At 47.7% G+C, this 142857-nt stretch overlaps 2 protein-coding genes, 1 long non-coding RNA gene and 1 other non-coding gene across 8 annotated transcripts; 1 reads left to right on the top strand and 3 right to left on the bottom strand.

Annotated features, from left to right (window-relative positions):
- Positions 1-250: 250 nt before the first annotated feature.
- LOC133055903 (uncharacterized) lies at positions 251-20810 on the bottom strand. Its single transcript, XR_009692711.1, has 4 exons — positions 20581-20810; positions 4410-4519; positions 1292-1397; positions 251-584 (listed from the first exon to the last, which is right to left on the bottom strand). It is a non-coding gene; the product is annotated as an uncharacterized LOC133055903 (long non-coding RNA).
- Positions 20811-46690: 25880 nt separating this feature from the next.
- Positions 46691-46763, bottom strand: TRNAG-UCC (transfer RNA glycine (anticodon UCC)). The gene has a single exon. It is a non-coding gene; the product is annotated as a tRNA-Gly (tRNA).
- Positions 46764-47587: 824 nt separating this feature from the next.
- LGALS9 (galectin 9) lies at positions 47588-66028 on the top strand. 2 transcript variants are annotated; one of them, XM_061142881.1, is made up of 11 exons: positions 47588-47735; positions 53819-53910; positions 56389-56590; positions 57442-57552; positions 58963-59058; positions 60906-60941; positions 61604-61654; positions 62317-62358; positions 62829-62917; positions 63016-63178; positions 65341-66028. In XM_061142881.1, exons 1-11 carry the CDS (start codon positions 47709-47711, stop codon positions 65485-65487), a joined length of 1056 nt encoding a protein of 351 aa, XP_060998864.1. In that variant the 5' UTR covers positions 47588-47708; the 3' UTR covers positions 65488-66028. The 2 variants fall into 2 exon arrangements, with proteins under 2 accessions (XP_060998864.1, XP_060998865.1); XM_061142882.1 differs by lacking the exon at positions 58963-59058.
- A 1454-nt stretch (positions 66029-67482) lies between these two features.
- On the bottom strand, positions 67483-108372 carry NOS2 (nitric oxide synthase 2). 4 transcript variants are annotated; one of them, XM_061142878.1, is made up of 28 exons: positions 108171-108372; positions 106728-106813; positions 106442-106614; positions 97599-97683; positions 96697-96819; positions 95065-95213; positions 91299-91461; positions 90244-90335; positions 89154-89295; positions 88923-89062; positions 88190-88364; positions 87995-88096; positions 83409-83603; positions 82288-82370; positions 81385-81529; positions 80435-80539; positions 79225-79274; positions 78697-78871; positions 77782-77914; positions 76591-76669; positions 75409-75590; positions 73658-73821; positions 72161-72368; positions 71228-71315; positions 70651-70772; positions 70180-70328; positions 68847-69041; positions 67483-68081 (listed from the first exon to the last, which is right to left on the bottom strand). In XM_061142878.1, exons 3-28 carry the CDS (start codon positions 106549-106551, stop codon positions 67962-67964), a joined length of 3474 nt encoding a protein of 1157 aa, XP_060998861.1. In that variant the 5' UTR covers positions 106552-106614; positions 106728-106813; positions 108171-108372; the 3' UTR covers positions 67483-67961. The 4 variants fall into 4 exon arrangements, with proteins under 4 accessions (XP_060998861.1, XP_060998862.1, XP_060998860.1 ...); XM_061142879.1 differs by having other exon boundaries at positions 106728-106833; XM_061142877.1 differs by lacking the exon at positions 106728-106813.
- Between the last annotated feature and the right edge of the window lie 34485 nt (positions 108373-142857).

The raw sequence follows: 142857 nt of genomic DNA on the forward strand, positions 1-142857 counted from the left end.
TGAAGGCAGTTTGTAAAACTGTTGTAGCCACGGGTTCCAAGAAACAAACTCAATCAGAAGGACAATGCAGATAGTGGAGTGCAGTTTATTATACCAGCGGGCCCAAGGCAGTCTCCTCTTAGCCAAGGACCCCAACCAGTTTCTGTGAAAACCTTATATACCTTAAGTGTATGTGCCCAAACCCACCTCCCCAAATTCCCTGAAACTAGTCTGAACAAAAAAGAAAGATACAAAGTTAACCCATGATTCATATGCCTTAAGCCTAGATAGTTAACAGTGGACAATTATCAATAGGCCTGTGGTCATACCCCAATAAGCGTAATAGAATTTATGATTCTTTTCAGTTACACAGATAATTAGGGTATTCTTTTAGGTGAAGGAGAGTCTAGGTACAAGCCCTGGGGCTCTCCCATCCAGATGAGGGTCTGGTTTTTCCAGTTGGTATGTCATTTCCATACGTACTGGGCATATAGCTCAAAGTCCACAGTCCAGCCCAAGATGGAGTCCTGCTTTCAAGACAGAGCCTGTTCTGTCTGTTTCCTCCTTCAAAACCACATGAGATAAAAGGCATTCTGAAAGGAAGCCTGACAAGTAGAGACATAATCAATTTGAAAATTTTGTTTAGAGGGACCAGGGTGGAAGCAGCGGGTAGTAGAGACAACATACTACATGCCATTCTTATCCACAGACTTTTTCTCCCAGTAGGTGGGACTTATCCCTGTTTCACAGATGAGGAAACTGAGACAAAGAGAAGTTAAACAAGCTTCACAAGGCCACTCAGGTAACAAGCAGCAGGATTAGAATTCAAACCTGGAGGTTGTCTGGCTCTAACATGAAGCATCTTCACCATAAGCCTAGGTCCTTTAAAGAGGCTCAGGAAAGAGAACATGACAAAGTGATGGGGCCCAGGGGAGTGGAGATGCCACATGAGGACTTTGGAGGCTGTCAAGGGCCTCAAGGAAGGATGGGAGCCCAGGAGCAGGAGTAGAAGAGGGGGCTGCCCTGAGGCTGCAGAGAGCACCTGGGAAGAGGTACTTTCTGAGGCTGTGGGAGGCAAAGGTCAAGGTTACCACTGTTTTCTGCCTGTGGTGGGCAGGAGGTGGAGGCCTTCTGCTTGGCCTGCTCAGGTGAGCAGAAGGTTTATCCTCGAGAACAGGTGGGATTCCCTTTGATCCCTGGGGCCCCCAGAATCCCCAGCCAGGGTTTGGGGACTGTGTAGGAGCTTGGGCTGCAGTCCAGCCACCCTCCTTCACTCTCCTGGTTCTTTCCTGTCTCAGGACTGGGCACATACCACTTCTTCCTCTTAGCAGCTGCCAATCTGTTCCTGTAACTTCTTCCTCTTAGAAGCTGCCAATTGTCAGGACCAACCAAACACAATCCCACCTGAAGGAGCGGTGCTGAAGAAGAATAAGGAAAAAGAAGACTCAGAAATAAAGTGGGGGCCAGGGGGCTGATGCCATTTGCAGGCAAAAGCCCAGATCCTAATCCTACCATGCCTTTTATTGTTAACAATTACTTCCTTGTTCATGCTCTAGAGATATCTGTTCTGTACAATCTCAGATCGGGGATAAAGATACACAATGCACAGTCCTCAATGTCAAACCTTCAGGCCTTTCATGACTTTGTTTAGCACTTTGGCTAGTGATGCCCTTTCTCAGCAATTCCCTCAAGGCTCTGGTTAAGGGAACAGTCACTAATAGTTTTCCATCAGTCACATCAGTACTTCAACATCTTCTTCTCAAGATGTTTTTCCACGCTGTACTTTTTACTGCTCCCAGCCCTTCACCTGGGGGTGATGAGAAAGTTATTCTTATTTTTCAAAGAAGCCCAGTTAATTATAATACAGGTCTGTGTATAGCATATTCCCTACATATCTCCCTTTTTTACTTTTTGAAGCTTATTTTTGGTGATTATTTGTTGGTCCTTTATCGGACTGGAACCTGGTGGCCTGGAGTCGATGATGAGAGAGTGAAAGAAGGAAAGAGGCTAATATTCCCTGGGTTACACAGCTGGCTTTCACGCTCCAGGGAATCAGCCAGAAATAGAGAGATAGAGAAATAGAGATATAAATAGAAACAGAAATAGAGAGATAAATAATTTTTTACTTGTAACTTTAGTGTGTGATGTGCTCATTTGACTATATCTTGTGTCTGTGGATTATAAGGAATACCTGTAATATGTTTAATAGAAAAAGATTGTAAAAATTGTTTAAAGTGTCTAGAAATATAGGCAGGGCCATTGTCTATTTTAATAGAACTAGGAGTTTGTGGTGGAGGTTTCTATACTTTTTAATACAAAAACTGAATATATAGAGTCAGAGACTATATAATGGGGTAAGGATGTAGGCAAATAACTTGAATAAGAGCATATAATTCATTTTGTTGAGCAGAATGAAATTTAGTATAAAAGACTTTCTATATTTTAAGAGACCAGAATGAAGCTTTGGTGTTTTTAGTCCCATCTATATAAAAGAAATGTGAGAAATGATAAATTCAGTGTTTTTGAAGAAATTCCACAGCTTACCAAAAGGATAATGAAATGAAATTTCTCCAAAATATTTTAGAAAAGCTAATTGGAAATCGGTAGAAGTTTGTAATGTGTTCTCAAATTGAGATTTATTTGTAATAAAGTTTTATTAAAGTATAAAGGAGATAGAGAAAGCCTCTGACATAGGCATCAGAAGGGGGCAGAAAGAGTGCCCCCCTGCTAGTCTTTAGCCAGGTGTCATATAACTACTAGCAATCTGCTAATTAGAGAAAGGAAATGTCTCAAAACTGAAGAGAATAGCACCAGGCCCCTCACCCACAACATGCATTTTGAGATAACCTTGGCACCAGGTGAGTTGTCCCAGGCCACAAAATGATTGACATGAATCTTGAAGAAAGGCAGGTTTCCAAGCAAATACAGTTTCATTAACATAGTTTAAGAGAACATTTGCATGAGTAAAACATACCGGTTTGTCAAGTCGGTTCTGAGTCTTAGGCAGAACCAACTTGAAGACAGAGTCTGGGGTAAATGTATAGCACATTAAGATAGCTTAAGACAAACATTTCCGTAAGAAAAATACATTGGTTAACTCAGGGTTTGAGAATAATTAACTTCAAGTGAAACCAGGTGTCATTATGGCAACACAGTATTTTAAGAGAAATCTCCTTTTAAATTTGTATAGAGAAAGAAAAAAAAAGAAATATCTCTAGTTTGTTTCCTCCTGCCACTTAAGAGAGATAAAAATGTCTGACACTTGCAGCCTATTTTCTCCATTTGGAGACCCCTGGCCTTCCTGCCTATTACGACAAACTAGATCTGCCAAGTAAAAGACCGAAGGTTTGTGGGGGCAGGGGCCCAAAAAGTCCTGTAGGTATTCTAGAGGGGACTGTTTGAGGGTAAAGGAGAAAGTCATTCAGGGCTGGTATATCATTGGCAGCACTGCCGGATGTTGAGGGTTTGAGAGAAAAGATGGAATTTGCCCCTGGTTTTTGTTGAAGGGGACCTGGGCGGGGGGTGGGGGGGGTCTCCTACTTGGAGTTTCCCTGAATAGATTTCCCTTCAATATTAAATTTAGATTTACACTCTTTGGCCCAATGCATTTCTCTATGGCAGCGAGGGCACATTTTTGGAGGTTTTTTTATTAGCTTTCTTAGGACAGTCCCTTTTTAAATGGTTTTTATCTCCACATGTAAAGCATCCTTCATTTTCTTTTCTTAAGGCAGCAACCATTGTTTCAGCTAGCCTTTACATCTTTTGAGTTTCTGATCTTACACGGCGACAAGCCTTCAAATAATCAAAAATAGTCCCTGTCTCACGAATTGGAGCTATAGTCTTTTGACATACTTGATTTGCATTTTCATAAGCAAGTAATTTTTTTTTTAGTTGTCTTTTAGCTTTTTTCTTTTTCTCTTTTTCAAATACAGTATGGGAATAGCAGTTTCTAGAGACTTTGGGATTTGTGCCCACTGGCAGGGAAAGAGCGCTTGGAGCAACTAGGGCAGGATTAGTAGGAAAATTCTGAAATATCTTATGTTGTTCTAATTGGGCCTTTTGTAAGTCTTCATCGTCTAATTCATATTCATGTAATGAGTGTTCTGCCTATTGCCGAATATCAGGAGGGCTAGAATTACCTTGTAATGGCAGAATCATGGCTTCCAGGAGAGCGCATAAGGGCCAGAAATCTATCAGAATATTTTTTCCCTGCCTGACAGCTCGTTCAACATTCTCTTTGACCCAATTCCAAATTTCTAAATCGAAACTACCTTCATCAGGGAACCAAGGGTTACATTCAGCCACTGCCTGAAGGCAAGCCTCTATTCGCTGACGTGAAACCAAAAATCCCTGAACTTTAAATAAGTGATAAAGTAAAGTAGAAAAGTGAGGGGGCTTTCCAGCCGATTGACCCATGTCTTAGTACTTACCAGCCTCAATAGGCCCTCTGGGGTCACTCCGTCCGAATCTGCCACGTGTACCAGAGTCCCTGTTCCTGGGCGCCACTTGTTGGTTCTTTATTGGACTGGAACCTGGTGGTCTGGATTCAACAATGAGAGAGTGAAAAAGGAAAGAGGCTAATATTCCCTGGGTTATGCAGCTGGCTTTCACGCTCGAGGGAATCAGCCAGAAATAGAGAGAGGGAGAGAGAGAGAGAGAGAGAGAGAGAGAGAGAGAGAGAGAGAAAGAAAGAAAGAAAGACACAGGGACCCAAGCTCTGATGGAGCAAAGGTGTTTTAATCAACATGGTGTGGGCATATATACTGTCTTACAAAGATAAAGACTAAAATTCCAGACTTACAAAACATAAGGCGATCCTTATCAAACAGAGAAAGTCATAAACAATCACTTTTACTGGATGATTCACAAAAAGGAAGAGGGTACTTATCACCGTATTGAAAAACTAACGAAGGACATGCCTGGATTCCTCAGCCCCGGGAAAGGCGTGCCTCTCTTCTTAATTCCTGAATATGCAGGAATTAATAAGGGCCAGAGGATTCCTGACAGATCCAAAACAGCACACAGGAAGCCTCCTGTTAAATGCTTCCTGACCATTATTGGTGATCATAGAAGCCAAAGCGATAATTGCTAATTGCTGTTGTTGTCCCTCGACTTTTTAAAAAAATGTTAACTGGAGGCTAATTACTTTACAATATTGTGGTGGTTTTTGCTATACATTCACATGAATCAGCCATGGGTGTACGTGTGTTCCCCATCCTGACCCTCCTCCCACCTCCCTCCCCATCCCATCCCTCAGGGTCGTCCCAGTGCACCAGCCCTGAGCACCCTGTCTCATGGATCCAACCTGGACTGGCAATCTATTCCACATATGATAATATATATGTTTCAACGCTATTATCTCAAATCATCCCACCCTCGCCTTCTCCCACAGAGTCTAAAAGTCTGTTCTTTACATCTGTGTCTCTTTTGCTGTCTGGCATATAGGGTCATCATTACCATCTTTCTAAATTCCATATGTATGCATTAATATACTGTTTTGGTGTTTTTCTTTCTGACTTACTTCTCTCTGTTTAATAGGCGCCAGTTTCATCCACCTCATTAGAACTGATTCAAATGCATTCTTTTTAATAGTTGAGTAATATTGCATTCTGTATATGTACCACAGCTTTCTTATCCATTCACCTGCTGATGGACATCTAGGTTGCTTCCATGTCCTGTCCCTCGACTTTCTTGGTGATTGGACGCCAGACGTGGTAGTTACCACAGATAACATAGCCAGGAACAAGGTAGCCGAGGTCAAAGGCTGTCCCTGTTCTTTGACCAGTTTTTCCCCTTCAATGGTCAATTTCTTCAATTGACCCCACGTGGGCAGTTTGGCTTTGTTGGTCCTGGGAACCGGTTTGGGGCAGTTGCTGTTTTCCCCATCACTGGCGGCTCTCTGTGAGGGTCCATGTCGAACCATGTCCTCTTCTTTCCTTTCTTTGACATGCCTTCCTGGTACCCAGTGGTGTTGTCCATCATCTGAAGTGACAAGAGCATAACCTCATCCTTTCTTAAGTCTATGTCCCTTACACCAATTGTTCATAGCCTTTTCCCACCATACGGGAGTATTATCTGCAATCATTTGACCAGGAGTATAATTTTCACTAAGAAGAGTGTTCCGAAAATGCAATGTTGCTGCTGGTGTTGTATGGGCCAATCTTTTTTTTTTTTTTTTTTAATTTTTTATTGTAGTGATTTTTGCCATACATTGACATGAATCAGCCATGGATTTACATGTGTTACCCATCCCGATCCCCCCTCCTGCCTCCCTCTCCATTCCATCCCTCTGGGTCTACATCCCTCTGGTGTTGTATGAGCCAATCTTAAATATAAAAAATTTAAAGTAAATAAAGCTTGGGCTAATTTCTCTTTTGGTGTCATCAATATGCCATACTTTTCTCCCCCTTTCTGTTTAAATAGCATATTCTTTAGAGTACAATGAGTGTGTAATAGCCTGGCCTTGAAAATTATATGAAATACCTGTAGAATGAGAAATGTTCCAATCAGATAAAAATTTTGCAAAACCATGACTCACATATGCAGGGCCATTATCAGTTTTAACATGTTTTGTATGCCCATGTAAGAAAAGGCTTGCAAAAAATGTGAGATAACATGAGCAGATGTTTCTCCAGAATGAGCAGAAGCATAAATCATGCACGAATAAATATCCACAGAAACATGAACAGCTCCCAGACGTCCAAAAGAAGGGACATGAGTAACATCAGTCTGCCAAATATCACTGGGATAAAGGCCTCTGGGATTAACCCCTGTAGTTATAGGAACGTGGTGAGTAAGAGTACATGTGGGGCAAGCAGAAACAATATCTCGGGCTTCTTGCCTGGATAATTGAAATTTATTCATCAAACCATGTGTATTTGTATGTGTGAGTTGATGAAATGCATAAGGAGTAAGAAAAGCAATTAACAAAGAATCAGTGGAATCATTGCCCTTTGCCAATGGTCCAGGCAAATTAGAATGAGATCTGATACATGTGATGTTAAAAGGGGCAGAATGAAGCCTTGCTATATTTTGTAATTGAGATAATATTGTGTAATAATAGATGATTTAGAAGAAGCCTTTGGTAGGGATATGGTTTCAATAATTTGTGTTATCCATACAGCATATTGAGACTCTGATACAATATTTAATGCTATAGAAACACTCTGTAATAAGGTAGCAATATCCTCTGTTGAACAGAGGCTAGGGTAGATTGCCAAATCTTTGTTGTGGGTCCAGTATAACCAGGTTTGAGAGTTTTATTTGTGTCAGTAAAATACACAGGAGCATTAGCAAGAGAAATTTTTTTAGTAACAATAGGAATTATCCATTTGTGTTTAGCAGTAATAGTCATCAAAGGTGATTTTGGAAAATGGTTATGAACCTCACCTATGAAATCAGCAATGGCAATTTGCCAATCCATTCTGGTAACAATTAATCTATGGATTTGATCATTAGTGAAAGGAAGAACAACTTCATACAGATCATAACCAGAAAGTTGTATACATCTGGATCTCATTTTTGAAACAAGAAAGGAAACAAGCATTATGTAAGTAGTCATTATTTTCTTAGGAGTGTGGAATAAAAATCTCCATTCAAGGATACCCCATGGTTGCCATAATATTCCTATAGGGGAATCTAGAGTAGGAAGAATAAGTAAAGAAATTGGTACAGTCAAATCTACTTATTTAATTTGTCTTTGCTATATAGCTTGATTTACAAGATCCAATTCCTGTTTAGCCTGTTCTGTTAGTAACTGGGGGCTATTTAAATCAGAGTCTCCTTATAGGATTTGAAATAGGTGGGTCAAGGAATGATTAGGAATTCCTAAAGATGGTCACAACCAATCTATATCTCCTAATAAGTTCTGAGAATCATTTAAAGTTTTTAAGGAATCAGTTCAAATTTGTATTTTTTGTGATTTAATAATAGTTCTTGGCAATATATATCCTAAATAGGTATATGGTTCCTGCTCTTGTAATTTATCAACAGCAATATGTAACTTATATTCTTTTAATTTAATCTCTGTATTTAAGAAAATATTTTGAAATTTCTCAGCAGAAGGAGAAGCTAAAAGAAGGTCATCCATATAACAGATAATATAAGCATGAGGGAATTCTTTTCTAATAAATTCAAGTGGATGGGAGATATATAATTGACATAATGTAGGACTATTGTAGGTATGTGGCTAATGTAGGACTAATGTAAGTATGTGGCAGTAACTTCCAGCAATATCGAGACATTGGTTGTTTATTATTAATTGATGGTACAGTAAAACCAAAATGGAGAGCATCAGATTCTTGTAGAGGAATAGTATAAAAACAATTCTAAGATCAATGATTTTTATTTCCCAATTTTGTGGTATCATAGAAGGTGATGGAATGCCTGGTTGTAAAGCAACCATAGGTTTGATTATAGCACTAATTTTCTTAAATCAGTTAACATTCTCCATTTCCCAGACTTCTTAATAACAGAGATGGGAGAATTCCAAGGACTAGTAGTTGAGGCAATATGATTAAGAGATAATTGTTCCTCTACTGGCTCTTCAAGAGCCTGTAACTTTTCATGTGATAGGGGCCACTGCTCTGTCCAAATAGGCTCATCAGATTTCCATGTCAATTTAAGTGCTGTTTTTTGTTGTTCGGCAGTGGCCCCCACTAAAGAGCCTGTGTATTTTTTTTCATTTATTTTTATTAGTTGGAGGCTAATTACTTTACAATATTGTAGTGGTTTTTGCCATACATTGACATGAATCAGCCATGGATTTACATGTGTTCCCCATTCCAATCCCCCCTCCCACCGCCCTCCCCATCCCATCCCTCTGGGTCTTCCCAGTGCACCAGCCCTGAGCACTTGTCTCATGCATCCAACCTGGGCTGGTGATCTGTTTCACCCTTGATAGTATACTTGTTTCAATACTGTTCTCTCAGAACATCCCGCCCTCGCCTTCTCCCACAGAGTCTAAAAGTCTGTTCTGTACATCTGTGTCTCTTCTTCTGTTTTGCATATAGGGTTATCATAACCATCTTTTTAAATTCCATATATACACGTTAGTATACTGTATTGGTCTTTATCTTTCTGGCTTACTTCACTCTGTATAATGGGCTCCAGTTTCATCCATCTCATTAGAACTGATTCAAATGAATTCTTTTTAATGGCTGAGTAATATTCCATTGTGTGTATGTACCATAGCTTCCTTATCCATTCATCTGCTGATGGGCATCTAGGTTGCTTCCATGTCCTGGCAATTGTAAACAGTGCTGTGATGAACATTGGGGTGCACGTGTCTCTTTCAGATCTAGTTTCCTTGGTGTGTATGCCCAGGAGTGGGATTGCTGGGTCATATGGCAGTTCTATTTCTAGGTTTTTAAGGAATCTCCACACTGTTCTCCATAGTGGCTGTACTAGTTTGCACTCCCACCAACAGTGTAAGAGGGTTCCCTTTTCTCCACATCCTCTTCAGCATTTATTGCTTGTAGACTTTTGGATAGCAGCCATCCTGACTGGCGTGTAATGGTACCTCATTGTGGTTTTGATTTGCATTTCTCTGATGATGAGTGATGTTTAGCATCTTTTCATGTGTTTGTTAGCCATCTGTATGTCTTCTTTGGAGAACTGTCTGTTTAGTTCTTTGGCCCATTTTTTGATTGGGTCATTTATTTTTCTGGAATTGAGCTGCAGGAGTTGCTTGTATATTTTTGAGATTAATCCTTTGACTGTTGGCTTCGTTTGCTATTATTTTCTCCCATTCTGAGGGCTGTCTTTTCACTTTGCTTATAGTTTCCTTTGTAGTGCAAAAGCTTTTAAGTTTCATTAGGTCCCATTTGTTTATTTTTGCTTTTATTTCCAATATTCTGGGAGGTGGGTCATAGAGGATCCTGCTGTGATTTATGTCGGAGAGTGTTTTGCCTATGTTCTCCTCTAGGAGTTTTATAGTTTCTGGTCTTACATTTAGATCTTTAATCCATTTTGAGTTTATTTTTGTGTATGGTGTTAGAAAGTGTTCTAGTTTCATTCTTTTACAAGTGGTTGATCAGTTTTCCCAGCACCACTTGTTAAAGAGGTTGTTTTTTTTCCATTGTATATCCTTGCCGCCTTTGTCGAAGATAAGGTGTCCATAAGTACGTGGATTTATCTCTGGGCTTTCTATTCTGTTCCATTGATCTATATTTCTGTCTTTGTGCCAGTACCATACTGTCTTGATGACTGTGGCTTGGTAGTAGAGCCTTAAGTCAGGCAGGTTGATTCCTCCAGTTTCATTCTTCTTTCTCAAGATTGCTTTGGCTATTCGAGGTTTTTTTGTATTTCCATACAAATTGTGAAATTATTTGTTCTAGTTCTGTGAAAAATACCATTGGTAGCTTAATAGCGATTGCATTGAATCTATAGATTGCTTTGGGTAGTATAGCCATTTTCACAATATTGATTCTTCCAATCCATGAACACGGTATATTTTTCCATCTATTTGTGTCCTCTTTGATTTCTCTCATGTGTTTTATCAGTTCAGTTCAATCGCTCAGTCGTGTCTGACTCTGCGACCCCATGAATGGCAGCACGCCAGGCCTCCCTGTCCATCACAAACTCCCGGAGCTTACTCAAACTCATGCCCATCAAGTAAGTAATGCCATCCAGCCATCTCATCCTCTGTCGTCCCCTTCTCCTCCTGCCCCCAATCCCTCCCAGCATCAGGGTCTTTTCCAATGAGTCAACTCTTCGCATCAGGTGGCCAAAGTATTGGAGTTTCAGCTTCAGCATCAGTCCTTCCCCTGAACACCCAGGACTGATCTCCTTCAGGACGGACTGGTTGGATCTCCTTGCAGTCCAAGGGACTCTCAAGAGTCTTCTCCAACACCACAGTTCAAAAGCATCAATTTTTCGATGCTCAGCTTTCTTTACAGTCCAACTCTCACATCCATACATGACCCCTGGAAAAACCATAGCCTTGACTAGACAGACCTTTGTTGGCAAAGTAATGTCTCTGCTTTTTAATATGCTATCTAGGTTGGTCATAACTTTCCTTCCAAGGAGTAAGCGTCTTTTAATTTCATGGCTGCAGTCACCATCTGCAGTGATTTTGGAGCCCAAAAAAATAAAGTCTGACACTGTTTCCACTGTCTCCCCATCTATTTCCCATGAGGTGATGGGACCAGGTGCCCTGATCTTAGTTTTCTGAATGTTGAGCTTTAAGCCAACTTTTCACTTTCCTCTTTCACTTTCATCAAGAGATTTTTTAGTTCCTCTTCACTTTCTGCCATAACTGAGGTTATTGATATTTCTCCCGGCAATCTTAATTCCAGCTTGTGCTTCTTCCAGCCCAGCATTTCTCATGATGTACTCTGCATATAAGTTAAATAAGCAGGGTGACAATATACAGCCTTCACGTACTCCTTTTCCTATTTGGAACCAGTCTGTTGTTCCATGTCCAGTTCTAACTGTTGCTTCCTGACCTGCATACAGGTTTCTCAAGAGGCAGGTCAGGTGGTCTGGTATTCCCATCTCCTACAGAATTTTCCACAGCTTATTGTGGTGTATAGTTTTCTATATATAGGTCTTTCATTTCTTTAGGTGGATATACTGCTAAGTATTTTATTCTTTTTGTTGCTGTGGTGAATGGTATTGTTTCCTTAATTTCTCTTTCTGCTTTCTCATTGTTAGTGTATAGGAATGCAAGGGATTTCTGTGTGTTAATTTTATATCCTGCAACTTTATTGTATTCATTGATTAGCTCTAGTAATTTTCTGGTAGAGTCTTTAGGGTTTCCTATGTAGAGGATCATGTCGTCTGCAAACAGTGAGAGTTTTACTTCTTCTTTTCCTATCTGGATTCCTTGTATTTCTTTTTCTACTCTGATTGCTGTGGCCAACACGTCCAAAACTATGTTGAAGAGTAGTGGTGAGAGTGGGCACCCTTGTCTTGTTCCTGACTTTAAGGGAAATGCTTTCAATTGTTCACCATTGAGGATAATGTTTGCTGTGGGTTTGTCATATATAGCTTTTATTATGTTCAGGTATGTTCCTTCTATGCCTGCTTTCTGGAGAGTTTTTATCATAAATGGATGTTGAATTTTGTCAAAGGCTTTTCCTGCATCTATTGAGATAATCATATGGGTTTTATCTTTCAATTTGTTAATGTGGTGTATTACATTGATTGATTTGCGGATATTAAAGAATCCTTGCATTCCTGGGTAAAGCCCACTTGGTCATGATGTATGATCTTTTTAATATGTTGTTGGATTTTGTTTGCTAGAATTTTGTTAAGGATTTTTGCATCTATGTTCATCAGTGATATTGGCCTGTAGTTTTCTTTTTTTGTGGCATCTTTGTCTGGTTTTGGTATTAGGGTGATGGTGGCCTCATAGAATGACTTTGGAAGTTTGCCTTCTGCAATTTTCTGGAAGAGTTTGAGTAAGATAAGTGTTAGCTGTTCTCTAAATCTTTGGTAGAATTCAGCTGTGAAGCCATCTGGTCCTGGGCTTTTGTTTGCTGGAAGATTTCTGATTACAGTTTCGATTTCCATGCTGTGATGGGTCTGTTAAGATCTTCTATTTCTTCCTGGTTCAGTTTTGGAAAGTTATACTTTTCTAGGAATTTGTCCATTTCTTCCAAGTTGTCCATTTTATTGGCATATAGCTGCTGGTAGTAGTCTTTTATGATCCTTTGTATTTCAGAGTTGTCTGTTGTGATCTCTCCATTTTCATTTCTAAATTTGTTGATTTGGTTCTTCTCCCTTTGTTTCTTGATGAGTCTGGCTAACGGTTTGTCAATTTTATTTACCTTTTCAAAAAACCAGCTTTTAGCTTTGTTGATTTTTGCTATGGTCCCTCTTGTTTCTGTTGCATTTATTTCTGCCCTAATTTTTAAGATTTTTTTCCTTCTACTAACCCTGGGGTTCTTCATTTCTTCCTTCTCTAGTTGCTTTAGGTGTAGAATTAGGTTATTTATTTGACTTTTTTATTGTTTCTTGAGGTAAGCCTCAAGAAACCTATGAACCTTCAAACCTTGCTATGAACCTTCCCCTTAGCACTGCTTTTACAGTGAACCATAGGTTTTGGGTTGTTGTGTTTTCATTTTTATTCATTTCTATGCATATTTTGATTCCTTTTTTGATTTCTTCTATGATTTGTTGGTTATTCAGAAGCGTGTTATTTAGCCTTCATATGTTGGAATTTTTAATAGTTTTTTTTCCTGTAATTGAGATCTAATCTTACTGCATTGTGGTCAGAAAAGATGACTGCAGTGATTTCAATTTTTTTGAATTTACCAAGGCTAGATTTATGGTCTAGGATGTGATCTATTCTGGAGAAGGTTCCGTGTGCACTTGAGAAAAAGGTGAGATTGGTTGTTTTGGGGTGAAATGTCCTATAGATATCAATTAGGCCTGGCTGGACCATTGTGTCATTTAAAGTTTGTGTTTCCTTGTTAATTTTCTGTTTAGTTGACCTGTCCATAGGTGTGAGTGGGGTATTAATGTCTCCCACTATTATTGTGTTATTGTTAATTTCCCTCTTCATTCTTGTTAGCATTTGCCTTACATATTGTGGTGCTCCTATGTTGGGTGCATATATATTTATAATTGTTATATCTTCTTCTTGGATTGGTCCTTTGATCATTATGTAGTGTCCTTCTTTGTCTCTTTTCACAGCCTTTATTTTGAAGTCTATTTTATCTGATATAAGTATTGTGACTCCTGCTTTCTTTTGGTCTCCGTTTGTGTGAAATGTTTTTTTCCAGCCCTTCACTTTCAGTCTGTATGTGTCCCTTGCTTTGAGGTGGGTCTCTTGTAGACAGCATATATAGTGGTCTTGCTTTTGTATCCATTCAGCCAGTCTTTGTTTTTTGGTTGGGGCATTCAATCCATTTACATTTAAGGTAATTATTGATTAAGAATGGTCCCATTGCCATTTGCTTTGTTGTTTTGGGTTCACGTTCATACAAGCTTTCTGTGTTTCCTGTCTAGAGAAGATCCTTTAGCATTTGTTGAAGAGCTGGTTTGGTGATGCTGAATTCTCTCAACTTTTGCTTGTCTGTAAAGCTTTTGTATTCTCCTTCATATCTGAATGAGATCCTTGCTGGGTACAGTAATCTGGGTTGTAGGTTGTTCTCTTTCATTACTTTAAGTATGTCCTGCCATTCCCTTCTGGCCTGAAGAGTTTCTATTGAAAGATCAGCTGTTATCCTTATGGGAATGCCCTTGTGTGTTATTTGTTGTTTCTCCCTTGCTGCTTTTAATATTTGTTCTTTGTGTTTGATCTTTTTAATTTGACTAATATGTGTCTTGGGGTGTTTCGCCTTGGGTTTATCCTGTTTGGGACTCTCTGGGTTTCTTGGACTTGGGTGGCTATTTCCTTCCCCATTTTAGGGAAGTTTTCAGCTATTATCTCCTCGAGTATCTTCTCATGGCCTTTCTTTTTGTCTTCTTCTTCTGGGACTCCTATGATTTGAATGTTGGGGTGTTTCCCATTGTCCCAGAGGTCCCTGAGGTTGTCCTCATTTCTTTTAATACTTTTTTCTTTTTTCCTCTCTGCTTCATTTATTTCCAACATTTTATCTTCTACCTCACTTATCCTATCTTCTGCCTCCGTTATTCTACTGTTGGTTCCCTCCAGAGTGTTTTTTTATCTCATTTATTACATTATTAATTTTAATTGATTCTTTTTTATTTCTTCTAAGTCCTTGTTAAACATCTCTTGCATCCTCTCAATCCTTGTCTCCAGGTTATTTATCTGTAACTCTATTTTGTTTTCAAGATTTTGGATCATTTTTATTATCATTATTCTAAATTCTTTTTCAGGTAGATTCCCTATCTTCTCCTCTTTTGTTTGGCTTGGTGGGCATTTTTCATGTTCCTTTACTTGCTGGGTATTTCTCTGCCTTTTCATCTTATTTAGATTGCTGTGTTTGGGGTGGCCTTTCTGTATTCTGGTAGTCTGTGGTTCCTTTTTATTGTGGAGGTTTCTCCCAGTGGGTGGGGCTGGATGTTTGGCTTGTCAAGGTTTGCTGGTTAGGGAAGCTTGTGTCGGTGTTCTGGTGGGTGAAGCTGGATTTCTTCTCTCTGGAGTGCAATGGAATGTCCAGTAGTGAGTTTTGAGATGGGTCTGTGGGTTTGGTATGACTTTGAGTAGCCTGTATATTGACGCTCAGGGCTATGTCCCTGCGTTGCTAGAGAATTTGCGTGGTATGTCGTGCTCTGGAACTTATTGGCTCTTGGGTGGTGATTGGTTTCAGTGTAGGTATGGAGGCTTTTGGATGATCTCTTATTAATTAATGTTCCCTGTAGTCAGGAGTTCTCTGGTGTTCTCAGGTTTTGGGCTTAAGCCTCTTGCCTCTGGATTTCAGTTTTATTCTTCCAGTAGCCTCAAGACTTCTCCATCCATACAGCACTGATAATAAAACTTCTAGGTTAATGGTGAAAGGATTCTCCACAGTGAGGGACACCCAGAGAGGTTCACAGAGTTACATGAAGAAGAGTAGAGGGAGGAAGGAGATAGAGGTGAGCATGAGGAGAAAAAGGGGGATTCAAGAGAGGAGAGACAGATCTAAGTTGTACTCTGTTCTCTAAGTGTTCTCCACAGCCCAGAACACCCATAGAGATTCACAGAATTGGGTTGAGAAGAGAAGGGGGAGGGAGGAAATAGAGGTGATCTGGGGAAGAAAAAGGAGAATCAAAAGGGGGAGAGAGTGATCAAACCAGTAATCACACTCCTGAGTAAAAATGGGTATTGAAGGTTGGATTCTTAAATGTCCAAAATTGATATCAAATACTGAAAAACAAAGATTAAAAATCTAGAGTAGAGGTTAGACTCTTAAAAATACAATATTAAAAAACCACAAAAACACAAGAAATTTAAGAAATATATACGAAGTTTGCTTTAAAAATAGGGTCCTTTTTTTTTTTGCCAGGTTATAGTGGGTTATAAAAATGAAAATTAAGGAGTAATAGAGGAGTAATAGAGGATTTTGAAAAAAAAAAAGAAAGAAAAAAAATTTTTTAATTAAAAAAATAATAACTGTAAAAATATATCTAGGAATTTCTCTGGAGCTGTAGCTATTGTGGGCAGTGTGGGTTCAGTTCAGTTTCAGATAGCTCCTTGTTCCAGCTTACACTTCTCGATATCTATAGGCCCCTTCTGGTGTACTCGGTGTTAACTACAGGGATTTTAATCTGTTGCACCTGTCACTTCTAAAGCGGTTCCCTTTTGTTTATTTGGCTTCTGTTTGCAGGTCTCTACAGTGTCTAATTTCTGCCCTGACACAGGCGGGCAGAGGTGGTCTCTTGTTTAGGTTCGCTTGTTCAGTCATGCTGCGGGGAGGGAGGGGCGCTGCAGACAAATGTCCCTGGCCTGTATGGGGAGCACTCGCAGTGTTCCGGCCACACCGGGTTTGTCCCTGCTCTCGGCGTGTGTGCTTTCCCGGTTTACACTGCTCAGGCTCCAGGCTGCTCTCCAGGGAGCAGGCCCTGAGTTGCGTGCACTTTCCAGGCCTAAGCCCCTCAGATTCAGGTTTTTGGGTACCCCACAAAGACGCAGCCTCGGTTGGGCCTGCGTTTTGTGCCTTCCCCTCCCGAGCAGCTCAGGAAGCCAGGAGCTTGAGGAGTGCACTGTCCCTGGGTGCAGTGCGCCTTATCCCCTCCGCAGTTCCAGCCTCAGTTTCTGGGAGCGCCCGGCCGGGTGCACCTTGTGTCCCTTCTGGAAAGCTGATTTCTGGCTGCGACCCTCTCGGCAGATGTCGACCATCCAGAATCTCAGGAAGTCTTTGGTTAGAGACTGGAAGCCTATTTGCTGTTTGGTAGGGGATGCCGTCTCTGGGGCCGAGTTTGCCCCTTTCCCCTCCTGCCTGCCTCCTGCCCCCAGCGGGGGCTGGGCCAGTCCGCTGCCAGCTAGCTCTTCTCTGGTATTCACTCAGTCCTTCGTTCTGGGAATGGGCAGGTAGTGCCTAAGTTTAGGGCTTTTCCCAGGTTAATTCTCTCTTTCTTGCTATCCCACAGTTTAAGTTGCTATCTCACGTTAGCTCCCTCCGATTGCCCTCAGGGCTTTCAGGCTCTGTCCTTACCCTAAGCAATGCCGCCCGCTCCTCTCTCTTCAGCCCCCACTTGCTGGTGGCGGATGCGAGCATCTGGGGTACTTTTCTGCTGCGAGTTGTTTTTAGGCATGTGATCTGTGGGTTTTATTTATTTTCCCTCCCAGTTAGGTTGCCCTCCAAGATTCGAAAACTTCCCCCAGACCCGCCAGTGCGAGGGTTTCCTGGTGTTTGGAAACTTCCTCTATTAAGACTCCCTTCCCGGGATGGATCTCCGTCCCTAACTCTATTGTCTCTCTTTTTATCTTTTATATTTTGTCCTACCTCCTTTCGAAGACAATGGGCTGCTTTTCTGGGTGTCTGATGTCCTCTGCTAGCGATCAGAAGTTGTTTTGTGCAGTTTGCTCAGCGTTCAAATGATCTTTCGATGAATTTGTGGGGGAGAAAGTGGTCTCCCCGTCCTATTCCTCCACCATCTTAGTTCCCTCCCTCAAGCCTGTGTATTTTGAACAGGATTGTATCCCATATTTGCCTTAATTTGTTTAGCTTGAGAAGATATAGTAAGAATTGTTATATAAGCTCCCTATTGTATCAGTAGATCTTGTCCCCATAAATTAATAGGATATCTGCAATTAAAGGTTGTAAAGTTGCAGGTTGTTGTTCAGGACCTGAACAGGTCAAAATATTAGTATTTTTTTTGAATATTTTGCATAGTTACAATTCCAGTTAACATAATAGGAACATCTGTTAAAGGCCAAGAAATCGGTCAATGCTTTTTAAATATTATAGAAACATCAGCTCCAGTATCTACAAGTCCTGAAAATTGCTTATTATTAATATATACAGACAATGTGGGTCTAGAATCAGATACAAAAGTTTGCCAATATATCTGTTTTCCTGTACTTCCAAATTCCCCAGTTCTTTTAACATGAGATTTACTAGTAGTGATATAAGTTAATAATAACAATTGAGCAGTACGATCTCCTTTTATTATTTGATAAGGATACTCTGTTTTCATGATAATAGAAATTTTGCCCTCATAATCTTCGTCTATAATCCCCATTAAGACTAGAACTCTCTTACTTGTTAAACTACTGCATCCTAATAATAATCCCACACTTCCTTTAGGTATTGGACCTTTAATTTCAGTAGGGATTTTATAAATTCCCATAGCTGGCATAAGAGGTAAATTATCAATGGTGGGGATATCTAATGCTGCACTCCCGGATGTTGCAGGAAGGAGGTTGGCAACCCAGGTTTATGGTTTGGAAGGGCTGGATGTGGTTGCTGTTTGCTGGCTGGGTACACAAAAGGAGTAGCATTCCAGGTTTCTTGAGAGCTCATATTGTCTGACGGGCCCTGAGTGGGGCCCTTCTTCCAGTTTCCCGACAAAGGGGATGCATTTTTACGAAATTTAGATCTACACTGATTAGCCCAATGATTGCCTTTATTACAGCGAGGGCATAATCCAGGTGTTTTTCATTTGTGGGAGTAGGCTTCAGTTCAGTTCAGTTCAGTTCAGTTCAGTCACTCAGTCATGTCCAACTCTTTGTGACCCCATGACCCACAGCACGCCAGGCCTCCCTGTCCATCACCAACTCCCGGAGTTTACTCAAACCCATGTGCATTGCATTGGTGATGCCACCAACCATCTCATCCTCTGTCATCCCCTTCTCCTCCCACCTTCAATCTTCAGCATCAGGGTCTTTTCAAATGAGTCAGCTCTTTGCATCAGGTGGCCAAAGTATTGGAGTTTCAGCTACAGTGTCAGTCCTTCCAATGAACCCCCAGGACTGATTTCCTTTAGGATGGACTGGTTGGATCTCCTTGCAGTCCAAGGGACTCTCAAGAGTCTTCTCCAATACCACATTTCAAAAGCATCAATTCTTCAGCACTCAGCTTTCTTTATAGTCCAACTTTCACATACATACACGACCACTGAAAAAACCAAAGCCTTGACTGGACAGACCTTTGTTGACGAAGTAATGTCTCTGCTTTTTAATATGCTGTCTAGGTTGGTCATAACTTTCCTTCCAAGGGAGTAGGCTTATTAGGTGTATTTTTATTAGTCTTGCAATTTTTCTGCACATGTCCTCTATTACCACAACTGAAACATATAACCTGCTGATTCACTTGTTTCAAGTCCATAATGGCTTGAGCCAACAATTGCATCTTATAGGGTTCTGATTCAATATCATGACAAATCTTAATATAATCTTCTAGAGGCTTTCCTTGTGCTTTGAGAGGCTGTATAACCTTTTGATACTCTGAATTTGCATTATCATAGGCAAGCATCAGTAATAACATATCCCTTAATTCAGTTTGAGCAATAGTTCTCACCAGATTTTGTTTTAATCGGGTGATAAAATCAGTATAAGTTTCTCCATTAGATTGTTTTACATTAACAAAAGAAGGATGAGACTGTCCCGGGTGGCTAACCTTTTCCCATGCCCTAAGACAAATAAATCTAATTTGACTTATAAGTTGGTCATCAAACTGTAGTTGTCTCTGACTCCCTTGATATGCCCCTGACCCCATTAATTGCTCCACAGTAATATTAAGAGGAGGATTAGCAGCTGCATTTCTTTGAGCCTGTTGAGAGGCTTCATCTTGCCACCATGTTCAGAATTGTAAAAATTCTGAAGTGGATAAGCAAGTTCTAGCAATCATTTTCCAATCATATGGAATGAGTCATTCAGACTGAGCCAACTCCTGAATAAGACCCGTGGTGTAAGGGAAAGTAGTTCCATATTGTGTGCATGCCTGTTTAATCTCCTTAATAGTTTTGAAAGAAAGAGAGGAGTATGTTCAAATTGTACTCCACCTTGTGGAAGTTGAGCGTTAAGGGGCACCTCAGTCACGATGACAGGCAAAAGCATCAAGGTCACCTTCCCGCCTTGCTGCTTGTATAGCTTGCTGAAAAAGTGAGAGAGTAGGTGCAGATGTCTTTGGTATTGTGACCACGGCTCTAAATGCCCCATCACCCCATGGTGTATTGGGATCTAGTGAAGGAGCTTCCTGAACTATAGGGGCTCCGACCAAGGAGCTGAAGGCTGTGAGACTGGTGATAAAGGGAAAGCTTCAGGATGGTGTCCAGTTTAACATGAGACTTAGGACTAAAAAATTGAGCCTCTCTCCCCTTCCAAAGGATTATATTTCCCTTTATCTGGATTTTCATAAATATGAGGCAGCCAGACAGGTGACTCCTGAGATACAGGAGGAGCAGGAGTGTCAGATTCTGAATCAGAAGAGTCAAACCGTTCAGATTGTAAAGGAGCCAAAGGAATATAAATAAAGTTACACAGAGATCACACACTTACAGGAATGTGTTCCTCAGACTGATAGGCTCTACGCAAACAAAGCATTACTTCTTTCCACTCATTAAGACACAAAGTCCCTTTTTCTGGATCCAACCAGTAACAGTGCTTATGAATTGCCTGAAATAATTTCCGAGAAGTTCTCTTCTTTCACTTTCACTCCAGAGCTACGGTAGTAAAGGTTTTTAGAAGCACAATATAGTCAGCATGCTTAGAAGGTGATTGCCCCATTGTGTCCCTGATTGACAAATCCATGGGAGTGTACTCACCAAGTGCTTCCACTGTCCTCTGATCTCTTGGCTGGAATTCCCCGAGTCTTCTGGCACTGTCAAAAAAAGCCTCAAAAGCTACTTGCTCCCTCGGGACCCTGTGCAGGCGCCAAATGTCAGGACCAGCCCAACAATGAACTGACCTGAGGGAGCAGTGTCACAGAAGAATAAGGAAAAAGAAGACTCAGAAATAAAGTGCGGGTCGCGGGCTGATGCCATTTGCAGGCAAAAGCCCAGATCCTACTCCTAGCATGCTTTTATTATTAACATCTACTTCCTTGTTTGTGCTCTAGAGATATCTGTTCTTTACAATCTCAGATCGGGGATAAAGATACACAATGCACAGTCCTCAATGTCAAACCTTCAGGCCTTTCATGACTTTGTTTAGCCCTTTGGCTAATGACACCCTTTCTCAGCAACTCCCTCAAGGCTCTGGTTAAGGGAACAGTCATTAATGGTGTCCCATCAGTCACATCAGTACTTCAACACCTTGTTTTCCAGATGTCTTTCCACGCTGTACTTTTACTGCTCCCAGCCCTTCACCTACGGGCCATGAGAAAGTCATTCTTATTTTTCAAAGAAGCCCTGTTTGTTAATTACAGTACAGGCCTGTGCATAGCCTGTTCCCCACACCAGTCTGACCCTGTCACATCCTCTCAGAGCCTGAGGGGCTCCTTCTCTCAACCTCAGAATATCTGTGTAACTTCCTCACTCCAGGCCTGGAAGGTCCGTGGAGCTGAGCCTCCTCTCACAGCTGCACTTGGCCCCTAGCCTGGTACCCCATACCCAGGCCCACGCTGAAGGGGATGGAGAGAAGGAGGCAGGCTCACAATTAGGCAAATTAAATAAGTAGTCTTGTTCAGGCTTCAGAGACAAAGCAGAACAGGCCTCTGACCTTGCTGCTAAGCTGTCTGGACACTGCCCTGACCGTGAGAGCCCTGACTGCTTGCTCTGAGGGCAAGACCTGTGGCACCATAGATAAGACAGTGGACAAGTCTTGAAACTGCTGAGCACTTGGACAGGAGCCCAGGTCAACCAAGCCCCAGGCTTAATTAACAATATTCTAAGTTTCATAAGATAAAGCAATGGTATTAACATGAAACCAGAGCTGCAGTTTGCTCACAGATTGATGATGACATCAGTTTGTGTCCTGGGATTGTAAGTGGGAACCCCAAACTGCAACCTTTGAACTCTCACCCATGGTGCGGACACGCTGCCTGGGACCTTTTCCCAACTGGGACTCCAGATGTGTTGTATCACAGGACTTGCCAGCGCTCTTTGAGTCTGGATGTCAAAACCCAATTGGGTGATGTATCTTCTGCTGTTTCTATTTCTCTTTTCTTTTAATGTTAGTAAATTGAAGCTAAGCTAGATACTTCTCTAAAAATATTGGTATTATTTATTTGTATATAATGAGTGGCTTATTTTGTGAACAAATCCTTTGAACCTGAGATGAAAGTGAAAACTTTCAGCAAAACACCCACTGACCACCATCTTCTCCCCACAGCCTCTGTCCTTCACAGGGGTGATAGTAGGGGTTCTCCAGGATGGACACAGGGTCATCATCACTAGGACTGTTCTTCCCTCAGGCAGAAATAGGCACTGGAAATTGTTGTCTCTCAGCCTCACCCCTGAGTGAACCACAATGCTGTCAGCTCAGGATGGTCCACCCAGCATCCTCTGAGCACCCGCACATGGGATGGGAAGGGCTGGCCATGCCAACAAGATCCCTGTGACCTGCAATAGCATCCAGGGCACCATTAGCCAGACTCTCCAGAGACAGGGAGGGATGGAGGCTCATGGTTAGAGAGGGAAGCAGGCCAGCCCAGAGGCGGAGTTCTGGGGCTGAACTTCATACAAGATGACCCAGAGTTATAGAAACATCAACTTGTTCTCTTTACTACACCTACCCTCATCTACTTCAGAAACCTCATTTGAGGTGACCTGGACATAATTAAACTTGTCATCAAAGTTGTAATTTGATCTCTTTCAATTATAAGGTGTTTGCTGGAAAGACATTAAAATCAATTTGAAAATATAAATATCTCAGGTCTGTTTCCCATCCCCCGCATTCCCGAGGGGCCTATCTGGGAACAGAGGAGGGCCTGCACATATTCTCAGAGTTAGGAGGGTGCTCAGGTGTTCATGCAGCGCTGGCTGAACTCTGCTGAGCTCTGGGTGGCAGGGAGACCTGGGACCTGTGCCCCGTATGGATGGGGTCCACATGGGCTGCACCCTGAGGTCCGCACTGTCCACCGAGGCCCCTCTGGATGCATGGTCTCTCCTGAAACCTCTCTGTCCAATTCCAGCGGCTTCCGTCCCTGCTGGTCCTCTCATCACTTTGCATGGGGCTTGGGACCTTCTGGATCCTTCCAGGCCCCTCACCCCAGAACCCTACCTTCACATGTCCATTCTAGATGACTTCCTCTGCCGCTGACTCCCCTGCCCACTGACCCGGCCACACTGACCATGGGACTCTGAGAGCCCTGAGTGCCCCCAGGGGACTCGGAAGGAAGTGAGGCACAGAGTTCCCCAGAAGCCCTCCCAGCAGGGGAATCCGCACCTTGATTCTGAACTTCCATCCCTCTCCCTTCCTCTCCTTCTGCTGACCCTTCCTCCCAGCACGGGAGCACTTTCTACTCCCACTCTGTCTAATAGAGCCTGTCTCTACCTCCGAGGGTCCCCCTTCTGATGGGAGCTGCTGTTCTCTCCTTCCCTGGGGCAGAATTTTCAAAGGAACACAGCCATGAAGCTGGAGGGTGGCAAAGGGAAAATTACTCTCAGATATTTCAGAAACACTATTCTTCACTTTAAGAGGAACAGGGACTTCGATTTTCTCACTCTAGAGTCACTTGGAGTGTCCTTTCCTTTCTGTATTCCCAGAGGGGTAGTTAGGCCCAAATTTACACCAGTTCCTGAGGGCCCTGCTGGCCAAGAGCTCACATAGCTCCCTGGTGTTCAGGATGCATCCATAAATCACCCCCTGAGTGAAAAAATGAAAAGTGAAAGTTAGTCATGTCCGACTCTTTGTGACCCCGTGGACCGTATAGTCCATGGAATTCTCCAGGCCAGAATACTGGAGTGAGTAGCCTTTCCCTTCTCCAGGGCATCTTCCCAACTCAGGGAACAAACCCAGGTCTCCTGCATTGCAGGTGGATTCTTTACCAGCTGAGCTATGAGGGAAGCCTCACCCTCTTAGGCGAGAAAGCAAAGGGCTCTCAAAGCTTCCCTGAAGCCCAGTGGTCAGGATTCCATGCTTGCTCTGCAGAGTGCAAGGATTCGATCCCTGGTAGAGAAACTAAAATCTGGCAAGTCAATGCACAAAAAAACAGAAACAAAAAACAGGATCTACAGGTAGAATGTCGATGAAGTGCCACTCTTGGGTGAGGTACTCTCTGATTTCCCTCTCCCATAAGTTTGCTGTGGACCTTAAAACCAACTCTGGGGACGACATTGCCTTCTACTTCAACCCTTGGTTTGAAGATTACAGCAGCAGCTATGTGATCTGCAACACGAGGCAGGAAGGAAAATGGGGTAATGAGGAGAGGATTTGTGAGATGCCCTTCCAGAGGAGGGAGTAAGTTTGAGCTCTGCTTCCAGGCCGAGAGCTTGGAATTCAAGGTGAATTGGAACTGTCCTCTCTTCGCTTCAACTACCTGTTCCTCAGCCCAATCAGACCCAGTGAGCAGCCTTTAACTAGTCAGGTGAGAAACATCTTTGTAGAGAGAACTATTTCCTTATAAGACGGCAGTCTCCTGACACACCTTCACCTGCATCTACAGGCACACCTATTACTTTTACCCCAGAAATAAGCACTAGATAAGTCACCGTGGTGCTTTTTGGCTTCCTGGGTGTTCAGAGTTCAAGTTATTTCCATTGCTCTGTGTAGCCCTTCTTCCCCTCCAGGTCCCTGGGAACATTACGTTTTCTGTTGCCTTGTTGCTGCCTTTATGCTGGTGTTATTAATGGCTTAGCCTTACAGGACATTGCACATTGCTTTTGCAAGCAGAACACTGTTTCTGGGCTTAGGTAGGTGGAGGGGAGAGTGTCTATCTGTGTCTGTGCTTCTCTGTGTGAACACGAATGTCCCCACCCCCTCATCATGCAGTGTGACCTCACCTCTCCTCTGCTCCCCACCAACATTTGTTGGTATATTTCAGTATGCGTATTTCAGTAATACCCCAAGTTAGCCAGGACTAGAAAGATAAACCTACTGTGATAAACCAACAACCAGAAGAATTAAAAAGCCAAGAACTAAATCCATGTAGAGATTGTGTTTGGATGCCCTTTGGGTCCCAAACATGTTCCTGTAACTGGCGCAGCTCTGAAGGCTGATGCCTGGGCCTACAGGGAATAAACATGAAAACTAGACTCAGGTTTAAAGTTCTTGTAGCAGGTGTCTCAGAGACTCAGGTGTCCTCCCACCTGGCCTGGGAACCTTCCTGACATGTGCTCACATCTCGATAGGTGATGCTGTATGGGGACCTCTTAACCCAGCACAAACACTGCATGCTCTTCAATGATGTCAACACCATCTACATCACAGGTGCCATGTCTACAGATGTTTCCAGGTCAGTCTGCCCACCCAATACCTGTCCGTGGGGCTAGGTTTGGGGTCCCATTCTTTGTGCCCAAGGTCTGCTGCATGAACCCAGAGATGTCAACCAGTCTCCTATCCAGGTGACTCGGGGATACGCCTCTAGCTCCCCTGTCCTGTCCTTGTGTCGCTGTCTCTATCTGGGACACCCGCTCAGTCTCCTAGACTCCTTGACCATGCATCTCTCTTTCTATCCCCACTCTGCTTAGGAGGCCGTGTGGTTGTAGAAAGAACCCGGGCTTGGGAATCAAACTGAATCCAGCTCAAATCCCCAGCTCTGCCATTCTTACCAGCTCGGGGGATCTTAGACAGGTGACTTCACCTCTCCCAGCCTCAGTTTCCTTACCTGTGGAAGGAGCATGGTCTCTGCTGTCCCACGGGTCTTTGTGTGAGTTCAGTGAGGCGATACATGTCAGGAGGCACAGAATAGCCTCTCTGGGCCCCACCTGAGTCTATCTGACCCTCCCAGTGTTTTCAAATTGTTGAATATCTACAATTCAAAAAGGTCAGGAGGTCAGGAGCAGTTTGCAAGATGAAAGAGTTCTGGAGCTGCCTGGTGGTGGTGTTGGTTCCACAGCTATGGGAGTTGACTCTGTACCATTAAACTGTATAGTTAAACATACTTAGATGGTCAGTTTTATGTCATGTGTGTTTCACCACCATTTAGGGGAAAAAATGGTCAGGCAGATGCTTCTTCCTCCTGAATATGGAGAGGGCTCAGGATACAGGTTTCCTCCAGGGTGCTGGTCAGAATTTCTAGACTGGCTGATTAAGCCTACATTCCTGGGGAAGATCAAAGCTATTGTTAGATCTGATGTTAACCTAGGTTTGCTATCATGGGCTTTAGCAAAAGTGACACCATTTTGAGCCTATGGTTTTCTCTTTCACTATTCCCCACTTTGTAAGGGATTTGATTTAGGTCATAGCTGAATGGTCTAGTGGTTTTCCCTACTTTCTTCAATTTAAGTCTGAATTTGGCAATAAGGAGTTCATGATCTGAGCCACAGTCAGCTCCCAGTCTTGTTTATGCTGACTGAATAGAGCTTCTCCATCTTTGGCTGCAAAGAATATAATCAATCTGAGTTTGGTGTTGACCATCTGGTGATGTCCATGTGTAGACTCTTCTCTTGTGTTGTTGGAAGAGGGTGTTTGCTGTGACCAGTGCATTCTCTTGGTAAAACTATTTTAACCTTTGCCCTGCTTCATTCTGTACTCCAAGGCCAAATTTGCCTGTTACTCCAGGTGTTACTTGACTTCCTACTTTTGCATTCCAGTCCCCTATAATGAAAAGCACATCTTTTTTGGGTGTTATTTCTAGAAGGTCTTGTGGGTCTTCATAGAATTGGGCAACTTCAGCTTCTTCAGCATTACTGGTTGGGGCATAGACTTGGATTACCATGCCATTGAATGGATTGCCTTGGAAATGAACAGAGAGCATGCTGCCATTTGTGAGACTGCATCTGAGTACTGCATGTTGGACTCTTTTGTTGACTATGATGGCTACTACGTTTCTTCTGAGGGATTCTTGCCCAGAGTAGTAGATATAATGGTCATTGAGTTAAATTCACCCATTCCAGTCTATTTTAGTTCACTGATTCCTAAATGTCAATGTTCACTCTTGCCATCTCCTGTTTGACCACTGCCAATTTGCCTTGATTCATGGACCTGACATTCCAGGTTCCTATGCAAAATTGCTCTTTACAGCATCAACCCTTGCTTCCATCACCAGTCACACCTACAATTTGGTGTTGTTTTTGCTTTGGCTCCATCTCTTCATTCTTTCTGGAGTTATTTCTCCACTGATCTCTAGTAGCATATTGGTCACCTACCGATCCGGGGAGTTCATCTCTCAGTGTCCTATCCTTTTGCCTTTTCATACTGTTCATGGGGTTCTCAAGGCAAGAATACTTAGGTGGCTTGCCATTCCCTTCTCCAATGGACCACATTTTGTCAGAACTCTCCACCATGACCCATCCGTCTTGGGTGGCCCTAGACACATGGCTTATAGTTTCATTGAGTTAGACAAGGCTGTGGTCCATGTGATTAGATTGGTTAGTTTTCTGTGATTGCTGTTTTCAGTCTGTCTGCCCTCTGATGGAGAAGGGTAAGAGGCTTATGGAAGCTTCCAGATGGGAGAGACTGACTGAGGGAGAAAATGGGTTTTGTTCTGATGGGCAGGGCCATGATCAGTAAATCTTTAATCCAATTTTCTGTTGTTGGGTGGGCTGTGTTCCCTTCCTGCTATTTACCTGGGGCCTAACTATGGTGGAGGTAATGAAAATAATGGTGATCTCCTTCAAAAGATCCCATGCATGTATTGCTAAATCAAATCCCTTATGATTATACAGTGAAAGTGAAAAATAGATTTAAGGGACTAGATCTGATAGACAGAGTGCCTGATGAACTATGGACGGAGGTTCGTGACATTGTACAGGAGACAGGGATCAAGACCATCCCCAAGAAAAAGAAATGCAAAAAAGCAAAATGGCTGCCTGAGGAGGCCTTACAAATAGCTGTGAAAAGAAGAGAAGTGAAAAGCAAAGGAGAAAAGGAAAGACATACCCATTTGAATGCAGAGTTCCAAACAACAGCCAGGAGAGATAAGAAAGCCTTCCTCAGTGATCAGTGCAAAGAAAGAAAGGAAAACAATAGAATGGGAAAGACAAGTGATATCTTCAAGAAAATTAGAGATACCAAGGGAACATTTCATGCAAAGATTGGCTCAATAAAGAAAAGAAATGGTATGGACTTGACAGAAGCAGAAGATATTAAGAAGAGGTGGAAAGAATACACAGAAGAACTGTACAAAAAAGATCTTCATGACCCAGTTAATCACGATGGTGTGATCACTCACCTAGAGCCAGACATCCTGGAATGTGAAGTCAAGTGGGCCTTAAGAAGCCTCACTACAAACAATGCTAGTGGAAGTGATGGAATTCCAGTTGAGCTATTTCAAATCCTAAAAGATGATGCTGTGAAAGTGCTGCTCTCAATATGCCAGAAAATTTGGAAAACTCAACAGTGGCCCCAGGACTGGAAAAGATCAGTCTTCATTCCAGTCCCTAAGAAAGGCAATGCCAAAGAACATTCAGACTACTGCATAATTGCACTCACCTCACACAGTAGCAAAGTAATGCTCAAAATCCTCCAAGCCAGGCCTCAACAATATGTGAACTCTGAATTTCCAGATGTTCAAGCTGGTTTTAGAAAAGGCAGAGGAACCAGAGGTCAAATTGCCAACATCCTCTAGATCATCGAAAAAGCAAGAGAGTTCCAGGAAAACATCTATTTCTGCTTTATTGACTATGTGAAAGCATTTGACTGTGTGGATCACAATAAACTGTGGAAAATTCTGAAAGAGATGAGCATACCAGGCCACCTGATCTGCCTCTTGAGAAATCTGTATGCAGGTCAAGAATCAACAGTTAGCACTGGATATGGAACAACTGACTGGTTCCAAATAGGAAAAGGAGTACATCAAGGCTGTATATTGTCACCCTGCTTATTTAACTTATTTAAAGAGTACAGCATGAGAAATGCTGGGCTGGAAGAAGCACAAACTGGAATCAAGATTGCCAGGTGAAATATCAATAACCTCAGATATGCAGATGATACCGCCCTTATGGAAGAAAGTGAAGAAGAACTAAAGAGCCTCTTGATGAAGGTGAAAGTGGAGAGTGAAAAAGTTGTCTTAAAGCTCAACATTCAGAAAACTAAGATTATGCCATCTGGTTCCATCACATCATGGGAAATAGGTGGGGAAACAATGAAAACTGTGACAGACTTTATTTTCTTGGGCTCCCAAATCACTGCAGATGGTGACTGCAGCCATGAAATTAAAAGATGCTTACTCCTTAGAAGAAAAGCTAGGACCAGGTTAGACAGCATATTAAAAAGCAGAGACATTACTTTGCCGAGAAAGGTCCGACTAGTCAAGGCTCTGGTATTTCCAGTAGCCATATGTGGATGTGAGAGTTGGACTATAAAGAAAGCTGAGCACCAAAGAATTGATGCTTTTGAACTGTGGTATTGGAGAAGACTCTTGAGAGTCCCTTGGACTGCAAAGAGATCCAATCAGTCCATTCTAAAGGAGATCAGTCCTGAGCATTCACTGGAAGGACTGATGTTGAAGCTGAAACGCCAATACTTTGGCCACCTGATGTGAAGAGCTGACTCATTTGAAAAGACCCTGATGCTGGGAAACATTGAAGGAGGGAGAAGAAGGGGATGACAGAAGATGAGACGGTTGGATGGCATCACCAATTCAATGGACATGAGTTTGAGTAAGCTTCAGGAGTTAGTGATGGATAGGGAGGCCTGGTGTGCTGCGGTCCATGGGGGCACAAAGAATCGGACATAACTGAGTGACTGAACTGAACTGAACTGACTGATTCCCCACTTCTGAGCAAACTCTCAGCCTAACCAAGAGATGTAATCAGAATTTAAGGCATTAGCATCACTCTCAGCTGCTGATCTATAGTCTGCACAGGCTTTGTTCACCCTTGGGGTGATATTCAATGCTCATGAGGTATATGTTTAATCTTGTGACATTTGTAACAGAACAAAACCCAAGGAGGTTTCCTGGGACAACCCCACCCCACTTCCATGTCTGGTGGTAAAACTTTAGCCTCCTAGGCTTTTCTAAGTTTCAAGGGAAAAATTTAATCAGCAAAGTGAGAAAATGCAGAAGCAAAGGAAAACAATCAAGCCAGACAAAATGATAATAGTTTAGCCATTAAACACAGTCAAGGACCTTTAGTTCCACCTCTATAGATAATATTCTGAGCCAAATCCTTTGTGCTGTTTTGCAGATATAGAAACCCCAACTACGTGGAAGGAGTTGACTGTATGCTGCCCACAAGGACATAGAACCTGGAAGCTTGATGATGGTGATTTCTGTTTACCTCACAACCCACCAGTCTGAAGACATCCATGAGCTAATCACACATCCCACAACCCTCTTCCTCACACTGGGTTTAAAACCCTTTCCCTGAAAGGTATCAGGGAGTTTGTGTGCTTTAAGCAATAGCTACCTGGATTCCTTGTTTGGTGCCTCCAATAAATGCTACACTGTCCTTCATCATAACCCAGTATCAGTAGATTGGCTTTACTGAATGTGAATGAGTTCTTAGTGAGTGGAGGTAAATCTGATCTAGATAGTGATGGATAGATTGGAAACTTTGATGATAATTTCAATTGAAAAATTACCTTCTTTAGCAGTGGATTGGGGAATCCAGATAGGGCATTATCTTTCCAGATCAATACAGAAGAAAGGAGAGGAGAAGGAGAAAAGGTTTCATGTTTATTTAAAATATGAAGTCTTAACCCATTATCCCTACCAAAGGCAGCCTACCTGAATGTCAGCTACTGTTCTTCCTCATCCATTTGATTCAGAGGTTTCCAGCACTTGTCAGGGGCAGGTGGCAGGTGGGGTCATCTTCACTTGTGAGATGGGTACCCAAGGTTCAAGAGTTTGACTGCCATCTGGGCAGCTGAGAGGACCTGGTACAGTTCCTTCTAAGCAGATTAAAGGGCAGTGTTGGCTTTTGGTAATTCCAAGCAGATGGTAGAAGACAGCTGGGAACATTACTTTGTTGAGTCGTAGCCAGATGTTTGAAGAAACTAGAATTCAGGATCCAGTCTAGTTTGCAGGTATAAGACAAAACCTCAAAGACAATTAAGAGCACTAGAATCTAAGGTCTATAGAGGTGCAAGTATAATTATTCCACGAACAATCCACTTTCCCCAGCTTAGGAGTGGCTTCCAGAACAGTCCTGCCCATTATGCCAACTCATATGTTCAGTTCAGTCAGTTCAGTCACTCAGTTGTGTCCAACTCTTTGCGACCCCATGGACTGCAGCACGCCAGGCTTCCCTGTCTGTCACCAACTCCCGGAGCTTGCTCAAACTCATGTCCATCAAGTTGGTGATGCCATCCAACCGTCTTTTACTCTGTCATCCCCTTCGCCTGCCTTCAACCTTTCCCAGCATCAGGGTCTTTTCCAATGAGTCAGCTCTTCGTATCAGGTGGCCAAAGTATTGGAATTTCAGCTTCAGCATCAGTCCTTCCAATGAGCATTGAGGACAGATCTCCTTTAGGATTGACTGGTTTCTCCTTGTAGTCCAAGGGACTCTCAACTCACCTGGGTCCAGTGTGGTGGGGGAACCTGGAAGGGCCTCGAGATTGGAGTCAACTCTGTGCCCAGCAAGCACTTATTTACCAAACATTTGTTTTCCTGTGCATAGCCTTCCTCCTCACTGAAGTCCCAAAACATTACTCTCAACATTCTCTTGTGTCTTTAGCTGAAAGTCGCATTGAAGGTGAGGGCTTTGACTATTTTGTTAGGTTAGTTCTCCTGCATCTCTCCCTCGTATATGTGTTATTAAACCCTTGTTAGATTCTTCTCCTGTTAATCTGTCTCATGTCAATTTATTTCTTAGATCAGCCAAAAGAAGCTAGTCAGGTACAGGAAAATTTCTTCCTTCCCCAACATCCATGTTGTGTCAGAATTCCCTTCCCCTTTTTAATTTCTTTTTTTTCTGGCTGTGCTGCACATAGTGTGAGATCTTAGTCTCCTGCCCAAGGATTAAACTCAGGCCCTTGGTAGTAAATGCGCAAAATCCTAACCACTTGCCCAGCAAATAATTCCCAGAATTTCCTTCCTTTTCAAGGCTGAATGATATCTCATTGTATGTACAGACCACATTTTGCTTATCTAGTCATCCATGATAGACATTTGGGTTGCTTCTATCTCTTGGCTGCTGTAAATAATACCATGAACACGGGTGTACATATGTCTCTTCAAGTCCCTGCTTTCAGTTTTTCAGGGTATATACCCAGAAGTGGAGTTTGGGGATCATACAGGAATTCTATGTTTAGCTTTCAGAGGAATCTTCATACTGTTTGTTGATGTCCGTCTCAGCCTATGCACAGTGATGCTAAGCATTCAGGAATACCTGGGGCCCTCACAGGGGCTGTCACCACTGGTGGGAGTGCCCAAAGGCATTTCCCCAGTTGGAGGCAAAGTTGTGGCTGGACAGGACCTTGGAGTTCTTCTTACCATTGCGAGATACAGATTAGTAACGATCATCAGGGAGCTCCAGGCTGGTTCTTCCCAGGCCCTGAGGGCCAACAGCAACGATGGCCAGTGGAGGGGAGATGGAGAGAGCACGGACCTGGGGTTCTGCCTTTATTGGGACCCAAGGGTGGGGCTCCTTGGACCCCAGATAATAACCGAATATCAGTAACTTCAAATATGCAGATAACACCAACCTTAAGGTAGGAAGTGAAGAGGAACTAAAGAGCCTCTTGATGAAAGTGAAAGAGGAGAGTAAAAACGTTGGATTCAAACTCAACATTCAGAAAACGAAGATCATGGCATCTGGTCCCATCACTTCATGGAAGATAGAGGGGGAGACAATGGAAACAGTGACAGATTTTCTTTTCTTGAGCTCCCAAATCACTGCAGATGGTGACTGCAGCCATGAAATTAAAAGACGCTTGCTCCTTGGAAGAAAAGCTAGGACAAACCTAGACAGCGTATTTATAAGCAGAGACATTACTTTGCTGACAGACGTCTGCATAGTCAAAGCTATGGTTTTTCCAGTAGTCGTGTATGGATGTGAGTTGGACAACAAAGAAAGCTGAGCACTGAAGAATTGATGCTTTTGAACTGCGGTGTTGGAGAAGACTCTTGAGAGTCCCTTGAACTGCAAGGAGATCAAACCAGTCAATTCTAAAGGAAATCAGTCCTAAATTGAAGGCAAGAGGAGAAGGGGATGACAGAGGATGAGATGGTCGGATGGCATCACTGAGTCAGTGGACAAGAGTTTGAGCAAGCTCCAGGAGTTGGTGATGGACAGGGAAGCCTGCCCAGCTGCAGTCCGTGGGGTTGCAAAAAGTCGGACTGAGTGACTGAACTGAACTGAGCTGAATTGAAGGGTGGGGTGCTTAGGCAGGAGCCAGGGGGCGGGAAGAGACATTCAGGTTCTCTCACATGATTATCTAGGTTCTCCAAGATTTTCTAGAAACCAGAACTTCATGGGCTGGGCTGGCCTGGCGCCTTGCATTGAAGCTATCTCCAGTTGGAGATGTGTTTATTCAAGATGTGTGTTTGAAAAGGATGCTTTAGCAAAGAGAAGCTTAATGCCACGCCCTTAGGAGCAGGCACATGCACTGCATTTCCCGTCACAGGCTCACCATTTAACATTCCCAGAGCTCGGCTGCTGGATGAGATTTTATGTTGTAAACAGCTGTGTCACCACCACTGGACCAAGCTCCAGACATTTTCAGCACCCAGATGACTCCTTCACGTCTCTCCTAGTTGGCTCCCACAATGAGTAATCACTTTTCTGATCGGTTGTTGGATTTTATGTAATCAAAATGCTCCCAGCCTGTGCTCAGCTGTGTCTGGCTCATGCGCTCAACTGTGAGGTTCGTTGATGACCTTGCCTGTATCTTCAGTCCCTTTTTATTGCAGAGGGCTAGTACATTGTAGGTATATTACCATTCATTTTTCCTTTCTCTAACTTGTAAACAGTTGTGTGCTTCCAGTGCGGGGTTATGATGAGTGAAGCTGATATGCACATGTGCATATATTCTCATCTCTCTTGGGTAAATATCTAGGAACAAAAGAGCCAGGACACAGGAGAGGTAGAGGTTTGACTTTATTATGATCCACCAACATGTCTTCAACACTGTTGTGTTTTACACTCCAACCTGCAGTGAATGAGTTCCAGCTGCTGTGTATACCAGTCAACGAGGAAATGGTCCCCGCTTACCTGGCGTCGAAGAGGATTGCAAAGAATGTGTCCTTCTTTTCCTCCTTTTTGCTCCCACTGTGTCTTCTGCCTCTTAAATCCATTTGAATTCTGGTTGATCCAGGACTCTATTGGGATTGGAGGGTAGAGAAGGCAAATGGGCTCAGTCTATAGGAACATCTCAAAGAAGTCGGTCTTTGCAAATTCTGGGGCACCCAGGTAAGTGCAAGAAGAGAGAGGTACAGACACATATGTGGACCTAGGGACACCTGCTCCCCCTCAGTGCCTGTAGGATGTCAACTGCCTGTCCAGGCTGGACCCTAGGGCCCTGTCTCTAGCACACGATGGGACCCACTTGACATCACGTAAGTCTATTGTCATTGTGTCTTTCCTCCCCACCCTGCATCCTTACCCAGCTGATCCTGAGTCTCTGTTTCAGTCAATCACTTCCTTTGACAAGGTGCTGTTGCCCATTAAAAAGAGTTTATTCAATACATTGCACCCGCCTTCATGTCACCTGAAATTTTGTATTATGTCTGAGACCTCTCTGCTCCCCATTCTAAAGCCCAGAGAGAGAAGAGAGAAATTCATAGAGAGGAGGGATCAGAAGCTCCCGGGGCATCATTGTACACAAGGATAAGGGAACTTCCATTACGAGGTTTTCTATTTGCAAGACATTTCTTTCTACATGATAATGTTTATATGTGAGGAATAGAATTTTAAAGGGGAGGAAGACCACTTTAAGAACCCAAGTAGCCTCATATGGCTCAGGCTGCCACTAGTGAGCTATGTGACCTTGGGCATGACCCATAGAGTCTCTGAGCCTCAGCTACCCTGTCTGAAAAATGGGTATAACCAGGCCTTCCCAGCAGCACCACCATCCCATACACAGGCAGGTCCCATCACTTAGGCTTGTTGTCTGGACATTCATGACATAGCCACACGCTCAGGGGCAGTGTCTTCTAGAAGCTCGCTGTGGTGTGCATGTGGTGAGGATCTCTGAACATACATGAACCTCTATGAGCTATCTGGTCTCAGATCAGAGAGCAGGAGGAGAGCAGAGAGAAAGGGTCCTGGGTGAGGAGCACCCACTTCCATCCTCAGCCCTCCTCCCTTTCTCCTCTTCTCTAAACCCACATTATCTTATTCTTGGCTCCTCCCCATTGAATAACTGCTAAGTTACTTTAAATTCTATATCTTGTTAAGTCCTCTCCAGTGCAGGGCCTGATCACTCAGCATGCAAAGTGGCAGTGGGCACAGAGGTGGGCTTCGTTGACCTTCGTTGAGAGAGACGACCTTCGTTGACACCCAGGCTGCCTATGTGAATCCAGTGAGTTCCAGGGCTGGGGGCAGCCTCAGTGGGTGGGAAGCAGCTCTGGGGCTCTGAGGAAACAGTTCCTGCTGGTGACCAGGGGGTGGGGGAGGGTGGCGTCCCAAAGAAAACACAAGGACAGATACACCAGATATGGCAAACTTACACAACTTCTGCTCCACCCCCGTCTTCCAGGGGTCACTCTGGGTTGGAGTGGGTGAGCATCCCCAGGTTTTGTGCACCTGACACATGTTTACTGCCTCTCCAGGCACCTCTCCTGTTCTAGGTGCTCAGAGGAGCAAGAAGGACCTACGTAACAACTAGCAAGGAGATGCTCTTTTTTTTTTATTGTTTTGCATGAAGAGAGAGGTAAACAGAGCCTCTGGGAGGGTAACAACTCACCATGGCAGCAAAAGGTATTTACCTTGAAGAAGTCTTCCCTGGGTTCAGCCATTTAATAACTGGGTGACCTCAAGCAAATAACTTTCCCTCTCTGGGCCTCAGTTTCTGTATCTGTATAATGGGGATAATCCTCCAGTCACCGCCCTGGGCTGGGGGGATGATAAGTGACTTAGTCCATTAAGATGACTTGAATGGTGTCTGCTCCACTGTGGATGCCTCGGTGTTTAGAATTGCTGGAGTCTGGGGGCAGCAGGGAAGGCCTCCTGAGGAGGTGTCTGCCTGCTGAGGGGTGAGATAGCAAGGCAGGGCAGGTCAAGGGTGTCTGAGTCAGGGGAGCAGGTGTCCCTGCACTGTGGGGCACAAATGGCTGCCTATTTGCTTCCTTTGTGGAGGCACTGTGCTAGGCAGCCTTGTTTAAAACAGGGTTCCCCAAACCCCAGCCCACAGACTGGTATTGGTCTCTGGCCTGTTAGGAACCAGGCTGCACAGCAAGAGTTGGGTGGCAAGAGGGTGAGCAGAGCTTCATCTGTATTTACAGCCCCTCCCCATCACTCGCATCCCCATGTCCTTGGAAAAACTGTCTCCCATGATACCAGAACCTGCTACCAAAGGTTGGGGACAGCTGGTTTAAATCCCTATCATCCCCATATCATATACATAAGACTGAGTTTTCTAGAGGTAGAGGCCACTTGTCAAGGGTCCCTAGATGGCAAGTGGCTGAGGAAGGAGGTGCCCACAGAGAGGGCCCTGGGGGAGGAGGAGGCGGGCAGGCGGGCAGCAGCCTGGGTCCCGGGAGGTTTCTGTGCTCCCTGTGGCCTGGCCCGGCCCTGCAGTAGGAGCCTCTCCCAGCCTCAGCTTCCTGAGAGGCTGGGCAGGTGGGCTGATGGAGCCCTTCACAGGCATGGTGGTAGATGGGGGACAGCAAGTGCTGGGGGGTTGCTGAAGCTCACGCTTAAGCCCACAAAGAGAAGGAGGTGGGCCCACTGACCACTGTGTTCTCCCCGCAGCCCCTGTCCTTCACAGGATGATAGTAGGGGGTCTCCAGGATGGACATAAGGTCACCATCATCGGGACTTTTCTTCCCTCAGATGAAAACAGGTACCGGAAATTGTTGTGTCTCTCAGCTCACCCCTGAGGGAGCCACAGTGCTGACAGCTCAGGAGGGTCCACCCAGCATCCTCTGAGCACCCAGATCCGGCTCAGGGGTAGGCCCGGCCCTGGCAGCAAAGCTCGGCACCCCTGCCACCTGTCCACAGCATCCAGGGCACCATTAAGCAGACTCCCCAGAGACAGGGGGTGATGGAGGCTCACGGTCTAGGGAGGGAAGCAGGCCAGCCCAGGGGAAGAAGTTCTAGGACTGAACTTCATATATGATGGCCCAGCACTGCAGATACATCAACCTCCTTCCTTCCTACAGCTGCCCCCATTGACTTTGGAAACCTCGTGTGGGCTGATGTGGAAACATTTAAACTTGCCTCTAAATTGTAATTTGATCTCTTTCAGTTTCAAGATCATTTTTGGAAAATGCTAAGTCAATTCAAAATATTAGTATCTCAGCTCTGTTTCCCATCTCCCTCCTTCCCAAGGTGGGCTGTTCGGGAACAGAGAAGAACTTGCACATATTCTCAGAAGTGGGAGGGATCCTCAGGTGTTCACAAGGAACTCTGCTGAGCTCTGGGTGGCTGGGAGGCCTGGGACCTGTGCCTAGTTTGGGTGGGGTCCACGTGCGCTGCACCGTGAGGTCCACAGTGCTCATGGGAGCCCCTCTAGACATATGGCCTATCACAGAAGCCTCTCTGTGTGATTTCAGCTGGCTTCTGCCCTCACTGGTCCTCTCATCACTTTGCATGGGGTCTAGGACCTTCTGGATCCTTCCAGGCCCCTTCCCCACAGCTCTACCTCTGCATCTGGGTTCTGGATGACTTCCTCTGCAGCTGCCTCCCCTGCCCGCTGACCCGGCTACACTGACCATGGGACTCTGAGAGCCCTGAGTGCCCCCAGGGGACTCGGAGGGAAGTGAGGCACCCAGTTCCCCAGAAACCCTCCCAGCAGGGGAATCCGCAGCTTGACTCCGAACTTCCATCCCTCTCTCTCCCTCTTCCTCTGCTGACCCTTCCTCCCAGCACAGGAGCACTTCTACTCCCACTCTGTCTAATAGAGCCTATCTCTACCTCTGAGGGTCCCCCTTCCGATGGGAGCTGCTGTTCTCTCTTTCCCTGGGGCGGAATTTTCAAAGAAGCACAGCAATGAAGCTGGGGGACTGCAAAGGGAAAACCACCCACAGAGATATTTCAGAAACACTCTTCATTTTAAGAGGAGAAGGAACTTAGATTTTCTTGTTCTAGGATCACCAAGAGCTCCCTTTCCATTTGGTGTTTCCAGAGGGAGCAGCTCAGCTCAGCTTTCAGCCAGCTCCCATGAGGCCCGCTGGTTGAGGGCTTACAGAGTGCCCCAGTGTTGAGGACAGCATCCAGAACTCGCCCCCTTAAGTGAGAAAGCAAACAGGTTCTCAGGAATTCCCTGGTGGTCCAGTGATTAAGACTCCACACTCCCAATGGAGAGGGTGCAGGTTCCATCCCTGACTGGGAAACTAAGATCTTACAAGCCAAGCCACAAAAAATAAAAACCGAAACAAAACACAGGATCTGCAGGTAGACTGTCCATCAAGGGCCACCCATGGGTGTGGTCCAGGACCTAGCTCTGTGGGGATGATGTGGGGGTGAGGCATGCTGTCTGACTTCCGCGTGTTAGCTAGGGAGCCTGAGTGACCCCAGGAAGCTGCAAAATATACAGGTGCTGAGTTCAGGCAAGGTGGTGGGAGTCAGACCCTTACTCACTGGAGAAACTGAGATTGGAAGGGCTTGATTTGGGAACATGAGCAAGCGCTGACTGGGAAAAGGCAAAACAAACATTTATTGTGCTCTCTCCCTGATAGCTCAGCAAATAAAAGTTATGCCTGCAATGTGCGAGACACAAGAGACACGGGTTCCTTCCCTTGCTTGGGGAGAGCCCCTGGAGGAGGAAATGGCAACTCACTCCAGTATTCTTGCCTGAAAAATCCCATGGACAGAGAAGCCTGGCAGGCTACAGTCCAAAGGATCTCAGAGTTGGACACGACTGATCGACTATGCGTGCTTGGTGAGTCAGGCCCCTTGGAAGCTCCTTGTGTTCAGTCTTCTTATACTCATGGCTGTACTCAGAGAAAATTGAGACGTGAGGAGCTTCCTCAGAGGAGAGTTTAGAGCAAGAGTTACTTGCTTGGGAGCATACTTGGGCTGCCTCAGTCATCATTCCTGAAGGAAGGCAGTCACCCCCTTTCTGGGTAGACCTAGCAAGGTCATTGCAAATGACAAACAGGGCAGATCTGGGGTCAGGGTCCAGCCTGCTGACCTCACTCAGGTAAGGTGGACACACGACACCCTCTACTGATGGACAGACACACACTCTGAGATCCCAGTGCCTGGAGATCTAGTGTTTATTATGTCTCCTTTAGACACCATCGCTGTACATATCCCATCAACGCACCTGTTCTTTCCATTTGTCCTCTTCTTTTCCAACTGAGCAGACCTGGACTGGCCTCCAATGAACCAACACTTGTCACCGAAGACTCTCATATCCAGGCACATTTCTCCACTTCCATTTGGACACAAATTTCTTTACCCATTCCCTCCTTATTTTTAGAAAATCACACTCAAGGGCAAACTGTGGTAACTACACCAAGACACACTAAATGCAAATTAGGTAGACAAAAGTGATGGCAACAAGCTAGGCATGGTACCAACCAGGCACAGAGATTGCTTGCAGGTTCCCAGACGGATGTCAGTCAAAGTGTGAGCACCTCCTGTTCCCGCCCTTGGCAGTAAGCCAGCACACTCTCTGATTTCCCACCATCTAGGTTTGCTGTGGACTTTCAAACCAGCAACAATGACATTGTCTTCTACTTCAACCCTCAGTTTAAACGTGACAGGTATGTGGTCTGCAACACAAGGCAAGGAGGAAAATAGGGGACTGAGGAGAGGATCTGGGAGGTGCCTTTCCAGAGGGGAGGTCCATTTGAGCTCTGCTTCCACGTACAGAGCTCGGAGTTCAAGGTGAGTTGGAACTCTCCTCTCTTCCCTTCAGCCGCCTGTCCCCCAGCTCAGTCAGGCCCATTGAGCAGTCTTTAAATAGTCACGTGAGCAACACCTTTGTACAGAAAAAAGGACCATTTCCTTGTAAGGCTGCAGTCCCCTTACACATCTTCACCTGCATCTACAGGTACACCTGCTCCTTCTGTTACTCTCACCATAGTGCTTTTTGGCCTCCTGAGTCTTTAATGTCCAAACGATTTCCATTTCTCTGCTGTAGCCCTTCTTCCACTCCAGGTCCCTGGGGACATTTGTTTTTCTGTTACAGTGTTGCTTAGTTCCTCAGGGCGTTGCACATTGCTTTTGCAAGCAGAGTGGTGTCTCTGGGCTTGGGGAGATGGAGGGGAGCTGGCCACTCATCTCTTGTCATTCTCCATTCCCCACCCTGGTTAGGTGGCCATGTGGTTCTAGAAAGAACCCAGGCTTGGAAATAAAACTGAATCCAGTTTGAATCTCCAGTTCTGCCATTCTCATCGGCTGGGAGATCTTAGAAATGACTTCACCTCTCCCAGCCTCATGTCCTCACCTGTGGAAGGAGCATGGTCTGCTGTCCCAGGGGTTTTTGTGTGACTTCAACGAGGCACTCTACATCAGCGGGCACAGAATAGCCTGTCTGGGTCACAGCTGAGTCTATTTGACCCTCTCTGTGTTTTCAAATTCTTGAATGTCTAAAATTCATAAAGGGCAGGAATTCACAGAGCACCGAGGTGAGCTTACTGAGTCACACGGCAAATTCCCAGGGGCTGTCTGTTTTACTTATGGTGAGGAGGAGTGGGAGATGAGAGAGAGGTTCAAGAGGGCGGGGGCATATGCATACCTGTGGCTGATTCTTGTTGATGTATGGCAGAAATCAACACAGAAACCAGCAATAATGCTTTACAATGTTGTAAAGGAATTATCCTCCAATTAAAATTAAATATTTTTTTTAAAAAAGAAAAGGTCAGGAGCTGTTTTGCAAGATGAAAAATTCTAGAGCTGCATGGTGGTTTGTTGGCTCCCCATCTATGGGACTCAACTCTATACCACTAAACTGTACAGTTTAAAATACTTAAGATGGTCAATTCTTTGTGATGTGCATTTCACCACCATTTAGGAAAAAAAAAAAAAAGGTCACACAGATTGCTTCTTCCTCCTGAGGATGGAGAGAGCCCAGGAGGCAGATTACCTCCAGGGTGCTGACCAGAAAATTCCAAACTGGCTGATTAAGACTACATTTCTGGGGAAGGTGGAAGCTATAATTAGGTCAGGTATTACATTGAGGTTTGGTATCATAGGCTTTAGCAAAAGTGACTTCATTTTGACCCTGTGGTTTTCTCTTTTACTATTCCCCACTTTTGAGCAAACTCTCAGGTTAACCAAGAGATAAGGCATTGGCATTACTCTCAGTAACTGATCTTGTTGACCTTTGATATGGTATTTAGTGGTCATGATGCTTTTGTTTACTTTCCATAACATTTGTAACTGAGCAGGGCCAACGGAGGCTCCCTGTGACAGCCCCACACCTACCTCCCTGTCCGTAGTAAAAACATTAGCCTCCTAGGCCTTCCCCAAGTCCAAGGAAAAAAATTTAATCGGAGAAGTGAGAAAAGTGCAGAAATGAAGGAAAACCATCAAACAAATCAAAATGATGATAGTTTAGCAACTAAACAAAGTAGAACTTCCTCAGGGGCTATACGCAATATTCTGAGGCAAATCCTTTGTGTTGCTTTGCAGATGTAGAAAGCTCCACTAGGTAGAGTTACCTCTGTGCCACCCACAAGAATGTAGACCTCAAACAGGCTGGAACCGGAAGCTTGATGATATTGACTCCCAGTTATCTCACCATTGTCAGTTACAAATTGGCACTCACCAAGAGCATTGTCAAAGGCTGAACAACAAAGGCGTTTGCCATCTGCCTCTGTGGAGATTGAACCCCATGTTCCTTTACCTGTTGACCTTCAACAACCCCTGAGGGAGTTCAGGGTGGAGTGAGGCACTCTGTGACCCAGGGAATGTGGTGGGACAGGCCTTTAGGTAGTTGGATGTTTTTAGGAACAGATTTTATGATCTCAATGCTCATATCTCACCACATATGATCTCTCCTCATATCTAGAGAAGCACTAAATCCCTTCATGATGACATCAGATCCTCATGACTAACAAAAAGCCTTTTGTAAAATGACTGTTTCCTGGTATTGAATTCCCTCTTCACCAAAACCTATATATTGACCTTTCCCCATGGCTGCTTTGGAGCAGTCTCTCAGAGCTATCTGAGATGCTGCCTCCCAGGCTACGGTCCTCATTTTGCCCCCAAATAAAACTTAACTCACAACTCTCAGGTTGTACATCTTTTTTAGTCAACACCACCAACCAGTCAGAAGCTTTCCATGAGCTGATCATGCCCCACTCAACCCTCTACCTCACCCTGTCTTTAAAACCTGTTCCTGAAAGCCATAGGAGAGTTCAGGCCTTTCAAGCATTAGCTGTCTGGACTCCTTGCTTGGTGCCTGCAATAAATGCTGCACTTTCCTTCCCTGCCACCCAGTGTCAGTAGACTGGCTTTACTGCAGGTGGATGAGCTCTTAGTGAGTGGAGGTAAATCTGATCTAGATAGTTACAGATGGATTGGAAACTTAGATGATAAATTCAGTTGAAAGATTACCTTCCTTAGCAATGGCTTGGGGAATTTAGATGAGGGTATTATGTTTCCAGGTCAATACTGGAGGAAAGGAAAGGGAAAAGGAGAAAGGGTTTCATGTTTAATTAAAGTATAAAATCTCCATCCATCATCTTGGACAGAAGCAGTTTACCTGAATGTCAGCTACTCTTCCTCCTCAGTTTGCTTCAAGGTCTCCAACATTCATACAGCACCAGGTATCAGGTGGGATCTTCTTCAGTTGTGAGATGTATATCCAAGGTTCAAGTCCCTGGAGCCTGACTGCCATCTGGATAGTCGGGACGACCTGGTACAGTCCCTTCCAAGGAGATTAAAAGGGAGTCTTTGCTCCGAGTGGTGTCAGATTTCCTGATGGAAGACAACTGGGATTCAGTTTGGTGAGTCATAGTCAAACTAAGTGCTTTCCAGCCTTAGCTCAATCGATGTTCATGACAATCATATCAAATAAGGCCTGCAATATGCTACATCTCGTAAATGATGAAAGACTAAAACAGTGTAGGGGAGCAAAATCTGCCATCCCAAAATGTGTCAATTGGGCATGAGGATTTATTGAGGCTGAATCTTCTTAAGAAACTGAAGACCTGAAGTTTTTCTTGTTACTCCCCCTCAACTGCTGCAAAGAAATTAGATAAAGGACCTGTTCCAATAATAGAGCCGTGACCTATATTTACAGAACATGGGCGAGGTGTGCTGGGTGAAACCCAGCACCCTGTAGAGATCAGAGTCCAGTCTGCACCCAGCAAGCACCTATTAACCAAGCATTTCCTTATCTGGCTTCTTCCTCATTGAAATCCCAACCATCACCCTCAACATCCTCTTCTGTCTTAGCTCAAGGTGGTATTTAAGGTGAGGGCTTTGACCATTTTGGTGAGTTAGTTCTTCTGGGTCTCTCCCGTATATATGTGTTAAACTTTTGTTAGATTTTCTCCTGTTAATCTGTCTCCTGTCAATTTAATTCTTAGACCTGCCAGATGAACCTAGAGGGGTAGAGGAAAATTTCTTCCTTCCTCAACATCATCAAACTTCACACATGCTGAAACTTGGGTCAGAATTCCCCTCCTTTTCAAGGCTGAATGACATTGCACTGTATGTATAGACCACATTTTGCTTATCTAGTCATCCATAATAGACACTTGGGCTGGTTCTGTCTCTTGGCTGTTGTAGATAATACCATGACCATGGGTGTACCAACATCTCCTCAAGTCCTTGCCTCAGTTCTTTAGGGTTTATACCCAGAAGTGGAATTGCTGGATCATATGGTAATTCTATGTTGAGTTTTTAGAGGAACCTCCATACTGTTTTGGACAGTATGAGACATCTGTCTCAGCCTATGCATGGTGACGCTGTCAGCATAGGAACGTCTGGGGGCACTGACATGGGCCTTTAGAACCTGTGGGAGCCCCCAGGTCATTAGCCCAGCTGGAGCCAGTGCTGTGGCTGGACTGGCCCTTGTGGTTCTCACTAGCATTCCAGGATGCAGCTCAGCAACAACCATCTGGGAGCTTTGAAAAAAACAAGGATTATTACTCTCAAGTCCTGAGGGCTACACAAGGAGATCGTCCAAATGGGAGATGGGAGTGGGAGCCCTTACTAGGGTCCAAGGGTAGGGTGGTTAAGCAGGGACCAGGAGCAGGAAGAGACATGTGGGGTCCCACACATGGTTATCTAGGTACCCCAAAGCTTCCCAGGAAGGAGAATGTCATGGGTGAGGCCAAACTGGGTGCTTACTTAGAGTTGTCATACAGCTGGTGATGTGTTTACACAAGATGGGTGTCTTCGAACTGGATGCTTTGACAATCAGAGGCTTAATGCCAGGCCCTTAGGGTCAAGCACATATACTACATTTCCCATCACCACCTCCCCATTAAATATTCTCACCCACAACACAAAAGGCCTCCTTCCTTCATGTCCTCATCAATACTTGTCAGTTTCTGGTTTTTCAAGAGTGTGAGGTGGCCGACACGTTTAGAACAGATCCTACCCTCTACGATGCAGAGAACAGAGAGCCTCAGACAAGTGTCTGGAGTTTGAATAACGGAGCTCTGAGGGCTGCCTCTCACCTTAAGACCAAAGCCAGGCCCTGGGAACAAGTCTCATGACTGCACGGTGATGCCAGGCTGCTGAGGTCAACTGTGCCAGGCACTGGGTCTCAGAGACGCCTCCCCACTGTCTCCATCACCTGAGAACCCATTGGCCTTCGTGTTGGCTCTTGCCCCTCCCTGCAGGGCAGGAGCAGAGAACCCTGGGCTCTTCTCTGGGGATGGACTCCCTGGGACTCACCTGCAAGCCACCTAGCAATGCCAAAGTGAGTACTTCCTGGAACTCTAGCTGTCCCTGTGTCTGCCTGGGCCCTGGGAGGTTTGTTTTTTTTCCTTAATATATATAAAAATAAAAACAGAACTTTATTGAGATATGATTCAGGTAAATCCACTGACCCTAGTCTTCTGGATGAGTTTTTATGTCGCAAACAGCTGTGTGGCCACCATTGAGGTCAAGCTCTAGGACGTTTCTAGCACCCAGATGACTCTTTAGGGTCCTTCTCAGTTGGTTCCCTCCACAGGTCATCACTATTCCGACCAGATGTTGGGTTTTATGTAATCAGAATGCTCCCAGCCTGTGCTCAACTGTGAGTTTCATTGATGAACTTGCTTGTATCTTCAGGCCCTTTTCATTGCTGAGGGCAGCCCACTGTAGGGCCTCTCTGTGCCTCAGACCATTAAGAATCCGCGTGCAATGCAGGAGACCTGGGTTCGATCCCTGGGTTGAGAAGATCCCCTGGAGAAGGCACTGGCAACCCACTTCGATATTCTTGCCTGGAGAATTCCATGGACAGAGGGGCCTGGCGGGCTACAGACCATGAGGTCGCAAAGAGTCGGCCACAATGGAGTGGCCAACACTTCCGTTTTCAGTCCATTGTAGGCACATCGCCATGCAATTTTCCTTTCTCCTGCTGGAAAACAGTTGCATTGTTTCCAGTAAGAGGCTATGATGAGTGAAGCCATTATGCACACATGTATGTTCTCATCTCTCTCAAGTAAATATCCAGGAGCAGAAGAGCCAGGACATGGGAGCGGTAGAAGTTTGACTTTATTATGATCCACCAACAAGTTTCCAATGCTGCTGTATTTCACTCCAACCTGCAGTGAATGAGAGTTCCAGTTGCTCCATATCCGAGCCAATGAGAAGACAGTCCTCTTGTCCCTGGTGTTGAAGAGAATTGCAAAGAATTTTCCCTTCTTTTTCTCCTTTCTGTTCCAACTGTGCCACCTGCCCCTGCCCCTTAAATTCGGTCAAGTTTCAGTTGATCCAGGAATCTAGTAAGGATGGGGAGGGGAGAGAGGAGGTATATGGCCTCAGTCTTCGGGAACATCTCAAAGAAGTCAGGCTTTGCAAATTCTGAAGCACAAGAAGGGAGCAACCCTGGAGCACCTGCTCCACACTCGGTTCCTGTAGGACCCTCGACTGCTTGTCCAGCCTGGACCCTCGGGCCCTGTCTCTGCCACATGGTGTGGGGGACCCTCTTGACCTCAAGTGAGACTATTGTTGCTATGTTTTTCCTCTGCATCTCCATCCGCGATCCAGTTGATCCTGAGTCTCTGTTTCAGTCAATCATTTCCTTTCGCAAGATGGTGGAGCCAATTAAAGACAGCTTATTCAATATACTGCCCCAGTATCCATGTCAGTTGGAATGTCTGAGACTTATCCGCTCCCCATTCTAAAGCCCAAAATCAAGGGAGAGGGAAGAAAGAGAGAAATTGGTAGAGAAAAGGGTCAGAAGCTCCTGGGGCATCATTATACACAATGCTAAGGTAACCTTGGGCTTTCCTGGTAGCTCAGCTGGTAAAGAATCCACCTGCAATGCAGGAGACTCTGATTCAAGTCCTGAGTTAGGAAGATCCCCTGGAGAAGGGATAGGCTACCCATTCCAGTATTCTTGGGCTTCCCTGCTAGCTCAGATGGTGATGAATCTGCCTGCATTTTGGAAGACCTGGGATTGATCCCTGGGTTGGGAAGATCCCCTGGAGAAGGGAAAGGCTACCCACTCCAGTATTCTGGCCTGAACAGGTCCATAGACAGAGGAGCCTGGCAGGATATAGTCCATGAGTTGCAAAGAGTTGGACATGACTGAGCAACGTTCACTTCACTTCACTTCAAGGTAAACTTCAATATGAGGTTTTATATTTGCAAGACATTTCTTTCTATGTGATTATGTTTTTCTTTTCTTTTTTTTCCATGCCAGGCAGCTACAGACCCTTAGTTCCCTGACCAGGGATCGAACCCATGAGCCCTGCAGTGGAAGTGCAGAGTCCTAACCATTGGACCACCAGGGAAGTCTCAACATGATAATGTTTTACATTAGGAATAGAATTTTAAAGGAGAGGATACCTTTTCCAGACCCTACTGGTGCTTTTGAACTGTGGTGCCAGAGAAGACTCTTGGAAGTAGCTTGGACTGCAAGGAAATCAAACCAGTCAATCCCAAAGGAAATGAACCCTGAATATTGGAAGGATTGATGCTGAAGATGAAGCTCCAATACTTTGGCTACCTGATGCAAAGGGCCAACTCATTGGAAAAGACCCTGATGCTGGGAAAGATTGAGGGCAGGAGGAGAAGGGGGCAACAGAGGATGAGATGGTTGGATGGCATCACGGACTCAATGAACATGAGCTTGAGCAAGCTCCGGGGGATGGTGAAGGACAGGGAAGCCTGGGGTGCTGCAGTCCATGGGGTCACAAAGAGTCTTACATGACTGAGCGACTGAACACCACCACCACCAAGTAGCCTCAGATGGCTCAGACTGCCACTAATGAGCTGTGTGACCTTAGGTATGACCCTTAGACTCTCTGAGCCTCTGTTACTGTACCTGGAAAAATGGTTACAGTCAGGCCTTCCCAGTACCACTGCCACCCCACGCACAGGCAGCCCCAATCTGCATGGGCCGGCCAAGCAGCCCCACTGTTGTCTGGACATTCATGACACAACCACAACACCAGGGGCAGCGTCTCCTAGAAGCTCGCTGTGGTGTGCATGCAATGAGGCTCTCTGACCCTACATGAACTTCTGGAACCTATTCTGACTTGGAGCAGAGCACAGGAAAGAGGGAGGAGAGAGAACACTGGGTGAGGAGCGTCCACTTCTATCCTCTGCTCTTTGTCTCCACCCATTTCCTCTTGCCCTGGGCTCCTCCCCATTGAATAACTGCCAGATTGCTTAGGTTTCTATTTCTTCATTAAGCCAGCCGGCGAAGTGGCAGCAGCGACAGAGGTGGTGGAGACATGGCCCAGGCTTCCTACATAAACCCAGTGAGTTCCCGGGGCTGGGGGTGGCCTCAGCTGGGGGAGAGGAGGGACAGGTGTCACAGCTCCTGCAGGTGACAGGAGCTCTTGCAGGGCAATGGGGGGAGAGGGGCATCCAAATGAGAACACAAGAAAGGCAGACACACCCGCCGGCGTGATCCTAACAGAATTTCTGCTCCGAGCTCGTCTCATCCCCCTAGCCCCACTCAGGGCTGGAGCGGATGAGCATCACCAGGATTCAGTAAGCAAAGGTTTACTGAGCTTTCTCTGGGTGCCACTCCTGTTCTAGATGCTCAGCGGGGGATGAAGGGCCTACATCATAACTAGAAAAGAGATTATTAATAATTTTTTTTTGCACGAAGGGAGAGGTACACAGGGCTTCTGGGGAGGCTAACAACCCAACTCGGAAGCGAAGTGCACTTACCTTGAAGATGGCCTCCCTGGGTTCAGCCATGTACTAGCTGGGTGACCACAAGCATCCTAGGTGGCTCAGTGGTAAATAATCCATCTGCCAATGTAGGAGATGTGGTTTCCGTCCCTGGGTGAGGGGACGGAGGAGGAAATGGCAACACATTCCAGCATTCTTGCCTGGAAATTCCCTTGGACAGAGGAGCCTGGCGGGCTACATTCCATGGGGTTGCAAACAGTTGGACACAACTAAACCACTGAGCAGGCACGCACATGCAAGTTGCTTTACCTCTCTGGGCCTCAATTTTGCATCCATACAATGGGGATAATCCTCAGGTCACTGCCCAGGGCTAGGGGAGGAATTAAGCCAGGGAGTCCACTGAGAGAGCTTGAAAGGCGTCTGGCTCACTGTGGAAGTGTTTAGAATTAATAGGAGTCTGGGGGTGGCAGAGAAGGCCTCCTGAGGAGATGTCTGCTCCCTGAGGGGTGAGAGAGTAAGGCGGGGCAGGTCAAGGATATCTGAGAAGGACCCTCCGGGGAGTTATGGGGGAGAGGGGGCCTGTGGGGTGCAAGGGCTGCGTCTTGTGCCCTGGGCCTCTTGTGTGGAGGCCCCATTGCAGGTGGCCTGGTTTAAACCCTGCGAGCCTTATCATCCCCAGGTCATAAACGGAAAACAGGTTCAGACAGGTGGTCACTTGTCAAATGTCCCCAGATGGTAAGTGACCAAGGAAGCAAGGGTCCATAGAGAGAGACCTGGGTGAGGAGGAAGCAGGCAGGCGGCAGCCCGGGTCTCAGGAGGTTTCCATGCTCCCTGTGTCCTGGGCCTGGTCCTTCAGTAGGAGCCTCCCCCAACCTCAGCTGCCTGAGAGGCTGGGCAGGTGGGCTGATGGAGTCCTTCCTGGGGAGGCGTGGGGGGACAGCAGGTACTGGGGACTGCTGCACTCCACACTCAAGCCCACCTCCCCAGGGGCCCCACTGGGCCTGCTTGCTCCAGGCAGTGTCCAGTGGCCCTCAGCCCACTTTGGGGGGCTCCTGTTGGGGTTGGAGGAAGCTGGGCCCCCCCACCAATGGGTGCCTCCATGGTGACCTCGGGTCAGGACATGACACCTAGGTTTCCTTCTACCTCAGATGGGGGACCCAGAGCCCTTTCCAGGCCCTGATGTTTTACTATTCTGAAGACACATTTTTCCTTTCTAATCCTTGGATTCAAAAGCCAAAGATTTGAAATTAGAAGGAAATTCCTTCTATCGACAGCAGAGAGGCAAGACAGGGCCTCGGAGTCTGGATGAGAAACAGGCTGGTGCAATCCCCCAGGGGCCAGCAGCACTGTCCACCCCACGTGGCCGCCCGCCCCCGGGTCACCCAGTGACCTCTAGTATCCGGGACCTCACTTCCTCCCAAGTGCAACATGAGGGTCACCCGCCCGGCCAGTCAGCTGAGTCAGCCTCTAGCATATGCCTCAGGAGCAGCCCTATTGCTCGCCCATGTCCCGCTCTGGTCTCATCTGGCCCAGCCCCCGGAGGGCCAGGAGGGCAGCAGCCATGAGTCAGGACAGGACTCTCTGTTGGGTCCAGCAGGGTCAGGGCTTCACCGTGAGAAGCGGCCCGGGTGAGGGCTAAGAGTGTGGGTGCTGGGATTCAAACCTGCCTCTTCCACTGCCCAGCTGTGTGACTTCGGGAAAGTTAGGCAACCTGCTTGTTCTCTTTCCTCATCTGTAAGCACGGCACCAATAATGACCTGCGTGGCTTCGAGGAAATGGGATGATGAGATAACAAAGACAAGGAAAGGAGGCCACCAGAAGGGTAGCAGCGCTGTCCTCTGCGGGTGAGCCCCCAGTCAGGGGTGGCTGGGTGGCCTCTGTGACACGGGGTCTCCAGAAAGGGAATTCCCACCCCTGGCCTGTAGGGCCTGGCTCCTCTTTCTGGAAGGATATGAAGAGGAGGGAAAGATCCTCAGCCTTCAGGCATGGCCAAGAGCTGAGACCTAGTTTGGACCCAGCAGAAGGATTAAGCCATCCTGATGCAGACAGCTACCCTTGTCAGTCTTTCCAGCCAGGGACTTTCCACTTAGCCTTTCACCTAATCCTCTTAAGGACACTGCCAGGCTGGCCTCGCTAGTATCTCACCTGTCTCACCGTTCTGAGGCGGGAACTGGGGTGCAGACAGGTCATGTGACTTGGTCAACATCAGAGCTGCCAGTTTGGGGAGTTGGGAGGCAAGTCCATGCTGTGCGGCCACAAATCCAACATAAAAATCCTTCCTCTGCGTCCTCTAGGTGCTGCTGTTTCTTGCTAAGATCACAGACACACAACACACACATGCACAGAGGGGTCCTTGGCCAGCCAGGCTTAAAGTAATACAAATTTATTCTGTTACAGTTCTGAGGTCAAAATCTAAACTCAAAGTGTCAGCAAGGCTGTTCCCTTCTGGAGGCTTCAGGGGAGAATGTTTCCTTACCTTTCTCAGTTTCCAGAGACTGCCTGCTTCCCTTGGCTTGTGGCCCCTTCCTCCTTCTTTAAAGCCAGCAGCTTCTCGCTTCTGTTGTCACAGCTACTACTGACCCTCCTCTTCTGCCTCCCTCTTTGAGGACCCTGTGACTACATTGGGCCCATGCAGATAATCTACAATAACTTATCTCAAGATCCTTAACCTAATCACATCTGCATAACCCTCCTTTGCTGTATAAAGTAGTATATTCACAACTTCCAGGAATTAGCATGTAGACATTGTTGGTAGGGCAGAGGGAAGGGTGATAATTATTCAGCCCATCCTACCCTCCTTGGAGTCAACCAAGATCCAGATTCCCTGGAGAAGGGAATGGCAACCCATTCCAGTAATCTTGCCTGGTAAATCCCATGGACAAAGGAGCCTGGTAGGCTGCAGTCCATGGGGTCCCTAAGCGTCAGACATGATTGAGAGACTTCACTGTCACTTTTCACTTTCATGCATTGGAGAAGGAAATGGCAACCCACTCCAGTGTTCTTGCCTGTAGAATCTCAGGGACAGGGGAGCCTGGTGGGCTGCAGTCCATGGGGTCACTAAGCGTCAGACATGACTGAGCAACTTCACTTTCACTTTTCACTTTCATGCATTGGAGAAGGAAATGGCAACCCACTCCTATGTGCTTGCCTGTAGAATCTCAGGGACAGGGGAGCCTGGTGGGCTGCTGTCTATGGGGTTGCACAGAGTCGGACACGACTGAAGCGACTTTGCAGCAGCATCCATTTTTTAATAATCCATGTGGCATCATTCTATATCAATTCTCAAAGAGTTCCCTTCTTCCTCTTCTTTTTTTATTAAGTCTCCATACAGTCCATTGTATGGAAACACCAAATTAATTTAACTATTTTCTTCCTAGTGGACTTTTTGGACTTGCTTTTGATTCTTTACAATTATAATGCAGCTATGAATAATCTTGTCTTTAGGACTATACTCAATTTGAAATAATCTTGTGTTTCAGAATTTGAGGATGCCATTTAAGACATTAAAATCTCACAAAGCTTTTTGGGGGAATCATTTCCTAAAATTCTTTACTGTCTGAGCCATGGCTTCCTTGGTGGCTCAGAAGTTAAAGAATCTGCCTGCCATGCAGGAGACTCAGGCTCAACCCCTGGGTCAGAAAGATCCCCTGGAGAAGGGAATGGCAATCCACTCCAATATTCTTTCCTGGAAAATCCTATGAACAGAGGAGCCTGGCACTATAGTCTATGGGATCGCAAAAAGTTGGGCGTGACTGAGCAACTAACACACACACACACACACACACACACACACACACTTCCTAAGATTAACTGTACTGCCTGCCCCCATGACCCACACAGGGCTTCCTCCATCCTGCCTTCCTTCTGTGCCCTAAGGACCTCATCCCATCACATTGTGCTTTCAGTTCTTTATACCTTCGTGTGACTATGCTTGAGGGAGGTGCCCATGCTGCCAGAAGGATATATTTTAAGCCTTGTCTTTCATGATAGTATGAAAGGTTCTTAAGAGGCTTCAACAAACAAATAAGGGGATTCTTATTCAGGAAAGTTCACCATGGTGGTCAGCCTAACTGGGTCAGGCTGATCCTACTCCAAAATCACTGACATGGACAGACAACAGAAAGAACTCAGAGATGCAGAGAGGCTGTGATTTGCTTAACATCACCAAAGTATTTAATGGCAGAGTTCAGACCTGACCTGGGGTGCCGCAAAAGACACCTCTGCCCAAGGTCCATGGAAAGCACAGTCTGTCTGAATGGGATCCTGGCATCACTGGTTATCTCCCAGGGCCAGCAGTGTACACTGGGCTCAGAGGGGCTTCCCTGGATTCCGAGTGGTTGTATGACTCAAGGACACAGAGTAGGACTGAATTGGGCTGGTGAGTGTCTTTTGTTTGGCCAGCACAGGGATTACTTTAATTTGCTGCCAAAGAAAATGTATAATGCGGAGAGAACGGTATCATAAACAACACACACCCATCCCTCAGTTTCAACTCTTGACCTCTCTGCTTCTCCTGTACCCAAACCTCCTTCCTTTTCCACCCCTGGATTGTTTTGAAGCTAATCTAGATATATCATCTCATTGCAAACATTCATTATGTGTTCCTATCACAAAGAAACTCTTCTACAATCCTTTTTTAAAGGATTTTTGCCCCAGAAAGTAGAAAGCTTTACAGAGAAATAAAAATCCAGATTTCTGTCTTCTCCTAATACCTTGGAAGCTCTGTCCACACTGGCCTGGAAGGTAATCACAGGTTACAGTTGAGTGGACACTGCTCTTTAGATAAGGAAAATGATGCCTACTTTGCTGCAGTCCCCACCACTCCCGACTGTCCCATACCTGGCCAGCTCAAATATGTAAATCACCTGCCTCATCTCTGTCAGCATTGCATGTGTGTGTGTGTGTTTTCCTTCTTTTTTTAAAAAATAGTTTCTATATTTTTATTTTCTATTGGAGTACAGTTGATTAACAATGTTATGTTAGTTTCAGATGTACAGCAAAGTGATTCGTTATACATATATATGTATCTATTCTTTTCCAAATTATTTTCCCATTAAGGTTGCTCCATATCATTGAGCAGAGTTACTTGTGCTATACAGTAGGTCTTTGTTGATTATCCATTTTAAATAAGCATTTAAATTTTGTAGGGAATTGACTTAAAGGAGAAAGTAGACAAGACTTCAACAGCTTGAAAAATGTGAAAATTGACTAGGAGACTATACAATGTGTAAGGCAATTTGTAGAATCCCATTAGGCATTTGGAAGGAAGCCTCGAAAGTTGGAAAGTAACAAATTTAGGAATTTTTCTCAGAGACCAAGGTGGAAGCGGTGGGGGGTGGGGGTGGGGCAAGCAGTAGAGAGACAACCTACTATATTACATGACAGAATCTTCCACAGACTTTCTCATTCAATCATGAATCTCACCCTAAAAGTGGGGTTTATCCCTATATCACAAATGAGGAAACTGAGGCAAAGAGAAGTTGACTAAGCTTCCCAAGACCACTCAGGTTAACAAACAGCAGATCAGGATTCAAACCTGGAGGATGCCTGGCTCTAAAATGAAGCCTCTTCACCAGAACCATGGATCCTTTATTTATTTGTTTATTAAAATCTTTTAATGTCTGCACTGGGTTGTGTGCAGGCTTTCTTTAGTGTGGAGAGAAGGACGCAGAAGACACTGACCACCATCTCCTCCCCTCAGGTGGTCCCCTTCACCGGGATGATCCAAGGGGGTCTCCAGGATGGACACAAGATCACCGTCATTGGGGCCGTTCTTCCCTCAGGCGGGAACAGGTACCAGCAAGCATCTCTCTCAGCCTCACCCGAGTGAACCACGGTTCTGTCAGCTCAGGACGGTTCACCCAGCATCCTCCAAGCAACCTCACCTGGCTCAGGGGATGGGAAGGGCTTGGCCCTGCCAACAATGCATGAGACCCCGGGCACCTGCACGTAGCATCCAGGGCACCATTAAGCAGACTCCCCAGAGACAGCGGGGGATGGAGGCTCAGGGTTAGGGAGGGAAGCAGGCCAGCCCAGAGGCGGAATTCTGGGACTGAACCTCATACACAATGACCCAGAGCTGCAGATACATCAACTTCCTCCATTTCCTACAGTCACTTGCATCTACTTCAGAACCCTCATGTGGGCTGATGTGGAAATATTTAAACTTGCCTTCAAGCTTGCAGTTTGGTCTCTCAGTTTCAAGGTCGTTGCTGCTAAAGCCAATTCAAAATATAAATATCTCAGCTCTGTTTCCCATCCCCCTCCTTCCCAAGGTGGGCTGTCTGGGAACAGACAAGAGCTTGCACAAATTCTCAGAGGCGGGAGGGTCATCAGTTGCTCAAGCAGCCCTGACTGACCCCTGCCGAGGGCCGGGTGACCCAGAGGCCTACAACCTGTGCCCGTGTGGGTGGGGTCCAGGTGGGCTGCACCCTGAGATCCACAGTGTACACCGAGGCCCCTCTGGACACGTGACCTCTCTCAGAAGCCTCTAGATGACTTCCTCCGTCACTGCCTCCCCTGCCTGGTGACACAGTCATACTGACCATGGGACTCTGAGAGTCCGCAGTGCCCCCAGGGGACTCAGAGGGAAGTGAGACACTTGGTTTCCCAGAAACTGTCCCAGCAGGGGAATCGGGAACCTTGTCTCTGAACTCCCACCCCTCTCTCTCCCCCTCCCTGTGCCGACCCTTCCTCCCAGCACAGCAGGGCTTTCTACTCCCACTCTGTCTAATAGAGCCTGTCTCTACCTCCGAGGGTCCCCCTTCCGATGGGAGCTGCTGTTCTCTCCTTCCCTGGGGCAGAATTTTCAAAGGAACACAGCCATGAAGCTGGAGGGTGGCAAAGGGAAAATTACACCCAGATATTTCAGAAACACTATTCTTCACTTTGAGAGGAACAAGGACTTCGATTTTCTAATTCTTGAATCCCTTGGAACATCCTTTCCTTTTGGTGTTCCCGGAGGGAGCACCTGGGGCTCAGGTCCCAGCCAGTTCTGTTAGTCTTGCTGGCTGAGAGCTCACCAAGCACCTTAGTGCGGAGGACAACATCCCAAACTCACCCCCGTAACTGATAAAGCACATGGGTTCTCAGGGTTTCCCTGGAAGGCAGGTGGGCACCACTCCACGCTTCCACTGCAGGGGGCAAGGGTTCCATCCTTAGCTGAGGAACTAAGATCCTGCAGGCACGCTGCACAGCCCAAACAAACAACGAAGAAACCAAAAATGGGCCCTGCAGATAGAATGTCCGCTGAGGGCCGCCCATGGGTGTGTCACAGCGCCTGGCTCTGTGGGGATGACGTGGGAGCGAGGCGCGCACTCTGACTGCTGTGTGATAGTTGGGGAGACCAGAGTGACTCTGAGAAGCAGGCTGTGAACCGCACTGGTTCTGAGTTCGGGCAAGGTGGTGGGACAGACTTCTTGCTGGAAGAACCTCAGACTGGAACTTGGTTTGGGGACATGCAAGAATTCCATCTGGGAAAAGTCAGAACAAACATCGACTGCACTCCCTTCATGAGCCAGGCCCCTTGGAAGCTCCTTTTTTATTTTAGCCCTCACCTGAGAGTCATGGCTGTACCCAGAGGAAGTTGGGAAGGTGAGGAGAGATGGGAACAAAGAATCACTTACTTGGCATCCCTGGGCTGCCTTGGTCATCATCCCCGAAGGAAGGCAGTCACCCGCCTTCCTGGGTGGGGCAGCTTGAGTAGTGTGGTCTCGGTCATCGCAAGTGACAAACAGGGCATTGTCAGGGGTCAGGGCCCAGGCCTGCTGACCTCACTGGGGGCAGGTGGACACACGACAGCCTCCCCTGAGGGACAGACACACACACTGAGGTACCCATGCCCGTAGACCTAGTGTTTATTCTGTGTCTCCCCTTTAGACACCATCTCTGTAGGTGTCCCACCAGTGTCACCTGTTCTTTCCATTTGTCCTCTTCTGTCCCAACTTAATGGACGTGGGCAGGCTTCAGCAACCACTTGGTCCAAAAGGCTCTCACTTCCAGGCACATTTTTCAAGTTCCAACTTGGATACAAATTTCTTTACCCATAGAAATTCACACTGTAAGGGCAAAATGTGGTAACTGAACAAAAAGACATTAGTGCAAATTAGGTGAACAAAACAGACAGCAGCAGACTAGGGGTGGGTACCAACCAGCCATGCAGGCTGTATGCAGATTCCCAGATGGATGTCAGTCAAAAGCTTGAGAACTTCCTGTTCCCACCCTTGGGAGTAAACCAGGACACCATGCGCTGCCTGATTTCCCTCCATCTAGGTTTGCTGTGAACTTTCAGACCGGCTATAATGACAATGACATTGCCTTCCACTTCAATCCACGGTTTGAAGAGGGTGGGTATGTGGTCTGCAACACGAAGCAGAGAGGAAGCTGGGGGCCGGAGGAAAGGAAGATGCAGATACCCTTCCAGAGGGGGAGTTCGTTTGAGCTCTGCTTCCACGTACAGAGCTCAGAGTTCAAGGTGAGTTGGAACTCTCCTCTCGTCCTTTCAGCTGCCTGGCTCAATCAGGCGCCCTGTATGGTCTTAAAATAGTCACGTGAGCAACACCTTTGCACAGAGAAGAGGATCATTTCCTTGTAAGGCTGCAGTCCCCTTACACACCTTCACTGCATCTACAAGTGTACCTGTTGCTTCTTTTACTCCAGAAATAAGCACTGGAGAAGTCACCATGGTGCTTCTTGGCCTCCTGGTGTCTTTACAGTCCAAGTTATTTCCATTGCTCTGTTGTACCCCTTCTTCCACTCCAGGTCCCTGGGAACATTTCTTTTCCTGTTACCTTGTTGCTGCCTTTATCCAGGTGTTATTAATGACTTGGTTTTGCAGGACACTGCACATTGCTTTTGCAAGCAGAGCAGTGTCTCTGGGCTTGGGAAGCAGGCGGGGGTGGGGGTGAGTCCATTTGTGTCTGTGCTTCTCTGTGTGAACACAAATGTCGCCACCCCCTTGTCATGTAACCTGATGTCCCCTCTCCTCTGCTCCCCACCAACATTTGTATGTATATTTCAATATGCATATTTCAATAATGCCCCAGGTGAGCTATGATCAGAAAGACAAACCTACTGCAATAAAAACAGCCAGAAGAATGAAAAAGCAATGACTAGAGCCAGACAGAGATAGTGTTTGGATGCCCTCTGGGTCCCAAGCATGTTCCTGTGACTGGCACATCTCTGAAGGCTGATGCCCGGATCTACAGGGAATAAATGTGAAAACTAGATGCAGATCTCAACTTCTAGAAGCAGGGGTCCCAGAGGCTCAGGTGTGCTCCCACCTGGCTGGGGTCCCCCTCCTGCCACATGCACGTCTCTCGGCAGGTGACCGTGAACGGGAACCTCTTCACGCAGTATGCCCACCGCGTGCCCTTCCACCGCGTCGACACCATCTGCATCACGGGCATCGTGAAGCTGTCCTCCATCAGCTTCCAGGTCAGACTGTCCACCCAGCACTCATCCCCAGGGGCTGGGTGTGGGGCCCAGTTCACTGTGCCTGGGCCCTGCTGTGTGGACCCAAAGTGCCGGCCGGTCTCCTTTGCAGGCGACTCTGGGGACACACCCCTGGCTCCCTTCCCCTCCTTCTTGTGTCGCTGTCTCTATCTGGGACACTCGCTCAGTCTTCTGGACTCAGATGCCACTCGTCTCTGTTACTTCCTATCCCCACTCTGCTTAGGAGGCCGTGTGGTGGTATAAAGAACCCGGGCTTGGGAATCAAACTGAATCCAGCTCAAATCCCCAGCTCTGCCATTCTCATCGGTTGCGGGATCTTAGACAGGTGACTTCACCTCTCCCAGCCTCAGTTTCCTCAGTTGTGGAAGGAGCAGGGTCTGCTGCCCCATGGGTCGCTCGGTCAGCTCAATGAGGTCACACCCATCGAGGGCACAGAACAGCCTGCTGGGCCACTCCCAGGCCTATTTGATCTTCTCTGCATTTTGAAATTTTTAACATGTAACCGACATCTAAAAGGTCAGGAGCAGTTTTACAAGATGAAAGAGTTCTGGAGTCGGATGGTGGGGATGGTTGCACAACTGCGGAAGTCACCCTAACACCACTGACCCACACACTTAAAAAGTAGTTAAGATGGTCTATTCTATGGGATGTGCATTCTGCCACAGTAGCAGAAAAAAGGTCTGGTAATAGCACATGGAAATCTGGATTTCTGTTTTTGTGTAAACTGAGAAGACTGGGGTACAGTGGGCCCATGTTCTGTAAGGGCCTCCGGCTCCTCACTGGGAGCTGTTGTCAGCACTCTGGTGTCTGTGCATGCACCTTGAGACGGGAAAGGCACGCAGCAGGCCCTCCACAAGTGCAGGGGCCTCTTCTTTGGTCTTCATCTTCCATATTCCTTACCTCCTTAACTCTCTCCCACAGGGGTGGAGGAGAGAGGAGAGAAAAGTAGAGATGGAGAGAGAGATGGAGGTAGAGAGAGAGACAGAGAGATGGAGATGCAGGTGGAGACAGGAAGTGGAAAGAGAGGTGAAGAGAGACAGTGATGGAAAGAGAGATGGAGGTGAAGATGGAGAGATGAAGGGAGAGAAAGAGACGGAGGTGGGCAGAGAGATGGAGGTGGGGAGAGAGATGGAGAGAGAGAATGGAGGTGGGGAGAGACAGAGGTAGAGAGAGAGATGGAGGTAAAGAGACATGGAGAGAGGGATGGAGGTGGAGAAGCGCTGACCAGCCTGCTGTCATTCACTGCAGCCCAACCTTCCCTCTGCCTGTCCTGCGCATCCCTCGCTCCCCCACCTGCCTGGTTCTCTCCTCCCTGCCTGGCCCCTGCTTTTCCACTCTTCCTTGGCTCCACTAACGCTTCTCTTCACCCCATGGTGCCTTTTGTTTTAACAGAACATCCGCACAGCTCCCAAGCAGCCCGCCTGCTCCATGGTGCAGTTCTCCCCGGCTGCCTGTTTCCCACCCAGGCCCAGGGGGCGCAAATCAAAAGTGAGTTTAACAGAGGCCTGGGGAGGCTGAGCCATCAGCACGAAGGACAGAGTGTCTGAGGCTGGTCTAGTCAGCAGGCCAGCCAGGGTCTCCAGACCCCGGTATGCCCAAAGCTCCATCCATACCCCCCAGCCCAGAGCTGGGGACCTGGGAGTTGTCCTCAGCTCTTCCTTCCGTCATTATCTCTCCAGGGCACCAGCGCCTCTCCTCCCAAAGCCACTGGCTCGGTCCAGACCATCTGCCCCCTCACCACCCGCCCATGGCCTGCTTCTCCACCCCCACGCACCCACCCACCACCACTGTTTGTTCCCACGCACAAATCCGATTGCATCTTCCCCCTGCTTTAAAGTCCTAAAGGCCCCAAGTCCTACTAGAGAAAGCCCAGATTCCCCAGCAGAATCTGCAGAATCCTCCCCAGGCTTGCCCCAGCCTCCCTGCCAGCCTCACCCATGAAGCTCACACGGCCTCCACTACTCACGAGGGTCAGTCTCGGGCCACCATGCTTTCGGTACGTGCCGCCCCTGTGCTGAAAGCATGCCCTGCCATTCACCCCCAGCCAACCCTGAATGGCTCTTCGAACCTCTCCTTAAGTGTGGCTCTTGTGGAGCACCGTCCCCAATTGGTGGATCACTGGATGCCCCTGCATCCCTACAGACTCTCGATAACTCTGTGCCACGTCAGACATCATGTCCTGCTATAATTGTGTTTATGTATGTCTCTACATCACTCCCCTCCCCTGCTTCCCTACACCCACCAGGCCCTCTGTGGGCGCAGGCTGTAGCTGGTTCAGTCGTGTATCCCAGCATTTTCCACAGCGCCTGGCATGCAGTAGGGACTCAGTTAATGAATGTGGAATAGGTTTGCAAGAGGAACAGTCTGCTGGGTGAAGGCAGGGTCCCAGACAGGAAGGGGAGCAGGGCCTGCCCTTTCCTCGACCACTTGAGGGGAGAGGGGTCTCTCTACCCAGCCCTTCCCACGCCCACCACGGTGCAGCTAGGATACCTGCTTCCTGCCGTGTGGACCCAGGACCGGTAGAGCTCCAGGGAGCCTTTGCAGGGCAGCCCGACTCTGGCCCTGGCCTGGGGAAGATGGGGCATGATGGATACTATCAGAAAAACTGGGTACCATTTTGGATTTGATCTCTTGTCATCTGGGTGAGCTTGGGCAAGTTGCCTAATTTTTCTGAGAACTGGTTGCCTCACCAGCAAAACAGGAGGTAAGGATGCCTCTCTCATTTGTAAAGCCTTGAAGCCAGAGCCTGGCACACAAGAAATCTCCAGCCAATGTAGGTGTTCACCATATGGGTGAATTAGGGCACCGGGAATGATGGTTTTGTCTCAGGGAGCTAAAGGAAGTGAAATGGTCTGTATCAGATATGGCCTCCTCTCCTTCTGAGGGCTTCCCGGGTGGCTCAGAGGATAAAGAATCTGCCTGCAATGCAGGAGACTTGGGCTCAATCCCTGGGTCAGGAGGATCTCCTGGAGAAGGGCATGGCAACCCACTCCAGTATTCTTGCCTGGAGAATCCCATGGAAAGAAGAACCTGGCGGGCTACTGTCCATGGGGTCACAAAGAATCAGAAACATCTGAGTGACTAACATTTTCACTTTCCCCTTCTGAAGAAGCCAGTGGGAAAGTTACCCCTCCTCCACTTCCAAGCCCTCCCCGACACTGTTGCATAACCACAGTGTATCCTGGTGGGGGAGGGTGAGAATCTGGGCGCCCAGAAGGCTCAGAAAGGCTTGCTTGGCAGCAGGAAGGCGGCATGTCTTACCACAGCTCTCGCCGTCATCTTATCCTCACGCGGCACCAATGTTAACCACCATTTTCGTTTCTCATCCCCTTCAGCCTCCAGGGAGCTGGCCAGCCAACTCGGCTCCCATTGTAAGTCTCCTGCTCTCTCTTTAGACGCTCTTCACTTTGTTTCTTCCTGTGGGTTAAAACAGAGCTTCCCTGGTGGCTCAGAAGGTAAAGAATCTGCCTGCAATGCAGGAGACCCGGGTTCAGTCCCTGGGTGGTAGTTTAAAAGGAGGAAGCAGAGCCAAACACCAGGCTTCTCCCATTGGGACGTGGAGCCCCCAAGGCCAGAGCCCGGGACCGTCTGCCCGGCTGTGGTGGGAATAGTGGGAGGGTCTGGGGTGTGTGGGGGGGGTGGCTGGCCCTGATGAAATGGGAAGCAGCCCGGAGGGCCACTGGTTCGCTCAGGCCCCTGCAGTCTGTGGGCAGCCGCAGGACACCAAGGCCCCGCTCCCACTTCCTCCTTCTGCAAAGTGAGGCTATGCTGGAGTGATTCCCCTAAGAAAGACAGGCCACACGCCACAAATGCAGCCATATTTCTTCTCAGAAGAAACCTTTGCCCCTGCCTCATCCCCTTAAGAGAAGAAATATCTCTACCCACTAATTTGGAGGTACCTTCTGGCTGGTTACAAGCTCAAGATGAAACTCTCCTAAGAGGAGGGAGTTAAGTGTTAAGGGCCACCTCTGGGGGCAGGTGGTGGTCTTCGCACAGGTGAGAGCTGGTTAAAAACGTGGTTTCTTCCTTCCAGACTCAGACCGTCGTCCACACCATACACAGCACCCCTGGACAGATGTTCCCTGTAAGTCTGAACACTCTGGTCAGCTCACAGCCCTACTCCGTGCCCTTTACCAAAGGCTGAATTCTCTAGGTCCAGGGTCAGGAAAAAAGCAGTTTAGCAAGGAGGGTGGGGACATCTGGGGCTGAGGCCCTTCGCTCAGGGGACATGCACACAAAACTCTCCTTAGAGATGGCAGATTCTGGATCAGGCTGGATTTATCCAGCGTAGCAAGAAATAGATCCCCTAGGGGCCGGCAGGAAAACCGGTCCTTCTGTCACTGGGGTGGGGGGTGGAGGTGGCGCGCAATGCTCCCAGTAGCTGGATACGAGACCCTGCATCCAGAAGACGAGTCCCTAGGATGCCTATCACTGCTGATCACGGGCATAGGCTGCTTCTCCTCCACCGCCGCCTGCTGGAACACGCACACAGGGACCCGGAGTCAGCGGGGCTGTTCTTGGAGGGGCTGAGGGGCAGGTGACCATGATGGCATCCAGGAACACGACAGGAAGTCCCACCAAGGCTGACATGGGGAGGAAGGTGGCTGGGAAAACCCAAGGGCTGAAACCTTTACTACTTCCATCTCCTGTTGGAACATCCGCTCTAGAACATGCGGTCTCACGAGAACGTGCGCGTATGCGAGCTTGCGCACTCCCGCCCTGACGTTCTCAATCTCGTTTGCACAGAATCCCGTGATCCCACCCGTGGTGTATCCCAACCCGGTTTATGTAAGTGGTTTCTCGGGGAGGAGGGGAGATCTGGTTTGTGCTTTGCAGGGTTGGGGGGAGGGGGAGAGCGCAGCTTACAAAATTAAAAGCAGTGCCTTAGTAAACTGAAGTTCTGGAAACTTCCGAGTAACTTAGAAGACTTACAAAAGGAACTTTCACCTTTAAAATCGTCCCTTCACCCTGAGCATATCATACAGCCTCCCCTTCTCAGCCTAAGCATCCTTTGCATCCAACCAAAAAGCTCTTTTCCTGAAGGTAAATGTCCATTAATTTGAGGAATGCTGGAAATGTTTTCTTTGCCATTTACTGAGCCAAGTAAAGATACCATGGAGTTCTTTCTTGAAGACACTCACAGCCACAGCAAACTGTGGGCTGACAATCCAGATGCATAGAAATTGGCACAAAGGTCCCCCTAGGGTGGCAGCTGCTCTGGCTGCTGCTGGCTGACCTGCCCCACCCCCTCCCCACAGCAACTACCTTTCTTCACCTCCATCCTGGGTGGGCTGTACCCCTCCAAGAGCATCCTGGTGTCGGGCACCATCCTGCCCAGTGCTCAGAGGTAAGCCAGGGCTCCCGGGGAGAAGAGACACCCCAAGGGCATTCTGGCCACCCCTCTGCCTCGGGGCAGAGAGTCCATGGGAGTGGCCCGCCCCCCAGGTTCTACATCAACCTGCGCTCAGGGAGTGACATCGCCTTCCACCTGAACCCCCGCTTCAACGAGAACGCGGTGGTCCGCAACACGCAGATCAACGGCTCCTGGGGGCCTGAGGAGCGAAGCCTGCCGCGAGGGATGCCCTTCTTCCGAGGCCAGAGCTTCTCGGTGAGATGTCGCCACCTGGAGCTCGAACGGGCTCTCAAGGGGCAAATGGAGGAGCGGGTGGAGGGCATCTGGGGCCACATTGATTGAGATAAGAGCTGATGCTTCTAGCCTGAGGCCTGGCCTCAGAAGAAGAAGAGAAAGTGTTCACCAAATGACTGCTATTATCATTTTACTGTTACTGCCCTGCATAAGGCAGGGGGCAGGTAGTATCAGCTGTTACAGATAAGGAAACTAATTCACAAGTGTAGGTTACTTGCTAAGGTCACACAGCCAATCAGTGTGGGATGGGAGGTGTCATTCATTCATTCACTCATTCAACAGTCATTTATCAGCTGTTTCATCCAGGCCCACTTTGAGCAGGAAGTACCCTAGGTGCTGGAAGGAGCTGTGATGCCAGCGGTCTAGGTCCTGACCCCACGGAGTTTACAGTAGAGGTGAGAGGTGAAAGAAGGACAGATCACTGTGGAATAGCAATGGGTACCAAGCAGAGAGCAACGTAGGATAAGGAACAAGTGAGCCCCAGGGTCATGTGGCCTTAGGTGGGGGCAGGTCTCAGAGGAGGCCACAGTGCATGTGGGACCTCAGTGGTGGGGGGAGCCCAACTTGGAAAGATTAGGGGCAGCAGAGGGAAGGGTCATGGGCACAGCCTGTCTAGGAAGCAGGGAGGACAGGGAGGTGGGGGGGGGGGGAATTCTGGAGGCTGGGATGACACAGAGCTAGATTCTCAACCCTGACTACACACTCAGATCACCTGAAAGCTTGAAAAAGAAAAATCAATGCCTGGCCCCACCCACCGCAGGCCCATGAGGGGGTGAGCCTGGGCACCTGTATTTTTTTTTTTTTTTAATTTATCTTTGGGCGCACTGGGTCTTCATTGCTGTGCGTGGGCTTTCTCTAGTTGCGGCAAGTCGGGTCTATGCTCTAGCCGCAATGCATGGGCTGCTCGTTGCAGTGGCTTCTCTTGTTGCAGCCGTGGGCTCAGTAGTTGTGGCACCTGGGCTTAGCTGCTCTGTGACACATGGAATCTTTTCAGACCAGGGACCAGACTGGGGTCCCCTGCATTGGCAGGTGGATTCTTAACCACTGGCCCACCAGGGAAGCCCCATCTGTGCTTTTAAATATGCCCCTAATACTCCTCCCAGAGTTGAAAATGACTGATAGAGGGCCTTGTGGGCCATAGCAAAGGAGGTTGGATTTTAGTACCAGGTGTTGGTGTGTTGCAAGCCAGAAAGCAGTACACTTTGATAGCTGTGTGACCTTAGGCAAGTGACCTAACTGCTCTGTGCCTCAATTTCCTTATCTAAAATATGGGACTACAAGTAGAAGCAAGAAGTCAATGAGACCGTGTTTGTGACACGCTTAGGACAGTGCCTGGTGTGCAGGGACCGCTCTTCTGGTGTTAGTGTGCGGTGGCACGGTGATAGTTTCACAGAAGCGCTGCCCCTGCCTCTTGGAGGATGTTGGGAAGGAAAAGACAAGTTAAGGGGCTGCCGCAGCAGGAACCCAAGCACTGACCATGCCTGTGTGCTGGGTCCTAGGGGTATGAATGACAGAGGCCAGGTCTAAGGGGGCATCTGACTTGACTCGATCGGGGTCAGGAGGTGGGGAGCTTCCCCGATAGCCCTGCAGGTAAAGAATCCACCTGCCAATGCAGGAGACATAGGAGACGTGGGTTCGATCCCTGGGTTGGGAAGATTCCCCTGGAGAAGGAAATGGTGACCTACTCCAGTAGTCTTGCCTGATGAATCCCATGGACTGAGGAGCCTGGCAGGCTCAAGTCCAAAGGGTCACAAAGAATCGGACACGACTGAGTGACTATGAATGCACAGGAGGTGCGGGAAGGCTGGGAAGGCTGGTTGGAGGGAGGAGGGTGAATCCTGAAGAGGGATTAGCAGTGATCCATGTGGACAAGGTGTGCAGAGCGGGGAGCGACATTCTGGGTGGGGGTGCGAGGCGGGGAACAGAATGTGTAAAAGGTGCTGGGAAGGAGAGAGCGAGGCATGTTTGGGCATGAGTGAATCCTTCGGTGTGGCTCAAATGCAGGTGTGGGTCTTGCTTGACTGAAGTTTGGGAAAGGTGGGAAGGAGGGAGGGAGACTAGCCTGCCTTCCGCTTGAGGACAGCCCAGGTGGGGTGCAAATGCCGAGGGGCCTGTCTGCGCAGGTGTGGATCATGTGTGAAGGCCACTGCTTCAAGGTGGCCGTGGATGGTCAGCACCTGTTTGAATACCACCACCGCCTGAAGAATCTGCCTGCCATCAACAACCTGGAGGTGGGGGGCGATATCCAGCTGACCCACGTGCAGACATAGACCAGCCCCGCCCTGTGTTGCTGTCTGGATCTGCTCACCACCCACATCGTCCCTGCCCCAGCCCCAGCCCCAGCCCGCCCAGGATCTGGGGGCTTTGCTGGAGAGACCACGACCTTGACTGGCTCTGTTCCTGGCTGCAGCCAGCGCTGAGCGGAGAGGGCAGCTGGCCAGGACTGGGCAGCACCCAGATCCTACAGAAGACAGGTGGTCCACAGGCAGAAGGGCCTGTTCAGTTCCTGTGGCAGAAAGGGAGGGTCCTGGCCTTCCCAGGCTCCGGGCCTGCCGCGCCACCTGCCTCGAAACCACATTCCCATCCCCCGTTCAAGTTCACCTAGTCCGAGTGCCAGTTGTCACTCCGTGTGGGAAGCAGTATCCTCGACCCCTCCCCTTCCTCCAACCTTGACCCCGTCCCCGCTCTGTTCAATCCACCCTGCTGACACCCCTCTGGCCCCCACTAATGGACCGGAACCTTCTCAGCAGGGGGCTGTCCTTTTTCCCAGTGTCCTTCGAATAAAGAAAGAAAGAAAAAGACTTGTTGGTACATGTGCATGGGATAGTTGTGGTTTATTAAATGAATCTGGAGACATTTTGTTGTCTCCGGAATTGGGAAGATCCTGGCTGAGGGAAGGAGGAGGAGAGATCACTGGCTCACTTTGATCAGGGGGCTTCCTGACATTGGAGCCTGCTCCCAGCGGGTCCCCCACCCACCCCACAAGGGTGTGGGAAAAAGCTCAGGCCCCCCCTCTGGATGGGAATCTTTGCTGGGAGCTTGGTGACAGAGGTGAAGCCCAGAAAACCAATGGCTCCATGCTTCTGAAATGGGCCAAGGGCTGGGCCCGGCAGCCACACGGCAGGGCCAGTTCAGCAGAACCCTGGGTCCTGGTGGGAGGAGGGGGCCAGTGAGGCTCCGCAGAAGCTGGCTCAGAAGAGAGGCCTGTGTGTGTGGTTCTGCTATGGGTGCCCCGGCATCGGGGGTCAGTGTGTGTGGGGAGTGGGAAAAGACTCAATGTGGGGGCACAGAGCCAGTGCCGGGGGACCCAACTGTGTGTCCCCATGACGCCAGCACATCCTGCTAACTCCAAGAATCCAGTCCTCGAGAACCGGGGTGGGCTCGGACCAGCAGCACCTAAGGGCTGCTTAGAAACACAGAATCTGGGTCTGCTGCAGACCTCCTCAGTCTGCGATGTCACAAGAGCCCCGGTGATCCCCTGCTCACTGGAGTGGGAGAGGCGCTGGTCCAGGGGACTGTCCTTGGCCACGTTGTATAGATGCATTGCTGGGACACTGGTAGCGTGCCCCTTCTCCTCCTCCCCACCTCCTGGCCACCCCATCTGAGCAGGAGTGGGGGAGGGAAGAAGGGGGCCAAGGAGCCAAGGTAACAAGAGTCCAAACCCAGGCTGGGAGCCTAAATCTGGCTTAGCCAAATCTGGCTTAGCCCCTGGCTGAGTTCCTCCCACTTAGCCCCTGGCTGAGTTCCTTCCTTATTCTCCCCAGGCTCAGTCCCTGAAGAAGCCTTCCCCATGGAAGAAGTGTGTCCTTCACTCACCATCAAGTCCTTGACACATAGCCCAGCCTCACCTGCTTTGTCACTCAGGGGCCAAATCATTATTGCCAAACTGTCATGAAACAGGCAGCCCCAGAGCAGAAGGTGGTGACTCCCGAGACGGACTGCGGGGCAGGCCTTCACTAAAGGACTGGCAGCTCGCGTCTCCGTGACACCCCGTGTGCGATGCTTCCCATGCAGGGCTCAGCTAGCTGGCGCCCTCAGGCCATCCTGTGCTTCCTCACCTCCATCACAGGTTTTCAGATGTGCACAAAACTTCATGTGCTGCCCCCAGGCCCAGTGGGCATTTCAGAGAAGCAACGTAGCCAAGCTGGTATGTCCCTTTGTGGGGGACTTTTGTCCAAGCTGTGGCAACCCCACCACCACCACCCCAACCCTAACTCTACAGCTTAAGGCTGCTTTCCTTACAAAACACACATATACATATACAGTGTGGTTAAAATAAAATGTATTTCGTATAAATATCTCCATCATGTAATCATACAAGGAAGGCCCAAGAGGCAGATTGGGGTTTGCTTGTTTTAAATACAGAGGCATAAATAACTGTACATGGGCAGCTAAATACAGAGTGGCATGACAGCTCCTCCTAGTGGTCACTCCAAGTGGTGCACTCCAGGAAGTTCCCTCTTTCTCACCCCCTGGCCAGACATGGCACTGCAGACCTAGTCTCCAAGGGACCAGGGAGGCCTGTCTCTCCATCACCCCGGAGCAGGGGCTCAAGAGAGACAAAAGGTTACACTCTGTCTCCAAGGCTGCTACTTGGTAGCAGGTCAAGTAAAGGGTTTGAGAGGGAAGGAGATGGGGAAATAAGATGTGAAGCTTGGGGATATAATCTCCCTCCAATCGCCCCAGTCCTGTGACCTCAGATAATCGAGAGTGGGGGTCATCATTAAGTTCCATGCCAGCAGCTTTAACTTCTCATGTGGGTGCCTGGAGCTCTGGGATCACTGGGCAGCCCTGCTGCCTCATCCTTTTTCACCTCATAGGGAAATACAGCACCAAAGATGTCTTCATGATAGCGCTTCTGGCTCTTTAAGGGAAAACAGAGACCAAGGTATTAATATCAGCTCTGTTGGTGCGGCGTCCTCTCACTCAGCAGGTCCAGGTTGGGACCAGCCCCCAGGGTTCCCTGATTTCCCCATCACACGGACACTCATGAACTATTTGCCTTCCTAATTGCCATGCTTAGATTAGATTTGAATCTCATTTAAGACTCTTTAACTCCCATGAGCACCCACTCTGGTGTGGACCACAAAACATCTCCCCAAGCTTTATGACAGCCATTAAAGCCTATTCATTGGAAAAGACCCTCATGCCAGGAAAGAAGGCAGGAGGAGAAGAGGATGACAGAGGGCGAGATGATTGCATGGCATCATTAACTCAATGAACATGAGTTTGAGCAAGCTCCAGGAGATGGTGAAGGACAGAAAGGCCTGACGTTCTGCAGTCCATGGGGTCGCAAAGAGTCGGACATGACTGAGCTCCAGGAACTGTGGGCTCAGATAAATATGGTTGGGAAATGCTGTGCGCTTTCTCCAAGTCTTCAAGCTCTTTGATGCACAGCAGCGTGTTAGGGGCTCTGAGTGTCTTGCAGAAAATCAACGTTTGCCTTTGTCCAACTGAGCAACCAGATCAGGATGGACAGTCAGGCCTTCTAACAGCCCACCCCAGCTCTGACCTCCCGCCCTCTCTAGGATTCCTTTGAGTTCAGTCTTAGCCTGAGTTCCCTGGTCCTGGCTCCCAGGCCCATGCCTGTGACCTGCATCCCGAGCCCACACACCACCAGCGGCCCTACCTTGAGCTGGAAGAAATAGTCCTCCACCTGCTCCTCGTTCAGGCTCAGCGCAGTAGCCACCAGCTGCTTCAGGGTGCAGGCCACGTCCCGGGCCATGCACACGTCCCCGCAGACGTAGAGGTGGCCTTGCTCCTCGTGGAGCACACGAAGCACCTCGCCCGCCAGCCGCTGCCGCAGGATGTCTTGAACATAGACCTGAAACCAGAGGAGATCGTGGGTCCAGGCCCCCGCCATTGAGGGCAAAGGCTGTGGTCAGCCCTCCTGGCCATGGGGAGGCGGGGCAGGGGCACAGGGGGCCGTGGAGTGAGCACCCTCCCGGCCACGGAGGATGATCAAGGTCGGGAGGAGGAGGTGCACTGGCGCCCTGCCTGGCCCAGGCCTGGGCTGGGGCTGGAGAGGTGAGTACCGGCCGCAGCCCTGCCCTTGCGGAGCTGGCCTCCAGTGCTCTGAATTTAGCACACTCCAAAGAGGCATCAATCAAGCCACTTGCCTGCCCAGGGCTCTGAGGCCCATCTGCTTACACCCCAGAAAAGGGAGTCTCTCAGTGCAGACTGTCCAGGGGACCCTCCTTTTAATTCAGAGAAGGGTTCCCCAGATATTCAGAAGTCCTGGAGTCAACCAGGGCTCTCTGCCCTTGCTTCACACAAGTGATGCCACCAGGCATGGAGACACCACCAGGCACAGAGTACCAGCGTGGGAGGGGCCCAATGGGACAACTTCACAAAGGCTGAGCCAAGAGACTGTTCTGACTGTGCAGGCTCTTGGGGCAAAGTGCCCACTGGGACAGCAGAGTGGGTCAGCTGGCCATTCAGGGAACAGCAGCCATCCTCCAGCCTTGCAGTGCCTGGACCACCACCCACCCAACAGTTGTACATCCAGAGGCGGGAGCCTTCAGCAGGCTGGGCACTGGGGATGAACCCATACATGACCCTGACTTAGCCCTGACCATCTCAGGACCTGTCTCTTCTCCTGGAAGAGTGAACATACTATCAGTTCCCATACTATACAGCACCGCTCCGGTGACTGTATAATTGCTTCCATTTTATTTTTAAATATTTATTTGTTTGGCTGCACAGGGTCTTTGTTTCAGCATGCAGAATCTTTAGGTGTATGATGCGGGATCTAGTTCCCTGACCAGGGATCGAACTCGGGTCCCCTGCATTGGGAGCACAGAGTCTCAGTCCCTAGACCACCAGGCAAGTCCCTTGCCTCTATTTTGGAGCTGAGGAGGTGAAGGCTCACAGAGGTAAGGGGCTTGTGGGGAGCCAGACACCCACCACAGTCTGTTCTTTTAATGCTCCACCCTTTCTACACGCACAGTTGTGGCACTTACCTTGGGCTGGTCAGGCAGGCGGGAATAGGCTGTGTGCACCTCATGCAGCACCCCCTTGCGGGCCATCTCCAGCATCTCCTCCCAGTAGAGGTGGTCCTCTTCCGGGCGGCGGCACCCGAAAACGAGGGTCATGCGGCCACCCTGGAGCCCTGCAAGACCCAGAGCAGGTTGCAGTTACCAGGGTGGCCAGCAGAGGGCGGGCAGATCATGCTGCAAGGCTGGCTGAGCTGGGCGCCCAACTGGAATCCCATTTCATTGCCACATCCTATTGAAAATAGTACTGTCCCTATTTTACAGATGAGGAAACTGAGGCCCGGGGCATTCATATCATTTTTCCACACAGGCTGAGGTAAACTTGGGAGAGGGGCCAGGAAATGTCTGTGAGATGGTTACAGTTACAGTTCTACTCCCAGGCAGGTGCTGGGCACCACCTGGTGCCCCCTCCCACCCCCTGGAGCCCCCCAGTTATACCTTTGTGCTCAGCCTCATGGAGCCGCTGCTGCCAGAAACTGCGGAAGGGGGCGATGCCCGTGCCGGGTCCAATGAGGATGCAAGGACGGGAGCGGTCCTCGGGAAGCTGGAAGCCGCTGGCACTGAGGGGACAGAAGGAAAGAGGTCCTGTCCTCAGACACTTTGGGTCTAATGCACACACACAGGACAGGCATGGGAACTGCAGTGGTTGAGGCAGCAGTGTTGAGGGGCGGGAGGTTGCGGTGGAGACAACGAGCTCAAGTTTGATTTCCCAAGTCCTGCAGGCCATTTCATGTCCCCCATCCAGGCGCACCATCACCTCACCCTGGGGTCCTTTGGGAAAAAGGCTGAGCTTCGTTGTTCTGAGCCCACCACCGCTGTCAGCCTCTGTCCCTGCTAGAGACCTGGCTGTGGTCTATCACCAGGGATTAGAATGGAGAGGCCCCGCGTGACCCCAGTGCCTTCGTTATGGGCCAACAGTCCCAGAGTGGCATCTAAGCCCCAGAAGCCTCCCTTTCAACCCAGTACTCCCCAGGGCCAGTGGTCCCGCAATAGACACAGTGGAGGGAGTGCCTACCTTCGCACAAAGCAGGGCACCGGGTCTTGGGGCTTCAAGCTGCTGAGCCACGTGCTGCAGACACCATGGTGCAGGGGACCTTGGCCATCTGCAAGGACAGCACACACTGACCTACGTGGTCCCTGCCACCCATGCATGAATGCTTTCAGTGGCTCCTCCCTGAACTGCCCGCTCAGGTACTACAGGCTTTAGTCAGAGGGCTCCTCTTCCTCCTGGTTCTGAGCTCTACTCTCTATGTGCCCAGAGTCAGCAAAAGCTGAAAGGGACTCAGAGAGCAGGCAAGGCTCTCTCACTGCAGAATCTGAGCCTCAGAGAGGGAAGGTGACTTGTACAAGGTCCCTCAGGTAACAGTAGAATCAGGTCACAACTCAGCTTCCCTAACTCCTACTCCAGTGCTCCTAACCGAGCAGTCCTGTTGGTTTCCCTCGGCGTGGGATCCTGCTTTCATAGGATGTGCACCTGCCTCCCCTCCCCTGGTCCGAGGACTGAGACCTGGCCTCTGCAGGTGCTCTATGAGTGAAAGTCGCTCAGTCATATTTGACTCTTTGCGACCCCATGGATTGTAACCTGCCAGGCTCCTTTGTCCATGGAATTCTCCAGGCAAGAATACTGGAGTGGGTAGCTGTTCCCTTCTCCAAAGGATCTTCCCAACCCAGGGATGGGACCCAGGTCTCCTGCAAATGTTCTTTAGCAGAGCAAAGCGGGTCTCTGCCTGGTTTTCAGAAACCATGTGAATGTGCTTCTCAGATCACATCTACAAAGAGGTTAGCTCAGTGCCTGATTCATAGTGATCTCTCCCATACTCCTCCCACTGCTGTTAACAGGTCTAGAAGATGGCTGTTTAATGATGAGGAGATCAAAGCTCGGAGGCGTTGACAGTTGCCCAGTAAGTAGCAGCCTTGGGCCGTTCCCCAGCCACTGCCCCAGCCTCACCTCGGGTGCGGTACGTGAGCACGGCCACAGTGAGGTGGATCTCTGTGGGTGTGAGGTCCCTGGAGGAGCTGATGGAGTAGTACCGGGGCTTCAGAATAGGGAGCTGGGAGAGCAGGAAGCTGGCAGACACCCGCAGGGACGGGAACTCCTCCAGCACCTCCAGGAATGTGGGGCTGTTGGTGAACTTCCACTTGTTGTAATCCGAGGGCTGAAAGTCAAGGGCAATGTGAGTGTCTCCGGGAGTTTGCTCCACATGGAGGGAAGAGGCTGTCACAATTCAGTATTCATTCATTCACTCATTCATTCCCACAGCAAATATTTCAAAGAACTAGGTGCTGTCCGTGGTGCTGAAAATACTAAGGTGGAGAGGAGTAGCATTTCTCTAAATTGTGTGCTTAGAACCTTGCTGTCAACTACTGGTGGGCAGCAGTCAAATATTTATCATAACCTAATTTGGGGGAGTGTTTTGGAATCATACATGGGCAGCAGTCAAATTTTCATCATAACCTAATTTAGGGGAGAGCTTTGGAATCATATCCTGGAGAAGGAAATGGCAACCCACTCCAGTATTCTTGCCTGGAGAACTCCATGGACAGAGAAGCCTGGCAGGCTACAGTTCACTGGGTCACAAAGAGTCGGAAACAACTGAACAGACCTGGGTTCAAACCTTGCCTGAAGGCTCTTACTATTTGTGGGATCTTGTCCCCATTACTTAACCTTTGTGGAGTGAGGGCAGCATTGCCTACCTCATGGGGATGTTGTGAGAATTAAGTGATAAAATGTGTGCCAAGTTAGTGTAGTGCAGCCACAGGTTAATGGCAGTGATCAAGATAATTAGAGACAATGATATCCAGTGCCTTTGCAAAGGGCTTCCCTGGCAGCTCAGATGGTAAAGAATCCATCTGCAATGCAGGAGACTCCAGTTTGATTCCTGGGTCAGGAAGATCTGCTGGAGAAGGGATAGGCTACCCACTCCAGTATTCTTTGGGTTTCCCTTGTGGCTCCGCTGGTAAAGAATCTGCCTGCAATGCAGGAGACCTAGGTTCGATCCCTGGGTTAGAAGTGCCTTTGCAAAGACTTGGGCCTAGAAAGTTTCCAGTGAGTTAATGCATTCTTTCATTCATTTATTAATTCAACTACTATACATCTGTTACTATGTCCATTCATCCACATCATCCATCCTCCAACACTTCCTGAGTTCCAGGCTTCTTCCAGGGGTGGGGAATACAAAAGAGAATAGTTCTCCTTTTCTAGCTAATTTCTGAGGAAGGGCACTTAGGTTGCATCCTGCAGACATTCAAAAAACTCAGTTCACTTAATGCAACTATGTCCTAGAAATGGGATGGAAGAGGATGTCTGAATTCCCACCAGCCTTTGACAAGTCACACTTTGGGAAGTTGGGGTGGATCCTCTTGAAGCTTAAAAACCAGCTCTAGGCTCAGGCTCCCCCAACTCTGGGACCCTGCCCCAGCCTCGCCCACCAGCCCCAACCTTCACCTGGCATAGTGTCTCCAACCTCTGCTTCTCAGCCTCTTCTGTGGCCAGCTGGGCCAGCTTTCGGAGCAGCAGCTGGGTTGGTGGGGTGGTGATGTCCAGGAAATAGGTGAGAGCCTGGCTGAGTGAGCAAGGTGGCAGTCGCTTGTCCTTGACCCAGTAGCTGCCTGAAGAGGGAAGAAAGGAGACAGGATAGGAAAGAGGCCCCATTTAGGTTTCCCAAAGAGTGATTAGGCATCTGGGACAGACAGCCTCTATCCTCCAGCTGCGGGCGAGAGAAGACACTGAAATTCTGGTTCCAGGAACAGTAAAAGGGCTCACATGCCCAACTCAAGTGCAGGAGGATGGTGCTCAGAGATAGGACTGCTAGGAAAGGCTGATCAATAGCCCCCCAAAGGGCACCCAAGTGGACACAATCCTGCAAAACTAACCATGCACCAGAGTCCAGTCCCTCCCTGGCATGGACTTGAACTTCAGCAGTACACACACAGGTGAACTACAGACTCACAGTGACTAAATTCACCAAAGACTGATGTACACCCTAGAGGTAGGTGAGTTGTTCATTTAGAGAAAAACCTTTTTCTATCCTGTGGTGGCTGCTACTGTTATTATTATAATATTAATTATTATGACTATTCTTGCATATCTGCCTCCTGTACTAAGTAATAGGTTTTCTGAGGGTAGACATGAAGTCTCATTCACTTTAGCACAGGTGGGAGCTTCCCTGGTGGCTCAAATGATAAAGAATCTGCCTTCAATGCAGGAGACATGGGCTCAATCCCTGGGTTGGGAAAATCCTCTGGAGGAGGATATGGCAACCCACTCCAGTATTCTTGCCTGGAAAATCCCATGGACAAAGGAGCCTGGTGGGTTACAATCCATAGGGTCACGAAGAGTCAGACACGACTGAAATGATTTAGCACACATGCACACATAGCCCAGGATATAGATGTTTTGTAGCCTGGTATACAGATGGTATTGGGCTTCCCTGGTAGCTCAGAGGGTAAAGCATCTGCCTGCAATGCGGGAGACCTAGGTTCAATCCCTGGGTCCGGAAGATCCCCTGGAGAAGGGAATGGCAACCCCCTCCAGTATTCTTGCCTGGAGAATCCAATGGACGAAGGAGCCTGGTAGGCTACAGTCCACAGGGTCACAAAGAGTTGGACACAACTGAGTGACTTCACTTTCTTTCTTTCTATACAGATGGCGGTGGTGATAGTTTAATTGCTAAGTTGTGTCCGACTCTTGCAACTGTAGCCCACCGGGTTCCTCTGTTCCATGGGATTTCCCAGGCAAGAATACTGGAGTGGATTGCCACTTCCTTCTCCAGGGGATCTTTCTGACCCAGGGATTGAACCTGCATCTCCTACATTGCAGGCAGATTCTTTACTGCTGAGCCACCTGGGAAGACCCTGGTATATAGATACGAGTGGTTAAAATTTCTATGGAAAAATGAATCAATCAACCAAAGTGGCCAGTTAAGGAAATGAATGAAGGGTAAAGACAGCCCAGCCTCTGGTGTTGGGCAGATAGTTCCAAGGAAGAATCCCTTCTTGCTGGAACTATTATAGTCCAGAATATATAGCCCAGAATAAATAGTCCAGAAGTATTTGCAAGGCTGCTTTGGGGCAGGCTTCAGGAGTCCCCTACTCAGCCAGAAGGACAAGACTAGATGATTGTTTGCAGCCCAACCCATCAGTGGGGCTGGAGTGTGGAGTGGTCGCCTCAGCCAAGCTCCCCTGCAGAAGGCTCACCATTCTCACAGAGGGTCTCCAGGCACACAGGCTGGTGCGGGTCAGGGCCATCCACCACTCGCTCAAGGATGCCTTGGACCAGGGCCGGCTGGTTGCATGGGAAAACTCCGAGGTGCTCCCCTGGCAGGTAGCTTGGAGCTTGACTGCCCTCACAGGAGAGTTCCACCAGGAGGGTGGTGCGGCTGGAGAAGGAAAAAGAAGCCTCTGATGATGCCACCAGGATTTCCTCCCATGCTCCCCGATGGGTGGGCCAGCTTCCCCAGGAAACATGCCCTCCTTTCATGTTCCTGCTGGGTTCCATGAACACAGGTTGCCGGCATCCCAGGGCTGGGGGCTGATAGGGATTGTGGCTTCTCCATGGGGAGAGGGTGGGCAGTATCCCTCCCGTGCCACCCTCCACAAGAGCTTGGCCACAGACTACCTAAAGAGAGCATGTCACTGGGAGATACGTGGGCATTGAGACAAACCTTTCCTAGTGTCAGCACAAATCTGGTTCTTTTTAGAACACAGCCCAATTTTGCTAATGAATGTAAGGACAGCACAGATAAATTACAGGGAATCCACAACACTGGCTGCCCAGCGGGGAAACGTCCTGCCCTGTCAAAACTTCTCCTGAAAGTTCTTAAGGAAGAGCCAAAGGGTTTGAGTTTCTCTTGCCCTCCTTTTTTTGGTGAAATAGTTAAATCACAAAGGACAGGAAGTGAAGCAGGTTCCTGATTCCCAAGCTGGAAAACTGGCCTGTGGTTAATGGAGACCTGATGTGAAGGTGCTGGTGGCCATAGGGGTGAGCAGTTTAGCTGGTCCTACCAATAGCACCATAGATAAGGCCAGCGGATATGTTTGTTTTCTTCTTTCAAAGACTGACTTACTCTGGTCTTCCCTTGATTAAAATAAAATCTGTGGGGGCCTCCCTGGTGGTCCAGTGGTAAAGAATACACCTGCCAACGCAGAGGGCATGGATTCGATCCCTGGTCCAGGAAGATCCTATATGCCTCGGAGCATCTAAGCCTGTGCGCTGCAACTATCAAAGTCCATGCACCCTAGAGCCTGTGCTCCACCTGTGCTCCAAAACTAGAGAGTAGCCCCCGCAGACAGCAACTAGAGAAAGCTAGTGCGGCCAAAAATAAATAAATAAGTAAAATCTGTGGAATTTCACCCCAGAAGTCCTGTCTTCTGCTCTACCTGGACTTCGGACTCTGCAGATTCTGCTGTGATTTGAGCCTCATGGTGAACACATGCTTGGCGTGCATACTGCTCAGGGCTGTAGAACAGAGAGATGGTGAAGTGGCGACGTGGCTCGTGAGTGTTGGCGGGGCAGCCTCCACGCGCTGAGTCGATTACACCCGACATTCCCCTGGGTGTCTCACGGGGACGGTGCTGGGGTTTTCCTTCCCTGCCTTTTTTTCCCACTATGTTTCCCAATCACAGATAAAGACCCTTGGTCTGACAGAAGTTGCTTGTGCTGCTGCTAGGTGCTGGGGAAGGCAACTTCGATGCCCGCGGTATGGGGATTTCTAGAGCATCCCATGGCTTGGGATCCACAGGAGAGCATAGTTGAAACTGAGGATATCCTAAACATGCAGAAACCTGCAGGACCACTACAGTTATGGTACAAGACAAGAGGCATCATGGGATCCAGCATCGATAGGGGCCATCCAGAGTTCCCGGACCGCAGCCTGGAATTGCCTCTGCAAAATGCCCTTCATTAATACCCCGATGCCACTGGAGCTGGAAGGCCGGGGCCCACATCCCAACTTGGCCTCGTGCCAGCAACTTGTCACACCTCCCTGAACTTCAGTTTCTCTGTCTGTGCTTTCCACTTGGGCTGAGTGTCAAAGATCACTTAGAGCAGGTGGACCAAGAGCCCAGGAGCACCCTTCTCTTTCCACCACCCTCCCAGGGTTTCCTTCTGAATTCCCTTCTTCAGAGACCAGACAAGCCCTGGGCCTTGCATCCCTACAGACTCTTGGACCCAATAAGAGAGAGACGCGTGGTAGCCCTAGACTAGCTGCCTCCATTCAGAGGGTCCTAGTGGTCTCCTTGGGCTTCCCAGGTGGCACAGTGGTAAAGAATCCATCCACCAATGCAGGAGACACAAGAGGCCTGGATTTGATCCCTGGGTCGGGAAGATCCCCCAGAGGAGGGCATGGTAATCCACTCCAGTATTCTTGCCTGGAGCATCCCATGGACAGAAGGGCCTGGCTAGCTATAGTCCAGGGGGTCGCAAAGAATCAGACATGACTGAGCAACTAACACACACATGCACACACACACAACAAACACACAGTGTTCTTGACCACAGGCTCAGGACTCAGACACGCCCACCCCGGCAGGAAGGGCAAACAAGCTCCGCGTGGTGCAGGGAAGCAGTACCTTTGTTGAGTTCCAGAGGCTCTGAGTCCTGCCTGAGCCTGTAGTGGTGTGGGTCCCAGGTCACATTGGAAGTGTAGAGCTTGGGGATCTCAATGTGGTGCTTGCCACTGACATCGAATGTCTCACAGGCTGCCTGGGTGAAGATGGAACAGACCAGTGTTAACAACCATTCCTGTCATCAGCGGCAGCATCATCACCCCTGGGGCTGCCATGTTCCTTACAACTGAGCTAAGTGCTTTAATTACTCAGGACACTTAATCTGGTAAGGCTATTATGAAGACTGTATAAAGCGGCTGGTCCTAGCATGGAGTAGCTGTTGCTGCTATTATGAATATTAATAATAACGATAGCATCTCCTTTTATCTGCACGCCCACACCATGACACAGGTTTGATTGCTCCCATTTTCCTGATGTAGAATCATGTGGAGGAGAGCGGGGCTTGGGAATCATGCTGGCCCCTCTCAAGCTGGTGCTCATAAGCCCCGCTGCGGGGTGAAAGACTTTGCTTCAGTGAGTTTTCTCAGTCAGTGGGGTCAAGCTGCAGGCCCTAAAGACCTACTGAGATAGCCCTGTCTCAAGTTCTCTGTAGCTGGGACACTGAAATGAGACAAGGATGTCAGGAGGTGACCTGGATAATCAGAGGGGGGAAAGATCATAAACCATAGCTCCCCGAGGGCAGGGAAGCATCTTATCTACCTTCTCCCACCTGGGGGACACATGTCTCAGTGGAGCTCTTCTGGGGGCTGTTGGGGTGCAGTAGCGACCTGAGTCCTCCAACCTGCCCACACTGGGATCATGCCTACAGGGCCCAATAGGGGTGGTGAACCCCAGGATGCCTGGCACAGGTGTCTGGGGCACATGCACACCACAGCTTCCCTGCCCACGTGATGGGGCAGCTCCCAGCTGTGAACTGACCTTGAAGGTTTGCACGGCCCAGCTGCGGAAGGCCTCCTCCTGCCCACTGAGTTCGTCCCCTTCCCCAGTTGGGGCAAGCTGAGAAGCCCCCAGCTGGGACAACTTCTGGTCGATGTCATGAGCAAAGGCGCAGAACTGAGGGTACATGCTGGAGCCAAGGCCAAACACAGCATACCTGCCGGAGGAGGACACGCATGGAGCCTGGGTGAGCCGACCTGCCACCTGCCCCAGGGCCAACAAGCCATAGGCCAGCCCCCGGACATGTTCATGCCAGCTGGGCAAGGATCACCAAGGCACACGTCCCCTTCCCGTTTTCCCTGACTGCCGAACCTTGTCATCAACTCCCAAGACCAACCCCACCTTGGCCTGCAGACCCAAGAGAGGTACTTGGTTTTCGTGCTTTAACCAATGCACCCTTGAAGACAGGCTCTCTTTGTGCCTGGACGTCCCAGAGAAATCCCCCTCTCGTACATCCCCAGCTCCATGCTCAGATGGAACCCAGACTCTGGGAGCGGGGAAGGGCATTACCGGAACTTGTTGGTGAGTTCTTTCAGCATGAACAGGGACTTCTTCAGTTTCTAGAAAGATAATCACAGATGTCTCAGAACACGATTAATGAGAGCCCTGCGTCTCCTACTCATCCAGTGGCTCATTTGAAGACTGGCCAGATCTGGCAGGACAAAGTCCAAGATCCTCACGTGGAAGTTGGTATATGTGGATCACCTGACTGGGACTTGGGGACAATTTCAGCCTCAGCAACTCACGGGGGCCTGACCTTTGATGGGGGACCCAGGAGAGCCCAGCCCTGGTGGGGGGGTTGCTGTCTAATAGCAGGGTATCTCCAGAGGATCTCCTGATGGGGCCTGAGCCTTTCTTCTTGTCAGATTGACAATTGGTCCCATATTCTCCAAAATAACCTTGATTTCCCAGAAACTCAAGATAACTTCCCAGGTGGTGCAGTGGTAAAGAATCTGCCTGCAATGTGGGAGACCTGGGTTTGACCCCTGGGCCAGGAGGGGAATGGTGACCCACTCCAGTATTCTTGCCTGGAGAATCCCATGGACAAGGAGCCTGGCAGGCTATAGTCCACTGGGGTCGCAGACACTCAAACATGACTGAACAACTAACAATTTCACTTTCTTTTGTTTTTTTTCCAAGATAACTTGAGATGGAAAATAGTGTCAAATCACATGGTAGGAAAATATTCTTTTTTCTATAATTTTTAAATAGTTACTCCTGTTTCAAACATTTTATTTTCTTGTCCTGAACTCTAGGGAAAAATCTCAGATCACTGCCAGTGGAGACTTAACACTTCTCTAATACTTACTTATTACTCTTTTTGAAGAACAAAGTAAGCCATGGTTAGGCAACAGTATCTGGCTAAAATTCAATAACTGTTTGACTTTCACTGGATGTACGTGGGACCACTCTTTGCTGGCTTTCCATTTGTGAGACTGATATAAAGTTTCCTCTAAAAATGAATTTTTGAATTTAAAAAGGCAGGTCAATTTACTGAAATATATGAAGCACGTCATAGGCTTGGCAGCTCGAGTATACACTGGTAATTACAAAGGAGGAAGGAAAGCTGATGGCTAACGTTAGGGCAACCCAGAGTGATCGGAGCTCTCACTCCCAAATGCCCTCCTTAGGACATGCTGAATCCCCAGGTCCTTCCCTAGGTCCTCTCGGGCCCTTACCAGCCCCCAGACCCCTGGGCCCTGGGCCCTGGGCCACCCACCTCTCCATTGCCGGGGGAGTCTCCGTTGCCAAAAGTGCTGCTCACCACCAGAAGCAGCTGCTCCTCCTCCAGGTGGCTTAGCTGGTACTGATCCATGCAGAGAACCTGCAGGGCACCCAGGGTGGACGTCAGCCCTCGCTCCCCAGGCCGACTCCCTCCACACCCTCCCCAGGCATCCAGCGCTTAGGTCCCCATCATCAGCTCCATCCCCTAGTGCCTGGGACGGAGGAGGTAAGTACTTAACAAGTCCCTGCCAACCGAACCTATTTGCACACAGCGTCCTGGGTTCTTCGATTCTCCCACGGCTAGCACATCAGCCAGCCCTGGGGGCTCTGCCTCCAAAACACTCCATGTCCCACATCACGTCTCACCACTTCCACCGCTATTTCGGATTCCAAGAATGCGGACATATTTTTCACAAAAACAGCATGAGCGGGTTACAAAATTGCTCAACCCCTTTGGCATCTTGAGAACACAAATGCTTTGCCCGAAGCTAATCTCAGGTGAAATACGTCAGGGCCTCAGGTTATAACCCAGGCCAGCCTGACCCGGGATGCTTCAGTGACTTCAATGATGGAGGCTCAAATCCAACACTGCTAGAAAGAATGAGTCACCCTTAGGGGTTTCGTTTTATTTCTCTGCATCTTATCCATTCTCTGTGTCCTTCGCCTTTAGCCCCGCACCCCGTACAGGAGGTGCTCCATGAATGGTAATAAAATTCCTCTGGAACAGCTCGGAGACTTGGCATCATTAGGAACACGTTTCTCAAATTGTGTTTCCTGGAACACTATGAAAAGCTTATCTACTGGGTAAGTTGGGAATCCCGGGACACATATCTCTCCTTCTATCACAGAGTTGCAAAGTATGTCCCGAGGCTCAGAGATATCTAGGAGCAGAGCAATCACTGTAACTCATCCCAGACTTCCCCACACACAGGCTGAGGTGGCTACCTTGGGGTTGAAGGCACAGCTGAACAAAGCCCCGAGGTCCTGGGCCAGCGTTTCTGATCTCCCTGTCTCCGTTGCAAAGAGGATCGTGGCTCTGACCCGGGATGCCATGGCCTTATGCATCAGCACCGAGGCGAAGAACACGGCTCTGTGGGGACGACAGAGTAGGTGCCAAGTCAGCCTTCCAAAAAGGAAGATGGGGGCCCTGCGCTTACAGCGGGGCAGGTTGAGGGAAAAGAATCCAGGCTTCTTACCAGCTATGGACTTTGTCTCATTCCCCTCCCCTGTTCAACCCACCACTCAGGTCCTTTGGGAAAATAGAGACGAGAGAACTCTGGGGCAGAGGTGGCAGGCGACCCATGGAATTGGGGTCTGGTGGTGCCTGGGGTAAAGAATCCATCTGCCAATGCAGGAGACATAATGAGACACAAGTTTGATCCCTGGATCAGAAAGATCCCCTGGAGGAGGGCATGACAATCCACTTCAGTATTCCTGCCTGGAGAATTCCATGGACAGAGGAGCCTAGCGGGCTACAGTCCATAGGGTCGCAAAGAGTCAGACGCGACTGAAGTGACTTAGCAAGCACATATATCTGGGAACAAAACCCTTTCTCTCTCTTTTTTTAAATAGTTTTAATATGCTTTTTAAAGAAGATTTTTAAAGTCTTTATTGGATTCGTTACAATGGTGCTTCCGTTTTATGCTTTAGTGTTTTGGCCATGAGGCACGTGGGATCTTAGCGCCCCCAGCAGGGATCAAACCTGCGCACCCCCCAGGGGAAGCGCTGAGTCCTAACCACTGGACTGCCAGAGAAGGCCCTCCGAATCCTTTCTCTTTGTTCCCTGTCCTTCAAGGCCTAGAAGGAAGGGCTGCAATTCAGATGTTAACACTGACCGCTCCTACTTACTTGACCAAGACTTTGAATCGAATCTCTCTTCTCTGGGGCCTCCGCCTCTCATCCTGCCAGACGTGGGTTTTCCAGGCCTCCACCTTCAGAAAAGAGGACAGTTATGTAGGCAAGACAGGCCCTGGCTTGGCTCCGGCTTGGAGAGACAGAGGGCCCTTCATGCCCCTCGTAAGTTGGGGGAGTGGGGAGGCAAGCAGACCCTGTCCCCACCCCCTCACTGAAAGCCACACAGGGAAGGGCTGCATCTGTCTGTCTCCCTCAGACTTGAAGCTCCCTCTGGCACAGATCAGCTGATTTTCATTCAGCTGTCCCCCTGGAAGGAGGGGCCTCACTTCTCTTTCCTTTTGATGTCTTATCATTGGAAGCCTATATAGACTGTATATAATGTATAGTCTGACCTGGAATGCCGTTGAGAGTAGGAGGTGCTGTGACAACAGGCCCACAGGGTCCCAGGCAGTCAGTCACCCTCCTTCTTACCTTTAGAACAAGGAAGCTCCTCCCTAAATCTAACCAAGGTCTTTTTGGGCCAAAAAAAAAAAAAAAGAGCCCGTTTCACTTGGTGGCAGTTCCTGAGTGTACTCTGGGTAGGGCACTGGGCTGAGCTGTTCCGGGCATCAGGTCACGGGATTCCTGACCACCTCTGCCATCATGGAGCTGACATCCATCTTTTCAGAGATGAGAAAATCAGGGCTTAGATGGGTGCAATGACCCACCCGAAAACACACAGCTAGGAAGTGGGAGAATCACCCCAGATGTATGTGGCTGGGAGCCAGGATCCTTACCAGGGTGCTCTATGACTGCCTACAGCCCCCCTGGGCGGGCAGGCACAATGGGGGTCACCCCCATGAGCTTCAGCTCTCTCAGAGCTTTGGGCTACTAAAGGTACAACGAAAGGTGTTTCCTTCAGTCTCACCTCTGTGGAAATGGACAAAAGCATCCTTGAGTGAAGCCCAGAAAGCATTAAATATATGCCTCTGTGTCCCTGATTCTTCCCTGGATGTCCTGCACTAGTGAGCACACACAAGTACACACAAACACACACACACACACACACGTGCAGATGCACACACGCTCTCTCCACCCCTGAGTTCCCAAGAGAGTAGAGGAAGCCCCCCTTTTACCTGGTAGTAGTAGAAAGGGGACAGGACGTAATTTAACATCTCCTGGTGGAACACGGGAGTGATGCTTCCAGAAATCGGGGGGACCAGCCAAATCCAGTCAGATGGGCAGCCCCCTCGGGAGCGGTACTCATTCTGCATGTACTTCATAAAGGACTCTGCAGCGGAGTGGTGGTCCATGATGGTCACATTCTGCTTCTAAATAGGAAGGTGGCAAGAAGGTGAGTTGATGAGAGGAGTGAGGAGAGTGGCCGGTGAGCTACAGGGCTCCCGGATGGACTGTGGGAGGGCCTGGCAATCTACAAAAAGGGAGTGCAATCCCCTGGACCCATTCTCACTGATGAAAATAAATACCCAAATGCAAGGTACAGCCAGAGCCTCTGAGGTGCCCAAGCAGACACAATATCCATGGTAAGCCCTCAGACCACAGGCTGCCGCCCTTGGCCCTCTGGGGGCAGTGTCCAGCTTCTCGGGCCATGCTCACACTCTCCCCAAACACCCAGCAAATGGCTCTCTGGATGCTGTTGAATCAAACCACAATGCCTTTTTTTTTTGTCACTTGTTGGCAGAGAGTTCCAGGAATCACCTCCCAAAGGAGTGGCTGTCTCAACCAAGAAGGAACTAGACATTCTGAAGAGGGCTGAAGCCCTGGGGGAACTACAGCATATGGAAGACAAATAACTACCATGTCCCATGTCTTAAAATTAGAATCCAAGGGGCCTGAGCCTTCCTGGAATGACCCAGCAAGAGCAGCCACATCGTCTGGAGCAAGTCATGCAGTCAAGAGACATTTATTTCATGGAGTAGTTCAAACCTTGGGCTCTCATTAGCTCTGTGACCTTGAGCTATTAGTTCCTTAACCTCAGTTTCCTCGTCTGTAAAATGGGGATGGTAATGGTTGGTATATCATCATGTTGTTGAAAGGATGCAATAAATAAGGGATGTGTCTTGGGGTCCAATCGCTAAGAATCTGCCTGCCAGAGGGAACACGGGCTCAGTCCCTGGTCTGGGAAGTAAGATCCCACCTGCCGTGGGGTAGCTAAGCCCATGCGCCGCAGCTACTGAGCCCGTGTGCCCTAGAGCCCGCGCTCTGGAACAAGAGACGCTACCGTAATGAGAAGCCCGCACACTGCAAGCAGACAGCAGCCTCTGCTCGCTGCAACCAGGTGAAAGCTTGTGCACAACGAAGACCCACCACAGCCAAAAATAATTATTAAAAATCTTAAAATAGTTAACAAGTAAAGCATAAAACATGCTCGGTAAACGTTAGCTGCTATTATTATTTCTATCTACCAGGCACTGCATATAGAGGAGAAAGACGCAGCCCCGTTTCTGCTTTAGATCATGTTCTAACTGGGGGAGGCAGAAGGACCTCAGCCGTTTCACGAAGTCTGACAGAAGCTACCCCGGAGGTCAGAGCAGGTGCTGACGAAGGGCTGACAGGGGCCTGGAGGAGAGATGGGGGACTTTACAGACAGCTCCTAAGAGGAGGTGAGTTCTTTAGAGATAAGCTCCTAAGAGGAGGTGAGTTTTGAGAGATGGGTACCAGTTAGGCAGCGGACGGGCATTGCTTGAGACCAGGTCAGGAGGCAGGAGAGGAGCCCGCTGGTGGAGGGACTAATAGGACCAGCCACGCCTGGTAAACTTTTACACACCCAGCAACTGGGGGCTTCCCTGGGGGCTCAGACAGTAAAGGATCTGCCTGCAGTGCAGAAGACCCAGGTTTGATCCCTGAGTCGGGAAGATCCCCTGGAGAAGGGCATGGCAACCCGCTCCAGTGTTCTTGCCTGGAAAATTCCATGGACAGAGGAGCCTGGTGGACTACATACAGTCCTCGGGGTGGTAAAGAGTTGGACACAGCTGAGCGACTAACACTTCACTTTTCACTCGGCACCTCCTGAATGCCAGACCAGTTTTAGGCTCAGGAGCTGATGGTGATAGTGGTGAGATGGTTGTAACAGTAATACATAATAATAACAACAAAACTGATGCTGGACTTCCGTGGTGGTCCAGTGGATAAGACTCTGAGCTCTCAATATGGGAGGCAGAGGGGACTAGGTTCGATCCCTGGTTGAGGAACTATTAATATCTAATAGAGTCTACATGCTATAACTAAAAGCTTCCTCAAGCAGCAATGAAGAGGATCCTACATGCTGCGATGAAGACTGAAGATCCCTTGTGTGGCAACTAAGACCGGGTGTAGCCGAATACATAAATAAAACAGAAAAAAAAAAAAAACCCGAATGTTTTTTGAGTGTTCACTGTGGGTCAGGGAGTGCAGCTAAACATTTTGCATTGGTTTTCATTTCACTCTTACTGTAACCTAGTGAGGGAGGTACCATTATTATCTCTGTTTTACAGATGAGGAAATGAGCCCAAGTCTTTTGAAGTTGACCCCGAAGGAGGGTCATGGGGAAGTCCTGCCTGGAGACTCTCAAGCAGTGGAGGGACGTGGTCAGTAGTGGTCAGGAGACTGCTGAGGGCCAGCAGATTTTCTGGGACATATCCACATCCTGCCAATGTCAGAGCTGATCCCGGGGTCAGGATGTGTGGTCCTCAGCCTTGGGGCCTTCCCAAGCTGGGCCAGCCACAGGGGGCTCTTCCTGTCTTGTCTCAGAGCTTCCCCATGCCCCCTACTCCCCACAGTCAGGCACGAGCTTGACCCGTCTATAGGGTGACCAGCCCTAGGGAACAGCGCGTGATCATATGTATTTACTGGGTGTTTAAAGTCAGCTCCCACTACTTTCCACAAGGTCAGGGTTTCTGTCTGTTTTGTTCACTGCTCATATTCTTGGCCTGGCCTAGTGCCTGACACATGAAAAATGTACAATAAAACTTCACTGAATGAATGAATGACTCTCAGCCCAGTGGCCGGGTTTCCAGGACATCTGCCAGCTTTGTGGAGATGATCCCAGCTTCTAAAGCAATAATAGCTTCACACGTCCCATGGCTCCTTCCCAGAAGGGGAGTGTTTATATGAGAGAGAGCAGCAGATGGGCCAGAGGGCTCAGTCCCACACAGAAACCAGCCTGCTATGTGTGGTGGACGCTGCCGCCCAGATAGGGAAGCAAGATAACCACTGCTTGTGTGGACGTGGGCTCTGGGTCTTTCATCGAGGGAATACATTTTTAGCATCTCCACGTGCCAGACACTCTTCTAGGCTCCAGGGTTAGGGTTAGAGAGACAAGGCCCCTGCCCCATGGAGCCCTACACTCTACTGGGGCAAACAAAGAAAGAAGAAGATGGACTTCTCTGGTGGTCCAGTGGTTAAGAATCCACCTGCCAATGCAGGAGACATGGGTTCGATCCCTGATCCGGGAAGATCCCTCATGTGATGGGGCACCTAAGCCCGCACACCACAACTATTGAGCCCATGTGCTGCAACTACTGAAGCCCACATGCTCTAGAGCCCACGCTCCACAAGAAAAGCCACTGCGATGAGAAACTCATGCACCACAACTAGAGAGCAGCATCTGCTCGCAGCAACTAGGGGAAGCCTGTGCACAACAATGAAGACCCAGTGCAGCCAAAAATAAATACATAAATAAAAACAGAAAGAGAAAGATGGACTATATCAGGATCTAATAACGATTGTAAAGGAAAAGAAAGGGTTAAAGGAATAAGAGGCAGGATGAAGGTGGTGTGAGCATGCCATTTTTATGGTGTCAGAGATGGCTGCTCTGAAGAGGTGATAATTGAGACCTGGCTGAAGGGAAGGAGCTGTTCATAGGATGATTTGTGGCAAGAGTTTTAGGCAGAGGGAAAAGCAAGTGCAAAGGCCCTAGGGTGGGGACCATCTTGGTGAGTCTGAATAAAAGTCAGAATTCCAGTGTGACTGGCACAGCTGTGGAGGATAAAAGCCTGACTGGAGGAGGTGGGAGGTGAGAATGTATTGTGAGGTCTTTCAATGGTTTGGGGGCTTCCCTGGTGGCTCAGATGGTAAAGAATCCACTTGCAATGTGGGAGACCTGGGATTCCATCCTGGGGTTGGGAAGATCCCCTGGAGGAGTGCATGGCAACCCACTCCAGTATTCTTGCCTGGGAAATCCCATGGACAGAGGAGCCTGGCGGGCTACAATCCATGGGTCACAAAGAGTCAGACACAACTGAAGCAACTTAGCACATCAATGGTTTTGCTGTAAATGGAAGTAGAAAAACAAGGTAGTAGCTGGTCAGGGGGAGTATTTGGCTAGTTAGTCATTTATCTCTTTGAGATGGGAATCATTACAGCTTATTGGTCATCAGTGGAAATGATCCAATGGATAAGGAGACAGCAGCTATGAGAGGGGGGAGGATTTTCAGGAATAAAAGTCCTTGAAAACTGGGAGAGGACTGCTCAAACGCCAGGATTGATCAGTCTTGAGAGGTAAGGAGTTGCCTGTTGCTAGAAGCATTCAAGTTTACACTAGAAGACCTGAGAGGGCTTGTCTCTGTATCCCCCAGCACCTGACATAAACTGGGTATTCAACACTGTTAGGTGCACAAATAAATGAGCAAAGCTATAAGGGGAAAATCAAGAATGACATGAGCAGCTGGACCAGATAACCTTCTAACCAGAGTGCCTTCAGACCCACAGACAGTGGACATGCCTGGAAACTGTGGAGCACAGCAACGTTGATCTCAACGACAGCCCGGTCCTTCCAGAGTGAGGCCAGCTTGTGCGTTTCCAGGCCCATCCTTCTGCCCACTTCCTGTAGAGGCAGAGAAATGGGGGTGAGGCGGTCCCTGGGGCCCCACCCGCAGGCCCGCACCTCCAGCCAGCCCAGCTGGACGGCCCTCAATACCTCCAGGATGTTGTATCGCTGGACATCGCAGAAGTCCCGGACTCCAATCTCCGTGCCCATGTACCACCCGTTGAAGGGGCAGCCTGGGAACTCGAGGCCGCCCACCTCGAGCAGCATGTTGGCCACGGCTGGCAGGGCGTACCACTTGAGCTCCAGCTCCCGGAACCATTCGTACCTGGCAGGGAGGCAGGGCTGGTGGCAATGGTGCCTTCACTGTGGCCCATGCTCACCCCCTAATAAAAGCCTCAGAAAAACAGTCAACCAAGAAAACGCCTTTTCAAGTGCTGATCTCTAAGTTCATCCCACCTGGAGAGGTGAATTGGACATAACATGTGTCATTGGCTAATTACGCATCCATTCGTGAGATTTTTGAAGCACTCGTATTAAGCATCAAATAAGTGGCAGGCTCTGGGCTAAATGCTGAGGACTCAACAGAACATAGCCTTTCAAGGCTTCCCCTCCCGGGGTCACCACTTCCCAAGCTCCCAGGGCCCAGTCTACCTAAGCCATTGCTTTCCTGTCCCCAGCAGCATCTTCTCATAGGTCTGAGGCCCAACAAAGCTGCTGAACAGGGTGAAGTGGTGGACTTGGAAAGCCAGCCCTTCTGGGCATCAAGCTGCTGCTGGCTGGGCTTTGGGGGAGGAGCAGGGAGGGTCCTGAGGACTGGATCTCTCTTCAGAAAGGAGGGGGCATGCGTGTGAACGCACACTGCCAGCACCCACAGCCTGCTTACCTGGGATGTTCCATGGGCACCTCGAGTATAAGATCAGGGGGGATTTCGAAGAGCTCTGGGTCGCGGCCGTCAGCCTGCAGAACTAGAGGCAACACGTCGAAGCGGCTGTACTTGGGCTTCCAGCCCAGGTCGATGCACAGCTGGGGGCAAGACACGCCCAGTGAGCCTGGAGATCCAGGTCCCTGGGCCGCTCTGGGCTCCGCTCTCACCCGCCAAAGCTGGGTCCGATACCTGTGTAAACTCCACGTTGGCGGGGTCCCCTCTGATGCTGCCATCCGGCATCTGGTAGCCAGCATAGCGGATGAGCTGGGCGTTCCAGACCCGGAAGTCGTGCTTCCCATCGCTCCGCTGGGGGAACACGGTGATGGCCGACCTTTCCCAAGATGAGGATGGTACTGTTTGCCACCCGGCTTCGGTGGGGGCTTCCAGCCACCACCCCCCTAACAGGTCCCCCTTCCCTCCCATCTTCCCACTCCCCAGCGCTCTACACCCAAGCTAACTGAACCAAACCCCTGCAGCCCTGAGACATGCCAAGCTCTCGCCAGCCTCTGTGTAGCCTGTCCACTTCCTGACATATCTTCTCCGTCCTTGTCCCTCCAGCTCCTACCCTTCCTTCCAGATCAGCGCAGGGACCACCACCACCCCTCCAGGGAGCCCTTCCCTCCCTTCAGGCTGTCCCAGCCCTTTCTGCAGATGGACCGTATCTCTCTTTTAGGCATTGAGTTAGCTGGGTGCTTGTCTAGTGCGAGGTGTAGGTTCATAGCGGGCTGGAGCCTCGTCTTAGGGTCCTACTCACTTCCCACCCCCAAGCCTAGTCCTGGGTTGGGTCCCCATCAGGCAGACACTGAGTGTTTGCCAAATAGAAAAATGAATGAATGACCGAATGAGTTGGCCTTGACCTCCTTGTTTGGGCGGGGGTGGGGGAGGGGGGGGACAGTAAGGCAGGGGTGGGTATGGATGAGCAGCGAGTCCCCCACCCCCACACCCCACACCACACTGGACCCATCGGCTGCAAAACCAACTTCTCATCCCTTCTACAAAGTGGGGACCCTAACCTTGAAGAGTGAAGTTACCCCCTTAAAGATCCCCCCTGTCTCCTCCAAATGGCTCCAAGTCAGAAAGAAACCAAGGAAATGGGCCACTGATGATGCACTAAGCTCACAGAGGCAGGCTCACTGTGAAGACTCCCTGAAGAAGCCGAGGTCTTCCTACTTTCTTTCTCTCTGGCCTCTCCAGGAGCTTAAACCTGCCTGCATCTCTCGGCTAAGCCTCAGGGGGCTGTGCGGGGCCCCAGCTGTAGCCTTGGGAAAGGCACACGCACCTGATGTTGCCATTGTTGGTGGCATAACGCACGTGTCTGCAGAGGTGTTCGAACATTTCCTGGGCTGTGGAACAGTTCCGGGCGTCGAAGACCTGCGCACAGCCCACCCAGACCACGCCCGTCAAGGACCAGGAGGACAGAGGCCTCAGCCGGGCTGATCAGAAGCTAACTCATGAGGGACTGAAAAAGTGGCCCAAATCCCCATCACCTGAACATCCTGCAGAGGCATGCACCCACCCCCCGCCCCTTCTTCCTTCTTCTGCTTTCCTAGGGGAGCCCAGGTGCCCCCCCACACCCCCCACTTGGAAGACCCTATCTAAACCTAACTCTCAAGAAAATCAGATTCTCAAGCACCATGAACCAGGATTCCCACAGCTTAGCTGCTTTACACATTTCACACATGGCCTCTAGCACATTTCATTATAGCCACAGCCCATTCCATTGGCTTGTCTCATCTATTTATCTGTCCAAGTACTTTCACTATTGTTGTTGGTGTTTAGTCGCTAAGTCGTGCCCGACTCTTTTGTGACCCCATGGACTGTAGCCCACCAGGCTCCTCTGTCCATGGGATTTCCCAGGCAAGAATACTAGAGTGGGTTGCCATTTCCTCTTCCAGGGATCTTCCCGACCCAGGGATCGAACCTGCGTCTCCTGCATTGGCAGGCAGATTCTTTACCACTGAGCCACCTGGGAAGCCCACAGTTACCCAGCAATAAATGTAAAGATGACCTAGGAGGCTAGGATAAACAAAATGTTTTCTAAAAGCAAGAATTCAATCAAGGTAAACAACCGGGTCCACAGCAATAATAGCAAGGTCATTGGTTTCATGCTGGCATTTAGTCTCTCAGATTTAACACAAGGGAGAAAGATGGGCTAGAAATCCTGGTGCAGAGATTGGAGTCTAGACTCTGGGGGGTGGGGGTGGGTGTCTGTGAGCCCCCATCTCAAGTGCAGGGATGGAGAGAGAGGTGAGGACCCTGCACACAGCTCAGGGCCCGCCTGCCCACCCCCCAGCTTCCTCTCCCGCTCCTCCCTCCTCCGTCAAAGGCATCAACCTGCAGGTTTGACCACTGGATCCTCCCGATGCAGCGGGGGGCATTGCGCCAGGCCTGCTTGGTGGCGAAGATGAGCTCATCTCCCGTCAGCTGGTAGGTTCCTGTTGTTTCTATCTCCTTTGTTACTGCTTCCACCCTGGCCAGATGTTCCTCTATTTTTGCCCTGCGGGACAGGAAGACATCAGGAAGATCAACAATGAGATGGCTTTAAATGGAGACTGATTGAATCCACAGAAGCAGGAACTGAACGAGGACACCAGGAGGGCAAGATGTCGCTCAGGGAGACCGTCCCCTCCAGGGCAGCTTCATGGGCATGCGTCCAGGGCACCGAGCTCGGCAGGGCCCCACACGGGGCTTAATGCTCTGCTCTGACTGTCTTGAATTCTCAATCATTCATGAACAGGAAGCCATCTTTTTATTTTCACACTGGGTCTTGCAAGCTACATAGCTGGTCCTGATCCCACCGGCACCCTTCTTGTTTCAAGGAGCCTTTTTTCTAGTCACACACATCTCAGTGAGGAGTGCAATGCTTTTCAATGGTCTTGCAAGATCCAGACCAGCATCCATCAGGCTGCAGCCACATCCTGCCCCTTGGCCAGGGGAGCACCCATCCACCTTCTCTTGGTTAAGAGATGAGTCAGGTCCTCCCCCAGCGCTCCTCTGCACAGTCACTAATGAGCCAGGTCCTGGGCAACGCCACACATAGTCAGGGTCCCACTGAGTCTGTGACGGAGGCGTTTTTGTGTCCTTGTAGTCGGTGTGTCTGGAAGGTTAAGTACTGGCCTGGAAATAGAAGTGTGATAAAAAGCAAGCCCAAGATTCAGACTCGGGTTGCCCCAATGCCAGGCCCAGGCTCTTAACCTTCTACATTCCACCCTGGGGGTGGATCGCAAGCCCAGAGATGTGGAGGGCCTGCCCACACTTTCCTGGTCAGGTCCAGACAGGGACTGGCTCTCAGGACTCAGCCTTCAGGGCCCCAGGGCGGTTCAGGGAGGTGTCCTCCACAGTGTAGTCCAACATCGCAGGGTCTCCACAGCAAGCTTTCTCAAACCTGGTGTCACTCAGCCAGCTCTCCCATGTGAGATTGCCAAACTGGCTCCTGCCCTCCCCTCCCAGGCTTGTAAAAACATCCCACAGCCAGGAAGGTTTTGAAACACACGCACACAGAGCAACCTTGAGATTTCCAATCAGCACCAAAGACATCTGAAAGTGCAACAAACAAAACTATTTAAGGAATGAACTCTTGATTAAGGAGATGGACAACTCAGAACAAAATGGCCTTTCAGTGGATGAAGAGTGTCTCGACAACTCTTCCTTGATTAAAGAAAAAAACTCAAAGACAAAACATTATCTTCAAGGACACTCCTCGCATAAGGAACTGCTGGGTGAGGTTGAGGCTGCCCCACCAATGGCAGCCCTCTCCCCACAACCCGCAAAGCTTCTAGCAATATTTTTCATTCTGCATCCAAGCAGGAAAATAGTAGCGACTACCACAATAATGATGCTGCCAACATCCTTAGTAGTGTTAATATGTGACTTTTTAAGAAAAGATTACATTTTCACTCAATTCCTTTGGAGTTTTACATTATACCGTTGTTTTCAAATAGTCACATTTCTGAGGCACTAAAATGCTATGATGCCTATTAGTTCTGAAAAAAAGGGAGTGGCTTTTGGCATCGGTAAACTGGCTTTGGACAGAATATTCAGAAAGTTATCATTTCTGACTATACAATCCTTCACCTACGAAAGAAGGAACTGGCCCAGGTGTGAGAATGGGCTGCCATCTGTCACTCACACCCCCGAGACCTCTTGGGGGAAACCAAGACATGGACTTGTGACTGTGAAAACTTCTTCCCTCTGTGAAAAGCAAATGGGTTTGAATAGCTATCATCAGCAGCCCTGTAGCTTCCCCAGCTAACCACCCCCCAACTGCCTTCCAAACATGAGCAGGAAACCCTTAGGTCCAGCATGAAGCCAGAGCCTTCAAAATCAAAGAGCTGGATGCTAGATCATTGAGTTTTAAAGCAAGGGCTCTGGCTTAAAATGCCTGAGTTCAAATCCCAGCTCTGGGACTTCACAGCATGTGACTTTGAACAAGTTATATCTCCTCCATGGGCTCTGGCTTCCTTGTCTGTAGAGCAGGTAGGGTAATAACGGTACCAGTCCCATAGAGCTGTGGTGAGCCTTACGTACAAGGCAGAGTCCAGAATATACCTAGCACATCAAAACAGTGGCCCGGTGAAGCCCACTGAGAAAATTCCTGGGGGCTTCCCTGGTGGTCTAGTGGTTAAGAATCCACCTGCCAATGTGGGGGACACAGGTTTGCGCCCTGGTCTGGAAAGATCCCACATGCTGCAGGGCAACAAAGCTCGTGTGCCACAACTACTGAGCCCACACGCCACAACTACTGCAGTCTGAGCGCCTAGAGCCTGTGTGCCGCAAAAGTGAGAAGCCCACGCAACCCAGTGAAGAGTAGCACCTCAACTAGAAACAGCCCATGCGCAGCAATGAAGATCCAGGACAGCCAAAAGTAAAATAAATAAATCTTAAAGAAAAGAAAATTCCTGGGCCCTGAAAGTCTTCTTAGTCAACAACCAAGCGGAAAACCTAAGGACCTTGGACCTCCCAGTGACAGAGCATTTCTGCAGAGGTTTTATTTACACAACACAGGCGGTAGCAAACCCCTGACGGAGTTTTCAGTCTACTTAGAATTGCCTCCGGAGCTTTTAGAGAACAAGGATGTCCGCCCCCTCCCCACTTCCTGAGAAGCTGATGCCCTTGCCCAGGGGACCCTGGCATCAGTATTTTACAAGGTCCGTAACAGCAACTACTGTGCAAGCAGGCTGCAGGATCACTGGCCCCAGAAGATAAGGACCTCCTTCATAGACTCAAGGTCCCTTCCAGCTCACACACTGCAGGCCAGAGCCAAGGGGTGTGGCATCACCAGGAGCCAACCTTTCTGCCGCAGTGGGTCCCAGGGTACTTCCGTGGCTTGCTTCCTGCAGTAAAGTGCCTTGTGGGGCTGCATCATAAAAGCCACACTCCCCTCCCAGCCCATAAAACAGCAAATCCATTCCCTCAGCCTTTCTATCTTACAATCCCTTTGTGCATTTTTATTTTAAAGATATAAATGGACTTAAATTAAGAGCCATATATTTTATGCAACTCAGAGATACAGATCCCCACAGAGAACAGTGCAAAGAGCTCTCTCCAAGTCAAGCAGCCTGAATTCCAGCTGGGACTGAACTCTAGCTGCTACTGGGCTTCCTGACTCACACCTGGAGGTGGAGGGCTTGGCTCAGGGGTCTCCAAGGTCCCTTCTATCTCAAACATTTCATAATAAAAGGTTTTGCATATCGACTCATTGCTTTGCACCAGGATGCTGTTTCAAACTTATTTAATCCTCGAAACAATCTTAGGAACGGTTTTATCATGACCCTGCTTTGGACCTATGAGGAAGTGGAGATGCAGAGAGGATCTATTTGGGAAATAGATTTCCCAAAAACACAGAACCAGCTACTGGTTGAGCAGAATCCAAACTCAAACGTTTAGACACCTGACCCACATTTTCAACCACTACCGCCATGCTCCTTTCTCTTATGGTTTTGAGAACCTATCCAAGGTCTTTTCCCTGAAAATCTGTGTCTTAGCCTTGGATTCACTGCAAATCTGGGAAGGGAAGAGGTTTGGGGTCAGAGGGAGATGGCAGGAGACTAGAGAGTTCAGGAGAGGGAGAGAGAGTGATGCTGAAGGAAGCGAGTCTTACTCTTTGAAGGAGCCGTAATACTGGTTGACAAATTCGATAGCTTGAGGTAGAAGCTCATCTGGGGGGGTTGGCTTGTCCCGGGGTCCTATGGTCAAACTTTTGGGGTTCATGATGGATGCCAGGCAAGACTTGGACTTGCAAGAGAGATCCTGGAAAGAAAGAAGAGGCAGTAAGGCTGACCGCTTGGTTCCTCGGCACAGGCATTGATGGCCATCCTCTTCCAGGGCCAACTCTCCTGGCCACCTCCTTCTACTCTGGCTGTTCCAGCTCCCCGCCACCCCTCTTTACCTCTGTGGCACCTTTTCCTTGGGGTCGACCAGGCTTTCCCCCCCATCCATATCTCCTCTCCTCTGACTGGCTGAACACCACGGACTGTGGGCTGGGGCTGCCTCCCAGCCAGCCCCAGTTGTTCTATAGTCACTCAATTGTGTCTGACTCTTTTGCAACCACAGAGACTGGAACCCTCCAGGATCCTCTGTCCATGGGATTTTCCAGGCAAGAATACTGGAGTGGGTTGCCATCTCCTTCTCCAGGAGGGTTTTCTGAGCCAGGGATCGAACCCGAGGCTCCTGAGTCTCCTGCATTGGCAGACAGATTCTTTACAACTGAGCCCCAGCCAGCCCCAGACCCAGAGCAAAGTCAACAGTTCGAATGCTGGGAACATCTGGACTATCTTCTCATTTAAAGAAGCTGATACGACTCCTGGGGACAAACTACTGCTGTTAAGCCAAAATGAATTGAGAAGGTGCAAATCCCAAAGTAGGGGATGGCACAGAAAAAATACTGAAAGAAAGTACACCCATAGGTGAACATTGGTCATTTCTGGAAGGTGTGGGAAATGATTCTGCTTTCGTGGCCTTGAAATTTTCAATCCTTTCCTACTTTACAATCACAGAATGCATATAAACTTAGAATAAGAAACCTAGAAGGTAAGAAGCCTTAAAGGGCACTTAGTCCAACTACTCACTGGATTCTTGGAACCCCTCTCCAATCTCCCTATCAAATAGCACTTGAATCCTTTTTGTGACAGGGAGCTCACTACCTTATGATGTAGTTCAGTCCAGCTTTGGGCAATTCTGTTAGAAAATTCTCCCTGATATAATGATGAAATCTGTCTCTCTGAGAAAGAATTCATTTGTTCCTATAATTCTTTATCTCACCTTCTGGATTATCCATCATCCCTGAGGTAGGGGGAGGGAGGGTGGGTGGGAGGGTGGTATGAAGCTAACAGAATTAGCATCATTTAGTCCTACTGTGATTCATGAGAAACAAGAGTCTCTGTTCCCAGTACCCTTTGCTGAAGCAGATGGCTGTCTGGTTTGCTGAGGGGGACATCTGTTTGATTCATTAACAGCCTTGATGGCTTTGCCAGTTTGGGACAAAAGGGGTTCTTGAGGGACTTCCCTGGTGGTCCAGTGGTTAAGAATCTGTCTTGCAATGCAGGGGATGCAGGTTCAATCCCTGTTTGGGGAACTAAGATCCCACATGTCACAGGGCAACTAAGCCTGCGTGCCACAACTACTGAGCCCACACTGGAGACCGCATGACATAACAAAGGTCTCACATACCCCAACTAAGACCCAAGGAAGCCAAAAGAAAAGAAAAAGGAAAGTAGTTCCTCAGACTGCTCACCCCTTTGGCCTTCTGGTGAAGCGTGTCTTGGAAAGTCATTCCGCTGCCCCAGTTTTTGACCCTCACATGCCGTGGACAGGCTGATGGGGGTGTGTCCAGCTTGCCCAGGGACTCTGGAGACGTCTAAGAGGGAGGGAAAAAAAAACAGGGGTTTCCAAGTGCCTCTGACCCCAGGACCACAGGGGTCTCTCCCGCCCCGAGGCCCTGCTTGGGCTTCGGGTGGGTGGGGAGCTGTGGGCGGGAACACGGGTCGAGCTGTCAGCAGCTCCTCCCTTTCCGGTAGCCAGGCCACCTGGGCCAGAGTCTGCTGGGAGCTCCAGGTGCCTGGGCCACTGGCCAGGTTCCTGTCCTCATCCAAGAGCCTGCCAAATGCTCTCTCAGGGGAACTGCAACAGGAGGGATTAAGGGGTCTACATGGCACAGATTACCATCACAGCGGCTAATCTTGAGAATAAAAAAACGGGACAAGGAAGAAGGGATCATGGCCTTCAGGCAGGCACTGAAGAATATGCAAACCAGTCCTCTGCCCACCTCTGTGGAACACTAAGGGCCAAAGCACATAGGGAAGACAGAACCGGTGGACCAGAGGCTGGGGCCAGGGTTGGAGGCTCACCTGCCAAGTCTGGGATCACTTCTGAGGGTCTCACTGACTCTACGAGTGGTCTGCTCCCTCCCAGGTCTGCCAGCCCACACAGGCAAGTCACCCAGATGCCCACCCCCCTGGGGGGCCACCACTTCTGATCACCATGGTTCACCCCCTCTCTCCCAAAGCTCTTCCTTGCCCCCACCTGTGTCCCCGGGTCTCTACTCACTGCCCAGACCCCAGCGTCCACCAGGCTGCCCAGCCCGCACCTGCTGGGTGAGGGAGGAAGGGGCTTCCCGCACCCGAGTGACTCACTGACCTTTACCGTCCCCGTGAGGGGCTGGGGAGACTCATTCCGGTGCTTGCCCGGGCTGTGACGTTTGGGGTCATCCTGTGTCACTGGACTGCAAGAGGAAACAGCTCTCATGAGATGGAGTGTCCGAGGGCAGAGAGGGAACTCAGGGTCGCCTCGGCCGGCCCTCGTTTGACGAAGTGGGGAGTGAGGTCTAGAGGGTGGGAGTGAACGTCATGGTTTCCAGCCAACGTGGTGGAGGAGGCAGCCTCTGCACCATCACCACCCAGCTTCCTCTTCTCCCCCTCACCTGGCCCCCCAACAAAACCAAAGAGTCAAGAGGGGAGCTGAGCCAAAGCTAACAGGCCAAAGGGTGACCCACAGAAGCTCTGTGAAGATGACTCCCTCAGAAGCCAAGTACAAACAAGGTACAAAGTGGAGCTGGCAGAGAACAGCTCCTTCAACCCTGCCCTCCCAGGCCAGCAGTATTGCCCGCCACCCCACCCACTCCCTCTTTGGGACTTAAGCATTTTTCTTTAAAGCACTTGGTTCATCCTGGTTTATTTATTTATTCTAAAATTTTATTATGGAAAATGTTAAACAGACACAATTAGAGAGAAGAGTGTAATAAACCCCTGTAAGCCTGTCACCCAGATTCAGCCCAATTAAACAATTATCAACCCACGGCCAATTCTGTTTCAACATTACTCTCCCAGACCCCGCTCTCATTTTAAAGCAAGTCTGAGACATCATGCCACCCATAAATATCTCAGTATTTCTGGAAGATAAGGACACTTAAAAATATATTGGTTGTATTTGTTTAAAAACAACAGATTTAAAAGCATTTAACTTGGGACTTCCCTGGTGATCCAGTGGCTGGGACTCTGAGCTTCCAATGCAAGGGGCCCAGGTTTGATCCTCTGGTCAGGGAACTAGATCCCTAATGCCGCAACTAAGACCCAGTGCAGCCAAATAAATATTTTAAAAAAGAAGAAGAATTTAGCCTATCATTTGAAGAAGAAAAAGGTAGCTCATTTTCCACCTTATACACATTTGTGATGTTGGAAAATGACAAATGAGTGTATGCTGCTTTGTTATTAGAAAAAGTAATGATGTTTACATCGAGCTGTGCTGTGCTCAGTTAATCAGTCGTGTCTGACTCTTTGCAACCCCGTGGACTGTAGCCCACCAGGCTCCTCTGTCCATGGGGATTCTCCAGGCAAGAATACTGGAGTGGACTGCCATGCCCTCCTCCAGGGGATCTTCCAAACCCAGGGATCAAACCCAGGTCTCCCACGTTGCAGGCAGATTCTTAACCGTCTGAGCCACCAGGGACAACTGTTTACATTAGCATTATGTAATTAACTACATATATTATATGGTTGCATTGCTATGATTTATAACTATAAAGAGATAGTGTCCCTTTAAGAGAAAATGTGTATGTATCAGAAAGCATCTTCATTCTGATTCAAGTGATTCAGGGGGCCTATACCACGCCTTCCCTGTGACTGGCTATTGTCACCCCACTGATCTGATCTGGTGTGCCCCGCCAGAAAAAAAGCCAATACAGGGTAATCTGGACACTCAGGACAGGTAAGCCATGACTGAGTAGTCATCATGGGGCTGCTTACACGGGAAGATGTTTTGAGGCTGGGGTCCTCAGGGAGGCAATGCCTTACTGCTCTGCTCATGCTCTCACCATCACCCCCCACCCCGTTCCACTGTTTCACTCTTGTTTCCTCTCCGTCACTTCTGCCTGGTGGGATGGCATCACTGACTCAATGGACATGAGTCTGAGCAAGCTCTGGGAGTTGGTGATGGACAGGGAGGCCTGGCGTGCTGCAGTCCCTGGGGTTGTAAAGAGTTAGACACGACTGAGTGGCTGAACTGAACTGATAGAACTGAAGAATCTGCGATGCTTACTGGGCTACAGTAACTTTTAGATTGAGAAACTGTCCCTGTTCACTTAGCAAAACCATTGCCCCCCAATTTAAAATAGTGGGGCTTCCCTGGTGACTCAGATGGTAAAGAATCCACCAGCAATGCAGGACACCCAGGTTCAATTCCTGGGTCAGGAAGATCCTCTGGAGAAGGGCACGGCTACCCACTCTAGTATTCTTGCCTAGAGAATCCCATGGACAGAGGAGCCTGGCAGGCTACAGTTGATGGGGGTGCAAAGAGTCGGACATGACTTAGCAACTAACACATAGTCACACACACATTACCTAAAAATCCACTTTACCAATGGACTATAGTGAGTCTGACACCAGCATCTATGGCTGGATTTTAGGAAGCATCCAATTTCTTCACTATTATAAACAATGCCTCAAATGCTATACATGACCTGATGCTGGCTCTGTGTGTGTGTGAGTGTGTGTGTGTGTACAAAGGCATAGAAAAACACCTGGAGAGGGGAATGCTAGTGAATATTAACAGTGATTAGCACTGATAAGATCACAGATGATTTGAATTTTTCTTTATCCTCATCTGTTTTTTCCAACTTTCTTCAGTGACCATGAATTCCTTCCGTAATTGGGAAATTTCTTTTTAACTTGAAACATGAATATACAAAGCTATGCAGAGTCTCCTTTCTCCCCTAGTAAGCAGATTTCTTTGGGTTAGTTGCTGGAAGATAAGGGTTCACCCAGAAGCTGGGTGAACATATCAAGGTTCTGGAATGCAGGCGTTCTCAGTCGCTAGATCATGTCTGACTCTTTGGTTCTGGATACTTATCGCCAAATCATTGCGATGCCCATCCAGACACTGCATTTTGGCTAAACCCACAGCTGTGCTGGGTCCTGCTTGATCCTTCGCGGGAACAGAGGACCCTAAGGATCTGGCATCAGAAAGAAAGCTGAAGCGCGGCTCTTGCTCAGACCCAGCACAGTCCACAAGTGCTCGAGTGACAGGACGCTGAGGTCAGAGCCGCAGTCGGCGGCTTCTTCCGGTGCTGATTCCCTTGTGGTCCCACCTGCGCCAGGCGCCCATCTCTATAAACGGGCGCTGGGGCGCCAGGAGGCGTTCTGGGAAATGGATCTTACTTGTAAAACAAGAACCTCCTTGCTCTCTAAACCTATATATCCTAACAGGTCTTGCAGCCCCGGTGCTGAAAAATCTAGAAAGCTCCCAAGTGCACACAGCCCGCACAATCTGTGCACACAGCCCGCACAGACGCCTCTCGGGGGTGCATGTGGGGTTTCTCTGGGTCTTTGTGGCTACCCAGTTGCAATCCCTTAGGCGTTCTACACCAGGAAAAACTTTCAAGTAAATCCCCATCGGAATCCTACACAGCGAACATGCCAACCCTCCTATTTTCCCCGGAAAGCCGAGGCTCAGAGAAGCTCGGTGAGCACCGGGGTTCGCCTCCCTCCCAGGGTGGATCCGGCGCGCGCAGTACCTGGTTAGGCGCGGGCGGCAGGCGGGCTGCGGCCGGAGGATCCTGCGGAGGAGCCGGCAGAGACGGGGCCGGGCGGCCTCGCACGCGACGCCCAGCCCCTCGCGCATGGCCCGGCGGTGGGCGCAGCTCGGAGGGCGCCCCGCGCCCCGCCGCGCTGGTCCCTTTATCGCCGCCGGATCCAGCAGCCCCCGCCCCGGGGCGGAGCGAGCCGGAGAAGCAACCTCGACTCGGTTTCATCCCGAGCCTGGATCCCGGCCAGAGAGTCCGCTCGGCCGGCGGCTGCCTGGTCCGGGCCGGGCGCCACTCGCCCTGCGCCTCCGCTGCAGCGGGCGTCCGCGGGAAGGTGTGCCTTGTGGATGCCACCGGACGGTCTCTGGGCTGAGACTCCGGCCTTGGGTTTGTTATTCCCCATGAAGGAACAGTAATGACTGTAATAATAACTCCCATTGTATGGTGCGTCATAGTTTACAAAGCAAACTTTGCTGTCCATTATTTCATCTACCCCTTACTAACTCCACTCAAGAAGGCAATTCTATATTGTTATCCTCACTTGATAGGAAGCGCAGGGCCCAGAGAAGTGAAGGATCTTGCCCAAGGCTTCACAGCAGCCCCAGGGCCACAGCTGAAGTTCTCCCAACTTCCAGGGCTGGCCCAGGAAATACTATTTCTTTCCTGCATGTTCATTTCGATTCCAGGAAAGAAGCCCTAAAGAAGTGCAGACCTGGGGGTGACATTTAGTGGGAGTCAAGGTGGTTGGCCAGGGGCTTCCTCAGGTCCCTTCCAAGCTCCTGGTCCTTATTACCCGGAAGGCACAACGCGGCCACTGACCTTGCTCCCTCTGTATGTTGCTCCTTATACCGGGAACAGGATAACTCCTAGGGTCCAGACAGAGACAGGGCAGCAGCCCTTGACCCCAGAGTAAGGGGAGCCTTCCTACACATCCTCCAGCGAGTTTAATCCGAAACCCAAATTAACATGGAAAGAGGTCACATATTTATTCTGAGCCAGCTGCAACCTGCCTTGATTTTGTCCCAAATCCCATTCAACTTCACCTAGATGTTCTCAACATTTGCCTTTGTCTCTAAAACACAGGCCCACGAATGCCCCAGGTTCACTTCCTAATCATTTGTTTTCATAAAATACAGAATCATTACTCACATACAAAGTCCTGGGTCTTATTACACCTGAATGGATTTTAAAATTTCTTTTCCAAATCAAAGCATATTAATTGGCTCCCACTGCTTTCAGGATAAAATCCCCTTTGTACTGCAGCTTCCTCTTCCAGTAACATCCTCCCAACCCCCACCCCACTGGTAGGTGAAGTCCAGCTGGGCCTGCCTCCTCTCTAAAGCCTCCTCCCCATTCCCATCCCCCACCCCCCCACCCCCACACTACAGCCAGGCCAGGCCCCCTACAATATTCCCAGAATAGATCCCAGCGTCCCCCAATTCTCCTGTAACCCCCTGTCTTCCTCCCTGTCCACCCCACCCCAATTTATAAATCTCCTTAACCTTCCAGTTTTTGTGTATTCTTCCCCAAACCAGCGAGAAAAACATCCTTTCCCCCACCCTCCCCCCAGTGGGAACTGGGTCTCTTTCCTCTGTGCCTTTCTCAGCCCAGCACCCCGCGGGCCCTCGTGGAGAGCCCATATAGTGTCGAAGTTATGAGTTTGGATTTGGTTCAAACCTCAGCTCTTCCCCTTTCCAGATGTTGACTTCAAGTAAGTCACTCAACCTTGTAATATAAGGCTATTAATAATTCCTACCTCATTACTGTCACAGGAATAGTGTTAATCACTCAGTCGTGTCCGACTCTTTGTGACCCCATGGGCTGTAGCCCACCAGGTTCCTCTGTCTGTGGGATTCTCCAGGCAAGACTACTGGAGTGGGTTGCCATTCCCTTCTCCAGGGGATCTTCCTGACCCAAGGATCGAACCCAGGTCTCCCTCATTGTGGGCAGATTATTTACTGTCTGAGCCATCAGAGAAGACAACACAGTAGTAAGGACTTTCTAAACAGTATCTGTTCTATTTAGCTGCTGTGTGTGCAATTGATGGGCTTCCTGGGTGGCGCTAGTGGCAAAGAATCTGCCTGCCAATGCAGGAGACGCAACAGATGTGGGTTGGATCCCTGGAGAAGAAAATGACAACCCACTCCAGTATTCTTGCCAGGAAAATTCCATGGACAGAGGAATCTGGTGGGCTACAGTCACGGGGTCGCAAAGAGTCAGACATGGACATGCTATGCAATATATTATTTACTTAATATATATAATATATTATTAACTTAGTTGATAAACAGAAGAGCTTCACCAACAGCCCTGTGACTCCCCAGCAAGACGTGAGAGGAGTAGCCCTCAGCAAATGATCATTAATGGATGAAACATACCCAGAACCAAAAGCAGGGCAGCCAGGGTAGTGGTCATCAGCCAACCTGCCTGGGTCAACGCCTGCCTCTGTCATTTGCTAACTGTGAGATCTCAACAAGTACTTTAGCTTTCTAGCCTTCAGTGTCCTCATTACTGCAACGTGAGGACAACACAAGTTCCTTCCTCATCGATTGTTGGGAGAGTTAAATGAATTAATGTGTGGGGTTTTCTCCCAATCATCTCTAATATCTGATTTGAGTACTTCTTTCCAGCCCAGCCCAGCTTAAAAAGATGCGATAAGTCAGCTGGTTTGCCTCAGGTCAACCTACAGCTCAGGTCTCCTGAATGGTCCCAAAACACAAGTCAGTCCTATTAGAGGGTCTGAAATTCAAGGCCACAGCCTGTAGGCCACACTGTAAGGATTAGAGGAGGAGGGGGATTCAAGATGATCTCAAAGATTAGGGGATGGATTGGGTCTGGATGAATCAAGGGAGGAATGTGCCATGTACAGGAAAGTGAGGAAGGCCCGGCTGAGCAGGTGCGATGGACCCTTGGTCTAGGAAGGGTGATCAGACAGAACCCAGCAGTCAAGCCTCCATGTGGTGATAGGCAATGGTGAGCTACTGAAGACTCCAGAGCCAGAGCATGGCTTGCTAGAAGGCAAGTTGGAGTGAGAGAGGTCAGAGCCAGTGTGGGGGCAGTTAGGGGAGGTCAGGAGGCCAGGGCTGCAATCATGACGTGAAGAAAGGCAGGAATGACCAAGAAGAGTCAAGGCAGACCCCTGGGGTTCAGAGACCCCAGAAGGAGGATGGAACTGCTATCAGACGCAGCATCTGAGTCTGGAGGGCCAGGAGGACATCTAGAGGCAACCCAACCCTGCATTCTCATCCTGGGTCTCCGGGCCACATTGGCCACCACAGCCTAGACCACCTGGTCTCCAGCATTCTCTCCTCCAGTTAAGCCCACACTCTCTACCTGGACGGTCTTGCCCAAGAATCCACAATGGCTCCCGTTCGCAAGCAGAGGAAAATCCAACCCCCTGCTCTACATTCAAGCTCCCGAACTCCGGCCTGGCCTCTCCTATCCCAGCCCACCCCCACCCCCACCCCGGGCCCCAACACAGTCAGGCTGGCTTGAGTCTCTGAGTCTTTGGCCACTCTGCCCCCTTCCTGGAATGTCTTCACTATATCTCTTCCCCTCCCTGCATTCTACCCACCCTTCCACGTCCACACCGAGCCTCCCACTCCTGTGCAATGGCTAGAGGGGACTTTGTTATGTTGCTCAACTTTGTCCTACTGACTACAGCAATTTAAACGCTGTCAGCTGAGAGAGATGCTGTTTATGAAGCACAGACTCTGCCAGGCATGCGGCTCAGTTGTTTACATGTGAAAACTCACGTAATCTCCTACCACAACCCCAGGCAGGACACAGGCATTCCTACCTCCTTCTTACAGATGAGGCAGTTGAGGCTTAAGGCCAGGGGACTTGCCAAAGGTTATAGGCTTAAGGTTGCCATTAAGTAGTAAAGCCACCTGCTTATCTGGAGAAGGAAATGGCAACCCACTCCAGTATTCTTGCCTGGAGAATTCCTTAGACAGAGGAGCCTGGCGGGCTACAGTCCATGGAGTTGCAAAGAGTCAGACACAACTGAACAAGTAACACACATACCTGCTTATCTGCAAGCCCAGGCTCTAACTGGTGCTGCTTTTCTGGGTTGCCCTGCTGCCTGCCTGCAGGGGGCGCCTTGCCCACTGTAGTCCAGGGGGAAGGCTCCGCAGGAGCCCTGTGAGGCCTGGGGCTTTGGTTTGATTCCGGCAGTGGCGTCATCACAGGTGGAATTGTGTTTCCCAGGGAGTAAGCCTCAACCTGGAGTGCGAGGCCATGAGTTCTCCTAGCATTGGAAGCCTGTCCACTGATTGGCAGGCTGGCACACTAATTCTCTCTGGTTCTGTCTCGGGCTTGCTTCTCCTACAAGGTGCAAGGGGGTGGAAGAAATTCCAACTCTGTAATTACCAGTCACATGACTTTGGGGGACGTCACACCACGCGTACGAAAAGTTTCTGTTGCCTTAACTGTAAAATGAGACAATAATTTGTACTTCACAGAGCCCCCGAGGAGGGCAGTTGAGTGGCAGCCCCCGTGACGGGCCCTAGATGGCCCTGGCCCAAAGCGAGTGCTCAGTAAGTTATAATAAGCGCTTGCATTTATTGAGCACCTACTCTTTATGGGCACACTGCTGATAGATCTACACGCCCACTCTCATGGGGCTTCCCTGATAGTCTATACAGTCCGTGGGGTCGCAAAGAGTCAGACATGACTGAGCGACTTACACTTTCACTTTCCCACTCCCATTTCATCCTCAAAATGCTACAAAATGGGTCGCATTGGTTCCCTGGACTGCAGATGAGAACATCTGAGGCTCAGAGAGGTTCATCTGCCCTAAGTCACACAGCTGGTGAGAGACATCTCAGAGCCATTGAGCACGGCCCAGCACAGGGCTTGGGTATAGTTTATCTAACATGTCCATGTTCAGCTGTTTGTGACCCCATGGACTGTAGCCCACCAGGCCCCTCTGTCCGTGGGATTCTCCAGGCAAGAATACTGGAGTGGGTTGCCGTGCCCTCCTCCAGGGGATCGTCTTGACCCAGGGACCAAACCCACGTCTCTTATGTCTCCTGCATTGACAGGCTGGTTCTTTACCACAAGCGCCACCTGGGAACATCCTGCCCCAGGTTGATAGTCAAAATATCTAATCACCAGTGAGGCATGCATGCTGGCAATTCAGAAGGGATGTCAGCCACGATGCTGCCTGGCTCTAACCACTGGCCTCTACTGCCCCCCCATCGCCCGCCTTCTCGAGTCAGTTATTGCATATCACCTTCTCAGATGCTCCCTCCAGGACTATGCCATGGCCCTTCCTTCTTCACATAGTGTCAGGTGCAACAGTGGCTAAATCAAACCCTAACAGGGACATCAAAGAAGCCTCTGGCGAGAGCAGACCTCCAGTGAGAAGCCAGGAGCAGAGAGAAATTCCAAGTGGGCAGAGTGGGGAATGGAAACCCAGAGGAGACCAGCAGGAGGTGGCAGGCAGCAGGGGAGAGCTTACCTGGACAGAGGCCGGTAGCCTTTTTCCACGTTGTTGTTGATGTCCAGTTCCGTAGCCAAGTCCACCTTTTGGGATTTGGTTTTGAACAGAAACTGCCAGGGACAGGCCATCTCTGCGGTTTTGAAAAGCACGTCGTTTGTCTGGATTTAAACTTGGAGGTTCTTCTCTGCAGGCTGAGGAAGAAGAGGGAGAGCGTGACGGGAGGTTGGGAAAGAGTTGACAGACCTGGGCCTTCTCAGCGTGGTTAGTTTACCACACTGAGGCATCCGTGCAGAGGATAACATACGTAAGTCATGAACTGCCACTTCATCAGGGTTTTGCGACCTCTGTTCCTCTTCTGGAGTTGCATGTTGGGATCTTATGGATTTAATTCTACAAAGCAACATAACTCTCTAAAGGAAGAACACATAACTCAATAAGGACAAAGCACAAACCCTGTGGGCCTCTTGAATGGGACCTGGCGAGCTTCATGGTTGACCTGAGGCAAGGAAACTGCTGCTCATTGGAATACCATCTGCCTGGTCCTGCAGGCAGAGCACCTATCACTGGGGAAAGCATTTAAGCTGTGCTAAATCTTTTCTGATTTTGCAGTTGTTATCAATGCTGCCATCTGTTCCTTTTTTAAATTTTATTTATTTATTTGGCTGCACCGGGTCTTAGTTTTGGAACATGGGTATTTTATTTTGTGGCATGTGAACTCTTAGTCCTGGCATGTGGTATCTAGTTCCCTAACCAGGGATCGAACTTAGATCCCCGAACGAGTTGGGAGCACGGAGTCCCAGTCACTGGACCACCAGGGACATCCCTGCTCCTTTATTATTATGGGGGTGGGGGGGAGCGGGGATAATTATTTGTGGGGGAAAATGCACTCAATTCTCAACATTTGAGATCATCTTCTTTTAAAAAAGGATCAAAGAAGAAGACCTACGTGGAGGCTCAGTTCTGGTCTGGGCTTGCCCCACCCCCTACACCTCCCTACCCCCCCCTCCCTCCCTACCCCCCACACCCACCCCTGCATATCTCCTCCATGGAAAAATCACTGGGAGCCAGTGTGGTGAGATGTGGCCCTTGGGACCTGGGACTTAGAATCTTAGAGCCTGGGACTTCCCTGGTGGTCCAGTGGTTAGTAATGCACCTTATAATGCAGGGGATGTGGGTTCGATCCCTGGTCAGGGAACTAAGATCCCACATGTCATGGAGCAACTAAGGCCATGCACCACAGCTAGAGAGTCCCTAGATCCTGTATCCTGCAACTAAGACCCACTGCAGCCAAATAGATAAGTTTAAAAAAAAAAAAAAGACTCTTAGGGCTCCCCTAATCTGGGTTCAAATCCTAGCCTTACTAGTTATGTGACCTGACTCAAGTTATTTAAAAGACTCATTTTTTTTTTCTTCCATAAAATAGGCTTAATAATATTTAGCTTACCTTTCCCCTAAAGCTGCATGTTACAAGGACTGGACAGTATCACCAATGTAAAAAAGAATTCTCAGTAGATTACTCCCCATTTTCCAAAAAGTTTTCCCTTGAAATGTAGCAACTACAGCAAATTTGGCAGAAAACAAAATATGAACAAGATGCCAAACCTCATGTTAGCATTTCTTAGATTTTTTTTTCCCACTAGTTTATCTCTATAGGCAGAAAAGTCCCACAGTTTTCTGAGTCTTCCCAAACAGGAAGAAACAGAATCCTCTCAAAACAGTAGCTTCCCCAGAAATGAAGACAACTCACCTTGTGGCCGGCCACAATGCCTATGTAGGATCTGGACAAGAGAACTCGGAAGATCTTCACGCTGAGAGTTTTGGAACCGTCTATAGCTGCCCAATTCCCTCACCAAGGGTGGCTAAGAGGTTTCGGACCAGAGACACTGAGTTCTCTAGGGCCAGAGAGCCTCAGTCTTCAACTCACTGCAAAGTTGTGATTACATCGGCAGCTAAGAGGAATTTATACCCAACCTGTGGCATCCAGGGAGCTATTTTTGCATAAGAGCTTTTTTTTTCCTTCCCCTAGGGAGTGTCCCAGGCTGCGTATACAGTTAGCTAATTTATGACTAGCCTTTGAGTGACTTGATGTTGCTGTTACATCACTTTGTGTGGGACATCCTCAGTAAACCCACCTCTTCCTGGTCCTAGGTCCAAGGCGGCGGTTCATCAGCAGGGTACTGGGTTCAATAAAGGAGTCATCACAGAGCCAAGTTTTACTTAGCTAAACCACGTTGCCTCACTTTCATACTCTGGGGATTTTTTTTTTTACACCTCAGCAGGGAGCACTCCAGTTCATCTCTGTCCAACCTCTTGGTTTTCCAGTTCATGGCAGAAATCCAGGAAGCCAAGGAATATTGACAATATGGAACACACTGGAAAATGCCCAGGTTACAGAAGGCCGGTGATGCTGGGTCCCACCAGTGTTCCCAACAGATCTCTGAATCATTCAGCTTGAGGTTTCTGGAAGGGAAGGAAAGCCCTTGGCACAGAGAGACCTGTCAGATGCTGGTGTTGCTAACGTCTCTCACTTCAGCTCTGAGTAAGGGAGGGTAGAGTGGCAGGTAGAGTGATTTTCTACAGGGGAAAAAAATCCTTTCTTATAACAGAAAGTATATCTTAACTTCACTATACTTTCTTAAAATTCCATTTTATTATAGTGCCTCAAACACAGTGTTCTTATATGGTATGAATTGTTCCATTATAAAAGAAAAATAATAACTATGTTAGGAAAAAGTCGAAAATGGAGGGAAAAAAAACCCACCCTTGTTTTCACCATCCTAATGCATTGCTGTCACAATCCATTCATTTCCTTCCTGCATTTTCCAAATTAAATGCAGGATTCTAATCAGCTGGATATGCCTAAGATAGGAAAAAACTGGAGAGAGGAATGGCTACGCACTCCTGTATTCTTGCCTGGAGAATTCCATGGGCAGAGGAGCCAGGCAAGCTACAGTCCATGGGATTGCAGAGTCAGACATGACTGAGCAACTACTGAATAAAGAAGAATAGGAGCTCAAAAGATCTTTGTAGAGTGAGTGGTTGAATGAGTGAATGAATGAAAAATAGGAGTAGCCTTCAGTGAGTTTCAATATATCCAGACCATTCTTGCTTTAGGCTTTAGCCAGTTTAGTTCAGGGAAGCTAATGCTGCTTGAGGAGAGATAACAGAGTCCCTGGGTTCAGGAGTACAAAGCTTAAAGAATGAATAATTATGGATAATTATATGGAGTGATCCATGCAGTGATGCAAGGGTGATACAGCTGAAGAAGCTGAAACTGCATTGCTCAGGGAAGGTGGACAGGGGAGCGGACACCAGGACAGGGTTTTGAGGGATAATTAGGAGTTTGTCTTACTCTAACCATGTCCCCTATAATTGCTCCCACATATTCTGGCTATATCTGCAGCAGATACATGTGTTAATCCTTTAACTCCTCCAACAACCCTGAAATGGTACTACTCCTTGCCATTCGTGAACTCCTCTAGAATCTTATCTACTTGACCTCAAAAGCCCTGGCTGTTTTTGCTTCAGAAGATGCAGTTATTCAGTTATTTAATCAATCAGACTTATGATAGCTGGGCTTTGGATGCATGGGCAGTAAGATCCCAGGATGTGTGTATGTTGCCTTTCACTTGAGGCTGGCGCCCTGGCTCACTCTCTTAGATGCTCCCACCCTGATGAAGAAGACCACTCCCAAACGCAGTCCCCAGAGAGTGTCTCTGTGTCCTCATTATCTTCTCAGTGTACCTCCACAAGGGGCCTCCCTTTCCATGACCCCCTGAAATACATGATGCCTATAATTGGCCAGCTGCCTGTGTGTCCACGGTGTTCTTTGATTCCCCTCCCTGAAGCACCTGGAGTCTCAGGTGAATCTGTGGCAGAGTCAGGTGAGAACCCAGATCTGGTGACTGTCTCCCCACTAAATCGTGAGCCCTGGGGAGTAAGGGACCATGCTGTCCCCATCAACCAACATCCCCAGCACCTACTGACCAGCATGGAGTGGGCACTGGGGAAGCACTAGAGGAATGAATGGTGGATGGATGATGAGTGGTGTCCCTCTAGGGGCACTGGAGTGCCTGGTCCAGAGTTAAGGCTCTATAACTATTTGTTTCCTTTCCTGTTCCTTTGCATGCTGTTCAGGCTACCAGCCTGAGCTCCGAGGCTGCTATCTCACCTTGGGTCTTGCTCTAACTCAGCATCTGCCAACCGTGAGTTCTTGGCCCCTGGCAGCATTTGGGTCAGCAGTGACTGTCTGACCTGAGCACCAGGCTCAGCGCCTGATGCAGCTGCAATTAGCCTGAGAGGTTCTGGGTTCTCGTGACAGTTCTGATACTGGGCTGCTATGTGGCATCAGAAAAGATCAGGCCTTAGGACTGACCTCAGGCCCTCTAGTCTCTGGGCCTGATTTTTCACATTAGAAAGGGTGACCAAGATAAAGTGAGTAAATGAGATACAAGAAAATGCTTTGAACTATGGAGCAAAAAGGTAATCACGCAAGAATTTCTGGTTCCCACTGTGGGTCAGAGAAGAACAATTTACTTTTTGATAAACAGCAAGCAGGTGAAGATCCCCTGGAGTAGGAAATGGCAACCCCGTCCAGTATTCTTTCCTGGAGAATTCCATGGAGGGTGGAGCCTGGTGGGCTACAGTCCATGGGGCTGCAAAGAGTTGGACATGACTGAGCACACACACACACACACACACACACACACACACACACACACACACACATACGTGACATGACCTGCCTTTCAAAGTTCCCTTCTTCACAAGGGTCAGCATTCCACTGCAAAAATTTGTGTTTTTTAATTAATGAATTAGTTTGGCTGCACTGGGTCTTAGCTGAGACACGCAGGCTCTTTGATTTTCTTTGCAGTATGTGGGATCTATTTCCCCAACCAGGGATCGACCCCTGTTGCTCTGCACCGGGAGCACAGAGTCTTAGCCACTGGACCACCGGGGAAGTTCCACCGTTAGCTTTTAAATCCCCAATTCTCTTTCTCTGTATAACATTACATTTATGTATTCATCTTCTTATTAGGATAAAATTCATAGAACATACAATTCACCATTTTAACTATTTTTAAGGGTTACACGAGGTGGTGTACAACCATCACCACTCTCCCAATACTCTCTTAATTAGCAGATGGCAAAGAGGGGAGTGAAAACAGCTGGTTCCCATCCTGGAGGTTGCCATGGATTTCTATATCTGCTGTTCTGTGTGTTCTGGGCCCACTTCACCCTTGGCCCTGCTTACCCAACAGGCCGCATTCCTGGGCGTCTGTTGTTGATAGATGTGGCAGGTGAATTCCGCTGAGGAGAAATCAAAGCCCAGTTTGAAGAGCAGGCAGAGGACATGTGGGCCCCCAGGAGGGTGGGGTTGCAGGTTCCAAGGCTGCTGTGAAGAAATAGCCTCTGCCCTACCTAACCGGTGCATCAGGGCACCATGCCGATAACAATTGATGCTGGAATTTCTCGGCTTCATCATCCTGGGATTGACTTGCCATCAGATAGAGTTGGGGCTTCCCCGGTGCCACTTGCCAATGCAGGAAGCATAAGAAACAAAGGTTCAAACCCTGGATTGGGAAGATTTCCTGGAGGAGGGCATGCCAACCCACTCCAATAGTCTTGCTTGGAGAATCCCATGCACAGAGGAACCTGGCAGGCTACAGTCCACAGGGTCACAAAGAGTTGGACATGACTAAAATGATTCAGCATGCACAAACGCGCTCTAATCAGTAATTTGCATAAGAGGAATCTGCAGTTCCGGGAGGGAAGGTGACACTTTGTCACCTAGGAAGGACGGGGCAGAGCTGGGATTTGAACCCAGAACTGTCAGACCCCAGAGATAGGTTCTCCATGTGTTTATGCCGGGGGCGGGGGGTGGGGGCTGTTAGGCAGGATTCAGCATGCTAGTGAGCAGAGGGGTGATCCTCAAGACATGGCCTTTGTCTTCCTCATTCCAGATTAAGGGAAAGAGGGTGACCCTTCAGCATATCCCAAGTTCCATGAGGACAGGAAGGCTCTATCACATTTATCACTATATTACCTTGGTACACAGCAGGTGCTCAAGCAGTGATTACATGAAGGATCTCTCCACTTACTACATGCACAGTAACCTCTAGTAACCTCTAGACAACCCTACAATGAAAGTGTCATTGTTCTTATTTTGTAGAACCGAAGCTCAGAGAGGTGACCCACAGTGGCTCGAGGACCCAGGGATCAACATGAACAGCCACAACTGCGGTTCTGCATGCTCCCAGCTCTGAAGCCAGGGGGACTCTGCCCTGAGGGTCTCTGTGCCTGACTCCAGCACTCTGCCAAGTGCTGAGTTGTGCTGCCTAGATCCTGAGGGCACTGGGTCTTCAGGGATGGGGGCTCTAGGGCTTCAGGCCATGGGGGAGGACTTGGAGGACAGAAGGACTTAGATGTGGGGAAGAGCCAGAGGAGGGCATCTCAGGCCAGGAGAAAAGCCTAAATCTCCCCTGATGCTAAGTGCCTGCTCTCCACAGGGAAAGTCGTATCTCTGGATCCAGGGAACCCCCATTCTCACCCAGGAGGCTCCGGCTCAGTATCCTTGCCACCTGGTGTCCCAGTAGGAGTAGAGAAAGCGACAGCGTGTGGTTGTCATGGTGCTGGCTGCTCTCAGGGTGGTCTAGAGGACTTAGGAGCAGCCTCCCAGCTTCAGCCAAGCCCGGCAGCCAGGCAGCCTCAGGCAAGCACTGCAATGGCTGATTTGTCAAGTGATGTCATTTTGACAAGGCTTGAGACAGTTGGGCTTACCTTCACCCTCGGTACACATGGGACTGTGAGGTCATCCTGGGGTCATGAATGGTGTCCCAGGCCCAGCTCAGCCAGGTGACCTCGGCCAGATCCCTTCATCCCACCCCTAACCTCACTTTCTTTAGCTGCCAAAAGAGACCAGGAAGCGCTTCTCTGTAGGATTTTCCTGAGGATAAAATGAGATCCTCTCTTTTTTTTTTTAAAGAGGTTTTATTTATTTTAAATTTATTTATTATTTTTGGTTGCGCTGTGTCTTCATTGCTACAGTGGGCTCTCTCTAGTTGCTGCAAGCAGGGGCTGCTTGTAGCTGCAGAGCCCAGAGGCTTCTCTTTGTGGAGGCTTCTCTTGTTCCAGGGCACGGGCTGCAGGGCACTTGGGCTTCAGTAATTGCAGCACGCGGGCTTAGTAGTTCTGGCGCATGGGCTTAGTTGCTCCATGGCATGTGGAATCTTCCCGGATCAGTGACCAAACCCATGTAACCTTCATTGGCAGGCAGACTCTTATCCACTGTACCACCAGGGAAATATGAGGTCCTGTCTTCAAAGTGCCAGACACTCAATAAATCCTAGGGGTTCCCAACCTGGCAGATGGGGAAGCTGAGGCCAAGAGTAACTCATTCCCGGGTCTCACAGCAGTTCGTACTGGACAACTTCCTCTTCTAGGCCAGCAGGCCCCTGACCTTCCTGGTAGCTACATCAGGCCCTTCTCTTCCTCCTTCCCCAGGCTCTCTGGTACCTCCTCCCCTACCCTTCGAGATGGTGACATGGATGCCGTCTCCCCACGTATAACCTCAGCACTCTGCACTCTCAGATGCTCAGTAGGTGCCCTTACTGGTGATGCTAAAGCTCCATATCTGCATGACCTGGGATCTCTTTTTCGGTCAAATGACAAGTTTCCCAAAACATGACCAATCCAGAGGAGATTTGGGGTGGCAGGTGGTGCTAGTGGTAAAGAACCCGTCTGCCAATGCAGGAGACTTAAGAGATGCAGGTTCGATCCCTGGGTCTGGAAGATCCCCTGCAGGAGGGCATGGCAACCCACTTCAGTATTCTTGCCTGGAGAATCCCATGGACAGAGGAGCCTGGTGGACTACAGTCCATGAGGTCGCAAAGAGTCAGACACAGCTGAAGTGACTTAGCACATACCTGGAGTAACCTTTTTAAATTTTAATAGTTGAAGTATTTATCAATATGTTTACTGTCTGTGATCATTTACTGATGTTTCATGTGCGGGAAATGATAAAATGGATTTGAGAATTACATTTATTTAAGTTAAAAGAGGAGTCGGTCTAAGGGGGAAATATCGGAGCAAATAATAATGTAGGTGTTAATAGGTGTGACAAAAATTATGAAGGTGGGATGCAAGAAAACTGCAAGGAGTGTCCATGAGAAGATGTGTGACTTTTGTTCTTTCTCTACACGTGTGCCTGTGTGTGACCTGTGATGTCTCTTGTCCTATTTAGGCTTCATGTGCCTCACGTGACAGAGGATGGCATTGGGAAGAAGCTCTCTAAGGATCCTCCAGTTCTGATACCCTAGGTCTCATGCAAGACCCCCGGCCCCTTCCTTGTCATTTGTTGACTAACCACTGGAGGCCGTGAGTCACAAGGTCTCCTGAGTGTGTACCACTGTGAATGACTTGGAGTTGACTGAAACAGGGGGCTTTTTGCTGGAAATGCCCCGGTTGTTACCTAAGGTGGACAAACCTAGGATGGACCAGGATGTGGATGGCTTTGATCTCTGGGTCCCTGGAGTATGATTCATGCTGGCTGACACAAGGTGGCACTTCACTGGTAGGCTGGGCACAGTGGGCGATGACCTGACCAGCTCTTGGGGGCGGACCAGCCAGGAATTTTCTTTAAGGGCTCAATTTCTTGTTGATGCTTCCCAGAACATCGTCCCTTTTCTGCCCTTCCTCGCTGCTTCTTGGGTTGAAGATTAATACTTGGTGTGGCATCAGGGCAAGTCTTGAGGTGTGGTACGTCAAAGGTCAAGAACTAAGGTGCAATTAGTACCTTGGTTCTGTGCAGAGGACACCAGTAGGGGAGCAAGGAAGGGCAGGTAGCCATCAAGTGTGCAATGCTAAGCTAGTTACCAGAACAGGCACCTGGAGTTCAACCCCACAGAGAAACCTAGGTAAAACTCAGACCTCACCCAAGGTACGAGCCTGCTGACTGTTTGCCCAACAATTCTAGAGAATCGCTTCCAGGAGCAGGGTAGGGGCATTAACTCCCCAAGGCCTGCTATGGGCAGGGCAGCCTTCCTTGGCTTTGGGAAAGCCCGCAGGCACAGAGATGCCAAGGCTGGCAGCTGGAGTGGCCAGGCTGCACTGCCATGAATGATGCAGGCAGAGCAGCAGCTGCACTGCTCTGAATGGGCTAGGGTGAGGTCAAACGGAAGACAAGTGTCTGGTCACTTTCTCCCCCACTTCAGCCTCTGAGGATGCTGGATGCTGATCCAAAGAAAAGTTCTAAACACCTTCTTACCAGCTTGGGTGAACGCATCATCTTGGATCCTTCCCTAAACAGCTGTGCATCTTTTGTTGGGCCCCAGGAGCCTTCTGGGTCTCTGTTAAGGTTCTCTGGAGCCTTCCCAGCTCTGATATCTGGGTTTTTCTGAGTCTCCCCAACTCAAGCACATCTTGTCTCTGGTGCTCTTAGGAGAGTGCCCGTGCTGACTGGAGTGCCCTCCAAGAAAGCAGAGCACAGTAATAACCAGCGCCAGTGACTCCACACACAGGCCACAGAGATGTTCAGGGCATCACTGAACATAAGGCTCAGAAACAACCTAAATGATCATCATTCAGGAAAGGTGCCCTGGTCCAGCTTTAGGGGCCAGGGTTATGGTGGACCGTTACATGAAGAAATGAAGTATTTTAAGAATATTTTATGACAAGGAATAATGTTTATGGTATCAGTAAAAACATCAGATCATAGTGCGGAATCACTCCCACCAAGTAAAATAAAGGCATAAAAAGACATGAGCAAAAATATTAAAATATTAAAAGTGGTAGAAATAAGGGTGCTAGTTGCTTTCTTGTTTACCCTTCTTTGTATTTTCCCTACAGGAACAAGGGTGGGACAGGGGGCACGGGCAGTTTGCTTGCTGTGTATGTAAATCAGAACCTGGAGAGGTTCTTTCAGAGGAGGTTGAGCCTTTGGTTTTTTTAAATATTGATTTATTTTTTATTGGGCTTCACTAGGTGGGTCTTCATTGTGGCATTCAGTATCTCTAATTGCAGTACATAGGAACTAGTTCCCTGACCAAGGGACCAATGGGTCCCCTGCATTGGGAGCATGGATTCTTAGCCACTAGACAACTGGGGAAATCCCAGAGTTGATGCCTTATTTCCTCCTGCCCAGGGAATGTTCCTCTCATGTTACTGTAGGAGGGAACTTTGGCCTTTGGCATCTGACACTTGGATTTGTCCTGGTCCCTATTTCAAGGTTCTCCCCTTCTCCCGGGAGCTCCCCAGCCAGCCACACCTTTCCATAAGCTATTCTCTCTGCTTGGAATATCCTTCCCGGCAGCTCCCCATCCCCACCCTTCTCAGACTCTGCTCCACTTCATAATGCTGTCATCTCTAAAAAGTTCCCCTGACCTTTCATCCCCAGGCTTCCCTGGGTTCCCCTCCATCTCAACACTAATTGTACTCTTTCAGTTGTGAACTCACTCATTTGTCTCCTCTATGAGCTGCAAGCTCCTGAAGGCCAAGACAACATCTCACACATCTCTGCAGCACCAGCACTGTGCCTGACACATAGTAGATGTGTCAAGAAAATTTCTAATTGAGACATAATTCACACATCATAAAACCCACCCTTTAAATGTGTACAGTTCAGTGGGCTTTATATTTACAAGGCTGTGTAACCATCAGCAGAACCTAATTCCAGAACATTTCCATCACCCCCAAAAGAAACTCCATACCCATTAGCGTCACTCCCCCTTTCCTCCTCCCTCCCAGCCGGAGGCAACTGCTAGTCTGCCCTTTGTCTCTATGGACTTGCCTATTCTGGATATTTTTTATATATGGAATATGTGACCTTTGTGTCCGGCTTCTTTCACTTCAGTTCAGTCACTCAGTCATGTCCGACTCTTTGCGACCCCATGGACTGCAGCACGTCAGACTTCCCTGTCCATCACCAACTCCTGGAGCTTGCTCAAACTCATGTACATCGAGTCAGTGATGCCATCCAACCATCTCATCCTCTGTCTTCCCCTTCTCCTCCTGCCTTCAATCTTTCCCAGTATCAGGGTCTTTTCCAATAAGTCAGTTCTTCGCATCAGGTGGCCAAAGTATTTGAGCTTCAGTTTCAACATTAGTCCTTCCAATCAATATCTAGGACTGATTTCCATTGACTGGCTGGATCTCCTTGCAGTCCAAGGGACTCTCAAGAGTCTTCTCCAGCACCACAGTTCAAAAGCATCAATTCTTCGGCACTCAGATTTCTTTATGGTCTAACTCTCATATCCATACATGACTACTGGAAAAACCATAGCTTTGACTATACAGACCTTTGTTGATAAAGTAATGTCTCTGCTTTTTAATATGCTGTCTATGTTTGTCCTAGCTTTTCTTCCAAGGAGCAAGTGTCTTTTAATTTCATGGCTGCAGTCACCATCTGCAGTGATTTTGGAGCCCAGGAAAACAAAATCTGTCACTGTTTCCATTGTTTCTCCATCTATTTGCCATGAAGTGATGGGACCAGATGCCATGATTTTAATTTTTTGAATGTTGAGTTTTAAGCCAGTTTTTTCACTTTCTTCTTTCACTTTCATCAAGAAGCTCTTTAGCTCCTCTTTGCTTTCTGCTATAAGGATGGTGTCATCTGCATATCTGAAGTTATTGATATTTCTCCCTGCAATCTTGATTCCTGCTTGTGCTTCATCCAGTCCAGCATTTCGCATAATGTACTCTGCAGATAAGTTAAATAAGCAAGGTAATAATATACAGCCTTAACATACTCCTTTCCCAATTTGGAACCAGTCCATTGTTCCATGTCCTATTCTAAGTGTTGCATCTTGACCTGCAAACAGATTTCTCAGGAGGCAGGTAAAGTGGTCTGGTATTCCCATCTCTTGAAGAATTTTCCACAGTTTGTTGTGATCCACACAGTCAAAGGTTTTTGCATAGTCAATGAAAGAGAAATAGATGTTTCTCTGGAATTTTCTTGCTTTTTCTATGATCCAGTGGATATTGGCAATTTGATCTCTGGTCCCTCTGCCTTATCTAAATCCACTTGAACATCTGGAAATTCTTGGTTCACATACTGTTGAAGACTAGCTTGGAGAATTTTGAACATTACTTTCACTTAGCATAATGTTTTCAGGGTTTTTTCACGTTATAGCATGTATCCGTACTTGATTCCTTTTTATGACCAAATAATATTCCATTGTATGGACATAGCACATTTTGCTTATCCATTCATCAGTTGATGGGCATTTAACTTGACTTCACTGTTTAGATATTATGAATAATGCTGCTATGAACATGTGAGCACAGTTTCGTGTAAAAAAATATTTTCAGTTCTCTTGGGTATACAGGAGTGGAATCGCTGGGTCACAGGATAACTTCACATTTAACCTTTTCTTATTGTTTAACTTTTGGGGGAACTGCCCTAATATTTTCCAAAGGGGCTGCTCCATTTTATGTTCCTACCACCAGTGTATGAGGGTTCCTATTTCTCTATTCAACCCCTGCCTGTCAATTATTGTCTGTCTTTTTCATTATACAGTCACTTCCTAGTGGGTGTGCAGTAGTCAATGGACTTCTGATGAATGAATGAGTGGCTGGCCAATGGATGGATGGTTGGACATGTAAAAGTAGGTGTCAGTCCCTGAGCTCTGTGATCTGATTTTGGTGGGAGAGCCTGCTCCGCCCGCTCGCTGGGGGCCTGAACTAAGTGGAGACGCAGCAATCTGCAGCCTGCCCCCCGACCCGTGGCTCCAGACACCCCAAAGCTGCCTCAGTCCTGGGTGGCTTACAGCATGCAGGTGGCCTGGACTCCCCTAGACCCATCAGTAGGCTCTGAACGGGACCTGTTTCTGGGTGGGGCTAGCTCTGTAACCCCTCTGGGCCTTGGTGTCCTCTTCTGGGAAATGAAAATAAAGCTCAGCGTGTGGAATAACTGTAGGATGAAGCGATGCACGTAAATTGTCCACAAAGGGCACAGCACAGAGTGGGTGGTGCCTTTTTCCAGACTGTTTTCTCAGAAGTCTGCCCCATTCATACATAAATGTCACTTCACTGGTTAATTGCTGGACAAGAGTTTGAGAAGAGGAGGGTGGTGGAAAGGGTGGGGGTAAGACCAGAGGTTTACAGATAGCAGGAAACAGCGGTGGGGGCGGCCGGCAGTTGTGGAATAGGTGGGCAATGCAGACAATCCTGGGAGGATTATCACAGGCCTCCAAAGGGCACTTCCTCCCAGTCATTTGTGTCCTCAAGCTCTCTGGATTTTCAGACCCCTGAGTCTTCCATGTAGGCCCTTGAAGGGCATTGGTTGGGGGTGCTAGGGGGATGAGGGTTGGGGTGGGGAGCACCTGAGCGGTGCTGATTCAAACTCACCTGGGAGTCTACAGGCCAACCTCATGGAAGGGCAATCAGATGCCAAGATCTAGGATGGCATATGGCTTTTATCTGTTGTGCCCAACTTATCAGATAAATAATAACAATTCGGCATCTCTCAGCAGGAATGAGTTCAAGGTTCTGTACTTTGAGGCTCAGTAGGAAAAAGTAGCCATACCTGTCCCAGCTCAGGAGTGGGGCGTGGTCACAGCAATGACCCATATTTACTGTTCTAGACCTATATAAGGTGAGCTCTCTGTTGGGTAGTTTCTATGCCGCCTAAGTAATTTGTTGGCTGAGGCAGTGTAAAGGTCAAGAGAGATTCAGAGAATTTGCTGGAGTGACTGAGGGTGGTGGCGGCCTGGCTTCCCACTCTAGCCGTCAGAGGCTCTAGCACGTGTCAGAACGCTGTGTCTGGTTTATGGGAAACCTGGGCAGAGGTTTACAGGAAACCCCGGGCAGAGGGTGTCACTCACGCAGAAAGGCCATGGAGCGCCTTTAGAGCCTGACCCGGTTGGGGGAAATTCTTGGCTCATCTGAATGGCTCCCAGTGAGCCAGTTCTCTGGTTCCGTGTAACATGGGGCCACGAGCCTCATGGGGCTTCTGGTCCAGGTGATCTGATGGACCCTGATCAAGAAAGTAAAGGTGCATGTGGGAGAAATGTATGCTCTCAGTTTGACCAGAAGAGAAAACAGCAGCCTGTTCTAGGTGGAGAGAGATGGAGAAATTGCACTGAGAGAGGAGCAGCTTTGTGACTGCAGCTTGGATTGGCTTGGATTGTTTTGTCTGTGAAAAAGAAACAGTCACCCAGTCATGTTTGACTCTTTGTGACCCCGTGGACTGTAGCCCACCAGGCTGCTCTGTCCATGGGATTCTCCAGGCAAGGATATTGGAGAGGGTAGCCATTCCCTTCTCTAGGGGATCTTCCCGACCCTGGGATCAAACCTGGGTCTTCCACATTGCAGGCGGATCCTTTACTATCTGAGCCACCAGGGAAGCCTGTTTTGCCTGTAGTTCTGTGTTAATTGTTTTTTCATTAATACCTAATTCCCAGCTGGGAGACTCCTAGAAGTATTGCGACATCTGCTCTGGCCCAGCCACTTCTGAGGAATATTCTGGGCCTGTTTCCCTGCTGTGTACCATGTGACCCCTCCCAGTCCATTGGACAAGGGTGGGCGCCTCACCCTGGGGCAGCCAGTGGCCTCGGAGGTGGACCCTCTGCCTTTGAGTATTGAACTGGAGACAGAGGAGCAGCAGTTGACAGCAGTGTAGACCTCCAAAAGACCCCCAGAAAGAGAGAGGGTGGGAGGCAGAGGGCGGAGGAAGCCACCAGCAAACAGAGGTCTGAGATGGGGAGCAGAGGACAGATTGCAGGATGCCCCAGATGGGCAGGGTGGAGGAGCCCCAGGCGCTGGACGTGGCTCCCTTCCGGGTCCCGAACTCTCCCCCAGGCTCTGTGACTCTGGCCGTGTGACCCAGCTTCCTTACTGCCCAGAATATTCTCCAATAAACTCTTTATTCCCCAAAGAAGCCTATATGAGAGGCTTGTGTTTTTGCAGCTCCCTAACAGAGCCTAACACGGGTACTACTGCTTTATTGAGAAAGTTTCCTATTTCACAGTAAAAATGGAAGCAAACTGTTTATCAGGGACTGAGGAAGGAGAGGAGCTAGACGGTGATAAGGCTCGATGCTGGAAAGTACCTGACTCTGCATCTTCTGGAGCTCTGGAGCAGGTGGCTTTGCCGAAGTTCCTGTTGGAAAGCAATCAACCTTTCACAGCCTACTAAGCGACTTTAATGAAGGCCAATTTTATGATTGCCTGGTGCACCCACCTGTCCTCCCTGGGTAATATAGAGGCATGGACTTTCTCACCATGAAGCTGGAGAAGTCAAATGCTTACCCAAAATGACACAGCATCTACCCCCTGACTTGTTGAACAGCTAAAAATGAACAGAAGCCTCAATTAAACAGACTTGAGAGATCACACAGCAGAGCTCCCCTGACCTGTGCATCTAGCAGAGCCCAGCAGGAAGAAGAAAGACTCCTCTTCTTTCCTGGCCAGCACTCAGCCAAGGAAAGCCACAGACGCTTTGTTTGCACAGACTTCCCAGCTTCCTTCGCCCTCTGTAAAAGCAGTTGTCTTCCCTTGCCTTGCAGAGACTTGCACATCGCTCTTGGACCCCAAATTGCAATTCTCTGCTAATCCCAAATAAACCCATCTTTAAAAAATTAAAAGAAAAAAAAACCCATCTTTGCTGGAGAAATATCTGGCAGTCTATTGATTTCAGGTCAACCAGACCTTCAGTGGGCTCCTCAGCTTCCACTCCACTTCCCACGCACTAGATCTGCAGTCTGTCTGAAGACCTGCAGTCTGTCTTTCCTATTGTAGCTCAGAGTGATGAATCCAAGTGCCAGGAAGAATGAGGGAGGATTTCCAAGGCAAGTAATTCCTGAACAGAGCTTTGTTTTTTAAGTAGCATTGATTTTTCATTCTTTTGATGCACAGGCATATGAGTGTTAATACTTGTGTAAATTCATGTAACCACCACCATATTCAGGATACAGAACAGTCCCATCACCCTGCCAAACACTTTCCTGCAGCCCCTTTGTAGTCACACCATACTCCCAACCCCAACCCCCTGGAACTGCTATGTTCTCCATCCCTACAGTTTTGTCTTATATAGATTGTCATATAAATGGAATTATAAAGTGAGTAATATTTGAAACTGATTTATTTCACCCAGCATAATGCCTTTAAGCACCATCCATAGTTTGTTCCATTCTGTTGCAGAAGAGGAAGCCACTGTATGGACAAACGACAGTCTAACAGTTCATCCACTGAAAGATACTGGGTGGTTAAGTTTTTGACAGTTATGGGGAGAGCTGCTACAATCATTTGTCTGTAGCTTCTTGCATGAACATACGTTTTGTTTCTCTGGGTTACATGCCCAGAAGTGGAAATACTGGGTCTTGTGGTAAGTGTATGAGAAACTGCCAAACTGTTTTCCAGAATGACCATATTAGGAATTCTCTGATGGCCCAGTGTCTGCACTTCCACAGCAAGGCGCATGGGTTCAATCCCGGGTCAGGGAATTAAGACACCACATGCTGCGATGTGGCATAAATAAATAACTAAATAAATGTAAACAGCTTGTCACCTCTTTCTGAACAAACAAACCCAGAATGGTCATACCGCATCACATTTCTACCAACAATAATGAGAGTTCCATTTGCTCCACACACTAGCCAGTACTTATTGCTGTCAGACTTTTGTTTGTTTAGTCTAACAGGTGTGTAGTAGTATCTCACTGTGGTTTTGCATTTCCCTAGTGACTAATGGCGCGGAGCATCTTTTTGCGTGCCTATTTGTCCTTTGCACATCTTCTTTGGTCAAGTGTCTGTTCAGGTCTTTTGCTCTTTTTAAAAATTTAGTGTTTGTTTTCTTCCTGTTGAGTTTTGTAAATTCTTTATATACTCTGGGTACAAATTAATTTCCAGATATGTAGTTTACAAATACAGTCTCCCAGTCTTTTCAATTTCTTTAAAGTGCTCTTACAAAGCAAGTGTTATTGATTTTGTTTTTTTATGGGTCATTAAAAAGGGTTTTGAAGAACACATCCAAAGGATTCTAGGCAAAGGACATACTATGTGCAAGCAGCTCAATACTGCTGGAGAGGAGCATGTGGGGTAAAGGGTGGAGGGAGTGACTGGATCGTAGAAGGATCAGATCCCATGTCTCCAGGATGCTACCCCAAGGAGGGTGGACAACTTGTCCTGTCGGTGAGGGAACTACCAAAGGACATGGCAATTGCTTGCTTTTATTTTGACTAACTTTTAAAAATGAGTTTCTCATAGGAAAACAAAGAGCAACAAAAAGACAGTCAAAACCTTGCATGATCCTACCACTGAGAGGGGAGTTACACTCATTAACATTTGGGCTGGTTCTTCTTTTCATACACACATGTACACATACATTTTTTTTTTTTTTTTACAAAAATGAGGCCATGTCATCATACTGAATCACCAGGACTTTAGGGAAGCCCAAAAAAAAAAGTAATCTTAACCAAAGAAATGAGGAAGTAAAAGAATAATGATATGGAAAAGTGTTCACAGATATTATTGTTGAGCAAAAGCAAAAGACAAGTTATAAAATATATTTATATTTTATTTATTTTATTATATATATATATAATATATAATATATTATATATATAATTTTATATATATAAATATTTTATATATATAATTTTTATTATATATATTTATTATTATATATTATATATATTATATATTTTTATTATATATAATATATAAATATTTATATATAATAATATAATATATTATTATATATTTTATTAATTTTATTATATAATTATATTAATTATATAAAATATATTTATAACATGTCTTTTGCTTTTGCAAAATATATATATTATATATATAATATATTTTTATTATATATAATATATAATTATAAATATGTATATATATAATTATATATAATAATATAATAATATATATTGTTATATATTTTATTAATTTTATTATATAATTATATTAATTATATAAAATATATTTATAACATGTCTTTTGCTTTTGCTCAACAATAATATCTGTGAACACTTTTCCATATCATTATTCTTTTACATCTTCATTTCTTCAGTTAAGATTACTTTTTTTTCGGGCTTCCCTGAAGTCCTGGTGATTCAGCGGTTAAGAATCTGCGTATCAGTGCAGGACACCAATCTGAACTCCAATCTGGGAAGATCCTACATGCCATGGGGCAGCTAAGCCTGTGGGCCACAACTACTAACCCCTGCATTAGAGCCCATAAGCCGCAACTACCAAGCCTACATCACGATGGGTGCCCTGGAGCCCAGGCTCCGTAACAAGAGAAGCCACTGCAATGAGAAGCCGGCACACCTCAAAGAAGGGTAGCCCCCACTCATCGAAACTAGAGAAAGCCCGGGCAGCAGTGAAGAGCCACTGCACTCATAAAGAAAGAAATAACATAAATTTTTAGAAGATTAACCTTTTTCTTTTGTTATATTTTAATGTAAGATTTCATGCATTCAAATAAAATGCCCAACATGACAAACATGACAATATTATGAACTACCCTCTGGTTAAAGGATAAGAACACAAACAATAGCATCATCTCTGTGGTGAACACGTATCTAGTGCTTCCTATGTGCCAGATGCTGTTCTTTATATATATGAACTCCTGTCCTCTCCAAACAGCCCCCTGAGGTAGTGACATTATCTCCATGTGACAGTGGGGAAAGGCGCAGAGAGGTTAAGCCAGCTTCCCCAAGGCCACACAGATAGTGAGTGGCAGAGACAGGACTGAAAGCTTTGGGTATGGAAACAACAGGGAGTGGCCATGGAGGATGAGGGGGCGCAGGGCTCAGGGGTGACTCCCAGAAAGCTGCTGGGACTGAGGAGCAGAGATGCCACTTACTGAGCCAGGAAGACGGAGGAGGAGCTGATCTAGGGGTAGGGGAAGCTCAGGAACTCAGGGTTGAAATGCCTGTGGAGCAGGAAGGTAGAAATGAATGAATGATTGCAAAATGGAAACAAGAAATGCATGCATGAATGGAGAAATGACCCACCCCAGGCAAGGACATTCACAGCATAGCAGCAAAAACCTCTTATCAGTCAGGTCAGGGAAGCCATAAAGCTGCAGGGTCTAGTTGAAGAGGGTCACAGCTGTTTACAACAGGATTTGGGAGCAGGTTGTTTCACCAGTGTTTATAAAGTACCCAGGGTCTGGCAACTGCTCCATCCACAAGTTACTATCTCTACTCTGAACCTGGGAGTGGGGATCGGGTGGAGACCATATCCACCGCTGGGTCCTGCCATCCCAACACCCAGCTGGGAACAAGGCACATTCCTCAGAGGTCAGGGCAGGAGGGAGGTGGTGGGATGGGGGATGCTTCCATCCTTCTTCTCAGAAGACAAAGGGCTCTTCATGATTTAATTAAAATGCCCATCAAAGGCCTCAGAAGATAAGGGCTAGTTGGAATGAAATAAAAGTTGCTGGAGTGAACATATTACCAATTTAATTTCATTCTGGGGGCATCTATGAGGTTCCAATATTAAAGAGAGAATCCATCACTAAATTCCCATCTGTCCTGCCATGAGTGAGTGAGTGGGTGGGTGAAAGTCACTCAGTCGTGTCCAACTCTTTGTGACCCCATGGTCTGTCCACGGAATTCTCCAGGCCAGAATACTGGAGTGGGTTGCCATTCCCTTCTCCAGGGGATCTTCCCAACCCAGGGATTGAACCCAGATCCCCGGCATTGCAGGCAGACTCAGACTCAGGTACCATCTGAGCTACCAGGTAAGCCCCATCCTGCCATACTGGGGGCTTTTCTGAAGATGTCCAAGTTCTGTTTGAAGAGGCCTGGGGAGCTCTTAGCAACTGAGTTCATCTGTCCTTTGTTTCTCAGTGAGAGGAGAGCTGTAGGGGGTGAGAGAATCTAGAATACAGCGGGCACTCAATTAGTGCATGTGAAAGGGAGGGAAGGAGAAAGGAAGGGGGGTGGGAGGTGGGGAGAGCTTTGGATTTAGAATTTACCTCATCTGAGGGTGAGTCAAAGCCTTGCATGAACAGATTTTCCTCCAGATAATCCCATGACTCCCTTCCTCCCCAACTTCAATTCTTTGTTCATGTGTCCCTTTTCATTGAAGCCAACTTTGCTACCTGTTTAAAAGTACATCCCTTCCCCAACCCTGACCTTCCTGATCCCCTCTTCCCTGCTCTATCCATCTCCCCCAGAACTTAACTTCACATCCTATATAATTTACTAATTTGTTTGTTCATTGTCTGTTTCTCCCCACTAGAATGAAGTCCCCGTGAGAGCAAGAATTTTTGTCTCTTCTGTTCATTGATGTATATATATACCCAGTGCCTAGCATCATGCCTGCCTTGATAAGCATTTTGGATGAATGCATTGATTCATCTGGCAGAGAATAAATTGTTTGTTAATAATTTATTAACTGTCTCCTTCCAAGGAAAGTGAGTCTCAAGAATGATCCTGACACTTCCCAGTGTCTCAGTAAGTCTCTGACCGTCTCATGTTGGTTCTTCCTGGTCCAGCCTGCAGTCTCTCCTGAAACCAATCCAGGATGGCCTGCCAGTCATATGCCTTTTGTGTAGCTCTGACTTAGAGCAAGAGGAATGTTTCACAAACACTGCACAGATCTTAAAGTGTACATAGTCTATACCAACCAGGAGGTGAAAAGTATAAGCCCTTTCTCCAAACTAAAGAAACTTTGGGCCAGGCAAGGCCTCTTGTCAATAAAGAAGAAAAATTTAAGTTTAAAAAAAAAGAAGAACATTTCTGAGTTAGCAGAGCCCGCCGATCCAAAGGCGACTTATCCCCTGTTGCGCCTGCACCTGCAGACTCTCAGGTATAAATGACGAGTCAGGGAAGAACTTCCCTTCCAGCATCAACTCAAGGGTCATAGCCCTCACTCCCGGGTCTGCTCCCTGGCTCTGTGCCCACCAGCCAAGTCCAAACCCCATACACTTCGGAAATGGTGAGAGATAACAAGTGCCCGTCGGCCCCTTCCTCGGAGTGTCAGAGTGAAGCCTACAATAGCAGCTTTCTTGTCCCTCGCAGATGGCAGGGTGGCTGCTGGCGCTCACGTAGCCAGGGGGAAGGCCCTGGGGCGCAAGCCAGGAACACTCTGGACAGTAGTCATCTGTCTGGAAAACATTAGTCCTCAGTCTGATGTGTGCAGAACTTGAGCCGGACACTCTTTCTCTTTCACTTACAGAAATAAACAGTTTGGGGCCTCAGAATACTCAGGACTTTCCTTGGTTACTGCTACTGCCAGTGCTGGTTTAGTCTTTCACTATTTAAAGCCTGTTCTTCTCTGGAAGCAAACATTTAGTCTGGGCAATGTGAAGAGTAATGAAAACATTTTAAAAGGCAAAGCTGGGCTCTTTCCTCCAAGGGTAATTTCTTGGAAATCTTGTTTTGCCAGCAACACCTAAAAAATCTGGCCTGGTGCAACATCCTTCTAAGCATTATGGAGACAGAATTTTAGAAATGGAAAGAACCAAACTTTTTCCCTTATATGTCCCGTCCATCTTAGAGTTGATGGCTCCATATTATTCTCGCCCAGAGCATCTAGACTCTCTGCCCCTTGATCTCTTTCTTCTGAGGCATGGTTCAGAGACCCTCTCACTAGTTCAGAGACCCTCTCAGATTTGAACACTCTATGGGTCCAGATCCCTTTTAAAGACTAGATCTAAGATTAAGTGCACCCCTCCTACCCTGGGTGGAAAGTATAGAATTTTCACTAACTTGAACTGGAACAGTTGGGTTTCCATAGGGAATGAATATAAAGAATTTTGAGCCCTACATCACATTAAACACAAAATTTAATTCAAAATGAATTGCAGGCCTAGACATGAAAAGGTAAAACAATAAAGCTTCTAGAAGAAAACATAAGATGAAATCTTCTTGACCAAGGGGTAGGCAAAGATTTCTTAAGCAGAACGCAAAAAGTTCTAACTGTAAAAGGAAAGTTAATAAATTAGACCTCATTGAAATAAAAACTTCAGTTCATCAAAAAGAGATGATTAAGAAGGCAAAAAGTTGGCCATAAACTAAAAGATATTTGCCATACTTACAAGTAACAACATATTTTATATATTTTTGTGTCCTGAATATGGGCTTCCCAGGTGGCACTAGTGATAAAGAATTCATCTACCAATGCAGGAGACATAAGAGATGCAGGTTCGATCCCTGGGTTGGAAAGATCCCCTAGAGGAGGGCATGGCAACCCACTCCAGTATTCTTGCCTGGAGCATCCCATGGACAGAGGAGCCTGGCGGGCCATCGTTGATAAGATCGCAGAGTCAGACATGACTGAAGCAACTTAGCACACACACACGCACATCCTAAATATATAACAAGCTTCTAAAAGTCAACAGGAAAAAGACAAATGATTCAATTATTAGGAACAGCAGAAAATATTTACTTCACAAAAGAGAATATTACATGGCCCAAAACAGCATTTTAAAAGGTGCTCAACATCACCAGTCACCAAGGAAACACAGAATCCACAAGGCGATAACACAATGTACCGACCCAAATGGTGGAGTTGAGTACATGTAGCAGAGACTTATATAGTCTGTGTAGCTGAAAATGTTTATTATCTTACCCTTCACAGAAACAGTTTGCTGACCGCTGGTACACAGCAGGTCTTTTTCACAAAGATCGACTCCCTGCTACATGCAAAAGCCTGAGTGATTCTCACAGACAAAATGTTCAGTGAAAGAAGCCAAACACAACTGCACCCATATGATTCTATTTAGATAATGTTCAGAAGCAGGCAAAATTAATCTCTGGGGATGGAGGTCAAGCTAATAATTACCACTGTGTGGATGTGAGGAAGGAAGCAAGAGGGAGCCTGTGCTCCTTGATGGGGTCAGGGTGGAGACTCCACTGGTGTGTCATTATGCAAAAACCCATCAAGCTGCTTAGTGTAATTTTGTGCATGTTACTGCATATAACTTCTCTTCAATTTTAAAAGGGAAAAAGTGCTGGTCTTCAGGCAGGGCTTCCCTCATAGCTCAGTTGGTAAAGAATTCGCCTGCAATTCAGGAGACGCTGGTTCAATTCCTGGGTCTGGAAGATCAGCTGGAGAAGGGAATGGCTACCCTCTCCAGTATTCTTGGGCTTCCCTTGTGGCTCATCTGGTAAAGAATTCTCCCACAATGTGGGAGACCTGGGTTTGATCCCTGAGTTGGGAAGATCCCCTGGAGAAGGGAAAGGTTCCCACCCCAGTATTCTGGCCTGGAGAATTCCATGGACTATATTGACCATGGGGTCGCAAAGAGTTGGACACAAGTGAGTGACTTTCACTTCACTTCACTTCAGGTCTACTATATGCAAAGTACATTAGGAGGGATTTCTTCTTTCATCCCAGAGACTGAACTCAGTCTTAGAGTGGCCACACCCTGGCCCCTTGCTGACTCGAGCATGCCAAGGTCATTGCATTTATAGCCACAGACCACCATGCTTAGTACCACTTGAGCCCATCAGCCTGGCTCCAGATAGCTAGATCCAGCTGATGGTGTCGAAGGCAACTCTCCACATCTAGTCTTCAGACTTTAGGACAGCTGTAAATGAGAGTTTGCTAGTGATGCCTATTCCTGGCCCCTCCTGCCCCAGTTTCTACTTCTTTCAGGTCCTGGGTCATTGTCAGTAGTCTGGCATGTGAATCTGACCCAGAAGATCCGGAGACCACACTTTGAGAGGCGTTGCTGGGCAGGCCGAGGCTGGAGGTGTGAGGGTGCAAAGGGAAAGAGACAACTTGCTCTAGAAAGTGAAGAAAGAACCCGAGAGGAAGAGGCAGTGGAAGAGGAAGTGGGTGAGACTGAGGGGAGAAAGGAGATAAGTAGGGAAATGGGGTTGGGGATCTTTATGAAGTTGGTGTCTAGGGGAACACCTGTTCTCCACCTCTCCACCCAAGTGTTGTAAAGATCCCAGTTCTTATTACTATACTAAGATGTGCCCACCTCCGAGGTGAGCTCAGGATGAGAAAAGAGCCTGCCCTTAGAGATTCGGTCACACCCAGGAAACCACCCAGGAAAATGCGTATCATCCTCCTTTCAGTACTTGGGGTCAGTCATTCCCCTTCATAAAGTCCAGGTTCAAGTTGTCCCTTCCACCATATTCAGGCAGGTTTTTTTTCTATTTAGGAATTTTTTATTTTTGAAGAAAGCACTTGAGTGATATTCTTTGAATGATTTTTCTTTCTGTGGTAAACTGAAGTTTTACAGAGAATCCATACCCTTTGAACTGGTGGTTTGGGCTTCTGAATGAACAAAAAACAATTAATGGGGTTATTTTCTTCTCAGGCAAAGTGAAGAAACTGCAAGAAAGAGAGGTGTACCTTTTATTTAACAAAAGTTGATAGAAGATAAGTTACAAGTGGTAGCCTTACTAACAAATTTAACATCACCTACACCTGCAGATTGGAGAAGGAAATGGCAACCCACTCCAGTGTTCTTGCCTGGAGAATTCCAGGGACGGGGGAGCCTGGTGGGCTGCTGTCTATGGGGTCGCACAGACTTGGACACGACTGAAGCGACTTAGCAGCAGCAGCAGCAGCACCTGCAGAACATGATTTGGAATTGTATAGCTTTCCCAAGCCTACTAGGTCAAAGTGTATTAGAAAAAATATGGTATTTTCCACCATATGCGTTTCATGTTGCCTGTGTACAGATCTGGAATTTTATGGACCTAGGGAAGGAACAGACAGTTAAAAAGTAAAGTAGACACTCAGTGTTTGGACCTGTGGAGAATCATGGGAAAGAAAAACACTTTTACTAGATTTTATTTTTAAAAGAACAAAATGAGAATAGGAAAAGTAAGCACAGAGACACCTGTGTGGACCCCAACCTGACTACCATGGGCAAGATCAAATAAGCCAGACAGTGTGGCCAGACAAGTCTGCAGGAACTAGATTACATTAAGTAAACTGATGGAGTCTTCAGCAGTTGTTACAAAGAACAAAAAAAAGCAAGACGTGATAGTATTATATGACTTTATGTATCTTTATATGACATTATGTATCTTGGAAAGAAATGGGCACTGTCTCTGGGAAGTGAAACTGGGTGTGGGAGAGAATCAGGGTTGGGTGAAAGTGAAAGTGAAAGTTGCTCAGTCGTGTCTGACTCTATACAGTCCATGGAATTTTCCAGGCCAGAATACTGGAGTAGGTAGCCTTTCCCTTCTCCAGGAGATCTTCCCAACCCAGGTCTCCCACATTGCAGGCAGATTCTTTGCCAGTTGAGCCACAAAGCAGGGTGGGGAGGAAGACTTAATTTCTGTCCTACGTTCTCTGAGGCTGTTGACTTTTTTATCCTGCATAAATTTTGTCTACTAAAAAAATAAAAAGAAAGGAAGAGAGCAAGGAATGGGAGGAGGGAACAGAGTATTTGGTGGGCATTTGTTCTTGAAAAGCCAGCTCAGAGCTGTTCCAGAATGAGACGCACGCACAGGCTCCAGAGGGTTCCTGCTAGCCAGCACGTGGGGCCCACAGGCAGCGTGCCAGGTCTGTCACTGTGCCCGGCACTCCGTCCATCACTTCCTCCACAGCCTGAGGTAAGAACGTGTTGTCTTGAGGTCATGCCCACACCCTGGGTGGAAACACCATGGTGTACCAATGTGGAATTTCCAGCAGCTCTTGCAGCACAGTGTAGGAGATTGGAGAATGAACTCCAAGGCAGAAGCAAGAAGTGCAGAAGGGACAGAGGTTAGAAGATACACAAAGAACTGTCAGAGGGCCTCCTGGTCATTGTCAGAGCATAAGAGATAAGAGGCAGGACAGAGTAGTGGTTACAGGTCTAGACCCGTGTTATCTGGGGTCAAATCCTGGCTTTTCCACTTAGAGACCGAGAAACCCTCCAGAACATCATTTCCCCCATGTACAATGACAAAATCTACCATGCAGGAATAGTGAGAATTAAATAAATTAAGGCGTTAGTGTTTAAGCACAGAACAAACACATAGCAGATGTGAGCTGTAATGGTTCTTCTGTCTTCTTGGAATTCTCATAGTACTGTGTCAGACAGGATGTGATTATTGGTCTATTTTTCTTTGATACACCAAAGTTCAGATAAATAAACTTCGTTAAGGGTTAGACAAAGGAGTCTCTGATACCAAGCATAGGGTTTCATCCATTACATCAGTATTTCCCAAACTCTGTTCCAGTGGACAATTGATGTATCACCAAAATCTTAATGAATGTTCCTCCAACACAAGGTTTTGTGACCAATAAGTTTGAGAAATACTGATTAAGTGAAATTAACCAGGTTATTTACTGTAAGATTCATCAGAGCCTTTAAAATGCTAATCCACCCATGACTCCATGATGGAGTAGCATTTCCCAAGTCACGTGACCACTAAACAACTTTGTTTTCCGTGGCATACATATTAACACACAGAGAAACATTAGGGTTCTATGGAAAATAGCTCTGGACACGCTTTGCTACATTAAAGGACAAGCATGGCACTTCCCTGGTGATCCAGTGGTTAGGAATCTGCCTGCCAGTGCGGGGAACACAGGGGACCCCTCGTCAGGATCCAATTAAGTCTGTGAGCCACAACTACTGAGCCCATGCTCTAGAGCGCCGCTCCACAACCAGAGAGGCCATCGCAAAGAGAAGCCTGCAGGCTGCAACGAGAGAGCAGCCTCTGCTTGCCGCAACTCGAGAAAGCCCTCGCAGCAACAAAGAGCCCACGTTCCACAACAAAGACTCAGAGCAGCCATAAATAACTAAAAATTTTGAAAAGGACAAGCATTACTAGAAGAAAGAAGGCTATTTAACATCTGTTTTCATGTCGGTCTCCATCAAAGAGAATGTCTTCCAATCACGAAGTGTAGAACATATTTGGGCATGGTGGTTAAGACAGAGACGATGAGCCACGTAAAGTACATGAACACGGAGGTGAGACTGGGATCTGAATTAAGATCTTTTGTTGGCGGGGAGCGTGCTGGGTTTTCACTGTAGTGCGTGGCTCTTCATCGCAGCGCACAGGCTTCTCTAGTTGTGGCACACAAACTTAGTTGCCCCTCAGCATGTGGGATCTTAGTTCCCCAACCAGGGGTCGAACCCATGATCCCTGCAATGGAAGGTGGATTCCCTACCACTGGACCACCAAGGAAGTCCCCCGAAGGCAAATCTTCAGTTCCCTCGAACATAGGTCATTTGCTATCTAAGAACCTCAGTTTCCCCGTCTATAAGTTGGCAGAATAACATCTGCTTCATTTGGCTGTTTTATGATTTAAATTTCAGTGAGTAATATCTCAGGGTTAGTTTCCTTTCTTCAGTTAGAATGTTTTCAGTTGCAAACAGCAGACAGAAAAACTTAAATTGGCTTAAACAAAAAAGGGAATTTACCAAAGTAAGTAAAAGTCCAGATAAAGTTTTACCAGTGCTTGTGATGTAATTAGAGTAGGTGATAATTCTCACCATCAGGAAGCTTAATGCCCAACCCTGGAAAAGTTCTAAACTGAGTATTGAATAGATGATCTTTTAGTGCCTTGATCTCTAGGGACCAATGCAAATTCACTAAGAACAAGTCACTGGAAGATAGTCCTTTTTATTTTTTCTAAAAAAATTATCCCATCAGGGACTAGTGATTCTCAAGCTGTGTAGGCAGGCACCCTAGACAGCTCTCAGAATTTCCAGAGGGATTTTCTACCAAATTCCCTTGGCTGATAGATCTCTTTTAAAAGTGGAATAAATAAGCATTGCACAGGGCATGGGCAAAAAAAAATGTTTGAGAAGCACCGTCACAGCCATAGTATGACTGGTTCTCAGAAAGGGCGCTTAATAAAACCTCTCTCAAGGACTTCACAGATAAATATGCTGGGGGCATGTGAGCCAGCAGAAAACAACAGCTCCTAATGATGGAAACACTATATAGTTTTGCGTAAAACACACAGAATCTTGAATTTTCTATTTAAGCAGAACTTGAAGAAATCTTTTATTAAATGTGCATTGGTTATATGTATAGTGCTCAATGATGGATAAATTGTGACGTCCAACTTATATTCAGAGGATTAAAAAAGAGTTGTGTACCAAGATGCTCATTGTAACATTATTTATAGCAGATAAGGAAAACAATGGAAAAGTCCAACAATAGCAAAATGGTTCGTAAATCATACAAAAGAGTATTAAGGTAAAACACAGACTAAATGAAGGAATTATGATATAGTCATTATGATGTTACTTGGGATTCCCTGGCAGCTCAGCGGTAAAGAAACTGTCTGCGAGGCAGGAGACACAGGTTCGATCCCTGGGTCAGGAAGATCCCCTGGAGAAGAAAAGGGCAACCCACTCCAGTATTCTTGCCTGGGAAATCCCATGGACAGAGGAGCCAGGCGAGCTACAGTCCATGGGGTCGCAACAGAGTTGGACACTACTTAGCAACTAAACAACAAAATGATGTTACATAGCCTCATTATGAAGTAAGATTGTGAAGAATACATAATGACATGAAATATATAGTCTGAATTTTGTTTAAAAAAAAAGTTTAAACACAGAAATGGATAAGAAGGTAGAATGAATGATAAACATGTTAATGATCGATTTCTTTTTTTTTAACCTTTCTATGTTTTTCCAAAGTCCCTCTCTTTTATAAACAAGTGGGGAAATAGCAATAAACGTTCTTTTAATATATCGTTGGGTGTTTTTATAGATCATAAGCCTAGCATGAGTCAACAGTGAACAGACACGTCTGCCAAAAATACTAACAACTCTCAGCTTCGAAAACAGGAGGTGACAACCTTTGGCATACAGATGGCTCATCCTCATATGAAACCTTGTGTCCTGTTCAGGAAACCACATTTTTAAGGACATTGGGACACTGGGGCCTGCCCAAAGTAGGGAGACAAAGGACATTAGGAAAGTTTATACCATGTCATATTTACTCATTAATGAATTTACCTATTCAACCTCAAAAGGACTGCTTAGGCACTGTAGGTGAAATGGGAGAATTGTATCAAAGGATGGTTGATGCATATAAGTGGGGGGTGCAATAGCTGTCTACAGTATTTTAAGGTCTATCGTGTGGCAAATGGACCGGGGGCATATAAAGGTTCAAGACAGTGCATGGAGGCATAATAGTCAAGTAATTTTCTACAAGGATGCCAAGACCATTCAATGGTTAAAGGACAGTCTCTTCATCAGATGGTGTTGGTTTGATGAATATTCCCATGCAAAGGATGAAGTTGGATCCTCCTCTTACTCCTCATTTTTAAAAGTAACTCAAAATAGATCAAAGACCTAAATGTAAAAGCTAAATCTACCAAATTCTTAGGCGAAAACAGAGAGAAAACATCATGGAACTAATTTCTTGGATATGATAGCAAAAGAACAGGCAATGAAAGAAAAAGGAAATACACTGGAATTCATCAAAATTTAAATGGGAAGGAAAGCCAAAAAAGAGGGGATATATGTGTATATATATATGGGCTTCCCTGGTGGGTCAGATTGTAAAGAATCTGCCTGCAATGCAGGAGACCTGGGTTGGATCCCTGGGTTGGTAAGATCCCCTGGAGAAGGAAATGGCTACCTGCTCCGGAGAGAGGAACCTGGCAGGTTACAGTCCATGGAGTCGCAAAGAGTCAGATACAACTGAGTGACGAACACTTTCATTTTCACTATGTATACAGATAGCTGATTCACTTTGCTGTGCAGTAGAAACTAATACACCATTGTAAAGCAATTATACTCCAATAAAAATTCTAAAAAAACTTTTGTGTGTCAAAGGACACTGTCGACAGATTGAAAGGAAATCCACAAATGGGAGAAAATAATTGTAGCAAATCCTATTTCTGATCCTTATGGGATATCTATATACTCGACTTATAAGGGGTTACATCCTGATAAACCCACTGGAAGTTGAAAATATCGCAAGTTGAAAATGCATTTAATGCACCCAAACTACTGAACATCATAGCTTCAGTTCAGTTCAGTTCAGTTGCTCAGTCATGTCCGACTCTTTGTGATCCCATGAATCGCAGCTCGCCAGGCCTCCCTGTCCATCACAAACTCCCGGAGTTTACTCAAACTCATGCCCATCGAGTCAGTGATGCCATCCAGCCATCTCATCCTCTGTCATCCCCTTCTCCTCCTGCCCCCAATCCCTCCCAGCATCAGGGTCTTTTCCAATGAGTCAACTCTTCGCATCAGGTGGCCAAAGTATTGGAGTTTCAGCGTCAGCATCAGTCCTTCCAATGAACATCCGGGACTGATCTGCTTTAAGATGGACTGGTTGGATCTCCTGCAGTCCAAGGGACTCTCAAGAGTCTTCTCCAACACCACAGTTCAAAAGCATCAATTTTTCGGCGCTCAGCTTTCTTCACAGTCCAACTCTCACATCCATACACGACCACTGGAAAAACCATAGCCTTGACTAGACGGACCTTTGTTGGCAAAGTAATGTCTCTGCTTTTTAATATGCTATCTAGGTTGGTCATAACTTTCCTTCCAAGGAGTAAGCGTCTTTTAATTTCATGGCTGCAGTCACCATCCACAGTGATTTTGGAGCCCCAAAAAATAAAGTCTGACACTGTTTCCACTGTTTCCCCGTCTATTTCCCATGAAGTGATTAGCCCTCCTTAAATGGGCCCAAGACACTTAACATTAGCCTACAGTTGAGCAAAATCATTTAACACTAAGCCTATTTTATAATAATATGTTGAATATCTCTTATAACTGATTGAGTGCTGTATTGAAAGTGATCAGCATGATTGGCTGGGTACAGAATGATTGTTAGTGTACCAGCTGTTTGCCTTCGTGATTGCGTGGCTGACTGGGACCCGGGGCTCGCTGCTGGTGCCCAGCATCAGGAGAGTATTTCCCCTCATATCGCTAGCCTGGGAAAGATCAAAATTCATGGTGTAGTTTCTACTAAATGTTTATCTCTTTCACACTGTCGCAAGTCAAAAAATTATTAAGTCAAACCAATACAGTTTGGAGTCCATCTGACTCTATGTGTGTATATATTTCTACCTGCATCTGTAATCTTTTCTGACTAATGATAAGGATTAGTAAATTTCCAATAACTTAACAACTAAAACACACAGCCCAATTAAAAAATGGGCAAAGGACTTGAATATACATTTCTCCAAAAATGATTTACAGTACCAATAAATACATGAAAGGATGCTCAATATCAATACTTATCAGAGAAATGCAAATCAAAACCCCAATGAAATACCACTTCACACACATTAGAATGATTGCTATTATTGAAAAAGTAAAATAGAATAAAATAAACAGATAATAACAAAGGTTGGTAAAGATGTGAAAAAATCAGAACCCTTGTATATGGCTGGTGGGAGTGTAAAATGGTGCAGTCACTGTGGAAAAAAGTATGACAGTTCCTCAAAATGTTAAACATAGAATTATCATACGATAATTTTTTTCTTTAATTTTTAGAAGCTTGATTACGTGTCTTGGCCTGAATTTTTTTTTTTTTTTTTTTTTAGGATTACCCTGTCTGGGATTTTTCAACTTCTTGAATCTGTGTCTGTTGCCAAGCTTGGGAAGTCTTCATCCATCTTTGCTTAAAATACATGTTAAGCTTCACTCTCTTTTCCTAGGGCGCCAATGACACAAATATTCTTTTGCTATAGTCTCAGAGGTCCCTACAGCTCTGTTTTTTCACCACCTATTTCTTTTTACTGTTCAGATTTGAGAATTTCTATTTTTATCATCAAGTTCATTAATTCTTTCTTCTGTCCTCTCTCTATCCTTCCCTTAAGCCCATCAACTGAGTTTTAAACGTTTGGTTACTGCATTTTTCAGTTCTAAAATTTCTGCTTGATTCTTTTTGACATCCTCTGTTCCTTTGCTGAGATTTTTCAGTTTTGTATTTGTTTCAAACATGTTTGCCATTGCTTGTTGAAACATTTTCATGATGACTGCTTTAAAATCCTTGCCAGGTAAGTCTAGCATCTGTTTCATTTTGGCACTGGTCTGAGAATCCCATGAAATGTTATACAACTACAGTCTAGGGGCCTGAGATGCTAAGAAAAATTGTTTCTAATTTCCCAAAATTATGATTGGAACTGAGAACTAAAGGAACTGGATCTACCATGTAGCCAAGTCCATGAGCCACCAGGGACTTCCCTGGTGGTCCAGTGGCTAAGACTTCGGGCTCCCAATCCTGGGGGCCTGGGTTCGATCCCTGGTCAGGGAACTTGATCTTACATGCTGCAACTAGGAGCTCATGTGCTGCAACTCAGAGTTCACAGGCCACAACTAAAGATCCCACATGCAGCAGCTAAGACCTGGAACAGCCAAATAAATAATCTAAAAACAAAAAAGCAAAGTCCATGAGCCACCAGCTTGAAGTAAGCCACCATTCCACCAGGCCTGCCAAGGGATTGACACTCGTAGGAGTCAGAGACAGACGCCCTTCTCTCCACCACCTGGGTCTATATAAAGCTGGTGGTTTAGGGTGAGTGGCGAGATGCTTCTTGGGGGAGGACAGTGTTTGTGAAAAGAAATTCTTCTATCCTTACTCCCCTGGGGATGGAGAGGGAGGAGTGGGCCTTCGACTAGTTCAAACGGGGATGAAACTCAATAAAAAGCTGGCAGTATCTGCACGATGGGGAGATGGACACTTCATTGCCTATTTGATGTCCCCCGAGCCGCCCTGACACTACTGGAGTGCAGAGTCAAGAGAGGGTAAGAACTCTCCCCTCAACCCTGCCAGCAACCAGGACCTTCCGGTGCCAGAGTTGGGGCACTGGAGGGCAAGATGAGCTGGGAGGCTGCTGATTTGCTGGAAACGAGGAAGCAAGCTCCACTGGGCACAGAGGAAGGAGTGGCAGGGGCTTCCTGCTGGCAGTCAGCCTGAAGGTATCCAGTCTCAAGGGACTCCCACAGCCTGCCAAAGTTGCTTGACATCATAGTATACCAAGGGGGTATGGTCTGCGTAAGTGGGAAGGAGTATTTTATCACCGACATTGTTTGGTATTTTCTGGACATAATGAGGACACACATAGACTGACTTTTGTCAGTTTTATGATTGCTTTTAAATTCTGTATGGATAGTGCCCCCAACACACACGCCCCTCAATATGCCACTTGACACTGATATTGACACTGAGTCTCTTGCAGGTGGGCTCTTAGCAGGTACCTCGTCTGACCTGCAGCAGGGAGTAACCACGGAGGACAGAGGGGTTGAGTGACAGCAGATATACCTCACCCAGCGCGCGCGTGCGCGCGCGCACACACACACACACACACACACACACACACACACCTCAGAAGGAGAGGAGCCTCCTGGGAGAGGAGGTCTGGGAGAGGAGGGATGTTTGGAATTGATGCAGGATTGGAGTTTTTAAATGGAGAGAATGTACATAACATTGTTAATATTAAAGTTTAATAACTGAAACAAGACTGTTCCCTTTCCACTGCCCCAGCTTTATGGAGCTGTAACTGACAAATAAAATTGTATACATGTGTGAAGTGTACAAAAGACTTTAATAAATGCAAATGACTAGCGTTATGGGGACAGACTGAGACGTCCTGTTGGTTGCTCATCAACAGAAGCTTGCCTGCAGAAAAGAGGGCTGAGAGCATCACTCTCAGATAAATGATACTATTTATCAGTATCAGAAAAATGATATTATTTCTTGTTAAACAGTCAGTGAGGTGCAATTCCTCAAGTAAAGCAACTATATTGGGGGTTTTTTCTATGATAATGCATAGGTACATTTTTCTGTGAAGACAGTATATGCTTTCAATCTATTCGCAAAGGGCTCCTGGATTCAAAGAAGATTCAAGAGCATCAGGCCTACAGACAACCCAGTCCATTACCTGATGACACTTTCTTAGTATACTGTGTTTGGCAGACATTATCTCACCTCTGTGTGACCATGGACAATTTACTAACCCTCTCTGTTCCCAAAGTTCATCACCAACCTCATAGGGTTGTTAAGAGCATCAAATGAGTAAATGTAAAAGAAGTGCTTAAAATAGAAGCTGCACTTATGTATTTATATGTGTGTGTGTGTATATATATATATATATATATATATATATATATATATATAAAGTGCAGTGGTTCAGTGGTAAAGAAGCTGCCTGAAATGCAGGAGACCCCAGTTAGATTCCTGGTTGGGGAAGATACCCTGGAGGAGGAAATGGCAATCCACTCCAGTATTCTTGCCTGTGAAATCCCATGGATAGAGGAGCCTGGTGGGCTACAGCCCATAGGGTCACAAAAGAGTCAGACACGACATAGCAACTAAACAACAACAAATAGAAGCAATGGCTATTATTATTTTTTACTACTCTTACTTTCTATTCCTCTTGGGAAGCTAGAATTTCTGCATGGATGTCAGTCTCCCTTGCAAGTGGCTCGGTTAATTGATGCCTGTTTCTGAGAAGTATTTTTTTCCTACAGCAAAGTCAAGACAGAGCCAAGAGCCGAGAAGGGATATTAGCCAAAGAGCTGAATCACTTGTCTCACCCAGACAGGGAAAACCCCACAGTTGCCATACTCAGAACAAAACTGGGTGCCTCAGAATGCACCAGTTTAATAAAATGGGGAAGTTAGGGAGCTCTCTTCCTCTCCTTTGACTTGACTTTGGCTTAATGTCCCTCCCATAAGGGGACACCCCCTTGCTTCTCAATGCTGACTCATGCCCTCTGTTGTCCATGAAACAGCTCAATGTTCCAGAAAAAAGACTGTTACTCATCACCCCTGCCATTCACTTGGCATCTTGTGTCTTCCAAAGGGCGCACAGCCAAAAAGAATCCATCCCTAGGCTGTCCCCAAGTGGAAACTGTCTCATTCAATGGCTTGTAACCAGGAGATGGAATGGCCGCATTCAATTCTGTACCTACTTCCTTGTGAGACAACTTCTCTCCATCCAGAGAAGTTGTGAGCTTCCCTCAAGAATGGCTCACAGGAAAGATAAGAGTCTCCCTGGTGCCAAATGCACTTGCAACATGGACCTTTGCAGATGGCTCCAAAGAACCAGATGAGAGAAGGCAAGGAAACAAGTTAATTGAATCTCCTGCAACTGTGTATCAGAAAAGCTGCCATTGTACATACACAGTCAAGCATGGGAACTGGGCCAGTTTGGTAAAACCAATGGCGAGAATATTTGTCCTTGGGCAGGGACCACTCTTACTACAGATAGCAGGCGGGGCTTTCTTCTACCATCCCAGGAAGTCCATACTCCAGGTGGAAAAGCCAAAACGCGCCCACTGGGAATTTCCTACAGTTGAGGCTCCTGCTCAGCCTATGAAGTCAGTGCTGTTCTTCACGTCTCCTTTGGCCACAGGCTGTCCTGGTTGTTTCAGTTTCTCTCTTGACAGCATCACACAGGGATAAATACAGTATTAAGCAACCACTGGAAAAAGAAGACACGGGGCTTTTCTGGTGGTTTGCTCAAGCTGATTTGTTTGTAGTACCTGTACCGGCTGTGTCTCTATCATCCATCTTTCTGGAAGTCAATTCATGATGAGCAACCACGTCACATCCCTGAACCAGAGTTAAAAATAAACGTGACATGGAATTAGGCTTACATTCAGAGCATAATTATGAGTTGACAGCATTCCTTGGAAGAACCCATCATTGATTTATGCTTTCATGATTTCATGGTAAGATGGGGGCCACTTTTGCTCTGGCAAAACTACAGCTGAAGACATCTCTGAGCAAGTTATCTCGAGTCCCTTACATGAGGATCTACAAAACTTAATTTTCTAATGATATAATGCCAGGTGAATGCTGGCATTCTTCAAACAAAACTAGATGCAGCTCAGCTGCTCTGCTTCTCCATCTCCTCCCCTCCTTTCTCCATCTCCTTCAGATAATGATGATGAAACTCACATGGCCCACCATTTCTACTTTTTCCTTGGGTGTTAGAAAGCTCAGAGTTAAAGTTCATGCTCAAATTACTTTATCCACATTTCTGAAAAGACTTCCTATTTTTCCATAACCAGCTTCCAGTCCCTTTAAAAATTTTCCATTTTCACTGTATTTAAAATTCTAAAACCCTTTCTGTCCTTTTTTTTTTTTTAAATAAAGAGGCAGAATAAAATTAACTAATTAAACCTGAGTTGGGAAGATCCCCTGGAGGAGGAAATGGCAACCTGCTCTAGTATTCTTGCCTGAAAAATCCCATGGACAAAGGAGCCTGGCGGGCTATAGTCCGTAGCATTGCATTGAATGGGACATGACTGAGCATGCACACACAATTAAACCTGACTTTGGGGTTAAGTGCCCACGCTCCTTAAAATAGTTGATCACCTAATGTTCAGTGAAGCATTGGTTACAGCTATTGTTCACAAAGAATTGGCTCTGGGTGGGGTTTGGGTTACTGATTTGAATCTGTTTTCTTGGAGCCAATTTGAATTCACTGGTAAGGCTGAAGGACTGTCACTTCCTACAGTCCTTTGTTTGAAAGGATTGTGTTTTGCATCACAGCCCAGGGAGACAGGTGCAGTGAAGCAAAACAACTTTTTCTCCCCTTGCCAAACGCTTTGCACAACTACACACATCCATGTTCTTATCTTTGAGCTAAAC

This window comes from Dama dama, chromosome 5 (assembly GCF_033118175.1).
Source record: "Dama dama isolate Ldn47 chromosome 5, ASM3311817v1, whole genome shotgun sequence".
Classification (NCBI taxonomy): domain Eukaryota; kingdom Metazoa; phylum Chordata; class Mammalia; order Artiodactyla; family Cervidae; genus Dama; species Dama dama.

Bases quoted from the DNA above. Each gene is read 5' to 3' on its own strand.
- LGALS9 (XM_061142881.1), top strand. From the start codon at position 47,709: ATGGCCCAGGCTTCCTACATAAACCCA. The intron at 60,942-61,603 runs GTAAGTCTCCTG...TCTTCCTTCCAG, and splicing joins CAGCCAACTCGGCTCCCATT to ACTCAGACCGTCGTCCACAC. The intron at 62,918-63,015 runs GTAAGCCAGGGC...CCCGCCCCCCAG, and splicing joins ATCCTGCCCAGTGCTCAGAG to GTTCTACATCAACCTGCGCT.
- NOS2 (XM_061142877.1), bottom strand. From the start codon at position 106,551: ATGGCCTGTCCCTGGCAGTTTCTGTTCAAAACCAAATCCCAAAAGGTG. The intron at 79,275-80,434 runs GTGGGTGGCCCA...TTATCTTTCTAG, and splicing joins ACTCCCCCGGCAATGGAGAG to AAACTGAAGAAGTCCCTGTT. The intron at 75,591-76,590 runs GTAGAGCAGAAG...TTCCTTCTCCAG, and splicing joins CTGCAGAGTCCGAAGTCCAG to CCGCACCACCCTCCTGGTGG.